At 45.2% G+C, this 108,107-nt stretch overlaps 7 protein-coding genes and 1 non-coding gene across 17 annotated transcripts; 5 read left to right on the forward strand and 3 right to left on the reverse strand.

Moving 5' to 3' along the window:
• The first annotated feature begins 14,211 nt into the window (after window positions 1-14,211).
• cavin2a (caveolae associated protein 2a) lies at window positions 14,212-29,867 on the forward strand. The gene is made up of 2 exons (XM_048978864.1): window positions 14,212-14,894; window positions 27,109-29,867. Exons 1-2 carry the CDS (start codon window positions 14,430-14,432, stop codon window positions 27,928-27,930), a joined length of 1,287 nt encoding a protein of 428 aa, XP_048834821.1. The 5' UTR covers window positions 14,212-14,429; the 3' UTR covers window positions 27,931-29,867.
• A 4,270-nt stretch (window positions 29,868-34,137) lies between these two features.
• Window positions 34,138-34,219, forward strand: trnas-cga (transfer RNA serine (anticodon CGA)). Its single transcript has one exon. It is a non-coding gene; the product is annotated as a tRNA-Ser (tRNA).
• A 1,858-nt stretch (window positions 34,220-36,077) lies between these two features.
• Window positions 36,078-38,476, forward strand: nabp1a (nucleic acid binding protein 1a). Its single transcript, XM_048978874.1, has 6 exons — window positions 36,078-36,215; window positions 36,662-36,800; window positions 36,986-37,057; window positions 37,259-37,343; window positions 37,613-37,676; window positions 37,842-38,476. The coding sequence occupies exons 1-6, from the start codon at window positions 36,122-36,124 to the stop codon at window positions 38,042-38,044; spliced, it is 657 nt and encodes a 218-aa protein (XP_048834831.1). The 5' UTR covers window positions 36,078-36,121; the 3' UTR covers window positions 38,045-38,476.
• Window positions 38,477-38,766: 290 nt separating this feature from the next.
• ftcdnl1 (formiminotransferase cyclodeaminase N-terminal like 1) lies at window positions 38,767-41,832 on the reverse strand. Of its 4 annotated transcripts, XM_048978869.1 has the most exons (8): window positions 41,374-41,509; window positions 40,878-40,927; window positions 40,447-40,597; window positions 40,227-40,322; window positions 39,956-40,111; window positions 39,678-39,866; window positions 39,300-39,424; window positions 38,767-38,978 (listed from the first exon to the last, which is right to left on the reverse strand). In XM_048978869.1, the coding sequence occupies exons 1-8, from the start codon at window positions 41,507-41,509 to the stop codon at window positions 38,970-38,972; spliced, it is 912 nt and encodes a 303-aa protein (XP_048834826.1). In that variant the 3' UTR covers window positions 38,767-38,969. The 4 variants fall into 4 exon arrangements, with proteins under 4 accessions (XP_048834826.1, XP_048834823.1, XP_048834822.1 ...); XM_048978866.1 differs by lacking the exon at window positions 41,374-41,509 and adding an exon at window positions 41,693-41,829 and having other exon boundaries at window positions 38,767-39,424; XM_048978865.1 differs by having other exon boundaries at window positions 38,767-39,424.
• Window positions 41,739-43,662, forward strand: c16h2orf69 (chromosome 16 C2orf69 homolog). Its single transcript, XM_048978873.1, has 2 exons — window positions 41,739-41,996; window positions 42,447-43,662. Exons 1-2 carry the CDS (start codon window positions 41,739-41,741, stop codon window positions 43,137-43,139), a joined length of 951 nt encoding a protein of 316 aa, XP_048834830.1. The 3' UTR covers window positions 43,140-43,662.
• A 2,608-nt stretch (window positions 43,663-46,270) lies between these two features.
• Window positions 46,271-65,082, reverse strand: pgap1 (post-GPI attachment to proteins inositol deacylase 1). Its single transcript, XM_048978856.1, has 28 exons — window positions 64,918-65,082; window positions 63,339-63,784; window positions 62,483-62,636; window positions 62,036-62,211; window positions 61,230-61,401; window positions 60,987-61,147; window positions 60,734-60,786; window positions 60,190-60,256; window positions 58,808-58,916; window positions 58,669-58,727; window positions 58,488-58,571; window positions 58,328-58,377; window positions 57,737-57,788; window positions 57,567-57,644; window positions 57,382-57,457; window positions 54,986-55,059; window positions 54,430-54,481; window positions 54,205-54,271; window positions 53,984-54,089; window positions 53,846-53,884; window positions 53,362-53,455; window positions 52,935-53,025; window positions 52,628-52,852; window positions 52,372-52,507; window positions 52,069-52,119; window positions 50,290-50,519; window positions 50,065-50,169; window positions 46,271-48,441 (listed from the first exon to the last, which is right to left on the reverse strand). The coding sequence occupies exons 2-28, from the start codon at window positions 63,468-63,470 to the stop codon at window positions 48,303-48,305; spliced, it is 2,832 nt and encodes a 943-aa protein (XP_048834813.1). The 5' UTR covers window positions 63,471-63,784; window positions 64,918-65,082; the 3' UTR covers window positions 46,271-48,302.
• A 366-nt stretch (window positions 65,083-65,448) lies between these two features.
• Window positions 65,449-69,279, forward strand: tyw5 (tRNA-yW synthesizing protein 5). The gene is made up of 8 exons (XM_048978872.1): window positions 65,449-65,600; window positions 65,855-66,009; window positions 66,564-66,633; window positions 66,872-66,916; window positions 67,008-67,145; window positions 67,274-67,361; window positions 68,324-68,440; window positions 68,633-69,279. The coding sequence occupies exons 1-8, from the start codon at window positions 65,517-65,519 to the stop codon at window positions 68,968-68,970; spliced, it is 1,035 nt and encodes a 344-aa protein (XP_048834829.1). The 5' UTR covers window positions 65,449-65,516; the 3' UTR covers window positions 68,971-69,279.
• A 1,441-nt stretch (window positions 69,280-70,720) lies between these two features.
• Window positions 70,721-97,093, reverse strand: lrrfip1a (leucine rich repeat (in FLII) interacting protein 1a). 7 transcript variants are annotated; one of them, XM_048978855.1, is made up of 16 exons: window positions 96,556-97,085; window positions 95,964-96,114; window positions 88,093-88,179; window positions 84,122-84,172; window positions 83,740-83,772; window positions 83,137-83,247; window positions 81,991-82,161; window positions 81,726-81,818; window positions 81,431-81,523; window positions 80,654-80,746; window positions 80,007-80,148; window positions 72,906-72,955; window positions 72,691-72,805; window positions 72,212-72,291; window positions 71,951-72,055; window positions 70,721-71,860 (listed from the first exon to the last, which is right to left on the reverse strand). In XM_048978855.1, the coding sequence occupies exons 2-16, from the start codon at window positions 96,051-96,053 to the stop codon at window positions 71,750-71,752; spliced, it is 1,425 nt and encodes a 474-aa protein (XP_048834812.1). In that variant the 5' UTR covers window positions 96,054-96,114; window positions 96,556-97,085; the 3' UTR covers window positions 70,721-71,749. The 7 variants fall into 7 exon arrangements, with proteins under 7 accessions (XP_048834812.1, XP_048834806.1, XP_048834807.1 ...); XM_048978849.1 differs by lacking the exons at window positions 70,721-71,860; window positions 71,951-72,055; window positions 72,212-72,291; window positions 72,691-72,805; window positions 72,906-72,955 and adding an exon at window positions 75,010-79,087 and having other exon boundaries at window positions 96,556-97,093; XM_048978850.1 differs by lacking the exons at window positions 70,721-71,860; window positions 71,951-72,055; window positions 72,212-72,291; window positions 72,691-72,805; window positions 72,906-72,955 and adding an exon at window positions 75,010-79,042 and having other exon boundaries at window positions 96,556-97,092.
• Between the last annotated feature and the right edge of the window lie 11,014 nt (window positions 97,094-108,107).

The following is a 108,107-nucleotide window of genomic DNA, read 5'->3' on the forward strand; positions in this document are numbered from 1 at the left end:
ATCGGGCTGTATCTCTGCTCACATCATGGAGTAATCAGATTACTTTCCTGAAAGAAACTGCTCTCTTGCAAAATTGGGTTAAAAGTTTGTTTTTTTTTCAGCTGTCAAGGCTGGATACAGGAAAAAGAGACATAAGACCAAGTAATCACAGATGTCGTCTATCTATATGACATGTTGTCTTATTGGATAATGATGGTCCTCATTTAAATATTCATTTGCATAGCAGTATTATGAACTTCTTGACACTGCTCCTAAAACATTACTGAGATTATATAAAAAGTATGTTTCCAGCTTACTGGAGCCTATATTCATTGCAGTTGAGAAACTGTTCTCACATGAATTTGTACTTTAATATATATTTTACGTAAGAACACGGGACAGACAAATGGGAGGAGGTAATTTAACCCAACAAGCTCGTTTGGGGAGAACTTAACTAATAGCTCAGAGTTGTTAAAATCTTATCTAGCTCCTGATGTAAAGGAACCCAGGGTTTTAGTTTGCGCTACACTAGCAGGAAGACTATTTCATACTCTAACTACACACTGTGTAAAGAATCGCTTTCATGTAATTGTAAGGAATGTAAGGATGTAAGAATGTAAGGAACTGATAGGGAATCATTTTCAATTTTCCCAGTATTGGAATTTTATGGACCAGATACATCCGCCTATCAATTTGTAACATTAATTTTTCGACCACCTGTCTAGCGTTGGTTCATGTGAGCCCTGGTACAGCATGGACAGGATGCCAGGCCATCACAGAACACACACACGTGCACACAAATACTACGGAAATTTTAGAGATGCTAGTTTGGATTTTGGCAGATCTGAATTACCCAGATGAAATCAGTCAAATGAGGAGGATTTAAAACAAATATGGGGAATTTCCATGTGCCAAAGAACTTGAATCAGTTTTATAATACATTTGTATAGTTTCAGTTTGGTGTTTTGGTAGTTATTTTTTATTATTTTTGGTTCTTCAAAGGCTTATAAACTGTATTTAATGGCAATCTGAATATATGGACAGTGTTACTCCTGTGTCCCCATCCAAAGTTCCCAGAAGTGGTCTGCAGTTCCTTACCTGCATCACAGGAGCTGATCCTTTTTGGTCTCAGAGCCTTTGCACTCCATTCTTGTCCGTTGGAGTTTAATTTCTGCATTTTTGCTTGCAGTCCTGTATTGTTTGTTAATTTTTGTATTCTAGTCGTCCTCCCCTAGTTCCTACGTTCTGGTTCCTGTCCCACAGCTCCACAAATCATCCACGCTTCAGTCCCTTTCCTGCACACCTCGTTCTGGAGTCGTCTGTCCAGTCAGCACCCCCAAGTCCCGGCAGTGACCTCCTTCCTGCCCTGTTCAGCCCAGCGGACTCAGACTGTCAAGCAGGACCAGCTGGTGGGGGGACAGTGCAGCTCTTGGTGCTCTGCCCTTCTGTTCGGTCACTTCCTGCTGCCAGCGGTTCCTCATACATCCATCTCCCCATGTTCTTGCTTTCCATGTTTCCTGTCTCTCGCTTTTTGAAGGTTTACTTCAGGTTGGACCAGATCTCCTTCAGAAGAACAACGTTGTTTACTTTCACCCCGTCGACAATTAACACCTCCTGTTTGGCGTGAGAACCGTTCATATCTCATCATTTATCCTGTCAACAGACACAGTAAGTACAGTCAAACATGTAAACAAGATTATTCTCTACTGCCATAAAGAAATATGTTGTATGATCGTAAACGTGAGAGAAGGCAGCATCCTCTGCCCAGTTTCTGTCCCAGTCTGGCGTGATTAATGACCAGACAGGCCATTACTTGGTCTTGTTTGCTCTCCTTCCTCATACGGCTCTAACACTCCGCATCTGTGCTTCCCGCACCTTGAGCTTATTTTTGTTTCTTTTCTCTTTTTTCCCCGACTTCGTCGTATTTGTCTTTGTTCCATTTTTATTTTGCCGAACACAGTCAGTCGTTCTTTACAGCCTTGAACTTTATTATGGTACAGTCATAATAGTCATAATATCTGGAATGTTCTTTCACTGATCAGCATACAAAATTGTACAGATTCCGCTACATTAATTATCATATGATATGCCTCAATGACCTTTGACGAAAGCGAGTCACATAATTGTCATATTGTGGCCAGCAGAGGGAGTCTGAGGGTAACATCAGATTCACAAATTCCAGTTCTCCTAGCTATTAATTACTTAATTATTAGTTAGTGCAGGCACCTGTGTCTGTGTAAGTTCCCTTTATAAGTCTCACTACTGGCTGTTCTTGTTGCTCACTATTGTCATGGGCTCCTTGGGTTATATTATGTCTTTATGACCATCTTTGAATGGATGTAGTAAATTAAGATTTTACTTTGCCTCCTGGTACTCTGGATTTTTTGTATGTAGGATATGAGTCTGTGACTGATTTTACAGCTAATGTTAGAGACATTGTTTCACCAAGGGTTATTTTACGCCTGTGTGTCTTACATAAGTTGAGGTTAAATATATCTGTAAAAAGTTCATATGTTTAGTGGAACTCCTACCTGTATTGTGACGGCTAAAGAACATTCAAAGCTAGTCTGGCAAAAGCTGCAACCAAAGAGGAAGGATCTTCTGAAGACAGGAGCCAAAAATGATGCAGAGGAATTCTAGAAGAGACCCTGCTGGGGTCTGAGTCCCGCCGGGGACTTTGAAGGAGATGCTTTTTCACGAAGACTGTGACCCAAAACACACAGCCAAAGTCACACTGAGGTGTTTCTGAAACAAAAATAGTCATGAACGGCAGAGGTTGCTGTGTGTAAGTGGTGCCCCAAAATGGGCGGCATCCGGATGCTCCAGGCTTCGGTGTCTGCTACAGCTGCATTGAACAAACATTCACTCAGGGCTGGAATTATTTATGGCATCTCTTCTGATCATTTTCATTTTATTTATACGGGATCTGTAAATAAGATGGTGGCGCAGTGGTTAGCGCTGTTTCCTCACACCCTTGGGACCAGCATTCGAGTCTCTGCCAGGGTTTGAAGGGGGTTGAGTTTGCATGTTCCTCCTGTGTCATTGTGGGGTTTCCTCCGGCTTCTCTGGTTTCCCACCACAGTGCAAAAACATGCTGAGAATAACTGGAGTTGCCAAACTGCCTGTAGGTGTGCATGTGTGAGTGTGCCCTGCGCTGGGTTGGTGCCCAATCCAGGGTTGCTCCCTGCCCCTAGGATAGGCTCTGGACCCCCTGTGACCCTGAATAGGACAAGCATAGTTAAATAGATGCAGAATCTGTGAACTCTGCTGTATGAGGGACCGTGTCCTGTTTGTGATCCCATGACCCATTCTGTAACTGTGTCTGAGAACCACACTGTGTGTCGTCTTCTCGCCATGCCCTGCCGTCACATGACCAACATGCCCCTAGGTGTCCTGCCGCATGACCAGTGCACTTCTCACGCTACACTATTCATCAGTCTCCCTATTGCCTAAGTTTGTCCGAGCATCCAGCATGTGGCCCAGATGGGGCCACCACTTTGCCACAGTCCTGAAGTCCTTGGCCCAAAAAGGGCTGCATCACTTGTTCCAGGCCCAGAGGAAGCCCTCATTTCCAGTGAGTGGCCTGTCTGGCTCCCGTTCCAAGAAGAAGCAGGCTGCACCCAAGAAGTCTGTCTCTCAGGACCGAGGAGCCAGCATGTCCAGCACCCGGTCCTAAGGGGGCCACTCAGCCCACATCTCCAATGCCCAGTCCCAAGGGCCGTTCCTTCTGCTCCTTCACCTCCTGGCCTCGTCCCCCTAGACCTTCATAGAACTTTTTTTTCCCAAATCAGCCATGGTCTCTGTTGTCCCCTCCCTCCTCCTCCTCCTCCTCCTCATGTGTCATATCCTGTCCCTGATCTGTGTAATCCAAGTCCCCAAGGTCAGTTTCCTATGGTGTTCCCCATTCTTTTGGTCCTGTCCCAGATCCTCATGTTCCACCTGTCTGTTGTGGTTCAGTCTATCCTGTTGTCTACCAGAGGTTAGTTTCCAGTAGTTGTCCTATCCTGGCCCATGTTGTCCCTAGTTCCTGCCCCATATACCCTGTCCTGGTCCTGACAGCACCTCTCATGCCCAGAGTGCACGAGTAGAAGCACAGGTGCAGTCAGGATCAGCCCCAGCCTTGTCTGTCAGTTCCCTGTTTGGCCAGCTGGTGTTGCTGGCTGTCCTGTTCCGAATTCCTCTAGTTTCCCTTGGTATAGCACCCTAGTGTGTTTTCCTGCTTCCTGGGCCACTGCCTGCTGAATGGGCTAAGGGGCCAGCTCTGCACCAAGCAATTCCTCCATCATAAGTTTGAGGCTGGCTAGAGGCCAGTCTCACCTGTTTGGACATTTTTTGGTCTTTGTTTTTACCTTTGCTCCTGGTTTACCCTGCCTTTGTCTAGTTTAGTTATTTTCTGTTTTACCTTATGTTACCAGTATCTTCTAGTGTTTGAATCTGTAGGGTTGTTTATTACCCTCACCTGTGTCTTGTTACTCTAATCTTCAGTGGTAATTCGTTACGGCCTGCACCTGTTCCTTGTCTCCCTCATTTCGTGTTTCTAAGTGCCTGCCCAAGCCATGTTTGTCAGTTGGCTGTTGTGTTAGCTCCTTGATGTATGTGCTGTTCACTTTGCATCCTTGATTTTTATTTTGTTTCTTGCTTGTGTTTTTCCACGATTCTTGGTCTAGTTTCTCCCCTAATTTTAATTTAGCTTTTAATCAGTTCTGTGGAGCGTATGGGGCACCTCAAGGGCAAACTCCAGCGTTCCAGTGGTCCTTAGCTTGAGGTCCGAGATGTTAAACGTCTTTACATAACATCAATAGCTTGTAATGGGAAGGCTCCTGCTCTGTAATCCATAGCAGCGCTTGGAAAACCCTTCTTAGGCACTGATACAATGCAGGGCTTCCTGCATAGCTCTACCCCCTTCCTAAAGGGTACTGCATACATGTACTAATCCCATCCAGCCCCCCACCTTGCCGATGCGTGGCGGCTTCGGTCCTTATTTGGTCCATGGATATGCACAATCTGTGTGTGCATTGGGGGGAGGGCTTGAGATCTCCAGGGTGATGTGCTTTGTGGCATGAGCCAGAAAAAAAGGTAGCAGCAGAGACAGGGGGTGAGTGAAGAAGAGATGAAATAGTAGAAGGGATACAGGCCAGCTGGGAAGGCTAAGGAAGGACTGGGCTGCCACATAAGTGTCAAATCTGCTGGAGAACAGATTTGACTCATCGGTCTTGTCTCAGTTCCCTCCACCAGTGATTACTGAACTCCAGACTTGTCCGCACTATGTTCTGCTGTACCTTGTGTTCCCACTGGCCTCTTTCCCAGTACCTTCCTTTGCTGAGCTACTTGTTCAGCTCTGCCTGCACAGCCTTAATCCCCTCCTTATGTCTAGGCCTGTATGTCCTACTCTTTGTTTCTGAAAGCCCTTCAGGCCTTTCATCCATGGTTTGTTATCAGGGCAGCAACTTGCCGTTTTGTGGAGATTGTAATGTGCCCACAGAAAGTGATACAACCTGAAATACAGCAACTGACTCACTCAGTGTCTGATGGAGCCAATCCCAGTCCATAAACTCCAAGGTGTCTCTCCCAGCTTCCTCTACTGTCTGCACAACTACAATTGTGAACCAATATTGGGAAATTTGGACGATTGTAGTTTGATCTTCTAAGGGGTGGAGATTTATTTCTGATTGTTCTTTTCCTTTAGGTCAATGTATTTTATTTGTAACACTGTTAAAACCCATATAATAGCTACAGCATCTCTAACTTGTCGTGTTGATTGCTTGTATTTACAGACTTATTCTCTGAGCTCATATAAGGTCTGTTCTTTCCTAAAGGTTGAACTGTTCCTACCTCTTGTTAGGAAAGAAATCCTTTTTGGGGCGAGCTTTAGAAGAGAGAGCGAGGGGAAATGAAGCAGCAACAAAGCACAGATGGGCTCGAAACTACTGGCATTACCAATGCTGCGGTGTGGAAACAGACATGGTGCAACAGGGTCATGAAAGGTCTGCCCCCTCCAGGGCTTTCTCCTCTGAGGGAACAAGGTAACAAGGCTCCCTTGGAGGAAGTCCAGAAAGGGCAGCAGATGTGCGGTATTCTAGGGACCCTCCAATGTCATTCTGAACACCAGCGCTGGTTCTTCCAGAGCCACATATGGTGCCGTTCCCTCAGTGCCAGCCAGCCGACCCCTACCTTGGCACGGAGACCAAAGACTTCTTCACCTTTCCTTTGTAATGTCAAATCCAGCATCGTCCCCTAAATGTACTTGTGATAACTATAGCGGGCAGCATATCCTCTAGGAGAACATATGGTGAAGCCAGCGATTGTGGTACTTACGTTACCTTCTGAAAATAGCTGTTTGTACAAAATATCAGCTAGATGCTTTGTATATAATATGTGCTTTGCAGAAAATAATGGTGTTTGTTGTTGTTACTGAAACATAGAGAATCCTCCCTGGGTTTATTTCACAATGAGCCCAGAAGACGCTTCCTCCGGTAGGAATGTTGAATCAGTCTTTCCTATGTTACACGATCCATTGCATATTTATCACAGCAGCATGCTTATTACCCCAATGTGCTATCTGTGTCATGCGTTGGTGCGCTGCTTTCTAAAGAGGGTGTGTGTCAGGCACTTTGATATTACCTGCATGGGAAACACAGGCATGTGACAGTGATCATCCAGTGAACATCCAGTACAACACAGTGACCTGCAGAGACAGATTTATATATGGGGAATGTGACACTTAGGGCACCATGAGAGGTGTGAGACGAAAAGAACACAAAGTGGATCATCTCAGTGTGAAGCATGCTAATATGAGGTGTGGACTTCATTTTGCTCGAAAACAGCAAGTCCATTCAGTTATCTGTCTTGCTCTTTGTTGTACACCTTGGGTTTAATTGGATTATTAAATATCTTTTTAATGTGTCTTGGTGGAAAGTAGTACCATCCTAATCAGGTCCGGTTTAAAGACTAATATTCTGGCTGGGAGAATCTTGGTGGTTCAGCTGCTGAACACAGGTGCGTGATTTCCCTGTATTTTGTCCCAGTTCCTCAGTGTTCTGGCTGCATTTACAGTGCATGGTCACCAGATGTCAGTGTTTGGCTAGAAAATGCACCTAAAATACGACATGCTCCGCTTAACCTGTTCTCTCTTTAACATTCAACTTATATGTTTATGCTGGTGGCATGTTTAGAATGCAGGAGGTCTCAGACCTTGTGGTGGGATGCATATTTGGCTGCTAGATCAGGGTTTAAAGTTACTTTATGTCAATAATAGTAGTAACCTAATACGATCTATCAACTTGGGTGAGGTATTACATCTGCAACTCTATGTCCTAGAAACTGCAGGCATATTAAGTGACAGCCTCCTTTTCAATGTGAAGGCGGGCCCTGGAATTTACCCTCAGTGTGATGTCATTTCATCTTTAGGACATTGTAGAGGGAGGGTGGTCCATCCCAGATAGAATTCAGATTCATTATGCTCCTAAGTGTGTGAAGATGACATTACATAGGTGGTGTGCAACATTCAAAATCATCACCCCTCCCCTCCACCAATGTATGAGCAAAGACTCCTTCGTTAAATCAAAATAATTTGATAATACTGGCAGCCACGATGGTATGGTGGTGCAGTGGTTAGCACTATTGCCTCACACCTCTGGGACCTGGGTTAGCGTCTCCTCCTGGGTCACATGTGTGTGGATTTGCATGTTCTCCCCATGTCGTCGTGGGGTTTCCTCTGGTACTCTGGTTTTCTCCCACAGTCCAAAGACATGCTGAGGCTAATTGGAGTTTCTAAATTGCCTGTAGGAGTGCGTGTGTGAGTGGATGGTGTGTGAGTGTGCCCTGCGATGGGCTGGCCCCCCATCCTGGGTTGTTCCCTGCCTCGTGCCCCTTGCTTCCGGGATAGGCTCCGGACCCTCCGTGACCCAGTAGGATAAGCGGGTTGGAAAATGGCTGGGTGGAGGGCAACCACGAAAAGAAGACAAAGAAGACAATGGTAAGGCTATAGGCGATTAACATAAAGAAATCAGAGCTCTTCAGTCACAGTAATGATTCAACTCAAGCTACACACATATGTAACCAGAGTACACATGGGTTCCCCCAGTAAAAACATTTGAGAACCACTGGTCTGTATCCAAAAGGATACTGACCCACAATGCTTTATGTTTGCAGGATGGCCTTTTTTATTAGTATAGGGGTCACTACTGTATACGTAATGTCACCCTGGTGAATAGTGGAGTCAAACATTACAAGCAAACACTAAAGAATAGCAGAGCTGGTTCTAGCTTTTCAAGGGCCCTAGGCAAAGCCTTATTCAGAAGGTCCCCCCACCAGGAACATTCAGAATCATTCCCATTGCTCCACAATAATATGGGTAATGCAACTGTCAATTCTGCCTATAGCTAAAACCAGCCCTGTCTGAACATGCAAGAACTCACACGTGTTGCCATCATGTGTGCCTGTGGAATTGCCTGACATCAGACTCCTTGCCTCGTGCTTTAGGCCTTCGAATGGCTTTGAAGGCATCAGTCAGACACAGAAATGTATGGAAAGTGGAGCTGGGCTAAGCTCAGACAGCAAAGTGCATCTATAAATGTGGCACGGAGGTCAGAATGATGGCCGCCCTGTTTTATTAGCGGGAGAGAAGCCTTGTTAGCACTGTCTTCCCAAGATTGTCCTCCTTAAACTGACACACTTGTGTGGCTCTTTAAAGTCATTAGTCATTGCATCTGAATTTCGTTTCAGTGTTGCAATTAATGTTTATATATTTCCAAAAGTCACATCCCATACTCTGAATTGTGCTATGGGCACTCTGCTGTCCTGGGTCATTCTCATGCATTCCCATACTGCAATTTTACATAAATTCCTTCCAAAAGGTGGTTTCCATGGGTATATTGCCGTTTCCAAGGTGGGAGGAAGAAATAAAATGTGCACAAGATGAGCTGGCTGTAATCGGAGGCATTCGTGGTTATAAAATAGAGCATTGTGAAAATGGCAGGCTGAGGACAATACCACCAATTTGGGCTGGCTGGGGGGGGGGATGAGATATTCTGAGAAGATAGCAAAAACATGATCTAATCAAAAAATGGATCACTGGTTTGAACAGGGATGCAGGCTCCATTATCAGAGAGAACATACACCTAAGCATTTCCTTTGACTGCTCTCCTCAGAAAGATCTCTAGATACCAAAACCAGCTATAAGCTGGAGGAGCTTGTGCAGAAACTATTAGCTGATCTGATTATGGATCTACAGTTTACATTAACTCATCACATCTCTGACAGTACTTACTTATGTCCAAACGGATTTCATTCCAAATCAAATTTTTAAAATATATGGTTAATTTTAGCATATACTGAGCCTTATTTAGTGTGGTGAATTAGGTCAATGTAGCGTGGAACAGATGTAGCGCAAGCTGTTTGCTAGCAGCTAAGTGGCCAAATATTTAACCAGCACTAATGTAAATAATATGTGTATGTATTATATGCAGCGCCTTTAAATAGCATTATGCTACATTTTCAGACAAGTAATATGCCCAGTATTTAAGTATAGACTAAAAACACACTATAGAGACTCACCCCCAGTTTGGCCTACAGTGTGAGGTGCAGAGCTGGGTAGGAATCAATGCCGTTGGCTTTGGATGAACTGAACTCTCAGTGCTGTCATTCTAGCTTCACACCCCCTTGTGGAATTGGAGTGCTGTCATTTCAGGGACCCCCCCCATGCCCGTGTTCCCACCTGCCTCTCCCTCCTACTTATGCTGCCATAGTTAGATCTGTCGGAGCTTCCATATTGTCCTCGCCCAACTGTTTACACTGCCTCTAGTCTCCCCTACTTTGGCTAATGCGCTTTTGTATCCTCTTGGGACGTGTCTTTTGGAGACTCAAAAAAAAAACAAGATTTCCTGCCTTCCCTGCTGTCTGCGACGCTCATTCTACCCGTGACATTCTTCTGGCTTGCCCTCCTGCCTGCCCTCCTGCCAGTGATTCTGCATTTACACATAACTTATTGGAGCGTATAAATCAGCACTGTTAATCTGATTTCTTCTGCTAATCCCTGGAGGTCAGGCTTCCCCTTTCAGTCTGGTTCATCTCAAGGTTTCTTCCTACTAAGATTTTCCTTGCTGTTATCGCCTCGTGCTTGCTCTCTGGGGTCATTGGTAATTCATAATGTAAAGCGCTTTAAGACAATGTAATGTGAAAATGCGCTATACAAATACAATTGAATTGAGTTGTTTCATGGTTAGCGTCACCTGTTTCTGGTGGGCTGGTTAACCTTTCATCTGCTTATGATTTATCGTGCCCCCATGCCGAATCTCCCATTCCTGACTGATCACACTCAGCTAGCTGCTCTTATTCCCATCTTCTTTAACTCTCAGTGACTTTCCCCTCACAAACTTATGTGGCCCAAGGATTTGCAGTATTACTGTCTTGCTTCTGTAAAACTAAGCATGCTGATTATTTTAATTTTCACTCATGTCTATTACCTATTTTTTCCCAAGTACGATTACCACATTTTTTGATATGCTGGCTGATACACTTCTGTTTGCCAGGTTAAACTCTCAGACCATAAATCCGGCACTATCAAAAACATCCTTGTTTCCGATATCGGCTGAACGACCATCATGTCCGCCAACCTCAACTTCTCTTAATATTGACAGTTTGCTTAAGCTATTATTGGAAATGGAACGACGACTTCAGAAAGAATGAGCAGATGATGTCTGAGCTGCACATTATTCTCCCACAGTCTGGCACCCTGAGGCTGAAAATCAGTGTGCAGGTGGCACTGGAGGACATCCAGAGGAATTGACATAGGACGTGTCGTCCTGCTGCCCCTTCCTGTCTCTTACGAATTTAAAAATATCTTTAAGATGATGGGTGTTTCTCAATACTAAGAACACAAAGATTGTACTTCTGGTCTTAGCAAGAGCGGTCTCGCTAATTTTCTTCCCACCAACGAACTTGGGCCGCGATGAATCATGCGATTGGTCGCATTTGGTGAGGATGCAGCCGACGTATCCCTGATGTTTGAGGCAGGACAAGAATGACATCCAGATATTTTTACCGTCCTCTGTATTTCGGTTCTTAGTATCGGAAGTGGTCTTTGGGAATGACAGATGACGAAAACGGTTTAATGAGAACACAAGGATGGTTAAGTATGTATATTGAGAAACACCCCATGATGTTTGTAGGAAAATGTCCCTAAACTGCAGTGTATGTACAGTATATCATATAACATACACAGTAGAATCTGACTTCCTCTAGTAGCTTCAGTGTTTGAATGTTTAATCAGCACCGATGTAGGATGGGCTCCCACTTTGAGTCTGGTTCACCCAAAGGTTTCTTCCTTTTAGGGAGGTTTCCCTTGCCACTGTCAACTTTGGCTTCCTCACTGGGGGCTTTGGGCAGGGATAATGAAAGGGGCTTTGAGATAATGCAATGTTGTGAAAATGCACTATACAAATAAATCTGAATGGAATTGAACTCAACTGAACTGAATCGAATTGAACCAGATCATGCATATTTAAACTAACTCAGATCAGATTGGATCTACCAATAAAATAAGTCAGGGCGACCATGAGATGATATAAGGAAACACTTCAGTAATTGCACTCTGTGGGATCTCTCCACCTACAGGTAAGTGTTCAGGTGAAATAAGTCCTTTAGACCTGAGGATATGAGTCCTCAGCAAACAGCAGGAAATAATACTGCACTTTCCTCGATTAGGGTGAAGTCATTTTCCTGTTTCTATACATTTGAAACTGTTCATTTACGACACTATATGAATACAGGTGTGATATTGCCAGTTTATTGCTAGGCGAGGTTTTCTGCAGTGACAAAACATCTGCTCAGTAAGTCAATAATGGCTGCTTCTCTAAAACTGGACAACACACCCACTCAAGTGTAAAGTGCAAAGTCTAGTGCAGTGAAGGTCTAGTGATACAGACCTAATATTAGAGCGCAAATGTCTATGCAGCTCAAGTGATTCTGATGTCAGACGCTGAGACTTCTTCCAACAGACGCTCATGAAGAGATGCAAGAAGATGAAAAATACATCCACCTGCTGGACCTGCTTATCCTATTCAGGGCAGGGTATGCTCAGATCCATGGGCAATTTGGTAACTCCTATTAACCTCAGCATCTTTTTGGACTTCGGGGGAAACCGGAGTACCCAGCCAAAACCCCACAACAACACAGGGAAAACATGTAAAGTCCACAAACACGGAGCCATGGCGGAGAAGTGATCCCTGGTCCTAGAGATGTGAGGCACCAGTGCTAAACACTGCACCACTGAACGATTAGAAATAATCCACCATCTAGGAGATCCAGTTCAATAAACAAACCTAGACTGAACCCTTAAAGCAGCCTCACTGAGTAAAATCAGCTTCTCTCTGCTGCACTGGACAGACAGCAATGAACCTAGACAATATGTTTCAAAGCAGCATCTTTGACCACTGTGTGAGTATAATGACACCTCTCTCATTCCAGAACTGAAACCTGAACAGATCTCCTCTGACTACACAGCAATAACCAGGAAAATAATGCATTAAGACAAATCTCAGTCAACTGAGGATTACCATGTAACATGTTGCACTTTCCCCACCTAGTAGTTAAACAAAACAGACTGTGCTCCACAAACTATAAATATCCTGCTATATAAATCCGAGCCGATGTAAAGGGCTCACATCAGCAATACATCAATAGTGAATGTTTACAGCACAAGCCTCTACAACACAACACTGAAGAGATATAATCCTTACATTTCCTGTTGTGCTCTGCACTCTCTCTATTCACTTGGGATATGCTTCTACACTGATTAGCCAACACTTCCAACCAAAACAATGTGTAAGTTATGCAGCCGGACATTTTCCAGGATCAGTTTCAGGTAATCCTCACCTGACACTCATTTCTCTGGTTGTGACTATGTGATCCGCACTGTTTTCAGCTGGCACATGTAAGCGTGTTCCTGCTGGTGTCTGTGCCTGTACACGGCAGAATGCCTGGGCATGTAATCGCATGCTACTCTTTGCTGGAACGCGCCACAGCCACTAGGCACAAAGCGCCAGGTGTCTTTTTACTCAGAGCTGCTGGTCTAACAGGTCAGGAAGTTGGATTTGTTTACTAGCTATCCTCAGACCTGGGCATTCCTTTCGATGCCAATAGCCACCAATGACGCTGTCTTGCAGTTAAGTGTTTTGCTGAAAAATTCAGAATATTTGTTTTTACTGATTAGCTTTTGTGTTGTGATGGGTTGGTTCCCCATCCTGGGTTGTTCCATGCCTTCCGCTCATACCCTTCAGGATAGGCCTCAGACCCCCACGACCCTGCATTGGATAAGCAGGTACCGATAACTAATGGATGGATGTTTGATATTTATATTACAGTAGTTTAACTTTCTTGGCTTTCATTTTTTTAACTGCCATGATTTCATGCTACGATTATTGCACCTCATGACCAGTAGAGGGTGCTTGCTCGCTGTTGAGTGCAACACCTTGTCTCTGCTATGCTGCCCTCTCTGCCTTCCTTCCCTAACCCACCTAGCCCCACATAGAGACTTGTTTTCATATAGCCGCTGTTCACTTTTGAAGCTGATCCACCTTCCCTGTGACTCACCATTTCTTTTACGCATCTTTTTCCATAGATCTTTATTCACACGAACAGAGTTGCTAGCTGAAGGCGCATGCATGCGCTCACATGCAGGCTGGCATGCCAGCTCGCATGCAGGTTCACACGCAGGCCCAAACGCAGGCACAATGCACAAAAGCAACCAGACTTTGACAGGTACACATATTCACAGACTGTTACTCACAATGCACGAGAACAAAGTGACATTTTCGGATCACTTACATAGACACGCATTCCTAATCACACTGAAAGAGACACAATGCAAGCACACATGCAAACACACACACACACACACACACACAGTTCAGGAGAAGTCTTTTACTCGGGGGGTGGGGGGTGTGGCTTGGCCATCAGAGCAGGTTTCCTCCAGGCTCAGGTGACTTGATGTTGAGACACATAGTGCACTCAAGCACACATATCCATACAAGCATGTTTCTGATTATACATACATACGTTAATGTCGAGATGCCTGCAACACACGTGCACAAACACGTCTCATATGGACACACTGGGCATGCATACACTGCACAAACACCCGCACACGCACGCTCCAAGAGTAAACTTTCTCGGTGCTGGGCAACCTCGGAGTGAGGCTCCTCCCCTGTGGGTGTGGAGGTTTTTAATCTAGGCAGTAGGAATGTGCTTCAGTGTAGCTGCCTGCACTGCCAGGAAGGGAGCGAACGATATAGTTCTGTCTGTCCAGAGCCGGGGAGGAAATCTTCCTGGGTCGACCAACCGATACGTTTCGGGCTCCGGAGCAACAGAAACCAGGTCTTCATCCACCGATTCAAATCCCGGAGCTCCAGATCTGAGGAAGTGAGCGTGATCACCAAGGCACAAGCTTCAGGATGGGTGAGGATGCAGTGCAGGCGGAGAGGAGCAGCGTCGTGGGTCCCGAGAGTAACGACCTGCTGGTTCCCAGTCCCAGCCCCGCAAACAGTATCTCGCCGCTGTCCCCGCTGTCCCCAGGAGTGGACGGCGGGCAGGCCAGTGCCATCACGGTGCTAACTCTGCTGGACAAACTGGTTCATATGTTGGACACGGTCCAGGAGAACCAGCGCAAGATGGAACAGCGGCAGGTCGAGATTGAGGGCGCAGTGCGCGACATCCAGAGCGACGTGACCAAGCTCTCCAAGAGCCACTCCTCCACCTCCAACTCGGTCAGCAAGCTGTTGGAGAAGTCGCGCAAAATGAGCCTGAACCTCAAGGAGGTGAAGGAGAAGATCGATAAGCAGGCTGTGCAAGTGAAGAAACTGGAAGGCAATCATGCCCACTTGCTCAAGAGGGATAACTTCAAGGTCCTCATCTTCCAGGTGAGAGGATCTTCTGCGCAGCCTTGGCTGCCAGTGTCGGGCAGGTCATCAGAGGGGGACAGTGACCCAAGGAAAATCTTTGTTTTCCTTTTGGAACATTGTGGATGCAGTGTTCCTGTCTTAATACATGCTTACTGACACACTTCCTCAACCGGTTGACCCTTCTCTCTGCACTGTGGGTGTGGTTGCACACCTGTTCCTTTGGTCTAGGATGCCGTAAGGAGGGGGGAGGGGGGAGGAGGGGGGAGGGAAAGTCATTGCATTTTATGAGACCAGGTTCTCCACCGCCTCACACTCCACCCACAGGCTTTGCGTCTCCGGCAGCCTTTAATCTTATTCTCACCCACCTGCTAACTGAACGGTAGAGCTCAAGCTGTTGTTTTTCAGGTATTCTCTGCAGTGATAGGGAGCAGGATAAACAGGACGGTGCTCCAGGGCAGCATAGCTGGTAAGCCTGCAATAAGCTAGCAAGTAGTACGACGTCCCAAGTTTTTGAGATCTCTAACTGAGACAAGGAAGCACCCAGAGGCACTATTGACAAATGGAGCAACCAGCGGAGTCAAGAAATTTGAAAATATGCCTGAATTTTTACTCATATATTTCTCCAATCTATTAGGCTATTTCCATTAGACCAGCAGTATCTTCTCCCAGTATCAGAGACCCATTGAACATGAATGTGGGCATGATACTGCAGACCATACCGAGAATGCTCTCAAAATACTGTTTATCAAGTCCTGCTCATTTGAGTACAATAATAATGGAGAGTCAATTCCTCCAGAGGGTTTGCGTGGTCCTGCATTGCCTTTGATTCTATGACAGACCAAGCTTTTGGTCTCATTCCCAAACTCCTGCTGAGTGTCATCAGGCTCTCCCAAAGAGCATGAGAGCAGTCTGGGCTGTAGTCTTGCATAATTTACAGGCAAGGCGGTGCCTGAACAAGATGAATCTGCAGATTTTCCATATGTCATAATTAGAGCCGAAGATGCCTGGGCTTGGAAGTGGGCTGTTGTTTCTGTGCAGGGTTCCCATCACAGGGGTCCCATCACAGGGGTCCCATGCCTCATTGTATCCTCTATTGTGTGTCGGGCTAGACGATAACCCTGACTCTGCCTGACTGAGCCGAGAGCTTTAACTGTAAGCCCTTGTCATTATTCTGTGGCAACTATAGATTATTTGCTTAGCAAACATTTTCATCCTAGTGATTCAAGCTCTCGCTCTTTCAGCCGCTAATCAGCTCCCTCTCTGCACACTTCCCCGTGACTCATTAGCGATACACATTAGCGTGTTGTGTTAGATCCTACACTAGGCACCTGGGGCGGTTCTAGGGTTGGGGAAAGTCTGGGGCTTAGCCCACAACCATGTCAGAGTTCAAGATTTAAATGTTTACAATTCTGTCCATTTGGTCTATAAAAAATACATTAGTTCAGTGCCCATTGTGGTGAAATTTGGTAAATAGTTGGCTCCAACATTAACCAGCTAGTTATCTGTCCGTAAGTTGATCCACCTGATAGCAAGTGATCAAACATTGCAGGACAGTTGCTAAGGGTTGTGCTTATACGATATGCTGTTTTGCACAAATTTTGGTTCTGGCAGTCTTCTCCCCCGTCTTGTTCCCAAACGAGATAAAGGGGCCCCTCCCTTCTTATGGATTAACTGCAACATAGTTAAATAGCTCGGTACTTACACTAACCAGGTTTAGTATAATGTCAACAAAAGTTTTACCTCTCATGTCCTAATAAGTATTAGAAAAATCTGAAGAAATCTGGGGACGTAGTTGGTGTGTGTGTGTCTATGTGTGTGGATTGCGTTTATATTACATGGTGGGGACCAAATGTCCCACACAATGTGATAAAACCTGTTTTTTTGACATTGTAGGCATCATTTTCCAGGTGCCCACAAAGATCTGTGAATGCAACCTAAAAAAAATGCCAAAAGTCTCGTATTTTGCTTGGTTACTTATGGTTAAGGTTAGAGCTGGGTGGGGGTTAAGGTCGTTATGTTGTGATTAGAGTTTTCCCCATAGAAATGAATGGAGAGTCCCCACAAAGATATAATTACAAAGCTGTGTGTGTGTGTGTGTGTGTGTACATTCGGTGAGAATCAAAATGAGACAGTAGAAGAGTAGCCCTGCAGAAGTATGGAACGGTGGGGGGTGGGGGGCTGGGGGCAGAGGATTACCAAGGAGCGGGGGAACTCTGAAAGTATGTGACAGCACTGCTGCCTCATGCCACGGTCCTACTGGTCCCACCACTCAAAATGTTTGGGGATTTAAAAAAAAATATGTGGGGCTTCAGCCCTGTAACCCAGTCCCAGGCACGCCCTCTGAAAAGTCACCCGGCGTGTCCTGCAGTGAGTCATCTCACCTGTGTTGTGCTCGCAGTGTTATGGCAACTGTCACAAGTGAAGGTGAAGCCCTGTTTTTATGATGGAGGTCTATTTTTCCAATGATCTGTGAGAAAGGAACACCTTACACTTAATGTGTTGCCCGCTGGTTGTGTCTTGGAGGGGGGGGGGTGTTTGTTTGGTCACGCTTCTCGGCGATGCAGCCCTGTCTGTTCTGTAAATTTGGAGGGGGGGGGGGGTAGTCTCATAGTCTCACGTGACGTGTCTGGGAGGTGCCTCTGTATCGCTGTAACCAGATATGCATTGTTATGTTTAGATAGAAGCCCTCAGGTTTACACTTGGCTCTGGTTCAGGCCTCTGATTGTGTGGATATAAATGAGGGTGAGAGTGGGATGAAACCCCTGGAGAGGGAATGCATTTAGAGTACTGGGTCCCCAGTGAAAGAGTGTCCCCACTCTATGGTGTGCATGCATAGAGCCTGCAGGCTAGGTCCTGGTGCACTCCGGTGTGGTGCGGTCCAGTGCGGCCCAGTGCGGTCCGGTCTCACCCATGCCGTCGCCTTGGATCAGAGCCGCACTGGTGTCTCCTTGCCGCTAAAGTTCCCCGGGTCCCCTGGAGAGTTACTCTGCATAATATGGCTTCCTGAGCTCTGCAGCTAAACGGAAACCAAGTGCAGGTCCTAGAAGTGGCCACATTCCTGTCAGCTCGTTAAAATGTCTGCCTTTTCTTTACCTGGGATTAACTCTTTGAAGATCCCACCCCAGGTAACACAGCAGCGGAATAGATGGAATGGGGCGAGAAAAACAAAAAAATCGAAGGCCAGTTGCTAAGGGTTGCGCTCATACGATGTGCTGGCAGCCTTCTCCCCCCGTCCTGTTCACAAACGAGATAAAGCCGCCCTTTCCTTCTAATGCAACACCAGCTTCTGCCATTAATCTGGGCCTCATCGGTCATTCCTGCCCCCTGACTGTAGAGCATTGCAAAATTTACACGGGCAAAGCCTCAGTGCCGGCTAACAGCGACACGCGACTAAGAGCGACCTCTGCTTGGAATGTTTCGAGATTCCTTTCAGCAGTCAATAAGTCCCAGAATGCCACAGGCTAGGGTGAACGGAGAGAGATAAATGGCCCTTGAACCCTTGAGAATGTGGCCTGCCCCATTCCTCCGGGGGTAGGTAAATATCGGAGAAGCCCGGGAAACAGCCTCAAACAGACGACAGGATCCAGCACGCAAACTCGGGTTCACATGCAACCTGTCGCTTTGGGCACACCCACATGCACAAACCCACAGCCTCTACGACACGCGCATATGTTCGGACCTGTTCAAGTAAAATACCACTGTGTACTTGCTCTCAGACTCGGCAAGCCTAATCGAGTTTCTTCAGTGCGCTTCGGTGGTAAATCATCTTTTAAATGTGGAGTCTGCATGTTCTCCCCATGTCATAATGAGCTTTCCATTGGGCTCTCCGTTTTCCGCCCGCAGACCACTAAGGTGACCTGGAGTTGCCAAATTGTCCATAAATGTGAATGTGTGAGAATCGCGTGCCCTGCAATGGGTTTCCGCTCCCTCCTAGGTTATTTGTTGCTTTGCGGCCCTTGTTTATGGAAACCCCCCTATCCCAGAATAGGACAAGTGGTGTAGAAGATGAATGAATGAATATATCACAGTAGGGCTGTAGCCATCTATATTACCATACATGTCACTGTTGGCAATTCTGTGCTATAGTGAGAGCATCTGATATTCTGCCAGTGCTTCACGGTTTTTCTCTTTTCTTGTACGATACCTGCGAGGCTGGAGAGCCTTAGTGGAGGTGCCCGCTACTCAGTTTCAGCTGAAGTTCCAGGAAAGCATTTTTTTTTTACTAATGTGAAATTTTCCATCTCCAAAGGCTTCAGTCAGCCGTAGGCATGGCAGCTCGGGCTTCCTAATTGTCTTTCATTCGCAGCACGAGGTTTCCTGTCCTGTCATCTTTTTAGGATCTAAAAGAATTGTTCGATCTGGGTTCTGGACGTTCCTTTAGGTAAAATAAGGTGGAGTTCGTTGGTTTCTTTTGAAGACAACCCGTGGCTGAGCAATTACTTTGTCACTCGGAGGACGTATTCACTATGTCATGAGGTGAAACCCTGTTTTTCTCCCCTGAATTGATTAAAATAATGTCCTGTTCATAGGCTGCACCTTTCTGTTCAGCACATGGCATGCGGGATTAGTGGTGATTGCTGCCTTTGAATTTGACCTTTGGGTATAGAGTGATTTGCAGTGTATGGTCAGCCTGAAGGCTTAGTAGCTAGTCTGTGAATCATTAAAAGACAGTGGAGCAGAGCCCGCAGTGGATAAAGCAGATTACAGCCAGATGCCAGGTGGAGATGCACAGGTGTGTCTTTCCAATGAATCACCATATATCCATTATTTGAAATACATGGACAAAGAGGTGCAGGAAAGGAAATACAAAAAGCACCCTTTACCAATCGTAGCTTATGAAATTCTTACAGACACTCTGTCCCATGATCACACACCTTAGCTTGTACTAAACCACTCCCCGACATACACCTTGACAGAGAATTTAAGGGCCAGTTTTATTGTTTTTGGTGACAAAGGGCTTGAAAAATTGTTTTTTAAACTGTGTGATGTAGCAGCAAAAAAATATGTGACATGAGATATCTTTACTGCAAGAATATGGGAGTGTGAAATGAGGCAGTCTGCACTATGATGTATGGCAGTGTTTCTCAATCCGGTCCTCGGGGACCCACAGTCGGTCCATGTTTTTGCTCCCTCCCATCTCCTTGCCAGGCAGTTCACACTGGAAGCAAAAATGTGGACTGTCTGTGGGTCCCTGAGGCCCGGATTGTGAACCACTGCTATATGGGGTTAAACAGGGTGTTCTGTGCAGTGTGCAGTGCAGAAGAGAATGCAGTGCCTCAGAGGCAAAGGCAGCTGCCTGGGGCCCCATTGGCAGAAGGGGGCCCAGCAAAATGTACCGGGGAAAAGCCTCCACTGGTTGGATGAAATATACAGAAGGAGCAGAGATGGGTAATTCAGATCCAGAGAGTAAAATTCCAGATCAAGGTTTTGTTTCAACCAACCAGTTGAGTACTCTGAGCCTATGACTTCATACTTAACTGGTTGGTTGAAACAAATTCTTAGTGTGGACTTTTACTCTCTGGATCTGAATTACCCACCTCAGCTCCCCTCTGCAAGGGGGACCAAGGTGGTCGGCGAAATTATTTATGGCCACATGGCTACCAAGGTCGATCTGGCACTGAAGGTGGTGCAGCAGAGCACATGGGAACATGTCAAAGTTAAGGGACTTGAGAGAGAACAGGGGGTGTCGTTCCAGCAGTGTGTAGATTTTGGTATAAATCATGCAGGTACACGAAGGTCTGTAAACACTTTTTCACAGGAAAAGATGACCTCACAGAATCATGGGAAATCTAGTCAGGAAAATCACTGTAATTCCACCAGACATGTCAGTAAGGGTGATTATAACCTGGTTATTTCTATTCTGTATTGTACCACGGCATCATCCAAACATACATCCTGCTGCATTAAATACTAACTGCTAATGTTACAACAGGGCACAAAGGAATGGGCTTTCATCTGTCATGGAAACAAGCAACGCATATGCAAATGAACATTTTACAAGTCAAAGTTTATCAGGATGCAAGACGCTGGCATTGTTTACATACGCTGGTATGCGAGAGGATGAGCATTGCATTAGCAGAGGGAAATTCCCTCCATGAGACACAGAACATGGACTTTAACCGTGGAGACAAATCTTAAGGCTCCTGATCATGAAGACAGACCCCTTATTTTAATATAGGAGTAAAAGCTCCGTGTTACTGGTGCTGTGAATGTATTCCTGAACCTTATAACAGCCACCTGACAGCCATCCTGCTTTTTCACCCATTAACCCATTAAAACAATAAGCTTTATAAAGAATCCAAATGCTGGTGTGTGATAAGTATCCAGGACTATTTCTCCCAGAGCGCCAAACCAATCAACACAAAGGCAAGGTCCACTGCGTCAATAAAATTTGCCAACTGGAGGAGCCAACTGGATGATTTGCCGGGGGTCGAGGAGACCCAACCATAAAACTTGCTGACGAGACAGGGGATCGATTACACAGACTATATTTAACTGTATTTGGGTTTGAATGCAGACTGGAATCAGCCCCAGTTGGTGACCACTGCTCCAGGAGGATAGCGTCTCTGCTAATGGGCATCACTCAGGGTTGGGAGCATGTTCTCACCACACAGGAAGCGGGGAACAAGAGTGTATAGTTAGGGAGACTGAGATAAACACCGAGCAGCAACACTGCCCCCTTATCAGGGCAGCTGTATTCCGCCTGACAGGGTCCTTTCTCTGTGTTTTCATATCAGAAAGGAAATGAAGGACATGTTAACGTGGTTGAATTGAGCTGGATGACACAGAGTTTCCTTCTCCCAGTCGAATAACAAAGTTATTTGTTTTCACTTTCAGTAGTTTTTCACAGCCGCCCTTTAACAAGCAAGGAATCAAACTAATTTGTGAATTTATTTCAAGACACTAATTTGGAGTTGTATAAAAGCGAAATCTCCTGATCAGCTTCTGCATTTTAAGCCTAACTACCTCACACCATTTAGAAGCGCAACTGGTTAATAGTGTGCAGGCAGAATATGTTTGTGTTTGCACATCCGCCCTTCCACTAGCCACTCTGCATTGAGGAAACGGCGTCACATCACTGTTTATCACTGTTTACCAGCATGAGAGGCTTTTGGGAAAATTACAGAAAATGATGACTTTCATGCTAGCAGGACTGGGTGTCCCTGTTGTGTAAGATGTTAGTGTGAAGCACAATATCAGTCATACTGACTGATCAAGCGATTACCACTCTAACCCTGTATAGATATCCACTGAGTGATCTTCCTATATGTAGCCTTTTCTGGGTCAGTACTTTCATATCGCTCCCGTGTTCAAAGAGAATACACTACAAAATGTTTAGAGGCTGATATTTTCACAAGGTGTACTGAAGTTATGAGACAGGAAACGTCTTCCAAATATCAGGTCAAATCATCAACGCTGTTTTGTATCTTTTTCTTTAAGATCTTGGGAGTCTTCTCCTGAGATGAGCTCATCCATACGTCTTACTTTATCTTATCTCGTACAAGACTTACTCCTGTTTTCTCTCAGTTTGTGAAGACAAACAGACCCCAATACCTGGCCTCGTACCCCCTTTCCAAGCCCCATTTTATCGTATGTTCTGATGACAAAAAAGTCGGCCCTTGTTTTCACTCCTCCCATATCTGTTTTCGTCCCACTTAAAGCCATTAATCCTTCCACCCATCATTCTGGCACATGGGTTACCTGCCATCCAGCCCAGAGCAAGTCTTGCAATTATATAAGATTTCTATCGAAAATTGAATCTCTTTTTGACATCAAAGGATGCTATTATAGCAATTACACACAATAAATTCAGACGAATATGAGATGTGTATACCATCATACTTTATTTTTAGTAAATGGATTTCAGTAGAACAGTAAAACTGCCAAGAAATGGCAAACTACTATTAACCAATTAAGTTAACAAATCAGTTAACTAGTCTGTGCTTGAAGAGAGAGTCAGTCCTGGTACCATCAGTTGACATTTGAATCCTGTGGACAGTGGACTGTTGTTATGAGTCCAGGTTATGAATGCAGCTCTTTGCTGCTCTGTCTATCACTAGCTATATGTAAATGAGTCAAGACTATATTACATGAATAAGTAACCTGGTCCACCGCAGAAGATAAAGACTCATCAGCCCTGGAAAAGAGGGATCATGGTAAATAGGTATTTTGGGCAATTAGATCAGTTTTTATAACTCAAGCACTGCAGAGCTTAATGGGAAAATGGACAGACCAATGTTCTGGAGATGAAACCCATGATTCATGCGAAGTTTCCACCCCACTAATCCAATGAGCCTCCATCTTTGGGATTACAGTAACTCTCCGGTGTGGTGCATTGTGGGTCAGGCTGAGGGTCCGCCCACCACGATAAATGGCCATTCAGACTCTGAATATAATGCGCATTACCCACGAAGAGAGCTACAGCATCCTGGGGAACTATAAGCTCGCTGATACGTGTCATTACACCCAGGAGACACTGCTGGTCACCTCAGTGCACCTCCACTGACCATCAAAGGTCCACACAGACATGTCTATAAAAATGTACAATTAAGCACCAGGTATGCAGGCTACGACTCCTAAATAGCCCTGAGAGTGGAGGCCTCTCTGATGGGTCCTCTTCAGTACCAGAGTATAAGGAAACCTTTCATTTGTTTATCGTTGCCCAGTCTTGGCAGGACTGAGCAGGCTTGCATTTTCCCACATAGATTCGTCCCCCAGGCCAATATGTTTGATTTGAACGTCTCCAGTGTTTACTGTACCAGGAGGTGCCGGTAACGGTTATGGGGCCTCGCCGCGAAAGCCAGCCCATCCCGCGGCACGCGATGCGTCACGGGGTCAACAGCTGGACTTTCTCCTTGAGAACATACACCTCTGACAGGTCTGGGTGCCGACTCACATCAAAGTTCACGTGGAATCAGAGCCGGGTTTACAAAGGTGCCTACTGGGGCATAGCATGCTGAAATTAATAATGTTGCCCCTCAGGTGGGAGTCAATCAGTCTATGACTGTAATGTGCTTACAGGGATCACGACCCCTCACTAATTTCACCTGCACCCTCAGTAATTTAGTTCTGGACCTGGTACCGGTGGTCCCTCTCACCAAGTCACCATGTGAGGGTTACACTGGTTATACGCTACCAGTCGAGTCTTTGCACACACTGAGATTTCCTACTTTTGCATGTTACTCACTTAACATTTGCCAAAAATACACTCTATCAAATGAATTAGCATATTCATCTGAGTACCTTTATTAGCAAGAAAACGTCACATCTCTGATTCACCAAAGTAACCTCCTCTAGCAGTTATTACAGCAGGGAAAATTCTAACCTTTTTTTCTACAAGGGACATTAAATCCTGCTCTGTTTCGGGGGATGAAACAGTTAAATAGTGCATTTAAAGTTAAGGGACAGCCTAGAGTTTGACTATGTTATCGCCACAGAATCAGTTCATAGGGTGTCAGACATGCACTGTTACATACTCTTCCCATGTTATAAAAGAAACTTGTTTTATTTCACTTATATTTTCAATTAATGCTTAGCAAGATTTCAAAATCTGCAGTTTATAAAATGATAAAAACCTGTGGTGTGAAAATCCTTTGACTGGTAGCATAGCTGCACCCATTATGTGTGTGGTAGTCATATACTGAGCAGGTGTATGGGCAGGACTGACAACACTAGGGCTTCCCCATCCCCAGTGCCACTGGGCCCGGAACACTGGGGGCTTTGCGGACAAGTTGGTCAGTTTCCAGAAAATAAACTATGCGGCTAAAATTTTTTATGGCCTCTCACGTCCGCTTGTTCTGTTCACATCTGAAAACATGTACATGGCTAAAGGAACAAAATCGCTGACTAATTCGCTGGTGCCCCCCACCACCTCCCACCGTTCTACTACAACATGAACCAATCCACTGACATCAAAGGGTTGGGAAGCCTTAATCTACACAATGAAAGTCCTGCAGGAATCAGAGCAGCCCGATAGCAATCAGTTGTAAGGATTACAAGGTAGCTACAGTCCTCGATGTCGCGCTCAGAGACGCAGACGACTCCTTTGCTGCTTATGTAGCCAATGGAAGCCAGATGCAGCTTCTCCGCTTCTACTGATTCGCTAAAAGCTGGAATGATGCCATTTCCCCTGCAGCAGGGAGGTGGGGGTCACTGGTTACCTTTAAGCTCTGGAGAAAGCACTCCCTGCCAAATAAACCCCTGTCTCCAGGCTCTAATAACGATGTCTAGGCTGGGTGATGACTGATCCAAAGAGCAGTTAAATGCAGGGAACAAAGACTTGCCACTGCTAGGGATCTGCTGACAGGAAGCCTGAGAGCTGCTATTGAAATTCAACGCCGTTGCCGTTCCCATTGTTACTTTTGTCTCAGTCCCTGTGAGGGCATGTATGGTGACTTCCTGCCCCACTAGCTAATCCACTCTCGAAAGCAGCCCAGCTCTGCCCCGACTCATCCACCTGTCACATGATCCGCTCGGCCTATAAACACGCATCTGTGGAACTGCCCCGCTCGCTAATCTCATTTGTCCCATTAGACCAAAAAATCATGACCTGCCACCTGTCGAGCTCAGAGCCCCTTGCCTCTCCTTGACCGCATGCCTGCTCGGGTCAGTCTCCGGTGTTCTCCCCATCCCCTGTGGTCAATCCAAAAGAACATTCCCTCACGCACCCACATCCTGGACCGCTCTCCTGGAGCATTGGGGTTCAGCATCGCGAAGTGTGGCTGAACATAAATTAGTTAAGGCGTGAGACAGTTCTGCATTCTTCCAAGTAATGGAGCTTCACTGCCAGACCTAAATATCTCCCTCTGCATGAGTGGGGCCCCTGCCCCTGTACAGTGCAGACTCCGTGGGCTACCCTTTGCTCATGGGAGTTTTACTTACATAAAAATGTTCTGAGGGCAGAAGGGAAAAATCATTGGTTCAAGGAGATAACCAATCACATTGTAGAGGAGGTGGATCCAAGTGACTAGAGAAGGTGGGAACAACCAATCAAATGTTTAGTCCCGCTCCTCTAATTGCTTGGACCCACCTCCTCTATAATCTGATTGGTTTTCTCTCTGAACCAATCCGTGTTCCTTCTGCCCCTCAGAACAATTTTGTGCACATAAAACTCCCATGAGCCTTGCACTTTGAGTGCAAGAAATGTGGAATACACAGCCACACAATCTTGCGCTAAGCCTGGGTCGCTTTGCACTCTCTGGGAACGTGTGCTCCCCTGTCGGACCATCATGCCAAGGCCTGCTGCAGCCTTGGGCAGACCGTTAACGAGAGGGAGCCAGCCTTACTTTCCCTGAGCCCCGCCTGATTCAGGCTCTTTTGTTCTGGGGGTGGGGTGGAGTGGGAGGGGGCAAAGCCTCATGTGGTGAGCGTGGCCCGAGGCTCACCGGGGCACCTTTTGTCCCCATGACGATCACACGCTACAGAGCTGCTCCCGCTAACAGCACAGAGAACTTCTCTGAATTCCCAACAGTTGAATAGGTTGATACGCACCTGTTATTTGGCAAAAAAACACACACAAATCACAACAGACTGTGCTGCTGTACCATGATTTACTGAGTAAAAACACTCAGCAAGCTAAGTGCCATAATGTACATTTACCTGAGGAAATATCTCTGAATACGTTGTGTTACCTGAAAGGTTTCACATTATTAGCCATACCCAAGTTATCATTAATACTTCAGTATGAGTAAATATTAGTTAATAAGTAAATATTATTGCTTGAATAAGTTTAACTATTTGACTAGAAAGACCGGCCCAAAAAAGTAACCCTGAGTAACCAACTGATTTAATTAATTTTTCATGTTGAAATAATGTTATGCAATTAAGAGCTTTTACCAGAGAAATAAATGAATGATGACGTAAGCCTACGACTAATATTACTGTTTCCTGTTACGTTTTGTGTAGCCAAGGAGTGCTTCCCTACATCCTTCATTTTATCCTGGGGTGTGGGTGCAGTTCAAATGGACATTTTTCTGTTATAAGTAAGGGCTCTCCATGTGAGGTACCACTGTGAAAAGTAACTCCCCAGCATTCACAAGGTTGCAACACCAGCGTCAATGACAGTCAGCTGCCTTCGGCTGTCATTCAAACGTTGTTAAAAACTAGGCTCCACTATAGCAGCTGAATATAGAAATGCAAAGGTTTCGTCTTTTTTTATCCGTAATGAGTAAAATTAGTTAGTACTTGTAACTAGCAGCACCTCTGGAGGTAACGACAATCTGCTGTGTTTCAGGAGGAACGAGAGATCCCCACAGAAGTGTTTGTGAAAGACTCCATGCGCCAACCCCACCCGGCGGAGGAGGAACCACCCGGCGTGAATGCTAACTGCACCCAAGAAGACGGAATGCAGACCATCAGCCTGTCCTCTGATGATGAGATGGTGCCTCATGAAGATGATGATGCTGAGGACGCCTTGGTCAACCAGGATGTGGCCAGTGAGCGTTCAGATTGGTCCCGTGCTGAGAAGATCAAACGCTCAAGCCTGAAGAAGGTGGATACGTTGAAGAGGGCCTTCTCACGGCAGACTATCGAGAAGAAGATGAACAAGATTGGCTCCAAGATTGTTTCCCCTGAGCAACGAGAGAAGCTGAAGAAAAGCTTCACTCCAAACCACCCCAAAAGCCCCAGCACCAAGAGCTCCTCCTTCAAAGTGTCTCCTCTGACCTTCAACGTCAAGAAGGTCCGGGATGGAGAGGGCTCACCCAAAGCCGTGCCAACAGCAGAGTCCACTGCAGAATCCGTCAGCAGCCCAGACACTGAACAGACCTTCAGCGAGGTGCACACAGAGCTGAATCCAGCATTGGAAGAAGCCCAAGGTGCCTGCTCATCCCAGGAGCACCCAGAGCTGGCCGTCCCATCTGCCTGCAGCCTAGAGAGCGAGCTGCCTGTCTTAGAAAATGGAGATGCCCACCCAGACCTGCCTGACGCGCTGCAGCAGCCAGAACAGGCTGAAGATGAAGAAGAAGGTGTGGAGAAGCAAGAGGAGATGTCCCCTGAGACAAAGAAGATTGAGGTGGAGGCAATGATCCAAGCCGCACCTGTGGCTGTGGAGTAACCGTCCCAGGGTGACCCTTCCCTCTCCTCCTGTCAAATATCTAGGCAGCCGCTCTTCCCTTGTACACATGTACACCCCAGGATGGATCCAAGGTGACTTTGCCCCCTTTCCAAAGCCTCATGCTCCATCGCCAACCCCCCCCCCCCCCCCCCCACTCTCACTCATTCTCTCTTTCTTTCTGTGTCATACACACACACTCACACGCCACAGTATTCCCACTGCTCCATTTTACACCCACATACCAGAAGCATCTCTGCACACCTCCGAGCTTTGATGCTCTACCAGATTCCCCAGGCTGTCCTGGCATCACTCACTACCGTTCCTCAGTCAACTGGCAGTGAACACGGGATTCTGGCACGGCCAGAGAGCGATTCGCACCTGGAGCTCCATGCTTCGGCCCTCGCCGCCTGCTGAGATGGGGAGAAAACAAGCTGCACCTTTTGCTCATTCCCGTCAAGACCTCTTACCCCAACCGTGCCATCCCATAACCCATGCCACTGCCTCCTTACGGCGGTTATTTACTGCATGATCTGCTTGCTTGTCTGCCATCGAAAACAGTAAGAGAGGAGTAGGACCCTGAAGCAAGGCCTAAACTGCCTGATTTGCAAATGCTATATTATAGGTGTCACTGTAATCAATCCCCATTGTCTCCATCTTTACTTTCTACTAAACAGTCTGCAAGCTGGAATTCAAAGACATGGGCTATATAAATCAAGCTGTGACTTGTGCTTGTTTGCATATTCTGCTTCTCTGAATGGCGGCAGGCAAACTGGTTAGACAGCCTCCGCATCAAACATAGCAATGGATGAACAGCGTAGTAAAGTTGCATACCACTTCCAAATCCCACACTCGCAGCTCCCTTGAGAAACAATACTGCCATTATCAAGCCATTATCTAGCAAGGTCTGAGTTACCTACTAAATCACTGGCTGAGTGCACAAAGTACAACAGAAACCAAAATCAATGACCTGAAAATTCAGTGGAATTTTTGGTTCCTAGCTGGTTTTTGAACGTGTGTGGCAGAACTACCGTATATTTAGAGGCTATTCTCATGACACGTGGACATATCCTGACAGACAGCTGCCAACAGACACCAGGGGAAAGAAAGTCTTTCTTTTCACGTAGATGTAGCTACTTTGTAATTGACACTTTGAGATTAATTCTCCAGTTTTCAAACAATTCAATTGTGTCCTCTGCCCCAGGGATGACACCTAACACACACAGACCCAGTCACACACACTTACCTGCAGACACACCCCATCGAACCTACAGCAAAGCCTTCCGTATAGCCTGCTTCAAACTGGGTGTACTGGTTCCTGCTAAGCCTCGGCGCCTGTTTGCTTGTGCTGTTTGTCTTTTATTTTCAGTTGCCAAATCCTTTTAATTCATAGCCGTTCTTACGTCGTTCACTTCCAGAAACACCTTAATTCTGCACGTTCATTTAAGAATTCAGTACACATTTCCCCAGGTAATAAATATCATGCAATACTTTTTTTTTACTGACAAGAGACTGCATATTCAGCAATGTATTACAATGAATGGTGATAAAATCATTTGTCCTTTTTAAAAAATTGAAATATTGAATTATTTTTTACTACTGACTATCATAGAGGGATTCTTTAAAATACCAGTCATTTTTGTGTCTTTGGTATAGGGTTAAATGAAATGTGGAATTTGGATGAAATTTTATTGAAAGTCTCTCCAGAATTCATTTTTTCTGCTTTCTAAATGCTGTCACTGAGATCTGAGATGTTACCTTATTGCCAGACGCTAACTAAGCCTGACACCAATTTATTCTTGTATGACAATATTTTATCAGAAATGGCATAACTCGTCTTTGAATGCTCGAACGCATATAGTCTTGTTTTGTGACGTGCCACGTCATCTCCCTGTATGCCTCTTGTCATCTCAAAGCAGCATAAATAATTCATTACACAATCTCCAGTCTCGTGATTATTGCTATGCTCCAGAGAAGATGACACTTCAAAACTAATTTTCTCCATCAGCAGCACAACAGTGTCATCAGGGAGGAAAATGAGGTCTGTATTGAGGCCATAGGGCACAGCCACCCATACAACACATGGCTGGGCTACATACTGGAGTGCAACTCTACTTTCACAGCAGCAGGATCATTTCAAAACCCCAATTCCCCTCTTGAAAACAAGCCGGGCCATTAACACCACTCAGAAGGCTGATAATGACAGTTTTGAAAGGTCTCGACGACCCACAGAAAATGTTTACTAATGCAGCTCACAGTAAAATAGCATGACCCTATAAACAAAGGAAATGCAAAACACCAGAGGTAATAATCAAATCAGACGCTACACGTATTGGAGGTAGAATTGAAAATGGGAGACACTCCGCGTAATATCAAGCTTAAGATTAAATCAGGGTAATAATTTACTCATGCTGTACTCACACTCTGAAGTGTTATAAAAACTGTTGTGTAGCCTCAGGTAAGTATTGGCAAATTGGTGACGAAAAATGAGAGAACATACCTGAAACCAGAAGACCAAAACAAATATTAACTTAGACATAAATCACAAGTCACATTTATAAGAGTCAATTGCTAAGAATGCATCAGACTAGACTCCTAGGAAAAGTCAACATGAAGAAATCTGAAACACAATATTTTATCTTCCAGTTCTGTCCTGTTTTTTATAGATTTATTTTATTATTGGTATTCGGTCGGTGTGCACTCTGCCACCACGCTAGTTCATGAGATACACCAAAAAAGAGCCAGGGACCAAGATTCAGGGACGCTCGTGGCGCGTTCCGTTTAGGTCAGAGGTCGGAACTCGGAACTGGGAATGACATCACACCCGAGTTGACCGCATTCCAGAACAGCGAGTCAAAAAGTCATTCAGCAAAACTAGGACCCAGTTTCAAAAAGCTGGATAACTTGTCAGATTTAATTTACCCTAGTTTAAATGGCCTTTATCTTCATTCACTTATATTTGGCATAGACTACCTTAAATATGACAAGTTATCCGGCTAAGCAGATCCAGCTTTCTAAAACAAGCCCCAGTTCTAGTTCGGTTCATTGTTAGCCATTGTTAGCAATGTCAGTTGATACGCAATACACTGCATTTTGTGCATAAAAACACAGTAGCAACACGTACAGTGTTGTGTGTAAGTGTGTAAGACCAATTTACTGAGCCACAAATAAGACATAAGAGCTAATAAACAGCATATAACTACAGCTTTACCTTTAACATCTTTAACAAAGAGCGCAGGCATCTTGAATTCTGAGGCTGGGATTGTGTATGTCCCTCCAAGTTCATGAGTCAGAATTCTGACTTCAGGGGGCGTTCCAGCTATAATTTCCGAGTTGAAATTCGGAATTTCTGAGTTACAAGTTTAAATGGAACACAGCATTATATCTATGATTGTGAAAACAGGATGATCAGTAGGAAAAACAACAATCAGCTTTCTTGACCACATGTTAAACCACAAGCCTGTGCCAGCCACACTAACCTGCTGAAGATGTGAGAGAAGGTCAAATAGGTAGGGAACACAACAAATTCAAAAGTACTAGAGTTTAGAAATGGAGTCGAGCAGAGGCACTGGGGCTGAAACATGCACGAGGAGAGCCGGATCGGCCAGAGCACACCCAGAAAGCAAACAGTCACATTCAACACCAGCCTGGCCTCGAAACAATGGGATCTCTCAGATTAGCTCTGGCTCATGGGTGGCTAATGGGATTCAGTTTTTTCTGGTATCTATTGTTTCCTCTTCCTGTCTCACAATGCTTATGTGACATGGGGGTTTCTGACCAGAAGAGGGCACTATTGGGGCAGCTCCTAAATGCAATAAAAAACGCAAATAAATTAGACGTACTTTATCATTCCCTCTAAGGAAATTCCCTCATTTTGCCCCATGCTGGTGAGCACAAGCTTGAGGGGGGGGTCACAGTAAAGGGGCAGTCACCTTGTACCACTGAGGGAGCTGGGGCTCAAAGCAATGCGACTATTCTGCTGAGGCCAGAACTCAAACTGGCAGCCGTCTGAGCACAGGAATGGAGACTTAGCCTGCCGAACCACATGCCGTCCCCTAACAAAGAAACTAAGTAATATTACACGCAGATTGTATTTGGTGAAGCGTCATAACGAACCTCGAGCAGGAGGTTGGCCGTGTACATTTCCTTGGCAAACAATACAACAGAACCCACTGTCAGTCTCTTCAGTCAGCTAACAAAGCGTGACAAGGTCACGTTGCGATCGTAACCTTGGCGTGCCAGTGTGCCTCTCACAGAAAAACCACAAAGAACAACATTAGCACCTATAAAGGCTATAAGAGAACGTCTCATTTTAGCATGCACAGGTGCATGTGAAATAAAGTCACACTGATAATCTGCCACTTCTGATCTTTTCAGACCATGGGGAATGCAACCCAAGGCAGGCTCTTCTGTCAATGGTGATGGGAAACACATTTAAGGTTAATTTTCAAGGGTTATATTTCGAAGGTACTGTTTGAATTTGAAGCTCCGAAGTACCACTCAGATAGCTGTAAATATCACACGCTTATCACCTTGCATCCGGCATGTACAGTTTAGTCTCTCTCAGAACATCGAGTGCTGAACATGGATCATCCTGTTTTTGAATAAAGTCAGTCAAATTAATCTCACATATCTAACATAAGGCACAAGCTGACTGTTGGTTGTAAAACACGATGCTTCTTTAAGCCATTTGATAGAACCTCCATCTGTAGTCAGTCTCCATAAATAACTTTAATGTCACTTTGTTAAACAGCTTTAAAAACAATGAGGGAAATGAAGCAAAGAATCTCCACATAACCCCCATTCTCTGGGGCCAAAATCATAACATCTTAGTGACTTCTATAATCTAGGAGAGTGGACAGTGCCCTCTGTTGATATATTACCTGTAATTACAATATTATTTACCACATTCTCATAGCATTTTTTGTTTCACATCTAACTGATCCAAATAATACCCATCCTGCACTGCTAGCTTGAGTAAAATGCAATCTGTTTTACCACAGGGGAGTCACTACAATCATACAAACCCTAATCTTGCAACAGTCTGCCTTGTAGTATTAACAGCTAGTGTGTGAAATGTATTTTTGAAATGTTTACCCATATAAAACATGCTTTAAATCACTAAACGTCTGGCTTAAAGACTGTCAGAAGCTGAATCACAACGTGAAGTTCAATGATAAATACGCTGTTTGGATTTTTTTTTTTTTTTATTAATATTAGCCCCCAGACATTTCCGATATAACTGCGTTTCATTTAGCCTAGAACTTCATATTGTCTGGTCTCAACATATCTGTTATTGTTCTTCGAATATAACTCCACTAGATGTCAGTAGACGTCCAGACGTAAATGGTAATTACACAAAGTAATATTTCCGTGCTTAATAGCATTGACATCTTGTTCATTATATAGCATTTGGTTTTCCAGATCCATTTTTTTTCATTCTGCCAATACTGTGATATATCTTAAATGATATTTTAAAATCGATGTTATTGCATACATTTGAAAGTAATTCCAACAGCCAACACTTACAGTATCTATCATATGCATTTCTATTTTTAAATAAACGTTATCGCATTACCAAAAGTATGAGGGTAATATATCTTTGTGTAGATATGTAAACCAATATAATGGAACTATATTTGGCGATTTATAGGAAACTAATTACGAAAACAAAATGTCAAAACAAAAAATATTTTATGAAACAGTTATTGAGGTGTACTGCGCTTTGTTTTTGCATCAAATGAGAAATACAAGGATCTGTGCCCATTTTATCATATATGAAAAAATTACAATGTAAACTTAACGTCTAATTTTCAAGTATTTTGAAACTTTGCCGATATTGTTCTCGTTAGGCGTCATTTTGGGGACATGCTTAGATGCTATCGCCGGAGGATCACATGCCACTTTATAGTGGCACTCCCCTCTTCATCAGAAGGCACCCAGATAAGAACACGTTTTTTTTTCATATTATGCGATTTCTTGATCTTCTTTCTGTAGAATCTTTCTTTATTGTTATAGGAAGTTTAAAAGATTAGTTAGTGATCCGCAGATTGCTGGTTAATTCTGCATTCTTTTGCAATATTCTTCCAAAATAATATTTTTCCAAGCGAAACAGGCGGTTAAATACTGTAAAATTTACCATATTAAATTTTTGTTTTATATACAGTATGGAGGAATGACAGCAACTTTATAGAGCATTGCATGTACCAAGTCACGGTGGCCGAGAGGTTAAGGCGTTGGACTCGAAATCCAATGGGGTTTCCCCGCACAGGTTCGAATCCTGTTCGTGACGATATGTTTTGTTTCTTCTTACATTTAAAACAATAATAATAATAACAATAAAAATATGTATATACGTACGTTAAGCAGGCGTTTGCGAACTCTGCAATAATATTTATATTACCTAATTTAAACATTACATTTTAACAAGTATGTGTTATTGAACAATACAATATCACTGTACGTAACAGTACAACAGTGTTATATTTGAAAAGAATTAAGAATGTGAACTAATAAAATCATTTCAACGAAATGATCTGGGATAACGTATACAAAACACCGTGTTAAGTAATAAATACCTGTTCAATTACTACGTTTCTGAATGTCCCCAGCACGAACTTAAGTGGATAGTTCATGAAATATAACATATCACGGTTGAATAATTTTTCAAATCTTAATTTACTACTGTCATATACAAACGAACGTCTAGAAATGACCACCCATTGCTCGTCGTAATTAAGTTTTTGCGTCGGCCCAATCTTTCAAGGGGAGAGAAAGTGAGCCCAAAAAGCAACACATTAGATCTGCAACCTGAGCGTGGATCGATGATACTACACCAAATATAACCATTCTTCTTGTATATTACAAGAAGTGTTAAATACGCTCTGTTTGTACTTGTAACATTCCCCTAAATCCAACACGCAGTAATGTTAGGTTACACACCGCAGATACATGTTAACTTATTCTCTTCGGCACCCAATAGGATCGTGCGGTTTTGAAGCCATTGTTGCGAGAGAGCACACGGCAGGTACCAGTTTGCAGCTCAATGTGGGAGATTTAGTGTTCGTGTGTTCATTTTCTTTTTGCTATTTTGCTATATTTTTTATGATTTGCGGTAGGTACGTATTAATTTTTTTTCAATACATCGGCAATGACGTCAGACATTAGTGAACAAAAGGATAAGGACGTGGTATGTCGAAAAACGGAACGAAAGCAACCTCCCGTTCCCCCCTTCAGCCGGGTTGCCGAATGAGACAGTCCTCTGCATTTATAAGAACAGTGGGACACACGCTGGCGCAGTCTGGGGGTATTGTTTAGAGAGTAGTGTTGGCGTTAGTGGTGCCGGTCATACCGTGTTAAATTGTGTCGAAAGCGGAAAGAAAAAAAAATAGGTCTGAAGTTGGCAGTGCGGTTGCAGTGCTTTTGAATATAGCATAAACCTGAAAGTTACGTTTTCAAGCGCTGCTTAAGAAATACATTTAACTATTATATCAAGCTGCCGGTTAACGCCGGGCTGAATTCAGCTAGCAAACAAAAAGGGAGCGAGGAAAAAGTTGACCCGGTCACAAAGACGCACTGGGGAGGGAATCAGTCAGACGTTTTAGAGCTTTTGATATACAGTAAATTCGGTCTTGTGGGTGTAAAAGCGTTAATCCAAAATCTTGACTGTCAGTTACAAGTTCTTTGTGACTGAAGCTCTCCGGTTCAGGCAGATTTTTCTTTCGTTTTTTTAAGCAAATCTTGCTCACGAAATAGTCTTAAGCGATGCGCTCTGGATGAAAGGACGGAAACCTCTAGCACCGAGCCAGCTCCTTTTCTTAGTTTTTATGATTACACTCTCGGCGAACATGGATGTGGCCTCATCCTCTAAGGGAGAGTGTTGGGTGTTTTAGGGTTTGCCAGGGGAATTTTGGGGAAAATTCCTGTCTAGAGGGAAGTCGGTCTGTAACGTGATCGCAAGCAAGCTTGGTGTCTATTTAAAACGAAAGTGTAGCTACAGATTTAGCCAGCAGAGAAAGAGATCCTTTCCCCGAGTTAATTTGGGTATTTATTTTGACAAATAACCCATCAAAACTTGCCAAAGTGGACAGGGCTGCGTTTTTCACCCCCTGCTCCACGTCTCACACACCAATGCTGCTCAGTGATCTTATATATAGCACTATATAGTTAAATACATACATTCCCCTCTCTTAAAATGTCGAACATCCAAAACGACGCAGTATTCTTGATAAAAGATGTAAAACCCGGATTGAAAAATTTAAATATCATCTTTATTGTTTTGGAAATAGGTAAGTGACTCGCCTCTGTATCCCTCATACATTTGTACACGTTTTTTCCTCCCTGTTTTCTTAAAGGGCCAGAGCCGCTTTTCAGAAACGCTCGTAGTGATGACGCAGGGTTAACGACATGTTGGTAACGATGTCCATGCATATGCATTTCGGCCGTATTGTCAGTGGGTACTGTAGTTCTCTTCAGTTCCGCCTTGCGATCTGTGTAGTGGTGAAAAACTATTGCAGTTCCGTGAATGTCTAAATATAGGGAAGGCTCTGCTGTTTTAAGCAAGTTTATATACGTTTGTATTACCCTTCAAGGTTCTTTTGGTCTGACACAATTACACTCCCAAGGTTAAAGTTTTAAATTTAAGTGTTTCATTATTACTGGATTCAGAATAAGTGAAATATTTTGAAGTGTGCAGTTGGGGGGGAACAACCTGGTCTTTCTCTTACTCAAATAGGTCGGGTGACCAAGACCAAGGATGGCCATGAGGTGCGGTCGTGCAAGGTGGCCGACAAAACTGGCAGCATCACTATCTCTGTCTGGGATGAGCTGGGCAGCCTCATCCAGCCCGGTGACATCATCCGCCTAACACGGGGGTACGCTACCCTCCATACACGCCCACCCAGTGCTTGATGCCATCTGGCTTGTCCTTTCATGTGTCTGATTCACTAGGGTGGCATCATTAGGTGTAATAGACCTGCCCAATAAGGTGACCACACCAAGGCTAAGGCATAGTGTCAGCGTTGACTTGTGGCTTACTCATCGTCCCGCCTATTTCCAGGTATGCCTCTATCTGGAAGGGCTGTTTGACACTTTACACTGGAAGAGGAGGGGACCTACAGAAGATTGGAGAGTAGGTATACTCATTTTGGAAGGGTTGAAGCCTCATAATTTCCATTAAGCTCCGCTTTCGGTTTTGCACAAATGCGCAGTTATGTTCGAGCATGCTGTTTTGTGTCTATTAATGCTCGGTGCCACTTCCGCAAATCGGTCCCTTCAGTACACAAATGCTGGTCTTGCTCACTGAACTGCTGCTCTTTCCTATGTGGTGCAGGTTCTGCATGGTCTACTCAGAAGTCCCAAACTTCAGTGAGCCAAACCCAGAACTGCTTGCCCAGGCCAACTTGCAGAATAAGACCGTGAGTTTGGTCCTGACCTTCCCCAGCATCTCCACAGATTATGCTGGCTGAGGGGCAGGCATTTATACCTTCTAGTCGTTTTTCTCTTCTGTCCTTTGAACCCTGACATCATCTGAATGCTTCTGGTGTGAAGGATTAATCTCAAGTTTTCAGCTCAAGTCATGCTTCAAATATGTGGCTCTTTGTACCCGACGTGTTGTTATGGGTGTGTTTTTCCATGCATTTCCATTTCTATGTGTTGGTCCTCATGTTAGTCTGTTGCTCCACAGGGGAAAGCAGAACAACGGGGTGACTGTCCAAACAATCAGAATTCAGGTACCACTGCACAGACAGGTAAGCGGCAGTAGGCCACTAGGGTACTTTTTGGAGATACTTAAAGGTTTTATCATCAATGACATGATGGGACGTGTCCCAACAGCATGACGTTCTCCAGCTCTTGTGCCTTGATGCTTCAGTTCTGCTTGCTCAAAGCTCCGTTTCTTACTTTGTTTACTCCAGGTAATGGTTCGTTGCAGACCTACTCCACTAACAGTTCCTCCCCTGCTCCCCGGGACCCTGCCTTGGGGGGATTGGGACGGGCTAATGGCCGTCTTCCAGGGAATGGTGCCCCCCAAGTGCCTGTAGGGGGAACCCCTATGGGGTCCAAACCCTCCGTCTCAATCAGCAACGGTCGGGATCCTCGACGTGCTTCCAAGAGATGACACACCAAAACCTGTCCCCTGACCACACCTTCCCCGGGAATGCACAGTTTTTTTTTTAATTTATTTTTTTGCCCCTCCCCCTTTTGCCCCCACACCTAGTGCCAGTGTTTAACTACCGTCCCCTAACCCCAGGCCTGAACCCGTCGTGTATTAAAACCATACGCTCTACTTGAACACTTGTTGCACTTTCTTCGTAATTTATAAGGAGCGTCAGTCATTGCTGTAACTTCAGGAATGTCGGTCTGCTTTATTCAGATGCCAGTCTGTGCATTGTTGGGTTCCGCCTTCCAGCCCTGCTGCTCACGATTACCGCCGGTTCCCTTTTTGACCAAAATGTATCATAAGTGACTGTGTGAAAGGTGGTAGTTTGATATTCACAGGTAGGCTAATTTAATTTGTTTGACATGACAATAAAATGAATAAAACCCCTAATTTTCGCGACTTGTGTTGGGTGCCTGCGCTGACAGCAGAGGGGCTGATTTGCGATCAGGAAAGTGGTAGATGCTGGATAATTCTGTAAGCCGTGTAAAGGGATAAGTCAGAATTTCAGACGACTACTCTTGGGTGTCGTGTATGAAGTTGGATGATTGAGTCACAGCCAGAATGTGAATTGGGGTCATGAAGACATCTGACCTCAATTTTTGTCTGATAAAAGGGGTCACGTTTCTTCCTCTGGGGGGTTAGTTACATGTTTTGTGAGAATTGTATAGTGACCAACTGAATTTTAACCTTTATAAAAATGAGAGCTTTATTGAAACAGGCCTTGCAGCCCTGTGCAGCATTCTGCACAGTCTAACCAATGTCTAGAATTCGCCCAGGATGATGTGCTAATTGAGAGCAGTTCAGGTGGAGGAGCCTCAAACATGGACTTGCATTTGTCTGGGTCACAAGCTGGCTGAGGTGGGGTGTCCCAGTTGCCTGCTGGTCAGATCTCCTGCATTGTGTTTGTAAAAGGACATTACATAAATATGGCACGTTGGTGTTTCCAGTATTCACCGATACCCTGAGTGATGGCCTGCACAGCAAGGCCCTTGCATTCCTGGGGTGTAAACCCCACAAGCACCGTTCCCTTGGTGACTACACCGTATCGCCCTGCCAGCTGTTTTACATGTGTGGAGATCAGGGACGCCGGCGCGTGCCAGAATTGCTGACCCCGAATACTAAAGGTGGGCCAGTGGTCTGCGGGCGGGGCCCCTGGTACGCTCTCCACATTGCAGGCGATCTCCACCGCGCCCTCGTGTGGCAGGGCAAGCACCTGCACTCCCGGAATCCCACCCGGGCTGGATTCGCGCAGGGAAGCAGCCACTCGGTGTCCCACGTTGAGGTCTTGTGTGCCGAGGGTGACGTTACAGTTCATGACATACGGGCTGGCCCCCACACCTGTAGGACAGAACAGGCCTGAGAGCAAGTTTCAGACTAGAGTGGAGGTACGAGGTGATCTAGTACAGAGATGTACAAAATCAAAGACTGTTTTGTGGCAAACTAGTCATTCCCTTGAAGCCCCCCCTCAACTGCTGTAGTTGAATGCTTAGCAGCATAGATACCTCTGATCAAGATTCAAAAATCAAAATGGAAGAAGCCAGACTGAATAATAATGTCATGTCACACTCTCAGATCATGTGCCTTTCCTGACCTGTCAAACCATATCTGCTTTCGGGCGTTCCGCCCACATCTGGCCGGACACGGGACAGATCATGGTTATTCCGGAACCAGCCCACCTCCTTCCGGCGCTGAGCAAGGCCGCGGTGCGAGGGATCGTCCGCCATGCCAAAGTAGAAGGCGGCGGTTCCGGGGACACGCCGCGTGAGCCTGCCGGCCAGCTCTGACCACAGTCAAAAGAAACTGTACACATCACTACAGACGTTTACAGGCTAAATCACATTACCCTGGGCGGCTCCGCTTGTCATGCACCTCTGGCCTCCCTGCCACATTCCTCAAGCCCCACATCCTCCCCCAGGGGATAGAGAGGCACCAGGTCAACGGCACCCATGCACGGGTGAGCCCCAACATGGCCCCTCATATCGATCATATCCAGGGCCTGCTCACACGCCGACAACACTGCTTCCCCTGGAGGACACAGGGCATGGGTAGGTCCTGCTGCGCTCGATATATGTTCAGGACCCTGGATCAGAGGCATGAGGCCTGAAAGACCACATTAAGACAGCGGCATAGTGCGACTCACCGATGTCATCAATGCTCGCCACAATGGTGATCACGGAACGGTTGTAGCCGTGGTCATTAAAAATGTTGAGGACTGTGGACCCCTCCCGCCACCCTCCTGAGAAACAGGCAGGGTTATACAGTATGTTACCATGATCGCCTGAGAAAGAGCTGAATTCAGAATTTAAAAAAATGCAATTTAACAGCAAGTAAATCGTTATCTTCTACGGCTGTGAACTCACCGTGCTTGTGGAAAACAGCTGCTCTTGCTACCTTGTCCACTATATCCCTATTCCGTGCCTCGGAGATGTTGAGCAGGCAGGTGACCATGCGACGCGTGACAGCGCTGAGAGACATCACTCTGAACCGTGGGGACGTCACAGAGCCCAGGTGCTGAAACGAGTCCTGTCCATTAGACATCTCGGTTCTGTCCACAACTGTATGGACAATGTCATCCTCCCAGTGTCACTGCACTTAGCCTCTTAGTCCACAGAATAATAAAAAGTAACTAACACAAGTTAAAAATTCAGTTTATATTAAACGGTGGACAGAAGTCAGGAGAAGAGAGTGTTTTGGGTAATGTATTTTGCCACAGTTTGCTAATCTCTTAAATTTAGCAATTTTTACCAAAAGTTAACATGAAAAATTCCTGGAATTTGTCCACAATGATTACCGGCAGGAACTGCAACGATTGTGTGATAGGTCCAAAGTCCTTTAAATCACCTGTTGTGGTTAAAAGGGGAAAAAACTATATTAGAGTATAAGATATTTGGCTTGATTTACTACTAAGACCTAACCGAAAAGACAGCTCTTCTACATCTAAAATGAAAAACAAAACATATCCCAGAACTCAACCTAAACCTAATTCTGCAAGACTAAGCGTAATTGCAGTGAGCTTGCGCAGACATGAGCGCACCTCCCCTCCTACTACAGACCCCGGGAGAGGACGTGATGCATGCATAATAAGATATATATAGTCAGCCTTTCATTTCTAGCCAAATACAACATATGAAAACTAATAAATAAAATCTAAAATATAATTTTGCGAATCTGAACAAAGTCCAAAGGTAAAACCTTTTTTCTGCTTTGCAACCCTGTACGATTCCTAAGCCATCAATCGAAATGTTATTTATCTTCTAGTGTAAAGTGTGATAAATAGTTTCACTTGCCGTCGTCCCACCACCGCGTCTCGAAAACGCGAAAACGCTCGAATTTACGTACAGGACGCGCATGCGCACACAAGGCCTTTAAATCTAGACGCGTCATCGTTCTTCGGTAAAGTACGAAATAATCCGTGTTTTGCATTGTTCACGTGAAATGAATGCAGGTGCCCGCTGTTGAGTTCGTTTGGGCTTTGCAGACGATATATGCAAATTTGTTGTTTCGGGCTGTACTACCGTGCATTTCTGTGCGATGTGACGGTGGAAGCGGTATTGCGTACTTCTCCGACACTCCGTAGTGCGCAGACATTTAAGCGCGGGCACTTACTTAGAATGCGCTCCTCCGGCTAATACAGCTGTAAATCGCCCGGCCCATGTCAAACATCTGGCTCCTTACTGCCGGCGTGTCTCTGATGGTCACGGTTCGGACTATGACTGCCACAGCTGGATCTTTCGGGGGTGCTGGGTTGGGCGTTGCCGTAGCGCCCCGTATGCTCAGACTGGCAGCGGTCCCGGGGAGTCAGCCTCGTCGTACGAATGATCTGCTGATGCTCCGGCCTTCCTGCGCCCAAGATCAGCGATCCTCCGAGGACCAAAGTCGCCATGTCGTTTTTTTCCCCGGGGACATACAGGTGAGAGGGAAAACCAGCATCTGGGGGGGCTCACTTCACATTGCAGTCCAAAATGTGAGTCTTCCAAATACAAAGGATGGCTAGTGATATATAAAACTCGGTTAGATGTACAACAGTCTTAATAGAGTACGAGGACGCGTAACTAAACTTGATTACGTAAAGACACGTGTATATCATGTGACTTCTGGGCCTTGGAATCTTGGCCACATCTTTTGTAAAAAAAGAAGTCAAAGAATTTGTGTATGTGGTTTAATACCGCTAGATTGTATGATGTGTTAAAACGTTAGTCTGTGAAGTTAGTAAATATAAACTTGGCAGTAAGATTTGACATTTTCCAATGGTGATTTTAAAAAATAGCTGCAGTTACTATGTCATTCCCCTCTTATGTGTCATCATGTCCCTGTTTCTCTGTCTCTCTGCCCCCTCTGTCCCCTGCCTCCCTGTATCCAGAACTTTGAGCAGGAGATGGCCCACCAGGCGGAAGGAGCCCAGTGGCAGCGCTGGAGCTTTGAGCGCGTAGCACTGATCCTGGGACAGCGATTCCCCGGTCACTATATCTGGGTGGTGCGGGCCGCTTGCATGTACCTGCACAAGTTCAGCAGTTACTGCAACTTTGTGGAGAGCAACATGTTTGGCACCCCGGAACATTCCCCTCACTATGGCGCCGTCTGCCACTTGAGGGCGCTGCTGAGGCATGGTCTTCTGCGGGCTGGACTCCTGTCCCCGACCGATGGCTTCCCACCCCCCGGATTCTCCCTGATCGTGGTGGGCTTCAGCAAGGGATGTGTGGTTCTGAACCAAATCGTGCATGAGCTCGAAGCGGCCAGGTCCGACCCGGAGCTGGCCACCTTTCTTCAGCGGATCTCAGAGCTCTACTGGCTCGATGGGGGACACCCTGGCGGCAGTGGCACCTGGGTGACAGAGCAGCGGGCGCTGGAGGTGCTGGCGGCCAGCGGGGTGGCGCTGCACGCCCACGTCACGCCCTACGAGGTGCAGGACCCCATGCGCGCCTGGGTGGGCCACGAGCACCGGCAGTTCGTGGAGACACTGAAGGAGCTGAAGGCTCGCATCACCAGCACACTGCACTTCCACGATGAGCCCGCCTCCATCGACAACCACTTCCGGGTCATCGAGGAGTTTTGAGGCTCACAGATAACGGGTGGGGGTTTTCAGGCCGGGACTGCCAGCACACAGGCGTTTTTACTGCGTGTGTTTGCACCATCTTTAAGCATGCTACAGATTGTGGATGACGCACCAGATAGGCTCCTATCTCCTGGCAGGACCTGATGGGGCTCTAGGTTTCTGGGCTGTGCTTTGGGAGGGGGGCCGCGGCCCACATTCACATCGAGTTTGTGGTGGGTCGCAGCTCTAGGGTACATTCAGGGCAGAGTGACCCAAATCTGTGCACCGAGCTCCAAGAAGTACAGAGCCCGTTTAGCGTTCTGCTCCAGTTCCATTCCCGCTGAGGAGAACAAGCCCTTTTGTTTGCTGTTCTGTTTTGTAATGGCTGTAGTCGCTAGCTGGTATTCATCAGAAAGCCTTTGTACTTTGGGCAAACCGGCGACTCCCTGCCACACGGAAGTGCGCAATCCGGTTTCTCTGTAAACCGATAGGAAGACCTAATGTGAACGTATTACTCACATTAAACTGGACTGTAGGAAACTTCTCCCAGTGCCTGTGATTTCTGTTTTGCCACAGCGGGGCTGATCACACGGATGCGGGGAGGGGAGGGGAGGGTAGACAGGAGTGAGCGGTGTGTTTCAGTCAGAGACCTCGGTCACCCTGCTGTGTATTCTAGGGTTAGTCATTTTACAAAATATTGTAAGGTAATTAAGCATCAAGCAGAATCAAGGAAATCAACCACTGAACAGAGGTAAACGACTAGGAAGAACTAATGTAGGATTGTAGGAGGACTTGTGGAAAATTCCTTTTTATCCCTCCTAGAGGGGGCCCTTCGTAATGTCCGGCCGGCAGCCCGGTTACTGTGAATGACGTGCTGAATGTAGCATTGGCCATGCCAGAATTTGCATGCTGGTCACTGAAAATTAGCCCCCCCCTCAGCCTGAGCGTGACCTGAAAGGCTGAGAGAGAGGCTTGATATTTTTCATTCCTTTTTCTTCAGCGCTAAAGATTCAGACAGCGTGACTTGATCTAACTGGATGTTGAGAGGGCTTGAGGGAGCCTCTGAATGACCCACGAGAACAGCAGTACCAGGAAGGTTTCGTCCTGCCCTCAACCACGGGGACCCTTCACAGCAGCCTTAGTTTGTAGTTCTGAGTCCTGCTTTTCAAACCAGTGGGGCTCAAGGCGTCTGGCCCATCATGCTTCTGGTCTCAGGGCTGTAAAGGTATTAAATGATAAGCCTACAATTTAAATTTTATTTTTTTGATGCATCACATAAAAAATGATAGTGACTGAACTGTAAAAAGTCTTTACTCAAACAACATAAGGAAAATACTCAACTGTCAGACACAGAAATGCATCATGTTATCTTGAAATCACCCAAGAGTTTCTAAGAAAGCACAAATGTGGAAATGAGTAACGGTCTCTGTGAAATGGTAATTTGCTTGACCCGGCCCTTGTCATGTATCGGGGTGAGCACTGACGTCGCCGCTCTCCGGGTGCCCGTGTGCCATGGTGCGAGCGCGGCATGGGGAGAGGCTGTGGAGATCCATCTCCCAAGAGAGCACTGCACTGAACACTGAAGCGAGCGAAAAGTTTCGACACTGCGGTGTGATCCAGTGACGCATGTGGCTAGATTTAAATGTGGCTCATGCTTCTGCAGAAAGCTGACCAGATGTTTTGTATTTTGGAAATTTCCAAATGACAAACCACATTTAAATTTAAGCATGCACTTTACTTTTCTGCAAAATAACAACTGGGAGTGAACCAAGTTCTGTGTAAAATGGACAAATTTAGCATTTTACCATTGATATCGTTGATTGGGGACAGGGGTCCCCTTGGGTTCTGAAAGCTGGTCACCAGTATAGCCACAGAGGTTTCTGGTGTGTCAGGTCACTGTTATGTCTTCCGGATCATTCTGCTCTGCTGGCGCAGTTACAGTTGCGAAGCACTTGGCGGAAATGGTTCCCGCTAACTGCAAAGGCACAGTTTACAGTGAAAGAAAAAAGCCCCCCGAAAAGACCCCCGCCCCCCCAGTGTCACTAAAGTATTCTAAAAGCTTTACGGGTATAAAAATAGCAATTTACCATTCTCATTCTTGCTGTTCATATTTCAGGTCTAAGGAATATTAAATTATTAAAGTTCAACATATTAACATTTTAAATGTCACAAAAAGCAACACTATTGGTGTAACCATGTTCTCAATAATAATAATAATATACAATAATGAAACATTAGCAAAACAAGCAAAAAATTGCTACAAGATCAACTCAGAAATATTGGTGTGAAGATCAAATAAAGCTGCAATGTCACGTGTTATAAAGAAATACCCCTTAAATACCATATATATTAGTATCTGACTGACTGAGGAACTGCTTCCTACTAAATGTCAAAATTTTACGTGTCATTTTAGTATCACTAATGATGTCTGCACAGCCTGTTCTTAGAGGAGATATTTTCTTTCTGTCCTGTCATTCCCTGTACATTTTCTCCTCCTTTAACCGTTGTCCTGCGCTCGTTTCCCAGTTTCAGGTTTGGTGTGCAGGTTGTCATCTGCTCCACTGACAGCTTATGATCCCGGACAACATTATTCTGCTTTAAAATGTTCATCAGCAGCAATGTTTCATCAGCGCCATCTGAAATATGGTTCTGAAATATAAGTATTTACTGACCCTTACCAGCACGTTTGTGTCTATTCATCATCAGTTTGTGTGGGTAAGGTTAGGAAATTTAAGTGTGAGGTCACCTGTGCTACGACCTTATGCAGCAACATGGTCTCATAACCAGTCTGGCACTGTGACCAGAGGGGCTAGAGGCGTCATACAAGGACAAGAGGTGGCACAGGTGGGGTATCTTTTAGTCCTAAACTAGTCCTCCGCGACCCCCAGACAGTCCACGGTCTTGCTCTCTCCCAATTCCTTGGGAGTTAGGAGGGAACGGAAACATGCACCGTCACAGTGCCAGATTATGGGATGCCATTTTGCGGCATAATGCTGTATGCAGAAATCATTAGTGATACTAGAGTGTGGCATTATCCTAAACTACCTGTCCTGCGTAGCTGTCTCTCCATGTTCCACCTGTAGGTCTCCCTCAGTACCGTAAAAACCTGAGGATCGTCACAGACCCCCCCACATTTGCCCAGCAGAAGTCGCAACATCTTTACAACTTTAATTAGAACAACAATATGTACAAATAGCACAATCTTCAAATAATTCATATTCAAAAATGTAAAAACCTTCTACATACCATTCAATAAAGGCTTTTACCCGAGACATTGGCGCATAGGATTACCTGAAAACCACCGACGGAATTTACCAGCCATGAAGCCCAGGGTACGTTTCTGCTCCAGGATGCTAGGGAGCTACATGTAATAGGGCAGAGGGGCCAGGCAGACGCCTGTGCACAGCGGCCTTTTACCACCTCCAGTCCCAAGTAGGGACACTACAGACTGCACGCCTAGTCGGTATTCATGGACACTTAATATCATTAGCAGTAATTGGGCAGACTGGCCAGTAGCTGGACTGTAACAGCAGCCCAGCGCAAGTCAGGGTGCTGGGTTTACATGGTGAAAAAGGGGCTCCTGGCTCTACTGTGCCCCGAGGTCCCCTGGGCAGACGGCCTGGCGCACGACCACAGACGTCACGGTTTACCGATGGGCGAGCGAGGCTTGGCGTGTGACACCGAGCTGCGTTTCACGGGACGTGCCAAACAAAGACCAAAGCAGCCCACACTGTTTAAAACACAGTTATACGCACATTAAAGTCACCATTTTACAACATCAGCATGTCACGCATGTCCGTACGCAACAAGGACATGGTACAGGCCTACAGTCATCTACTAGATGTGAAGCCCGTCCTCTGGGGGGTGCTGAGCACGGTCACGTGGCGCCCCCTGGCTGCCAGCCATGGGAACGGGCCCACAAAGGCCTCTGGGTAATAATGTTAAAGACAGCTGGTGTGGAAATTACAGCAGGAGCGTGGCGTGGCAATACAGGGGTTAAAAAGACCACTTCACACCATCGAAAAGCATGTTTTTCTAACTTCAGCCTACACAGATTTTTTACTGATTGACATTTATACATGTACCTGAAATGTGGTTATTTAGCTTGCACACGCACACACGCACGCACACACACAGGTACATTCACAGTGAAGGTGACACAGGTGTGTCACTGAGGTGCGAGGGACCAGCAGGTGGGAGATTTTCTGTGAGCGGTGGGTAAGAGGGCGCTGTGGCTGATCTGGGTGGATCTCCAGACTTGAGACTCTCACTAAGACGTGCGGATTCCCTCACGGCCATGTGCTTCCCTTACATAAGATGAAGTCAACAGCGCCCTCTGCTGGAGGAAAAACCTCCAAGCTAAACTAGAGGGGTCCCCAGCAATCACACCAGATCAGTAAGAGGGGGCATCTCTGCAGGAAGGCACTGGCGTGTACTTTATCACAGTGGAGGTCGGCTAGGCCTCAGAGGGAAGGGGTTGTGGCTGAACTTCACCGGCCCAGTAGCAGGTCCAGATGCGAGTGTGCCAAGTGTTCAGACGTCATACACACAGCCCACGTTGACGACAGCGTTAGCCTACAAACTCTGTCTGTGGGGAGAGAGGCTGGGAAGCAAATAACCTACGCATCATAAAAACGGCACTCTCTATCAGTTGGGTGCTTCATATTGCCCCCTAGTGGCTGAAGGTGGGAGGACAACAAGAGGAGGGATCATGGCCCCTAACACGTCTGTTTGTCTCACATCTCTAATGTCTTATATAAAACACACACATGCACACAATGGGGGGGGGGTACACTCCAGTGTCAGCAGACTCCCCTCATGGCACTGCATGGCCCACGCAAAGGGACCCAAAGCCTGGCAGCAAAAAAACAGAGCGGAGACCCAGGAATGATGGGAAGGGGGGCGGGGCTTCTGAGGGGGGAGGGTGAGGTAAAGGAGAAAAAAGCAGGCCAACTGGAGAACTTCACTTCACTCATGGTCAAATAAGGCTTGGATTACCTCCAAATAATAAAAAAAGGTACTTCACATGATAACAGTCAAAACTCACCATATCTTATCAAAAGACGATGATGAAAATCAAAGTCACTGTCACCACACCTGAACCAACGAAAGGACCACAAAACCCTTTTCAGGAGACGCAGAGGACTGCGGAGGGGGAGCCTGTCCCCTGGGGGGGCGCAGCACTCAGACGTGGCTGCAGAGGAGCAGCAGAATCAGGGCCGTGCAAAGGAGGGGGGTCACGCGGTACAGGTGCAGCAAGGTGAAGGTGGCCATGGCGACGCAGAGGGGCGGCAGGAGCAGAGGGACCAGGACCAGGATCTTACTGAAAGACAGACAGAGGAGCAGCGATTAAGGAAGGGGAGGCTGCGCTGACCACCAGCCCCCCCACCCAAGAGCAACGCTGCACCCATCCTTCACAGTTACATCCAGCAGATCCTTTTATCCAGAGCGGGGGGATAAGAGGGGTGTGGACACTCTAGCAGATTCAGAATCGTTCCAGTTCAGAACCTACCATTGGCCCCCCCATGCTCACCAAAATGCATGGAAAGGGGACACCCTCCCCCTCGCCTCCACTCAGCAAATTCTATCCACTATGGTACCTGTACTTCCTCAGATTGGGGGCCCAGAATCGCTAAGTACGCTGCTACACCAAAGCGACGTACAAGTCAGACAAACAGCACAGTACAAACATACATGGGAGGTGACTGGGCATCAGTGCAGAGAGGCTGAGCTTCCAGTGAATGCCCAGGAACCAGTGTAAGCAGCAGTGCATGAGCAGCACAACAAAGCAAGAACAAAGCAGTAAGAGCCAAGCGCTGTCCTGTCGAATGACAGTAAGACAGCTGTCAGAGTTGGCTCTATGTAACTCATAATTATGCATCCATTAATTATGATGCAAGACAGATGATAAATTATTACTGTCGTTATAAGAGAGAGCATAAAATGACCACATTGCCACTGGCGGGGGGGTTTTGGCGTGCTGGTGAAGTGGCTGATTCCAGGCCCGATCCTCACTAATACCCCATTTCCACCAGCACGGTGCCGGAGCTGGTGCCAGGCTTTTTCCCAATCCAGAACCGGCTCTGCACATTTCCACTGCAGAAACATGGTCCTGGGCCAGAAGAAACTGCTCAAGCACAGCGACATAGAACAGCTGGCCTCAGAATTTGGCAAAGAAACATCAGAGAAAGTGGGATGGGTTATTGTATCCAAACCTTCTGAATATCCAGAAAATTCAATCCATAACTGATATAGTTTTGTCTAATATTGCCGGTGCCAGCAATGAAAGAACTTCACGGCTTATTAGTGGAATAACGTTACAATTTAATTGTAATTAAATTAAATTAAATTTGCAGACAGCAAGTGGGGAGAAACACAGTCTTTAAGGATAAAAAAGTAGATACAGGCGATTCTCTGAAAACTGTGAGACTTTGGTCTCCTTAAAGTCTTTTTCAGTTTGGCAGCTTATCCATCCATCCATCCATTTTCCAAACCGCTTATCCTACTGGGTCGCGGGGGGTCCGGAGCCTATCCCGCAAGCAATGGGCACGAGCAGGGCACACTCACACACCATTCACTCACACATGCACACCTATGGGCAAACTAGCAAGTCCAATTAGCCTCAGCATGTCTTTGGACTGTGGGGGGAAACTGGAGTAGTTTGGCAGCTTATAAAAATTGAAAATATGAAACTGGTGAAAATAGATCCAAAAAAACGGAATTCATGCGGACCTATATTTTACTCTCACTTCCGTATATGTAACATTCCTGTTCCTTTCTGGTGGAAATGTGGGCCAGTTCTCAAAAGGCACCAAGCGAGAACCAGCCCAGCACCAACACCAACTCCGTGTTGGTGGAAATGAGGTATAAGACACCACTCCCAGACTCGGCCCAGCAGGCAAGTGGAATGGGGGGGGGGGGGGGGGGGGTAGATGCCGACGTGTACCTGTGTCTGAAAGTGACACAGCTGCAGTTGATCAACAGAATGGTGGAGGTGAGCAGAGGCAGGGTGAGTGGCCAGCAGGGGTCAGGCTGCAGCCGGATGGCGTACCTGCAGGGAAGAGAACAGACATGGCGTGTTACCACCCTGTACCTGCGGAGGCGCCAAGACAGCAAAAGCCCCCAGGCCCCACCCACAGGTACAACGGGCTGGCATCGGAAAGCACTGCACCTCAGGCTCCGGGCCCAGTGGATCATGGAGGGCGTGATCAACACCATTGGCACGGTTAGCAGCGCAGACAAGCTCAGGTGTAGTTCCAGATCATCTGTCACTTCCTGAAGCACCAAGTCTGTCAGCAAGGGCCCCCCATTGCTCTTCGCAGTCGCCGCGTGACCGTCTTCATCCACATGACCATCTTCATCGGGGCTGCTCCTTTTGTCCACCTTCTGCTGCTGGGGTGCCTAAGAGGTAAAGCAGGCATGTTAGGTTAGCGTGTTTGCAATGTTAGCACGTTTGCTATGTCAGTATATGTGCTAAGCTAGCCGGCATTTTAGCATGCTAGCATGAACTCTTCAGACCTGTTACACCGAAGAATGCGCAACAAACTAACTCTGTAAACCCTTAAATGATGCACTATATTATTCTAATAAAAGACTACAGATCAAGGCCGACATGCAAAGTTCCAAAGAAAAGGAGAAACCTTCATGCAAAATAATATTTCTTCATCATCATCATCATCATCATCCAGAAATGCCACGATTATGCCATTGTTCATGCATCCTGTCATTCCTGGCATACGAGTTGTGCAGTTTATCTGGGAGGCGGAGGACCAGTGGGTCACATGATCCAGGCAAGTTTCAGCCACCAGAGCTGTGGTTTTGAATGTATGCGGCCGTGATGTGATGTGACAGATCTGTCATCGGTGCTGAGCGAACGTGAGATATCCCAGAAAGGAAGCAGTTAACCACTCTGGACAGGCGAGAGGCTGCAAAACATGGGGTTTAATCGTTTCAAATGTCTGGGTTTTCGTGTCATGATGCAAGAGATAGCAGATGTATTATTTTAGGTTTGCTTTGGCAGGAGGAGTGAGAGAGGCCTGCGATGGCAAGGCGGCAAGTTTAACAAAGAGCCTCGGAGGATGCCGGCTTTGTTCATACAGGCCCTGATTGTTCCCAGATAAACACTGACGCTCCCCTGATGAAAGGACAATGAAGAGAGAGAGGTGGGGGCAGGCTTTTTCCTTCACACACTAAGATGAATACAGAGGCTTTATAAGCAGCCCTTCATTACCCATCAATCCACCCATCCGTCCATCCATTTTCCATAACCGCGTTTGCAGAACAGAGCTCTCCCAGAAAGCAAGGAGCACGAGGCAGAGGACACCTTGGATGGGATACCAGCCTATCACGGCACAAGACAGGGGACACCCTGGACAAGATGTCAGCTCAACGCAGGGCACGAGGCAGAGGACACCCTGGACGGGATGCCCACCCATCGCAGGGCACGAGGCAGAGGACACCCTGGACAGGATGCCCACCCATCGCAGGGCACGAGGCAGAGGACACCCTGGACGAGATGCCCACCCATCGCAGGGCAAGAGACAGGGGACACCCTGGACGGGATGCCCACCCATCGCAGGGCACGAGACAGAGGACACCCTGGATGGGATGCCAGTCCAACACAGGGTGTACACACCATGCTAAGGGCAGAAGGAAGCCTGCAAGACATGGAGAACACATGCAAGCTCCACACGTGTCTGAAGGAAGAACTCGAACCCCCAGCCCTGGAGTTATAACACTTCAGGAAGTGACAGAAACTAGGAGAGTGAGGGGCTCAGTCTTGGGGAACAGTAGGGGTACTGCAACTTCACCGGCATCTACGTTACATTCCTGTCCTGGAGAACGGCTCTACTCTGGGGAAGAGGCAGGGCGCTCCTGCATTCGGCACGGACGCTTATGGACTGGAGGGCGAATGCTCTACTCCGAGAGTCAGGACTGACTCGTTACTCACCAAGTTGAGGACGTGCTTCAGAGTCCTGTGCGTCATGAGCAGTCTCAGCACCTGTGCAGACATGAACAGTTCGGTCAAGACACAGAGCTAATGGACCGGAGGTTCAGAGCTAGTATGCCGGGGGCAGTCTGTGGGGAAGCCCTCAGAGATGCAGACACAGGCCTATTCATCTGATACAGTCATGTCAATGGAAGGGGGGGGTTATGGCCTGAGAAGGTTTGAACAGGGTTTGGGTTAGGATTTGCGAGGGTTAGAGTTTGAGATGGTTAGAGTTAGGGTTTGGCAGTGACCTCAGATACCCACCCGGTACAGGTAGCACAGGAAGGCCAGGGAGAAGGCCAGGGCTCCGCATGTAATCCGCCCCAGCACCCCCAGGGTCAGAATGAGCAGCACCTGAGCCCAGGGATGGAGGACGCCACAGTGCCTGGACAAACAAGGCCTGCAAGAGATAAACATGAATGCTGAACGTGGCAATGGGAATATGGCGGATAAACACAGAGATGGACAGATAGTTAGCGGGTAGTGATTTTCGGGGGGGGGGGGGGGGGGGGGTCCTTGCCTGTGCAGTGGAGCCATGACCAGAGACAGTGCGCGCAGAGCGAGCCGAAACAGCGCGCTGCCCCAGAAGGCCACGCCGGCTCCCAGCACCTGCAGCAGCAGGCCCAGCAGCCGGCTCCAGTCCTCTGCGGGGTCCACACTGCCCACGCCATCCAGGGTGGACACGGGCAGGCTGTCCGGCAGGGGCAGCGACAGGGCGGACCAGCCGTCCCGGAACCAGCTGAGCCTGAAGGAGAGGAGGCGGGGGGGGGGGGGGGAGAGTGAGCCGGACTGGGGACGCCAAACGGGGAGTGGCAGGCGAGACCCACCTTAGCAACAGCTGCAGCAGGTAGACTGGGATCTCCACCTTATGTGGCTGGATGGCGCCCCCTACAGCCGTGCTCATGGCCAAGGGACGGCCTGTGGGTTGAGTGCAATGAAAATATAAATTAAAATAACTACATGTAAGTCTACTTTGTCCTCAGAATATACAACCCTACTGGAGCTAGAAAGTGTTTCATGACCAACCAAAACACAAAGAACTAGCGTCTTAAGCTGCTATTTTTAAATCCTGAACAGAAGCGCGAGATGTTGTCTCGCTGTCGGCCTGCTGAACACGATATGCTCCTGTTCCAAAAAAAAAAAAAAACCAGACGCCCCTCGATTCGTCTCGAAGAGGAGACTCTGCTTTAATGATCGATGGGGGTGTTAAGGCTGACTGCGGACCAGTCTTCCAGTCTTTGGGGCCCATCTCACCTGTCTTGATTAAGGAATCAATCTGTCTCTCGCAAGCCAGCAGCAAGCCCACCGCAGTGTAGGACGGAAGGGTCGGACCACAGTAACGCAGCATCTGGGGATGGACACACACACGCACATGCACGCACACACATGCACACACACACACAGACACGCAGAGTCAGACACAGTGACCTTGCAGATTGGCTTGGCTGTATAAATTAACACTGTTTTGAGTGACACCTTGTGGTCCTTGATTACTCTTTTTTAAGCATTATTTCTAGATGTCAGCACAGCTAGATTCACCAGACAAGCTCAAAGGTGTTTTGTTGTCACAATTTCCCCTGTGAGCTTCTGAGAGACAGTAACTCAGGATCAGTGTTTGGACTTTGGTACGGACCATAGCCCATCTGCCAGAACGTCTGGCCAGGCTGTTGCCTGAAGGTGACTTACTGTTTATTCAGCTAATGAGGTTATTTGGTTATTGAATTTTTTTTTTTTTTACCTGGCCCAGCACCTTGGGGAAAGAGGTCCTCACTGACACCTAAGGACAGGAAGATTCACCATTCAGCATTTCTAACTCAACCTGTGCACCTGTATTAAAATCTATCAAGAGAAAAGGCCGAAGACTACGGTGCTGTACCTTGTACTGGCAATTAGGGGCAGTGTGGAGCTGCAGAAGGACACTGGATGTGTTATCAGGTCGGCTAGTGTGTAGCATGGCAGCTATCTCTGTTACTGAGGGCACACTGAGAGAGAGAGAGAGAGAGAGAGAGAGAGAGAGAGGGAGGGAGATCACAATACAGTTGTAACCCAGGAAGGGAGGTGAAAATAAGGAAATAGCATCAGGCTAAGGTGACCCACCTGGCCGCAGTGAAAAAACCCTCCCTGAACCAGGGCACGGACAGTCTGTACACACTGGGCAGGCGGTCTACAGGGAGGGGCAGGGAGACAGAAACCATGAAACTGGGGGCCGACAGTAGTGGTTAATGTTAGTGATCTGCGCCCTGCAAATCCAGACTAACCCCCATCAGCGGCTTTACTTTCCACTGCCCACAATCCACACAGGAAAAAACAAACTCGAATTACCTTTGCCGGTTTTGCACTGGCTCATAACGGTGATTCTGAAAGCCTGATAGACCTGCAAATGGAGCACAGGTGCACATACTTCAAACACAAGCCATGGCCTGCCCAGTCTGCAGGTGATGATCCCAGACCCATACGTTTCTCTAGGCAGAGAGAGACCAACCCCTCTAGCTGATGATCCCAGATCTATGAGGTTCACTGGGGCTAAGGGTGACAATCCCTGAGGTGGTGATCCATCAGCTCCAAAAAGATGCTGGACCATCCTTGATTTTCAGGGAGCAGAAAGGGATTATCTCCGAGCTTTAGTTGAGTTAGATGATGAGGTCTGGCCTACACTGTCAGAAAAAGTACACTAAGGCTGTACCCTCAAGGCTCTGCCAATTGTACCCTAGATCTAGACATGTGTACCTTTTAACCTTTTAAGGTACAGAAAAGGACGTTTTTGGGGTACATTAATGTTATTTGTACCTTAGGGAACAAAACCAGGGCTGTACCCTTTTTTCTGACAGTGTACTGGGAATGTGGGTGACAACTCTGTGCCCTGAGGTCAGTGTTTCACCTGGTGAAAGTTCTCCAGCCGCACGGTGTGCAGAAGACCAGTGGAGTTGAGAGTGACGTCACTGACCGTCAGACCTGTGGGGAAAAAAAAACAGCCAAATCAGCAGCCATTAATCAGCAGAGTTTCATGCTAACAGCACATCTGTGTTCGGCCTCCATGCCAAGCCCTACCTGTCTGCTGTAAGAAGAGTTACAGGAATGAATCACAGGAGAGCAACTTAGCAAACAAAGTTAAACAGCACTGCATAACACAAAAACAGCGAAGTATAACAAAATGACAACAAAATGTACTGTTGGAACCAAAAACACAACAATGCTGTATCACTGCAATTTATGGAATATATCTTATAATATATCTGACAGCTTGGTTAACTGTTTAGTATGGAGTGGCTACCACGATGGTCAAATACATATATAGTTTTGAGTGTAAAATTATTACAATGGGAAACCACATCTTATCTATTTGACCAACAAGATTAAAGCAACCGAACATTATGCCAAATGATGAGAGTTGTACAAAACCATTTGCACTAAACTAAAACATTTGGACATTTGTGTGAAGCAATGAGAAATAATATTCTGCTGTGCAGAAAGGACATTATGATGTCGGAATTACACCGGTTATTTTGCAAATGTTACGTGTCATTTAAGAATTGCTCCAAGGCAAGCAAGAAAAACTAAGTATCAGTTTGCTAAAGACAAATGATTGGTCATCGACAATGAGAAAGTAGGAACCGACTCATTTAGCACTGCGGAGCTCAGGAGCAAATTACACTGACATACTGACAATATATCTAAGCATTTTTACTCTTGTGGTTAAAACGATGCTTACTGCACTTTTCATCTTGGTGGCACTGACTAATTCATTGGTGTTATTTGAGTTACAGGCTTTTGCAGCTACACCATAGTGCTTTGCTGCACACACAAATTGTCTTGAGAAATGTTCTTATAGTATTGAGAACATCAGGTATGCTTCATTAAATGTGACAAAGCAGTCAAGAAAAACTGTAATACACACAAGTTTATCTCACTAACCAACAATAGGAACATTCCCCGTCTGGTCATGTCTGACCAAACCTTTTTAATTCTCCTAGAAATCACATCTTTGAACTCCGTTTAGTGAGCGACTTTAGCCTACTTTTGGCTAACACTACAGTAATGGACTCTAATTGTTAAATTTTCATTAGCATAAAAGCCATACATTGCTAATTTAGCATATATAACATTCATTACCAATTTAACTTTGACTTAAATTTGTGCTTTTGAATAAACTTGGAGAAGCTTAAGCCGCAGTGCAGCTCACTGGCTTCTCTGCTCCGCACCTGTATGCAGGCAGGATCGCACTGTCAGCTCTCTACGCTGTGCACGTTTAATGCAGTGCTGTAGCTACGCTTTTGCAGGACCTAAGACTGCATTTACAGTTAGATTTCTCTCCATGTCCTGTTTGTTTTAGTGATTTGAGCAGCTTATACATGCAGAAGGTATTGCATTTTTATGATTATAATTTGAGCAACTGAAACATTTGGTGGGGGGGGGCAGGACATACAGTAGGGGGGGTAGCTGCACCCATTTGCCCCCCCGTAGATCCGCCCCTGGCCTACATGCAAAATGTCCAGGGGCCGTGTTTGTGTCTGACATCTGGCACGAGCGTAAGCAGGACTGGAGCTACGTAACGTCTAACAAAGCAGTGAGAGTTAGAGAGCTAAATGGTGTCCCACTGAGTGACAATAACACAGCTGTCAGCTCTGGCTCTGTGTAAAGCTCATGCCAGAATTCATTATTGATGAAGCAAGACGGACCATAAATTATTACTGTCGTTATACGAGAGACCACAAAAAAAAGCACATTGTCTTTGGCGGGGGGTTCTGGCTGAGCATGGGGGTGGGACGGCTGATCTGGCCAGAGCTTAACGAAAGCAAGATATGAAACACATCAAAAGAACATTAAAATTTAAAGGAAATTAATAAACGTATATAAAAAACAAAGATATTGGTCACGCTTTACTCGAGGGTGCACAAGAAACTTAGTAACTCGGCTACTGCTCAAGTACAAATCATGACCCATTATGATTGATTAATGAAGAACAAACACAGGGTCAGTACACAAATAACACTTAGCTACTGGTTAATTAATGCATTAAGTAAAAGTGTACTACTACATTATTTGTGACCCCTCAAGTAAAGTGTTACCCGATACTGTCTTAACATCCAAATATCCTGGAGGAGTACAGTACCATCTTACACTTTTAATAGTGGGCAGTACATTCAGGCACTCACACTGTCCTACTCTGTGGTATAAAAATAGCTTTGACCCTTAAACTTTAGCTCTAATTGAATGCTGAAAAGCAAAGGGGAGGGGGGAGTAGCTTAGGCATCCTGCCACATGTGGGACACTCACCGAGGGAGAGGACATGTGGCACAGGTGTGGACACCATCCTGGAGTCCAGATTGAGCCACTCGCACTCCACACTGAACTGTGAGAGGGATACAGACAGGATGCAGCTCACAGTCTCACACGGGCATGAGGTTAGAGCCCTAAACTTGTAACTGTGGGGGGGGGGGGGCAGTTCCAGGAGGACTTACCTGATTACCAGCAAGGTTAGAGGCACCGATGACCAGGTGGGACACCGAGGACAGGTCACTGAGCTTCACTGTCACGACCTGCGGACAGTGGCGGGCAGACAGCTGGGTGACTCACAGGGGCCTTCGCGCGGGTCGCCCACGCGCTCGTAGTGATGGGGGACAGGGCTTACCTTATAGGCGGGCAGCAGTTCTGTCCCCCAGGACAGGTCTATAGCCTGCGCGCTGACAGGAGAGAACACGGGTCACTTTAAGTATGCAAATTATTCACTAATTACTTGTGCTTCTTGTCTGTCCACCAGCCCTTAAAATTTGCACTACAAAACAGGGCAAAAAATGTATTATACTTTGAAAGGACTGGCAAACCAATGAAAACACACCCAAATGATGTCACCACTAAAAAAGACACAGAGCACTTATGTAGACCAGACATCTGACATATCTGAAGTTGGGGCTGTTTCATCATTAAAAAGAAAAGTTTTAAGGTAAAGAAATACCACGTTTCTTTTTTTATAGAATATAATGGTTTAGCTTCCAGGATAGGCGCCGGACCCCTGTGACCCTGCATAGGCAATGGATGGATGGATGGATGGATGGATGGATGGTTCGGCCAGGAGAATTGGGCGTAACCAGCACCAAACACAAGCTGGGAGGGACTCCTGCTAAGCCAGAATGTAGCTGAAACATCCAGAAAATGGTGAAAAATGGGGAGTACAGAACTCCCTGAACACAGGAGGTGAGGGCAGGGGAGGGGCAGCTCTCACCAAAAGGAGGTGTTCATCTGGGTGCATCCATACAGCCAGCTGCTCATCTCCTGCAACACACAGCGGAACGGCAGCTGTCACGACACACCAGTCCCATCACTTACCACCAGGTAGCGTCCCTGAGACATCACTCATGTCCCCGCACAATGCTTCATCTCACCAGACTGCTGCTCCGACAATGGAAGTGGCTGTAAGCCTTCCTGCGGCCAGAGAGGGCGAACAGGAAGTACTTCACCCTGGGCTCCTGCAACGACGTGTAGCGACATCAGCCCGACATGGCGGCTCAACGCAGGAAAGCGAAAAAAGCGCGAGAGCTTGGGGGCCCCCGACCGGACGCCGACCTTGGGCGCGCTGTACAGCAGCCTCAGGGTGTTGACCTCTGTCCACGCCTCAGCAGGGCCTGCATGACGGAAAGGGGAGAGTCGTCAGTGGGCGACTAATGCTACGTGGAGCTCCGGGGGTCAGCTCCCTGCTACTGACCTGATAACCAGGAGACCTCTGTGTCATGCTGCTCTTCCAGAAGCCGCATTGGATGCCTGATGAAGTGATGCTTCAACACAGCCATTCTGCGCTGCTGGTCCTCGGTGAACTGTGGTGACGGGTACATACACACACACACATACACACACACACACACAGGTCAGTCCTCCTAGCTGACAGCCACAGCAACAACAGCATCGGTGCCAAGAATAAAAAAAAAAAAAATTGCACACACACACACACACACACACAACATAAATCAGATGCTAAGATGCAAGAACCTGATCTGAGTCAGAGTTTAAATTAAGTAACACTGAAGTCGACTAACAATATTTAATGTAAATATATTACCACTGCACTGCCCCACATGCATATTGCACTACTCCAAACACTCTTTCAGTGGTGCAACAAATCAAGTATGTCTTCAAGATTAACAGCATTCTACAATAAACACGAACCCACAATCAAGTCACAGGGGAAACCTGATTCTCAAGCGAGGCAGCTTTACCTTAAACACAGAGCGTGTTTTTACTTAATCTACCAGCAACCTGGAAACGTCAGCTACACCCTGAGCCCTGGCCTCTTCCCCCAAAGCATTTTCCAATTGATTTACCAGAGTTACAATCCATTACAAACTGAGCTAGTCGAACAGACTGAAACATGGTCAGGATAAGTCCGTTATCTGCAAACGGGGATATAGTGACAAACAGCGGAGTCACCCCCCCTCTCAGGATCGTTAAACACAGGGTGCTGATCAAAAACAAACACTCTGTTTTAGAACAACCATCCATCCATCCATCCATTTTCCAAACCGCTTATCCTACTGGGTCACGGGGGGTCCGGAGCCTATCCCGGAAGCAATGGGCACATTGTGTTTAAATATAATTCCTCCTCCTCCCTCCATTTTCCAAACCGCTTATCCTACTGGGTCACGGGGGGTCCGGAGCCTATCCCGGAAGCAATGGGCACATTGTGTTTAAATATAATTCATCAAAGTCAAATAATCTTTTTCCATCAAAGCCATATCCTGAGAATCAGTGTGATTATATCTGCCATAAAGGGTGGTTAATAAGCTTAATGATGTAATTATTAGTGATTATTTAATGCTTTGCTGCTTTTTAAATAATGATTACGCCATAAAATAGTTCAGGCAGATCCCATTTCATGAATCTAGTTTCTATACAGTAACTGGCTCCCATTTATATCGTGACTCTGTGCTGGATTAATGGTCAAGGAAAATTGTTCCCATGTAAAGCTTCTATTCTTTGATCTATATCTGTATTATTTTCATTTGAATAAACAAACCAGGCCCAGGTAATATAGAAGAATGAGACGAAGGTGACAAAGGGACACCAAGTGTCAGCTGCATGTTGTCTGCGTACCTGTCTTGTGTCTGGGTCAATGAGGTCAAAGAGGGCCCTCACAGTGGCAAGAACCAGCTCTTTGCACCTGAATAAGACAGTAAGACACATACAAACGTTTGTATTCATATCTTTGTGGGGTCCCTCCGTTCATCTCTATGGGAAAAATCTCTCCCAACGATGACAACCTTTTTTGATTGCAGTGACAATTAATTTATTTTTTTAAATTGAGTTTCCCCTTGTGGGGATCGAAAAAATTTCCCCCACAAGGTCAAAACAACAGGTTTTTAATTACGTTGTGGGGACATTTAGTCTGTGTATATATACATGCCCACACACAACCACATACACATGCACAGAGTGGTCAGCCCCCCTAGCTGACAATCACAGTGAGAACAACAGCGCCAAGAATAACACACAAGTGCAGTGCTCTTTAGTTACTTTTGAAGTTCATCAAAGAGATAAACATTAGCAGGGATTTATAATAAACCTCCCCATTGGCAGACGTCCACCCCACCAGCCGAGAGAAGGAGGCTCAGATGTGTACAGAGACAAAGAGACTTACCACACGATGGACAGGTGGTCTGTGGACACCCAGGTCCTGGGCACAGCAGTGGTCTTTAGCAGAACCCCGCAGAGGAGAGGAGGGGAAAACCGAGAGATGGGGAAAGTCGTTAGGTGCTAATCACTCACTTGAAAACAGCAGGGGGACCCGGGTGTGTTGCCACAGCAACAGTGAAGTACTTTAGCATGGTGTCTGCCTGCCAGTCATTCGGCATGATTGCAGTCATGTGACGGGACTCTCTGAGGCTGCTTACCACCATGGACAGCTTGCTGGGGTCTCCCTGGGGGCAGGGCAGGGCCGTCAGGCCAGAGCGTACCTGGTAATCCCTGTGCCCCCCCCCTACAGACAGCACCGTCACATTGTGGAGCTCCTCCGTCCCTGCACACCAATGCCTCCTAACTGTGGAGTAAAAATCTGACACGTGGGGGGGGAATGGTCATAATAAGGTGCAGTAAGGCTGCTGTGAACTGGATGGGTGAGCTCTGTGTCTTTGTACCTAGCAGGTCAGCGTCCAGCGCTAACACAGGGGCCTGGTGAGGCGAAGCCTGGGTCAGGATCAGGCTGACCAGTGTGGGGTCGAAGCGAGGCAGTGTGAAGAGAGCCCGGGCGACCACACCGCCCATGGAGTGTCCTACCAGCACCACACTGCGCGGGGGGTGGGGCTGATTCTGGACAGAGATATGAGGCGTCTGTCAGATCACCGCCCTCGGCACCACCGGACAGTTTCTTTCCCTGTGTCAACAGATTCCTAACCCAGTGACCGACATCCCTCCAACATATTGTCATTGTTTCACCTGCACTGTAACTGTGTCTGCATATTATGCATATTTATTCTTCTTTGCTGTGGTTCATCTGCCATTTTACACTGAGGTCGTGTTGCATATGTTTATTACTTATTTGTTTACTCGTTCTGATATTACACTGCTGTGTGTCCTGCACTGTCCCGTCTTGTATGACACTGCTGTGTGTCCTGCACTGTCCTGTCTTGTATGGCACTGCTGTGTGTCCTGCACTGTCCCGTCTTGTATGGCACTGCTGTGTGTCCTGCACTGTCCCGTCTTGTATGACACTGCTGTGTGCCCTGCACTGTCCTGTCTTGTATGGCACTGCTGTGTGTCCTGCACTGTCCCGTCTTGTATGGCAGTGCTGTGTGTCCTGCACTGTCCCGTCTTGTATGGCACTGCTGTGTGTCCCGCACTGTCCTGTCTCACATTCCTCAGAGCAAATGTGGCAACAGAACTTTAGAAAAAAATGAAAGGGGCCTAGTTGATGCTACGCGTACGTCACGTGACCTCTCCTGACCTTGTAGAGGCGCAGTATGGCCTTGATGCTCTCGTGTAAGAAGAGTGTCTGTCGCTGGAGGCTACCCCCATAGAGGGCCACCAACTCCTCTCTGAAATCCACGGTGAACACGTTCAGGTGGATCCTGCCAGCCATGTGCTCTGCTTTCCGGAGAGCTACTGAGCCCAGGGACCTCGCTGACACAGGAAACAAGAAAAAACAAACGTGCCCTAAATGGTTAGGCACTCATGTTTTTTAAGTCACAAAGAAGTCATGCATGAATCGAGAAGTACAGCTTGAGACTGGTGGACGATACAGACAGCTGATGATATACAGCTCCATTAGATCTGTCAGCTGAAATTCACATGGCTCCAGAGCTGATCAGGGAGCATGCTTATCTGAAACACAGCTTCCACCCGCAAGATGACAGCTAGACACCGGCTCGTGGCCAGGCCACGGACTCCTCACCTTGCTTGTAACTGCCTGCATTTCCAGGTAGGAACAGCACGGGGGCGCCACTGAGTTTCAGTCCCCGGGTTTCCTGGGCGTAGGCACCCTCTCCGTACAGGTAGAGCCCGTATCCTGGGTACTGATTCGCCACACGCCGGGGCAGCTGTACACGCTGGGGGGTGCACATAAACAGACACAAAACAGAACAGAGCCATTTACTGTCCAGCTCAAACTGGCACTCAGATTTACTTCCATGATGTCCTGCTCTGACCAGCTTGAAAGTAGCTCCCTAATCCGAATGGAAAATTAAGACCTGCCTGCACCACACTGGGTCTGCTGATCCAGTGAAGGCTGTGCCCTTTCAGCCTGCCTCTGACCACTCCTCAGCCTGCCAGAAAATCAAAGGCCAGGTCGAATGTAGCTAATCAACTTAAGGAGGATCAACAGGGACAGTAAGGGAAGGATCGGACATGGGTGCCTGAAAAAAACAGCCACCAAATGAACGAAATATTGCCTGAACATAACTACATTTTCCTTATCCACTTTAAATCTGACTCCCCATTGCCGATTGTTTCCACTGACCATCACCTCTAACCTACGCCCAGACAACACGGGAATGGCGATGGAGGTATAATTATCAAGTCACTTCGATCCGACAAATGTTCGGTTTTCCTGTCTTTATCGGAGAAATGACACAGCACGCCACTTTCACATGTTCAGAACAGCTGCCTTCAGAGCGGTTCTTAGCGGGCTTCTGGCGTCCGTAAGAAAGCAATGTGCGCAGCACCGTGCACGCTACGTATACTCATGCACGCCGTGCATCACGTTGTACCCAGCCGCCCCCCACCCCTAAGGACCCCCACGATCCGCTCACCCGGTATTCGGGGTACTCGAACATGTAGGTCATGCTGCATCTGTTCTCCTCGAATCCCCACATCAGCTCCCGCAGCCCCATTCCCAGGAGCCCCAGGACACAGCTGTAAAAGGCGACCGTGACGCTTTTCATTTCTCTGCCTCTTTGTTTCTGTTGCTTTCCGGCAGCTCTTGCTTAAACCGCTGTCATTCCGAGTCCATGTTCAGCCTTCCTCATTCCAGCATCTGGGTGTCAACCTGAACCTATCGTGGTTGCGAACAGCAGTTTCAGCTTCACGCCCAAAGGATGACAGACGCGACTGACGGCCAATAGCCGAAGCGGTGCGGAAACGCTAGCCAATGAGGCTGCGAAATGTTTGGTGACGTAAAAAGGGGCGGGGCTTTGGCTGATCACTGTCCAGAGTAATTGGAATACACAGCCGCGGGCAGTAACTGTAGATTCTTCGCCTGTGAAAAGAACAGCGCAATGTAAAACTGAAAAGACGTGAAATAACAAAGGGCACAAATGACGTTTGCGTCCCGTAGTTGTCACAATACAAATGAATAGTACTGCATAATATTCATAATATAATCTAATATTCTGTAAATGTACAATTGCTTACGTGTGAGCAAACAACGTATCCCAGTTGGCATGCTTAGATAAACTATCATTAGACAGAACGCAGGCATAACTAGGTTTGCAGGGTTCGTCGTTTGATGCTTTACATAGGCCTATTTCAATGCAAATGAGAATAGGCTAAATTTGAATAAACCTACTTCCTGTCTTTTTCTGCGAGATTTATCTTTTGAGATCAATGGGGAATTTAATCAGAGTTCAACAAGATTTGCATTTGAAATAATAATTTGTTGTAAAATTATTCTACAACACACTAGAAATTTAATTATACATTCACGATATGAAAAGTCGTGAATTAAATAACATTTTGAATCATTCTGTTCATGGTGAATTGTTTTCAATTTCATAGACGTTTTCACCTAAATTGGTGGATTTCTTGCTAAATCAGTTTCGTGACCTTCATCTGAAACTATCTTTTACCAAATGGTGTAAAATTTCCTGGTGTATGATCTGATTGCTGTGTTATGTATTCCCAATGCTCATTAACTTTGTGTGGTACTAATTTTCAGGAAGTCTTTAAAAATTTAAAACGCCATTAACAATCGTTCACTAAATCTTGTATCTCGTATTTTTTCCATGTGTAGTAAATATCTAATCGGTTTTTTCACCACATAATACAATTTAACTCTATTGAATGAAGTCAAAATTTATTAATATCATTAGAAGGCATTCTAGAAAAAGCTAGTAGAAACTGTGACTGAGCAATAAAATTTTACTATTTTGCAATACTTCGCGACCTTTGGTAAGATGAAAAATGTGCCATCTCCTACTGTGACCTGTATTGTTTCTTTAAAAAAAAAAACGCAGGTCGGATATGTTTCCTCAAAAGTTACTAAAAAATCACTAACTAAAATGTTGCTGTTACCAACTGAGGTTACTCATTCCCGGTTTTCTGTTTAGAAGATTGCTTCATGTTACGAATCTATTTGTACTTCCGGAGGATTGCAATAGGATACACACTTACCATTTATTCAATTCATTTGAGCTTTACATAGCGCCTTTAGCAAGAAAGTCGCTCAAAGGGACTTGACAAGAGTGTGTGGCAATCCACTGTTACATTATTTTTTATAAAACTCGGCCTATGTATAGTGACGATTGTTACTATACATAGTTGTTTATGATATCTATGGTTACTTTATAGTAACAATAACATATCCGGTCTTTCATTTCCTGCTTCTATTGGCTGAGTTTTCCTACTAAAATAAAAGTTGATAAATGCTGATGTTTCAACTAATTCAAAAGGCGTTCGAAATGTTAAATAATTAAATGCACGAATTAGGACATTTGAACGGGAACTGATGATTATAAGTAGATGAATTAGACAGAGCTTTAAAAAAACGATATGATTCCAGGGACCGTGTCACACTCGCTAATTTCAGATGAACCCTTTAATAATTTTCTACTGGACACGACACTGCATACTTATAGAGATATTATTAAGCAGAACTTTTATTTTGAACGGTGAAAACCGGAAGTTATTAGTGTTCCCAGTGTAACACGTGTTTTTAAATCGTTCTAAAGAGCGACAAGTCGTGTTCTGTGGATTTTGTATTCTGTAAATCTATGATGGATTGCCAAGTGAAGCTGACTGTGCCTATTTATACAGGAGTGGATAAAGAGCTATTTCTTCGGGAGATTTACACAATGGTAAAACCACAAAAGGGCATAAATAACCACAGATCGCGACTGTATTTAGGTACAGGACCAGTTAAAATTCCTCAGTGTATCGTTTGAAAGTTTTGCAAACTCTTAATAGTCAATCTTAAACATGATTTTTTTTGTTAAATAGTGAACAACCGTATATCACTTAATAGACACGCCATAATCGATTATCCATTGTAATCCGTGCATATCGTGGTACAGTGCTAGCCGAGGTTATTAAAGGTGCCCCCTCTTCCCAGCGCCGTCCAGCCCTCTTGAAGGGCGTAGCCCTGGGGTCTTGCTGTGATAAGTGGACGGTGGACTACCTGGCAGACCGAGGCGGAGCCAAGCCGGTGACAGTCCACGTGTCCCCAGAGCCACGGATGGATTTTCTGCACAAGAATTTCCTTTACAGGTGCTTGAAAACCATGGAGAATCGTGAACCCAGTGCATCAATCTTGGATTAAGGATTTTTAATTACTAGATATTGCACTGATTCGATACCCACTATAGCTATCAGGCCGATACCGGAAAAAATGCTGGATCGGATATCGAGAGCAGGGAAATAATTAAGAAACCGATGCGGTTTCCCATCCGATATGGGTCTATCCTGCAAATTCGGGAAAACGCTTGTAGCTTTATCGCAATATACCGCAAACAGGAGTGAGAGGTCACGTGATAGCAAGTTGTTACCGTGCCATCTATTATTTATAGTCAAACTATGCATGTGCGTCAGAGGGGGGGGACGGTCCAAACGAATAATTATGACACGTCCCCCTCAGATTTAATGGCGGCGACGCCCATGAAACTATGTCACATTGTATTTATATTAAAAATAAAAAATAGAGGCTTTTATAAAGATGCTCCATCAGCTGTGATGCAGGCAGGTCTTTTTATTATCTTAATGTTACTACGGGTTTAAACCACTGTTGCTCTCACCCCCTCCCGCCCTAATCTGTGCCGAATCAGGACTCTGCCATTTGAGGAGCTTATCAGGAGGGCGGCAGAGGAGACACACTCGAACTTCTTTATCTCAGAGGTCAGTGACTCTACAATTTACACACCAAAAATGAATGTATTTTATACAACGAAGAACAAAATCGTTGACCAGCTGGGCTATTATACTGCTCCTGTATTCTGATCGTAATACTAGTCCTATTTTAGTCCTTGAGTGTAAATTGATTGGTCTACCGGCATATCTCCCTGAATTAAGGCTGTGGTTAACACCTTTTCAGAGAGACATTTACCAATGTGTTCTTTCTGTCTTGTCAAACCAGAAAGAAAGTTACTACCTCCGCTCATTAGGAGACGACCCCCGCAAAGTGAGTGTCTGCAATTCTTCCCATTTGACCTTGTGCTAAGACCCAAAGTGACATTTGTATAATTTTATAAGGTGCCTCCTCTTCTAATCAGGACCCAGCTGATTTGAGGAAGCAGTTTCCAGAGCTGGCAGAAGACTTTTGTATCCCAGAGTTCTTTGAGGCTGAGCAGTTCTTTTCCTGCGTGTTTCGGATTAGCTCCCGTGGCCTGCAGCTGTGGACACATTATGATGTAAGTTGTGGGGACAAATCATGCGGCATTGGAGGCCCAGATAACTGAAGAGCTGTGATTTTTATAAGATAGACAGGAGGAAGAGGTGGGAGAGAGGAACTGTCAGTATGAATGGCTTCTTCTCATAGGTGATGGACAACCTTCTGGCCCAGGTGAGTGGGAGGAAGCGTGTGGTTCTCTACAGCCCCCGAGATGTACAATACCTCTACCTATCAGGTGAGGCCTCCACAGTGAGGCTGCAATCACATCATTCCTGCATGTCCCAATGAATGTGAAGAACTCTCTTATACCTCGTTTCCACCAATATGGAGCCAGTGCTGGACTGGTTCTGGCTTGGTGCCTTTTGAGGACCGGCTCGCGTTTCCACTGCTTTCAAAAAATAGTGGAACAGAAATGTTACACAGGCGGAAGTGAGAGTAAAGGGTCATATGAATATTTTGGGGGGATTTAGTTCAGTTTGTTTGTTGAGTTTAAGTTTTTATAAGCCGTCAAACTGAAATTTGCCTGTATCCACTTATATCCTCTTAAAAACTATATTTCTAACAAGTCTGTGTAAGTGAGTTTATTCTCACTCACTGTTTTATTGGTGTCCATTGGTGGAATAAAAGTGTCCACTAAAAAGTGAACTTTGTCAAGCTCATTTGGATGTGATAGTTTAGTTGATGTTACAGGTCCAAATTTTGAGACCAGCATTTTTGTGGTGCTGTCATCGAGCCATTATTTCTGGCCCAGGGCCATTTTTTTTAATGTGAGGATGTGCGGAACCAGTTCTGGATTGGGAAAAAGCCTGGCACCGGCTCGGGCACCTTGTTGGTGGAAACAAGGCATTACAGTCTGTGCCATTGACGGAGCCTCTGAGGGCTGCTTCACATTCTCTCTAATGCTTGACAGTTGTGTATCAGGTCTAGAGGGAAAAATGGAGATGAACTTTTCTCACCATATAGACAGGATATGTCCATCAGCCAGTCAGCTGCTGTAATCGGCTCTGTCATGAATCTCTGAGTGTCACAGAAGGATGTTGTTTTATCGCTTGTCATTGTTTGGAGGTTCGAGTTCGGACTCTGATTTGCAGAGATTAAAAGCCCTGAAATAAGCAGCGTAACGTGGGGTGTTAGTATTGGAAATACGGATGAAGGTCACAAACTCTATGTGGTGTTGACACTGCACCTTCCCCACAGGAGACAAGTCTGAGGTCCTGGACATTGACACTCCTGACTTGGATCGTTTCCCTGACTTTGTGAAGGCCAGACGATACGAGTGTGTGCTGAACCCAGGAGACCTGCTGTTCATTCCTGGTAAGAAGGCCTCAGCCTCATTAATTTTGCATCAGAAGACCACCATGGCTTAAGTTACCTGCTATTGAATATCTTAAGCCATTTATTGTTACTTTTAAAATTTTGCTTAGTTTCCTTATGAATTATACAGAGGTCACGCACTGAGTTTTCTGTCCTAAGGTGTGTGATCTCTTTCTTTCTGGCCTCCCCCAGCCCTGTGGTTCCACAACACCCTGGCTTTGGAATTCGGGGTGGGGGTCAATGTCTTCTGGCGCCAGCTGTCCCTCGAAAGCTACGACAAAAGAGACCCATATGGGAACAAGGACCCGGTAGCAGTGAGTCGGGCCATGCAGACTATGGACCGGGCCCTGCGGGCACTGGATGACCTGCCCCCTGATTACCGTGACTTCTATGCTCGTCGGATGGTGCTACAAATCCAGAGTCGTGCCTACTCCACTGATCCGGAAAAGACAGGGCAGCCACACGAGAAAGCAGGAAGTATGGCCACGGCAGACATGGACACTTCCGGGTATAGCAGCCCGCTTTCTTAAATGGACCAACTTGTGACCTCATCACCTATGGTGTTTATGACTGGCAGTATCTAGGAATTGGAGGGAAATAGAGATTGAGTGTTTTTCATATCACTCAAGTCAAACTTTGGCCTCGAGAGGAGTGATATTCAGTCCTCTACAGGCCCTGCGCTGGTTCGTCTTCGTAAGACCTCCGCAGAATAGAGAGAGACTGAGCGAGACACTAGCTTGGTCCAGATCAAGTATGAATCTGACAAGCAGGTTTCCCTGTGTGTGTGTTGTGGAATTTTGAGGTGCATTTTATCTAAATAAAGCTGAATACTTCGCTTAGGAGTTGTGGTATCTGGTTACCATAAGGTTATGCCACCTCTACCCTGTCTGCTGTTGGGTCCTGACACGAACCCTCTTCCATACCTCATGCTTCTTATGGATCACGCCAGCTTCTAAGTCCTCGGACAGAGCTGCATATTTTGTGTCCATATCACATCTATTTTTAAGTTTATCCACCCACCCATCCATCTATTTTGGTTTCTCTCTCGCACTGATATACATAAACTATCATGTTGCAGTTGCATGGACTAACCAGGCAGCAGTGTGGCTATATTGTAATTTTTTTTCACAAATAATTTCTACTTTTATTGAAGTGTGAGATTCCTTGCACTTTGTTCAATGTGACTTCCTAATTTGTCAATGACAAGTTTCAGGTCAATGCTTTTTATATACTATAAAGGAGAAACAGCGCCATCTACAGGCAATAGTATCAGCTACAGCTCGTTAGTCAATACACTGCATGGTGATCTTTGCAGCATGACTATCACTAGGCTCTCAGTGTATAGTACTTAGCTCAGATGTCCTGTGGGTGTTAGTTCTTCAGACAATACCAGCGTCACACGTGGGAAAGACACATGTAGGGGGCTCTCGGTGTGTCTCAGCTGTTCCAAGACCAGTGCTTGCCGTTCCAGTTTATATATGAGATTCATGTTTTTAATGACGCTTAATGGACTGGCATCCCTTCCGGGGTCTACCCCAGCCTAGTGCCCCGTGATAGGCTCCAGACCCTGACCACTATAAGCAGTTGGAGGGTGGATAAAGGGATATTAATGATACTTTATACACTTTAAGCATTTGAACTTTGTCTTAACCACATTCAGAGCGGTTAGAATAAATAAAATGCTATTTTAAACTACTTGAATGTAACAAATGATCAGTTTTTTTTTCTCCAGAATTTTCATTACTCTAATGGTTCTGCAAACAGCTGGAATATAGCCTATATTACTATGTTCTCAATTATCTCCATTGCTTCAAAATGAATCACATGACAACCAATCAAAGCTTAATCACAGCCAATTGAGAGCTTGGCTGGCTTTAAAGCCAGCACACTGAGCTTCTGTGAGGGGGTTATGCTTCTGCTGTAGGGAGCAATGTACTGGATGTGGTGAAAGATTGAATATATGGTGTTAACGCCAACTAGATATTAAAAATCGGGTCAGTAGATTTGAGTCTTCTGGTAGTTTCCCCAGTCAGTGCGAGGATTTGTGTGGGGGAAAAAAACATATGGAAGATATGAGACATATGTCTGTATCTTTGCAATGTGTTTGTAGTGAAGTCTTCATGCTAAGCCTACTGCTTATCCAAACCTGAGCAAGCTATAGGACACGTTTGAAACCGGTAGGAATCTAAGATCGAGGGATTTTAAAATAGAGAAGTGTCAGTCACCCAGCCATGAACATCTCACATTATGCAGTCTACCTTCTTAAACACAACGGAGCCATTCCAGTTTACTCTTTAATACACACTTCAATAATGCACAAAGTTTACATCTCTTCTAAAAAATATGTAAACATTGTGGTGCTTCCCAGAGCTGTCTGTCCCCGTTACCGGAAGTGAGGTCTCCGGGGGTTTACGTCCACTTCGACGCCGAAGGGATCACACTGGGCTTCTCCTTGTTTTTATATTCGATTATGCAGAACTGAGCCTATCCATTTGGTTTGAAATGATGCAACAACTAGAATGTTCCGTGAGAAGTCCGTATCGTTGCGTTGCATTCTTTGCTGTCAATTACAAACTCATTACATTACAAGCTGGTGAAATCACAGACGGTAATATAATTTCGGTGTTTATACTCGAGCTTTGAGACAAAGAAAAAAAAACACACTGTGGACATTAAGTCCCCGACAAATAGGACTCCACCCATCTCCCTGTATGGCCCCCCCATCTGTGATGGAGGCTGCAGCCACAGGCACGCACACGGACACACGCATGTCGAGTTTGGCTTAAAATGAGGTCAACGCTCTTAGCACAATTTTATAAGGAAGCAAACACCAGCCTCCTCAAGGAAAAAAAATGTGAAGTATGAAAAGCCTGCCCGTGGTTAGTGATGGCGCTCCAAAGCCTCCGATCGTGCTCCAACATGGCTGCCCGCATGCTCCGCAGAGGCCCTGCCCATGTCCTGCAGCCTACCTACCTGTGAGTGGAGACAGCACAGGAGAGGGGGCCTCCAGGCTGCTACAGGTCTGCAGTCTGCCGGACCTAAGGTGCAGACACCCAACAAATTGCCCAGTCTCCTCCCTCCAGCCATGACAGTGAGGTTGTGCCCACCCCGCCCCCACCAAAGTCATCTGGAGACAAATCTGTGATTCAGCATCTCCTAGGACGTTCATGAGCACCTAGCGAGCGTATTCGAGCAGAGCGTTTGTCCAGGGAGACGGAGAAGCAGACACAGGTCAGTCGGTGTGTTCAGTCAGGGATGATGTGTGCGGAGCTAACAGGAGGAGATGCCGCTGTGGTGGGGACCGCCTGCCTACTGCTGAGCAAACATAGGGCTCCTGTTCGCTTTCATCTTCTCCAGCCGCTTGGTCAACAGACTGTTACTCGCCTCCAGCTCGTCGACTTTATCCAGAGCCGACCTGAGCTGAAGTGGCGGGGGGGGGGGGGGGGGGGGGGGGGGAGATAAGTAAGAACAGCGCTTAGCAACCGGGAAGACATCAGGAGCGACTGTTACCTCTCTCTGCAGTTTGCGTTTCTCTGCCTTCAGGTCATCTTCGACTTTCTCCGCATTCTCAGAAGCAGATTTGTACCGTGTCACCTGACCTTCCAACCGTATCACCTGCAGAACAGGAAAACCTACTTACAATTTTTGTCTTGCAACACATGGAGAAGTTTGGGCTGAAGCCGAAAGAATCATTCTGACTGATGTGCTTATGCCGTCACCCTGAGAGCACACGCATCTCCAAATTACACTTAAAAACCTTGAAACACTTACGTTTTGTTCCAAAGCTGCAACTTCCTGCTCCGATTTCACCAGCTTAAACCTGAGCTCACTAATTTGCCTGTTGGCATCTCCTGCAAAGGGGAATTTTTAGAACTGGCATTACTTTGGAATTGACTAAACACAATCACACACTTATTTAAATGGTCAATATGCTTAGAAGTATTTTTGTGTTCAAATGAAATACAAGATATGACTTTATTTAGTGGTAGATGACATCTTGGGAAACCAAACCAAAACGTGTGGGCTAGACTCACACAAACGATGGGATGCACATGCATGTGTTTAACAAGCACAAATCAAAGGTAAAAATTTTAATAAAACCCACCATCTCGGGGACCCACCCACTCATTCTTAATGTAATTAAAACAGAAAAATACCCCTGGATATGTTTTCGATGAGTCTGTAGCACCCATTAGTTTGGCCCTTGCACCCATGTGATGTGGACACCGGTATTGAAAGGGTGTCCTTACTTTGGATGTCCAGGATGTGTGGATTGGTCCCGTTCTCCAACGTCACCCCGTCTGGGGTCTCTACCTCGGCCCTTCCATTCTGTTTCTGATCCATCTGAGCCTTTAGCCTCTTCACCTGGGTAAGTGCAACAGATTACATGGTTTAAGTTCTGCCTCGAGTGTCACCTTCCCCTGACCATGCAGATATGCGTCCATCATGTGGTGGCCAGTCTCACCTGCTCCACCAGGTTCTCCCTCTCATCCACCAGCTTTCTCAGTCGTATTTCTGGAGAAGACATATTAAGGTAAGCTCACGTAGACAGCAGACAGCAGTTTAACTCTAGTTTCTAAATATCTGCAGTGGCAGCCATGTCTCTAGAAGCCGTTACAAATGTAGGTTTTTCAATATGCTGATGAACCGCGAACATGCAGAAAATGCTAACATTAAGCACATTTCAGTCTATTCAACTACAGTCCAGCATCTTAAGATACCTATTAATAGACAAATAAGGCTAAATGTTACATTTTAAATCATAAGCAACAGAATACTGTATTCTGCAAAAAGAGCCCGACTATATATAAAGCAGATGTTTTGAAAAGAAATGGGACATTTTTGACTTAATGGACCCAGTATTCAGATGTTTTATTCTATTTCTGTACCAGGACTGGTGCACAGATGCTATTAAAAATGCCAAAGGCAGGCTTTGCCGGTACACAGGCCAAGCCCTTAAATGTCACAAACCTCTCCCTTTCCCAAAAAGCAGACTTAAAAGGCCATCATGGAGTTCAGAATTCCAGTTCAGGAATGGAACTGCTTGTACTTTTCTGGTGAACCAAGATCACTTAATCCAAATTTAACTGACTAAAATTTGCCTAGAAATCTTTTTTTGGGCCGATTCACTATATCTCTATGTTCCTTTTTAAAAAATTATATAAAAACTGCTGTGCAAAGCAGATTATTTCATTATTGTAAATACATTCTAATTTAGCATCAACGTGATGGTATATACAGGCTGCTGGTATATACAAGTATTTACCAAATATATGTTACTACCTGTAATTTTAACCATTAAGCACTCGACTGAGAGGCTTAGAGATGAGGACCACTTGACCCTAGGAGGTCATCAGGCGTGTCCTTTAGAATATCAGAAAGCGTAATAGAAACAGGCAAACTAGTTACACGCAATAATTTATAGTCTCTTTGGAGAAGTGAACACGGTATTTCAGAGTAACAAAATGTAAAAAAAAAGTGAAACGTTACCATACCAGGGATGAGAGGAGGAGGAACACCAAGAACACGGAGGATGGGAGCTCACTCAGGGAGGGAGGGGTTTTAGGTCACGTGATGCATGCAAAGGGAAGCGATGTCCTCTAAGGGTTAGCATGCAAGAACTGGAATGGAGATGCAACTGAGACACAAGCCCACCGCGGGGCCAGTCCCAGCCATGCTGTGAGGCAGCACCAGAGTGTTACGTTTATACTGTTATGAACTTTTAATGAAGCCCACAGTGGTCATCTTCGTAAGGCCCGAGAGTTTCAAAACAGGTGTAGGGTTATACCACCATGTATGTCATTAAAACAGGGTCTCCCAATCTAACCTGTATCATGTTTCAGCAGTAATAATAATAAAATAATAATAATAATAATAATAATAATAACAACAACGATACTTTATTGATCCCCTTGCGGAAATTTGTCTTTACACCTCCCTCAACTTACTCTACAAAAAACAAACAAAAGAGCAAGGTGTCCATAAACATTTCATTCCCACTCCAGTAAGATATTCCCCGTAGATATTTTATGCTGAAAAGCCCACCACATATCAGAAACAAGGCTGGACTGAGAAGAAAAGAATCAGCCCAGTAAATGCAAAGACAATGCAAACACATTCCCTAATTAACACCAAGCTTACAGCTGATCCCCCAGGTCATTCTTTATGTTGTTGTACAGGACAAAAAACATCGATCTACGTGTTTAAGCTAATATGAACTTCAAATTTCATTAATGCCTCAGCTGTATTGCCTTGAAAATACCGAAACATGTCAAGCACAGCTCGTGCGAGTATCTTTACAGGCTGATTATACCCCATGCCTACCAAACCAAAACTGTGTCGAACTGTCAATCTAATGCTACAACTGTCCAGCCTTAGTGGTCTGTAACAGGTGGTTTCAGTGTCACGGCCAACCAAGGTTTCATTAATATTTTTCAAAGAAATGTTTTATTTCATCATAAAATTATTACTTCAAAGAGACAATTCCACATTGATTGGTACATCTTTGGTCAAGAAAAGAACAAACTCCTGTCTTCGAAATTTGCTGCAAGACTGAACATGCAATACCGAACATTAAAAAAAAAAAAAAAAAAAAAAAAAAAAAAAAAAAAAGGTTTACTAAAAACAGCAGTTAAGACAGGATTGCTTGGCAAAAAGACAGTAGTAGGTTTTATATTTATGTACTGCAACCAGGGTAGATGAGCAGAGTAGCCAGTCATGGGCCTCCACCCCACACTAAGAGGAATGCAGATGGAAACACTATGTATAAACACTCAATTTAACAGTCGGTTCATGGGCTAGGAGAGACCCCAAGGGCTTAGCTTAATTTATCAAAGTGACAAATTTTGTAAAGTCTACTCTGCATCGATAGAACACAAGAATTTAAGAAATAAGGATCAGATGGGTACAAGGATCAGAATGAAGCAACAACTTAAACTATCATCATTGTACTGGTGTAACGGTCATTGGCAGGCTACAGATTCTCAGATGCAGATAACGGCCCTCTCTGAATGGGCCATGGATTCCACTGCAATATTTAGACCATCACTGGCTGCAACACATCGATACATCAATCATTAATACACCATGTTACACACTCCTATATACTTAGCTTGGGTGTTGGAAACAGGGTTACAGGGCACTAAATAACTTAAAAACAGTCCTCCAGGAAAAATCTGCTTTGTAAAGAAAATATAAAGTGTACAAAAAAAAAACCACAAATGTAAAATAGAACATAAACACCGTCTAGTACTTCACATGGTATCAGTCGACGTTATTCTGCATGCTCTTAGCTTACAGCAAATACCATGTTGCTATGCTAACAAAATGATTTTACAAAAACCCTGATACCCAGCGGATATTTCACCAGCCATTAACAAATGCTAGGGAAAAAAAAAAAAACAGGATTATCTCTACAGAAATAAATAAATTTTCAAAGATGTAAGCTGGTTTAAAGTGATCATTTTTTCTCTTGTACTATCCCAAATACTACTAAACAAATGCAATCAAAGCAAAATGGAACATGGCTGGTACATTCAGTGCAATTTCCTGTGGACAATTCAGACTCCAGCAGACCACAAGTTACTTACTAAATGTCCTTTCTGGCCAAACACGCATGTGTGGAGTTAGACACGTGGGACACCAGCAAGCGTTACAGTCACACAGCTGACTGATTTCCGTATGACAAAAAGTGGTCCCCAAATTTGTGAGCGATAGTGTTACTGGGTTTTAAACCTTCGTAATTATTGCCTTAAATCAATCTGTTTCAGGATATTTTTTTCTTATAACAGAGCATAAAGACTGACGGAAAATCAAATAAGAAAAATAAAAAAGAACAGGACACTACATTGTAACCTTACATGGCATGAATTAGCAACTTTTTGTTAAATTACTATAATCAGCGTTTACTCTATGCTTACACAGCAGGATGTGTCCATAAATGTATTCAAACGTTTATGTCATGTACCCTGACACGACCTTATTACAGTTCATGTCCTGTGCATATGGGTCCTCCGTGATCTGGCATTTCATACTGCACTGACTTGCCTAGGAACTAGGCCATGCGACAGTCTTCTTTCCCCTTGCCCTTGCCCTTCTTACTGCCTTTGGCTGAGCCTGCGTCAACTTGCTCTTCACTGCCCTCCGGTGGCTCTTCTGTTGGTTGGCTCTCCTCATTGGAATGACTTCCTCCCACAAATGCCACGGCCTCTTCCCCTTCCTCCACGGAATCCAGGACTGACTGTGACCCATCAGACATCTGCTCCACCTTCATTGTTCCCAAAACATCTGCAGATGAATTCCCCTCATCCTGTACATCAGGATGGGATCTTATACTGGGATCCTGGCACTGACCATTCCCAGATTCCTTTTCTGCTCTGGAATCAGGGTTTTCTCCTGACATTGCTTCTTTGTCTTCATCAGCATTTCCTTCATTTGTGGATATTTCTTCCAAACTATTGTCTTCATGTGGCCTGCTGGTAATTGTATTATTAGATGCTTCCAAATCCAACCCTAAATCATCATCAAACTGGAATGACTCTCCTCCTTCTTCATCATCATCATCTTCCAGCTCTTTTGGTTGCAAGTCCACCTCTTCTAACTTTGATTCACCCTCATCGTATTTCTCAGATATGCTTGGATTCACCATTTCCACTTGGTTTGGCACTGTTAGTTCAACAGATGTTGACTCTGTGTTTTGGGAATCTGTTAATTCAGCACCTTCCTCTATTATGCATTCAGGTGGCTCCTCACAGGAGTCATTTTCCTCCTCAAACAAATGTTCAGTTTGCCCTGTTACTTCCCTCTCGAGCACGTTGTCCTTAACCAGAACATCAGCAGCTAACTCCTTATTTACAGTTACATGGCTTTGTGCATCTACTCTTTCCTGCAACTCAACATCTTCACTGCAGGCATGGTCTTCTTTGTGATGTTCTGACAGGTGTTCTTTTACCAGCACCTCAGCTTCTTCACAGCTATCCATCTCCTCAGTCTCTGTTCCTTCAAGCAGTGCACCTTCACTCTCAGTGCCATATTTTATTAAGTTATCCTGAGCACCTTCAATCTCCTGGACATTTCCCTCAGCCTTCAGATAACAATCACTTCTACTCAGGTCTTCTTGTGGGATTTGTGCCTCCTTAGGAAAATCAGAGCCAATAGGTTCATCAGTAAAAGCCTCAAGGCTGAATGTGTTTTCTACATTAGCATGCTTGATCCCATCACCTAAGGCTTTGCTTATCTCTTCCTCCTGGAGGGAAGAACTTTCTGATGGCTTATCCTCTTCATGCTTGATGCCAATGCCACCCGCAAGGATATCTGTGGATAAATGGCACTCCTCAACGTTCTTGCTCTCCAACACTTCACTGTGATTTCCTCCTTCCTGCTCTGTTTTTTCCTCCTTGTCCACCATCTCATCATCCTGCAGAGCCTGATTTAATGTTTTGATTTCAGTTTCCTCCACAGTTTCAGTCTGACATTCCTCAGCTGAAGGATCTACTGTCCAATGATCCGTCTCCAACTCTTTGACCGAAGTAGTCCCCGTGCAATAATTCACCTTCTCCTGCTCCTCCTCGTCTACCTGTTTAGCTTCCTCTGGATTCTCAGCGAGTTTCTGCTTCTGCTTGGCTTTCTTTTTCCTTTTCTTCTTTTTGCCAGAAGCAGCAGTATCCTCTGGCTGTGAAGACGTAGTAACGGCTTGAGCTGAAACCTTCTCGCTGGTCCCCTTCCTCTTTGCCTGTTGCTGGGCGGTCTTCACACCTTTTCCTTTCTTCTGTTTTTCCTTTGGTTCCAAAACCACATCAGCAGTTTCGTGCTTCAGGTTGACAGATATCTTTTCAGCCGTCTCGTCACCCCCTTCTATCAAAGTTGACTCCTTCGGACATTCTTCTTTCTGGTCCTTGTCTGTACTTTCTGCAGGAGAGGGCTGTGGTTCAGCACCCACAGAAGCTGCTGCTCCAGCCTCCTCATTCGCGTCCCTGGTGCCGTCACTGGTTTGGTTAGATTCATCTTCTCGCATAACATCTCTGACACTCTCACTCTCAGATTCCATATCTCCAGTCTTATCACTGGACTCTTGATTCACTGCTGCCAGGTTATCCTGGTGGTTCCCATCGGCTGTGCTGCCTGATCTATTTTCGATTCCCGTTCCACCCTCCAGACTCGCCGTTTGTCCTTCAGTACTCGATATCCCCCCGTCGACCAGATCTGCGTTCCCCACCCCATTGTCTCCACCCTCTTCTTCCCTCGTGATGGAACCCTCTGTGCCATTAAGCACATTCAATTCATAATTGTCTTGAGCCACAAAGTTAGCCTCTGAATTGTGTTGACTGTAATGCATCTCAAGCCCAGACCCCATGAGGGAGTCGGATTGGGCTCTCTCGGGATTCCCTGTAGGAGGCGCACTGGCCTGGCTGCAGGGAATAGGTGAAGACGGCTCTCTTTCACCCTGGTTCTGCTGTGCACTTTCAGCAGCACTGCCTTCCAGTGACTCCGCCTCCTCCCGTTGCCTCTGCTGTTCATCTATGTGGTTCTCAGCCTTCGCCACCAGCTCTCTACTGCCCCCTTCCTGTAACTCTTTACCTTCCATCTGACCCTCTGTGGCTTTGCCTGGAAGACCATTAGAAGAGAACTGTAGGGCCAAATCGTGTGCAGCTGCAACCAAAGTTGTAAAAAAAAAAAAAAAAAAATGGAATTCTTTTTAGCTGCCTTTTTTTGCGACATCAGTTAGCACAGAAAGAGAGAGAGACCGGTAACCACTGGGGAGGAAAATCAGCAAGGAGGAAATATAGAGAGGAGACCCAAAGCAAGGTTCTTGACCCCAGAGAGAAACACCAGAGAGCTGCAGCAGACCGTCGGAAAAGTCCTCCAAGTCCAATACATTTCTGCTGTGGTTCTTTCGGTAAGCCCCATAAGAAGGGAAACTACATCTGCATTCGCATGACAATCAGCCAGGGAGCCGTTTGAGTTGGACCAAAGGTGTTAATGTACCCTCACCGTTTTAAACCACATCAGATATGTATTGAAGCAAATTGAGAGAGGAAAAAAAATAAAAAATTTGACTGGCCAATCACATCACTCATTTTAATTTTGCCAATACATTTGAATACGTATTACATTTTCAGGAAGTTATTTTCAAGGATACTCGTATATTAGATCATTTTGTAATTAGAGAATTACCAAAAAATACCCACTTAAACCTCTTCATTGTTAAACAGAACTGATTATCTTGATAGTGATAAAAGCTGGAGTAAAAGGACACTTGGACCTCAGACTTCAGTGCTCAGTGACAGGGACTGATCGCCTCTTAAATTAGCAAGATAATTAATAATGGAAAAAACAAGAGATTGGAAATGTATACAAAAACAGGAAAACAACAAGATTTGCATGGTGCTCAGAACAATGGGGTGAAGTCAGAAAGATTGCCCAGAAACTGAATTTGATTGCGAGGTGTGGAGCAGAGTGGAAACGGAAGTGAAAAACACAGCAGACAAGCATGTGGATTAGTGATATAGATCATGGCTAAGCAGCTCAGACAGTCGGAGAAGAGCGCTCATGCCAGTAAGGGTCTTACCTAGCATGCTGTCACCACCGGTCTGACTCGGCTGGGAATCTTTGGCCGATCGTGTGGCAGAGTCTGTGTTGGCAAGTCTGTCAATCACACCTTCCGTCTCTCCATTGGCGTTAAGATCAGGCCCCAGAACTATGCCGTGTTTCTGGACAGGAAGCACAGACTGTTGACAATTTCATACTCCAATGAATAACATTCATACTCTCAATGTAACATACTCTGGATCAGATGCGTTCTGTATTTCTCTGTAGTTATTACATTCATTGAAGATCCATAACAAATTCCAACAGAACCGCATCAACAATCGCAAAACTGAGGACATTAATTAAGCCATATGACGGTTTACTCTTAAAACTACACTTCTGAATGCGGCAGACCGCAGGAATGCACAAAGAAACAGCTCTTCATTGATAGCTAGCTCAAATAAAACGTGTGTGGCTGTACAGTACATGTTTTATTTCATGCTTGTAATTTGGCCTCAGTGCAGTTTAAATTATGGGATTCCAAATTCTAAATACAGATTTATATATGGCCAAATCAGTGGGTAAGCACTCAATCAAAACATCCTAAAGAGGGTAATTTGTTTGATTTCCAACATAACTTTGACACAAGTAGATGTTACAGTTGTTTGTCTTACAGAAGCTCAGTACCTTCAAAGTATCTCTCAGCTGAAACACCTCATTCCTGAGGTCATCGCGCTCGTTTTGGATAGCATCAGAAAACTCCTTCTGCCTCTCTAAGGCCTGAGCATTGCCCCCAGAAGAGGAGAAAATGAAGAGCCAGTGGAGAAGAACAGAAGAGATGTAGGAAGCAAGAGTGCCAAGTTAGCATACTCTGAAAGGGACAGAAGTTCGTTTCAGTCTAACCACAATACAAATAGCAGACCAAGGAAGGCCAATAATTCTAACAAAGAAAAAGTTAGACTGATGAAAATGATCAACTGCAATGGGAGCCTAATCTAAACTTACGGACATAGACTGAATGAAGCCTCTCTTATCATGCTGACCAGTATTCAATGGATACAAGATGCGTAAACTAATAGACTGAGGGATTGCGTCATGCTAACTCTATTAAATCAGTACTGATGTATGACATCTAGATATGCTAATGACACAGAATAAGGGAGGCCCATGCTAACTGTATTGATCAGTACTGATTTATGATAGCTAGATATGCTAAACACAACTGAATAAGGGAGGCCCAAACTAACTGAACTGACCAGTGCCAATATCTGATAGCTAGCTATGCCAATAACAGTGCATAAAGGAAGCTCATGCTAAATGTATTGATTAGTAGATATCTGGAGGCCCATGTTGACTACCTTGATTATCTCATCTTGTAACTGTACTGATCAATACTGTTCTATGTCATTATACAGTAAAAGCAGACAAATGGGGGGGGGGGGGGGGTTGTGTAATATGGCATACCCCAATCTTTTTATCTTTCCACTCCAGAGTCTCCTGCAGGTCTGCAATCTCCCTAACATAGCCATCCTGCTTGAGACTCAACTTACGGTTCTCCTAGCCGTAAAAAGAGGAACGAGAAGCAAGCAAAAGTCAGAGGGGTATCAGAAAGCTGTGAAAAGGCTGGGTGGGAGAGATCAGAAACAAGACAAAAACCACCATCCGAGGGGACCCAATGCGATACGACGGCACCGTAAGGCAAATGAGGACCGTCGAAGCTGAATTAAAGCAAATATGCTCCATAAAAAGATGTACTTACAGTGAGCAGCTCCTCACTCTGCTTGAGCATCTCCTTCAGCTCGCTGAACTGGAACTGCAGGATGTTGTGGGCGTGTCTCTCCCGTTCTAATGCCTGCCAGTGCAGGAAGCAGAGCTTCACTGGATGTGCCACTGCCTGGGCCCTGTCCTTTTTCTGACTATTATTCATTTTTATTTGAACAGATATTTTTATCCATGATTGATGTATAGCTTTGTCCATTTCTGCAGAAGGGTTCTCTATGACATAGTCTACTGGCGTCTCTCACCTTTGACTTCTCCTCATGCTCGCGGCGTGATTCCGACAGCTGCTCCTCCAGCTCCATCAGCGAGTCCTTCAGCACATCCACCTGGTACATCAGCTTAGACTTTTCATTGTCCAGCTGGGCATTGAACACCATGGCCTTGCGATACTTCTGCTCCACCTCCAGCACAGAGTCCTGCAGAAGCATACAAGGTCGGTAATCTAATTACTGTTAAGCAGTCACGCCTATGCACTGTGAGGAAAAAAAAATAAGTACCAATTTGTACATTTGAGGTACAATAACTTGGCTGTATTCTCAAAGGTCTGCCAATTGTACCCTATCTGTAGGTAAATGTACCTTTTAGTCTAATTTAGAAATTATGTTTTTGGGTTTCCCCGCATTTAAACACACCTGATTCAACTCCTTGTGCTAATTACCACACAGCTCTTGAGCTGAATCTTTTATGGTGGAACAGGGAAAGAACTAAAGCTACACAGGGCTCCGGCCCCCCAGGACCGGAGTTGGGCATCCCTGTTCTAGGCCATGGCTCCACGTTTTTACTCCCTCCCAGCTCCCTGCCAGACAGTGCACATTTTTTCTCCCTCCCAGCTGGGAGAGAGCAAAAACAGACTGTCTGTTGGTTCCCAGTTGGTCACTTTTATTTCAAATGCAACTAGGGATCATTCAGGGGATATTCGAAGGTATAACAACTATTACACTTGCCATGTTTTGTACTGTGATGTGCATAATTTTAATCGATACATGTTGGGAATTGCAAGTATATATTACTGCAGCCAGGAGAGGAGTGTCGAGTTGGAAGGGTAATGTTGAGTAGAATGGGCAATGTCACGTTGGAAGGGTATATCACGAGGGGCAGGAGAGGTATATAACAAGGGTTAGGGTATCCGATAAGATGGGAGGTGTTTATAACTGTTGACGCCCAGTCGGCATTGCCCCGCCCAGTCGGCATTGCCCCGCCCAGTCGATATTCGGCTCCTGGCTGCAGTGATATGTCTCTCTAAAATTAGGCCAAAGATTGCATGGAGATGCATATTTATGGGATCACACACATTTCAGAGAGTCTCTTGTGAATGACAAAGTGTTTATCTGTAATGCACCTCCCATACCATATGTGAGCTCAGGGAAAACGTCTTGAAAGCATACGCTCACCTTCATTTCTCGCACAGACGTTTCAGGGTCTGCCCAGTTAGAGGCGTCGCCACTTCCTCTCCTGGAGGACGCCCGGCTCAGAGAGGCGAGGGTGGAGGCAGCCCGGGAACCCTGCGTTGAGATGTCATTCACTACAGGGTGGATGGTACCGCAGACATGTGATAGACCATAGTGAGCACCTGTGAGTTTTTAAGTCAGGGGTCTCCAACTCCGTCTCCTGGAGAGCCACTATCTCAGGCAAATACCAGTAACAGGTGTGGTTCATCAAAAGCTGGGTAGAACCTACTGGATAGTAGCTCTTCAGGACCGGAGTTGGAGATCCCTGGGCTTTGTGATGGGACTGACTTGATTAGTCTAAAGGAAAAACTGATTAATCTGGTTCAGTATCATTGAGGAGGCCTGTCTTTTGCTTGCACTCTCTCCAAGACCTACTAGCATTTGGTCATAAGTAAAGCTATCTATCCATGCAATGTCTCTTCCTCCCTTAGATGCACTGACACATACAGGTACACATCCATTCATCATTAGGGCCCCTGAGTGGAGATGCCGGATAACATGGGGATCCAATAGATTAAATCCAGTCCCAGCAGGAACAGAACTGACCTTCTCCAGGTGGTCTTTGTCCCTGTCCTCCACCTGAAACAGGATGTAGGACACACTGTGACAAGCTGGCCAAGTAGGGATAAGAAGAAGCATTGGATCAAGCTAAAGAGTTACTCCTAGTCCTGTACAATGACGTTGGGTCCAGACCAGTTAATCTGTAGCAGGTACAGTACAACTATTTCCTGAACAGGTACTTTTCAGTGTGTATCGTTAAGACATGATATTTAGACCAGGTACAAACTCAGTACATCTGGAGTAGCAGAATAATCCATGGTTTGGCCCCTTGTGATCTCAATCATTTTGAATGGATATTAAGGACAAAACAAAAAGATCCAACACTTTTATGTATGGGTTTGTTATTGAAGAAAGAGCCATCACTGACCCTCAGACTCCCACGACTCCCTACTGACATGCGTTCCTCATCATCTGATATCTGAGAGAAAGACAGAAAGGTTATCAAATGGAAAAATGGTACAAATAAATGCCAAAGCCTTGTTTGTCTTCCTTGTACTCAGCTAAATCGCTAAGCGTATTCTCATAGAGAGCGAGAGAGAGAGAGGGAGCAGACAGGGTACAGACCGAAGTGCATCTCCTTGAGTGGTAGGAATACCTCTCACTCTCCTCCTAATGAGCAGAGAGAGAAGAGGTGAGAAGAAGAGAGAAGATGTTGAGAGGTATCATTGTAAACGCAGCCAAAAAACACCAAACAAAGTTTACAGTCGACACAGGATATGCACATGCTTCATACTGAAAAGTGACAAAACACCACAGCAAAGTGCAAACTCGATCGCTCTTTGGCCAAGTCTGTCCTCAGAGTTCACTTTGCTTGCCTCAATGCCAGCCCGACCCCTGCAGTCAGGCATTTCTGCCTGCACCACTGCCCTCGCCGCCCAGTACCCATACATAAACCTGGCAGATCAGCCCCAGTCAGTTAGGACCTACTCAGTTCCCGCTGACTGCAACTGCATCTTAAAGAAAAGATCACATGAACTACACATGCATCTGTAACACCCTGCGGAATGTGGATCACATTGACCAAGACAAGTAATCCTTCAGAACTCTATGCTAGCTTACATGGACTCAACAGGCAAGCACTGGTTGTAAACATCTAATCCCAGAACAAAACCCATGCACCGAATGAAGGGGGGCATGCACGCCAAGCTGAACCGATTAATGCATGCAACATAAAATGCGACATGGAGAATTTCACAAAGCAAGTCTCTTAGCTGAAGATTGTACTTCAGGGGGGAAAATCTTGATAAAATCAGCCGACACTGACAATCCAGCTTTGTGAAATGACCTCTGATCTTGAACTTATGGACCATGTTGCCATGTTTAATGCCCTTCAGCAACATAATTGTCTGACGACTTTTACAGAGCATGTTAATTAGTTGATATCTCTAAACACAGACGGAAGTATCAAATGGGGCCTTCAACATCAGCTAAAAAACTGCAACTGCAGGATCAGACCCACCTCACTGTTGTTATTGTTATAACAACAGGGAAGCAGAGAAGCTCATGGCTTCCTATAGATCACCAGGGCATCAACATGGTCTCATGGCAACACAGTGTAAGTCACCTTGGTGACACTAAGACGTGAGCCGAGGTAACTAAACCGTGTCTAGTTTACAGAAATCTCGTCGATATACGAAAACGACAAGGAATATCTGGAACCGCTATCGTAATTCAGCATCTGCGCAGCCCTCAAACACGATACTCATACCATCCACTGCTCGATGTCACTCCATTTACTTTCCGGTCCGTGATATTTCTGACGGCAGTAAGTAGGAGGATGAAGCCACAGATTTTAAAGAAAAAAAAAAAAAGTAAGAGAAAGAGACAATAATCAATGGCATTGGCTTAAAGTGCAATAGGTCAGAAGACAATGACACAGAGGGCTGAAGCGAAAGTTAGCAAGAAATGTAAGGTACCCTGTGAAAAGGAAAATTATTTTAAAAACGACTTTTAAGCTTGAGCAGAAATCTTTAAAAAGGATATTGGAGTAAAAGTGGGGAAAAACACAAAGTAGGGCCTACCTTCTGAAAATTCAGGACGTAGAGACCACAGCAGATGGATCAGGAAGCAGGGAAGTACAGAAGAGAAGGTAAATAGGGAGAGAGGGATGGGCAGACAGAGAGAGACAGAGAGAGAGAGAGAGAGATGGGAGACACAGGTGAAGACTGGGAGCAGTGTGTGAAACAGCATGAAAGCTGACACAGGTCTGTTTAAAGCAACACCAGCCAAAGGTTTAAAGATCTTATACCACGATTCAAAATCCACAGAGCGCTGAGAGGGAGGGTGTCATTACATCACATGACCGAGTTGCCTGAGTAACACAGATTCTTGTCATTACTCCTTAGGGATCTGTCAGCTGTCTGGCAGTCCTGGCGTGTCCTGTCACCATGTCACCAATGCGTGCCAGTTCCCATGCCCACTGAAAGCCACCATCGCCCCAGGGACAACATTCTCCCAGGGTCGCAGACAGAGATAAGATGGTAAGTGATGAATTCCCATTGAATGTTAACAGAAACAGCCTTTTGCAGGTTCCTGTCATTGTCTGGGAGGGGACTGGCACAAAGGACAGCATATCAATAGCACTGCAGTTAACAATATGGAATGAAAAATCTCTCTCTAAAAATCTATCACTTGGTATACAGATTCTAAATAAACATCCTGAGTAAAACCACACAGTGCACATAAGTAATGTGGACGATGTTAATCAGACAAACATTTCACAGTACAGTTCTGAGAAGATGCAGTGTCGCTTACTGCAGTTTGTTCAGTGTGTGAATACAGAATACCCCAAATGTACACAGATCTGTATTAATAAATGCAGTAAACGTCACTTGAATGTGATTTGCAGATGCTCAGTCCCCGATGTAACCTCTGATACTGTAATCAGGAATAAGCCGTCAGTACAGGAGTGTCACACACCTTCCAACTACAGCATCAAACCTTTAGCGCAGAATTTCCCAGTCTGGTCCTCAGAGACCTACAGCCGGTCCACATTTTTGCTCCCTCCCAGCTCCTAGGAGCAAAAACGTGGACTGTCGACGGGTCTCCTAGGACCAGACTGGGAAACACTGCGTTAATATCATGTTTCTGTTTATCAAGCAGGCTACAGCTGGCCAAATGCAGTTAGTTGTTTATGAGGTGTAATCACAACAAAATATCCCAGTTAAAACCTAACCTACCAGCATAAAAAGAAATATTTTAATTTAAACTTTGCAACAATTTCGTACTGTCACCTTGCTAGGAACGCTAAGCAAACATGAAGCACGGCATCAGCCGACCGACAAAACTCAAATACAGGACTAGCTCTGACCCGTTTCTGAGAAGGTGGAGATGTTCCCCATACGGGACACACATGTAACTACCTGAAATTTAAAGTCTCCTTTCCCCTGCCGATCCAGCACACCCACCTTCCACAGCAGAGGCTTCCATGGGCCTCCCGTCCCTGTCACACGTTTCCCTGCCATGCTGCCAACTTACAGGGCCTTGTCACGGGCAGCACGCCCCGATTACACTGCCGCCCGTCTTAGGCGGTCCGCAGCCACCTGGGTGGAGCCATCCAGTCACAAAGCACCAAGCCTTGCCAGTCTCCAAAAGCAGCTACAGGAAGATAACCCAACCCAGTTCTGCTGGACCTACCAGATCCCATACTTTTCACTTCCTCCTCACTGAAAGTCCAGCACGAAGTGTAATTGTTGTGCTGGGATTACCAGCCCCACTCGACTGTCCAATCAGACCTGGCTAAACTCTGAATACACTGTAATCCAGTGCCAGTTTGTGTGTGTGTCTGTGTCACATAAACAACCAGTAAACTGCTAAACAGGCTCCCTTAACAAGCTTATAAATCAAGGTGCATTTCCAGCCTTTGAAAACAGAGAGAGATGGACAGAGTTCCAGCAGAAATGATTCACTTTGCGAAAGTAAACATATAAAAGGTTAATGTTGTGCCCAAGTCCGACTTTGGCTGCATAATCAGTAATCTAAGCAGGGAATTTAAGCTGAGGGACTTTCGCAGTCTGTGTCCCGTGAGAACCTTTACGCGTTTGGGATATCGTAGGAGGACTCCTTGATTCTGTAGCAGAGCATTCTGATTCACACAAGATGAGTCATATAGAGCTCAGTGGCAGGACCAGACTGGGCCAAAACTGGCCCCTTCCCTGTCAATCTCTCTTCCAATGAAGGTGGCCTCCAGGATGCCTTATGCGTTTATTCCACTGTGATCAGACCCCGGCGTCATTTCACATTGGCTTCCGACAGGCTCACAATAGCGGTGCAGCTGGCCTGTGTGTCCTGTGGCAGGTGTTGCATGTGGAAGGGGGGGGGGTGGAAATGTGCCCATACCTCATTCTGCTGCCACTCCAGCTCCTTCATGCGAATCTCACGAGCTTCCGCCCTGGCGGCCCGTTTAGCTGCAAGCCTGGCTTCGGCCTGCAGAGGAGAGACAGGAGGGAGGGTTAGGGATCAGCTCCGCATGTATGACAGCACGTTCACTCCCGGTGTAAACACACTCGCACTGGATTAGAGTGCTCCACTCCATCTTACTGACCTCCATTACACTTCTCTGCTAAACTTTTCTCTCACTTTTGAGACCGCACAGGATTTACTTGATTCCTTAAGCATCTTAGACATTAGCCCACAGGGCAACACAAGACTTAAAATAGTAGCTGTATGTGCCACTTTCAAGCTTAATCTTAGTTGTTTTCCCATCATTCACTGAACTGGACTGATTGACTTGGGACTAAACGGGAGAGTTTACAGCTCTGGTGAAACGTGAATACAGGGGATTTTCAGAGGCTGGCATAAAAAATAAACTTCTACTCTACATTATGGGGCACAAACGTAAAAAAAAGTATCTTTCAGGAAGTTCAGAAGATGCATATTAATGTCACAAACCTTTCTGATACTGGTGCCAGTAAAACAAAGAGTAGTTTGAAGAAAATGCCTTCCAAGGCAGTTCAGACCGTGAACAGTCAGGTCGTTTCTAGACAAATACTAACGACCTCCTGAGCCAAAAAAATGCTGCGTGTGCGTTCCATAAGTAACACCTTCATGAAGAATGTAGTTCTACCTGCAGTTAAAATGAACTCTGCTGCCATACACAGTAATACAATTTTGTGGAGCTTGCTACATTGTAAACAAAGAAAATAAGTTTATGCTTTGTGGTTATTCTCAAGCATTACATTGGTGGTCAACAAGAAACATGTTCAAGCATAACTCTTAAAAATTCATTTAATAATATCCTTAAATAGATATGAATGAGAAACGTCATGACAGCTGTATTGTGGGAATATCTAAAACTAAACAAAAACATCCCCGTAAACGTAGGAAACCTTTGAAAATGTGGCACAGACACTGTGGAGAAGAGAGACCCTGAAAAGCCGCCTCAGCACTGGGAGCTTGGCGTGCGGCTGGAAGCCACACTTACGCGCCACGCGTGAGCGATCATGCTTATGCCCGTCCCGATTTCAACTACACCGCCTCCACCAAGCCGTAGGTGTTGCTCACACGCACTTAGACACTCACACATTGAGAGTGACAGTCACACCCGTACGCAGTCACAGGCTCACGTGCTCGTACTGTCACATGCACACAGCAGCCTCGGGATCTACAGGCTGTCACACCGGGTTGTGGCCAGAGGCAAACTGACGGGTTTGTCAAGAGACTGTTACCCCGTCGAGGACACACCAAAGCTCGCTGCAATCCCAGCGAGCAAGACTGTCCGATAAAATTGGGGGGGCAAAGAGAGATATAAACATGGCTGGTGAACACAAATCACCCTAAGACTCTAACCTTGTGATCTACATAGTTCCGGATACTATAAGACTTGACTACAAATGATACTACTGAGGCCGGTAGGTTAAGTATATTCACTTCCTTGTTAAAAGGCGACAGCAAGAACCAATCCCTTAAAAAGTATGACTCAATCATCTAGAACAAAGAAATTAATACAAACCAACTACCCGCAAAAAAACAAGTGTTTGTCTCACCTGCTTCTGGCTGACCTCTGACAAGAAGTCCATCTCTCCTGAACATTAAACAGCTTCAAAAGGTTCCTAACTCAGCTCCATATCTCCGCAGCTCAACGCCGAACGACCCACTTCCCCAGGGCAGCTGAGAAGCCTGTTTATTTTAAGCCTTTATGTTGATCGGGTCCAACTGCAGATCAAGTTTAGTGCCGTGCAACTGCTCCTGATGTAATTCCAGACTGGCTCTCCGCATGACACTGCTTCTGCCGCACAATCTCCGGGTGTCCCGCAACACAGAGCTCTCCACAGCTCCAGGCCCCTCCAGCGTAGCATGGAGCCTGTAGCCTACGTCCCGCCAGTGCACCTATGCGTCTGCCTTGTCACAGTCCAGTAGCGGTGACTCAGCGTCCTCCCCTGGTTATTCATTGGAGATGGAAGTTAAACATTCTCCAGGCAAGATGGATGTGCTTTTAGGCAGTGAGATAACGCAGTGACGACTAGTATGTGTGGTTCCATCCATTTGTTTTGGAATGGTACTTAATCCACATTATGGACTGTATAGATTTGTAAAAATACGAACGGCTAAATGGTTTTACAACCTGCCTGAGCACCCCCCAGCCAGCAAGGGGCAGCATTGAATGGGGAGTCCATTTCTACTGAAACACACATCATTTGCTGCAAAACTACTCAAAAAGGATCAACCCACAAGGATGTTTTCACGATCACAGTAAGCAACCAATAGAACATAATAACCACAGGTGTAAATTACAGAGGGAATGGGGGTATTGTAACCCCCAATAATCAAAACCAGCCAATACCACCCTCAGACTCCCCCCCTCCCCCCTAACCAACGTTCAACACAAAGTTGCGTCCTTGACAATGATGCACACATTGCGTCATTGACATTTCTTTGACTGAGCGGATGTACGTGGCCGTGGCCCCAATTCCCACACGATTAGGTCGGAAGCCAACACTTGACCCAGAGCCGCAGTAACAGCGCGCATTGAGACACCGCCCTTGGAGAAGGCCCCTAATAGTTTGAGGAAGTTAGACGGCTGACTCATACCGAAACCCAAGAGCACGGAAGGCCCAGATGCAAACACATCCTTCCTCTCCGCATGGAAGAGAACAAACTGAAGCCTCCCTCCTAGTAGTAACAGTCCTAGTAAAATGAACGGCTTTTACCTAATGCTACTTCCTCACTATATAGCTCACATTGTATACTCTACCTGCTATATCCGTCTACTTTGGGCTCCGTACATGGGTCTTTTCATACAGTATGTTACAGGCGTTTTACATGCATGCTTAATCCAGTAGGGATGGTGTGCATTACCTGCCACTCAAGCACACTTTGGTCACCTTTGTTCTTATTCACCTATGCCAGGTGCCATCTAGCAGGACTTCCTCAATTCACTTCTTCACTGACCTGCTGCCACGTCACAGATCCACAGGTACAAGTACTTCACGCTTTGGTATATAGTGGCCATTTATTTGGGAGGTGCTCCGATCAGCTGAACAATGCGGGGTTACAGTACGTTTGACTGGTGGGGTGTTGCTGGGGGCGGAGCCTGGAGGAGCCCATCTCACATGCTGCCATGTGAACAATTCGGAGGTCATTCCTAGAAAAATCTGAGCACTGGCTTCCGTCTCACTGCAACAGCTTAAGATGGAAGTAGAATTTTACAGACTGGGCACCAAGATTCTGGTACTGCAAGTCCCTTCGACCTATAAACAAGCAACATCTATAAAACTAATCTGCCCAGGTATGTCACACAAATATCAAAACAGAAACGTACTGAAGACGCCAAGACAAATGTCAGACTGGTAAACTGGAACTTATCTGTGAACAAAACAAGGACAGGACTAAGAATGGAAAACCTAGAAGAAACTAACAGCAGGAAGTCAGTTCTGTCCAGAAATCATTACATTACATTAGATAAAGCCACCCCCTGCTCTGAACTGAAGAAGCAGCCCAGTAGTCAGGTCTCAGAGGAAGTCAGAGAAGCACTAAATGCCAACATTCTGAAATTGCTGGACTAGCATTGATGAAGATCTGTCATCATCAGGCTTTGCTGAGGAAAGCTGGGATGTATGGCCCCACTCATGAGGGCAAAGTAACACTCAATGAAAGCATGAACATCACCCCTACCCAACCTACAACTTCAGACCCTCATGATAAAGAAATTAGTACATTGAAAAAAAAAAAAAAAAAACAATAACTGTAAGCATTTCACTGCACCTGGACTATCTAATATAAATTGAAGGACATGCCCACTAAAAGTGATGCAGTGGTTAAGTTTATTCATGTGCTTTCTTGAACGGTCTAACGTCCAACGCTTGTTACATCAGCCATGGTTAAGGAACACACAGACCAGACTGGATATGATGATCGGCGACCCTCTGAAGTGGGATGTTATCAGGAAATAATCAATGTTCACAAAGTAGGTTTTACACAGAGGTGGTAAGGAACATCTGGACCTAGAAGAATACAGACATACTGGCTGCAGAACCAGAAGACTCAGCCAAACCTTAAAGGGCACCAGGCAGCGATTCAACATTTGCTACGAAATCCTGTATGTCAGTGTATGTGATATCTGCAAGTCTGCTGGACGGCACAAACACCAACTTCTGCTGCATGGCCATAAATGCTCCTCAGATTGGAAGCATAATTGTTTACACATGGCGAGCAAAAATAGTCCTCTCTCATTCTCAGACCATAAGCTACACTTTGGTATTTGGAGTTTTGCTTGGGGTTTCCTTACACAGACTGCTCACAAATGCTCGTCATCAGTAGGTCTGCATGACGCCTTCCTTGGTCAGCCTTCACCTTCCCAGTGTCTCAGTATCCACAAGATTTCTGCTTCTTAATTCATGCCTTGGTTGTTTAGCTGATACGTGTGCAAATTACACAGCAGCATTCACTTTCACTGCTGTCATTCTGGTTTGATATATCTTTCAAAGGTACAACAGCAATACCTTCCCTAGAGTTTGACCTTACATCCCGTGGGTCACCAGCCCAAAGCCTTTTTTTGCTGCTCCCCGCTTTTTGTTCACAGCACGGATGCCTTGTACCAGCAGTGTGTGGTCTCCTGTGTCTCGCAACTGCACTCTACCTTTGGCCCAAACCCAGAAATCATGAACAAACAGGAAAGCGATTACAACAACTCTCCCAACAGACTTATTACCATCACTGGAAGAGACGGGCAGCCCTCCTGTATTTATTCTATGCAGCAAAGCATGAAGGTTGTACCAGTGAAGATGAGTGCGGAAAGTGTACGTGACCCCACACATCACATGTGTGTATGCTGGTAAGTGCATGTCAGGGTGTGTGACCTGGGGAGCGGAATGTCATATAACAAACACTTCAAATGCAAAAACAGGTATTTTGTCTAATAATATGAGCCTGATCTATTAAATCTGTGATTTTTAAAGACGACTGGGAAATTTTCCATTTTGATCACCTCCGCAGAAGAGTCAGTCATAGCTTGGCATGTCTGAGATGCGTTATCCTATCAGTTGAAATAACTGATGATGTCAAAGATTTCCCCACTTCCCCTTCAACTCGAATCTACAAAGACCAGCGGCAATGATAAAATGTTACTCTAGTTGCTACAAGTAAAGGACCAGAAGCATCACAAACTTTCTTGGCGTGTTGCTTGACAGAGCGTCAAGTGAGGTCCATTATGACTGCATATTACTGACCCATTCATTAGTAAACAAAACTAGACTAATTCTCATTTAGGCTTTTTGCTCTCATTGATTTCATAAAGTCACACGCTGACTTTATGGTGCTTTATCATGCAAAAACACCTTGAAAAACCACCAAGTGTGCATTTCTGGAAAAATCCCACAGATATTATCAGAGGAAGACTAGCCCTGCAGCTGAAGCACAGCTCCGGAAATGTAACACTGCCCTACTGTTGCCTGACAGTTATGAAATTTGGCTGAAATCCTGATGCCTCATTTTAGCTACATTTACTACTTTTTATTCCTATTTTTGAATGTACAGGCAGGGAAGAAGCCAATATTGTAGTAATATATACATATCTTTCAAACATTCATATCTTAATCAGGCCTAAATTGAGCATTTGTGCCACTATTTTACCTCATTTTGCAAATAAAGGAACCCAAAAAGTCCTCAAATGAAACATTACAATTAGAAGTCACTGCTTACCTCGCATACCAGCTTGCGACTTGGTGGTGATAGTATGTGATCAGTTCTTTTGCAGATTAACATAATGTTCCTGTTCTGCTCTATAGTGATAAATACCCCTTGCTAATACTCACTCAGCAGGCTTAAAGCAAACTTCTGAATTGAAGACACAAACCGGGGCATATTAGGATAAAATGAACCAAGCCCTTTAAAAATGTATGATCTTCCACAGCTGCACCTCACCTGGCCACAGTCTGTACAATATAAAGCAGCAGCACTATTTTCTATGACGACATTTACCTAGAAAGTGAATTCTTTTGATGGCAGCTTCCTGTTGCTGTTTCCAACAGCCCCTCTAGCAGCTAGAAAATGGCTAAAACCACAGACGCAGAAATGAAATACAAAACCTGTTCGGGTGGAGATTACAGGGTTACAGTAGTTGATGTCTGACCCTGGATTGTGATGCAGTGTAATCGGCTCGGGATGCTGGGATTCTCCGACACGCAGTCCCACCAGGCTGCAGCGTTTCTCAGGCCAAAGCCTTAATCTAGGCTGAGCTGGCTGGGATGACCATTCGCCAGTGACAAGCCCGAATGCCACAAGCAACGGGCGGGAGGCCAAGGCATGAAAATGCAGTAAACAGCCTGCAGATTTAGTTGGCACTGAAAATGGTGGTCAGCAGCTTATAATGCTATACGGTGTTATGTAAATAGGAGAGCGCAAGCTGGTTAGGTACCTGCATTCATTTCTCAGAAGGTGCAGTTCTAAGCACCATAGGTGACCTCCTGAAGTGCCCCAATTGTGTGGGTAGGATTTTAAATGCTCTGGAAAAAGCGTCGGGCAAGCAAAGGACAAGCTAGACTAAACAGAGAAAACACCCAATTCAAATCTAGGAGCCTCCTGCAGTCTCTGGATTTAATCATCACCATCACCTACCAGTTTACTGAAAGCATGTACAACTACCCACCGGCATTTTTAAAAGGCAGGGGGTAGATTTAGTAAATCACCTCTTAATCCTTCGTTAAATGCTAAACTGTTAAGAAAAGAATCACCTTCGTGCATGTTTTAGTATTTAACATAATAATAATCAGTCCAATTTCTACAGTAGTTCATCAAGGAAAATAAGGACAGCAATCTGGACAGTGTACATGTTCAGGATTAAGCGTGAATATAACAATCCCGACTGTTGTATTTGGTGACCTGTGGTCCATACCCAACAAACAGGTCAATAAATAAATACCATGCAATCTATCAATGGCGAAACCGTCATCATGGCTGTCAGTTATAAGGGGAAGTCCCCGTATAATAGCAACGTGGGGAGTAGCTGAGCCGGACTGCGGCAGCGTTTCCCACCCTAATTATCAGGGTAGAAGGAATGACGTTTCATCCACAGGATTAACACGCAGACCAGTTCACACACCTATACGGTGTAAATGTAGAATTGTCCGCTAATGTTTGATACACACACACACAAGCCCACAGACTGGGACACAGAGGGCACACACTACACCTACTGATGGAAACCACCGATCACTTACGAATTTATTATACAGGAGAGTGCGGCCGACTTAAGCAAAGACATATAAATAAAAAACAATGTGTAGGCAGTCACCTCTACAACAAGGGAGGAGCGACCCCCACGCCGAGACCCCTAAACGGAAAGTGCAATGCGTGCAAAGCGCCGGCTTCACAAAAGCTTAAGCTCATTAAAAAGGTTTATTTCCTTTCATAATCGTCCGTTTTACTCCCTCCTTTGATCGTTTCTATCACAAATATCCAGAACGGAGATAATTTCTAAACAGTTTATTTTTAAATAGTGATGCAATTTTTGTTTTCCGTGCTACAACGTATCACTGGGTTTTCATAAGGGCAAGCCTAGCCATAAGGGGCCGGCACAGCGTCCACGCCGAAAGTCGCGGGTGTTCTCAGGCTGCTGGTGGCCTTCCCCTTCCATCCCCACATAACTACTTTGAAGGTGTTTGATCCGATAATTGTAACCGATCACCTTTTGTGTTCTCTGAAAGAGCAGCGGAAAGGCTCCGAAACGAAGCCGGACGAAGCGGCACCTCCGCCGGACTGATTCACTCACTCACCTCCCGGGCTATAAGATTCAACGCGTCGTCCTCGGCCGTCAGTCTCTCCCTGTTGGGCATCCTCTTCCTTCCAGTGTCCTGGGTTCCCATTTTTGGATTTTTCTCATGTATTTCTCGCCGGTTTGGTGTGTGAAAAAGCAAATCGGAAATGCTGGGAAAATGGCAGACGCAAAATTCAAATAAAACGAAGCAGACGCGCACAGGACGTGACTGTAAGAAATTCACTGGTAATAAAAATCAGAAGAAAGTACATATCATGCGATCTGATCCGGGAGCTTATGCAATAAGAAATAATGGTCATGTAACTGGGCACTGAGTACTGTCACTCTAGCGCATCCGACAGATGTCTTCCTGGGTTTGCCGTCTTTCTTTTCCGAGTACAATTTGTTAACGTAACAAATATGTTGACATTGTACATCATTTCTAAGCAGATCTGCTTCGCACACACCGCATTTTGATCTCACTAAATAATAAATAAAGGCGATTTATCCGTCCCTAAAGCGACTTTGGCTGGGAAATCCGCCATTAAATTTACCCAAAAGGTACAACCTATGCAGTAAAAAGAAAAAACACAGCAAAAGGGCAACCGTACCGGCCTGAATGAAGAACCAGCCGCTACCGTCCGCTTACAGTCAGCGCCGCGCCGTCCGCCCGGAGACACATATACGGAGTTAAATGGAGCCGCCGCCAGAAAAGTTGCATCGGGGTTTGAAAGCGCGTCAGCTCCGGATGAAGGACGCACAGCAGATGAACACACGTTCCGGGGTACAGCCCATATCTTGAGTCTTCTCCGCAGCGGGACCCGATGCTGCTGTACCCTGGACGCTATATTTAATGGCGAGCGCCGGGCGCTTTAAGAGAGTCCCCCGACTAGCCCCGGAGCTGCTCTGCTTGCTCTGATCGCAAGCAGATATTGTGTTATTTCTTTAATATGCGTCATCGCCCCGTTTAAAGCCGCTTCTGTGCAATGTCAAGTCCCCCCTCCCAACCTACATTACTTTTTTTATTGATTCGATCCTCTAATGCAATCGGTGCGAAATAAACCGTTATTGTTCATAAAATGTAATTAGTATGTTAAGTGGGGCTACTTTGCGGTTATCGACGTTATTGGTATGAGAGGGGTAGAACAGCGCCAGGAGCTCTGCTATTATAAACTACCAAACATGGTCATGTTACAGGCCTGCCGATCCGGGTCCCCCCTCCCTGCGCGTCGTCTAACCACGTTTGCATGTTTGCCGGCTGCCAGGCAGTCAAAATTAGCCTATCATTATATAGGCGTGGGTCCTGGGGGGATAGGAGGGTTCAGATCGCCATTAAAAAGTGGGAAATGGGGGTTCCGATTAATTTATTTAGCTTTATCTCTGCCAGTCTCTCTCTCTTTTTCTCTCTCTCTCTCTCTCTCTCTCTCTCTGTGTGCTTGACAGATTATTTGGGGTATGTCTCTTGCACACGTACTACCCCGTTATTTGAGAAAATGCATTGTTTAAAAAGAAAGAAAAACGATATTGGAAGACCAGACACGCCAAATGAAAAAAACAGCATTATTACTTTATGGACAATAATAATAGTAACCTGAGCAAGGTTTATTTTTTGTGAGAGAAGACTGGAATTTACTCAGTTTAACAAAATCATTATTAAGACTTATGGTAATGTTTGCTTGGGAAAAAAATCACCCACATGACCCAGGTAAACTTGCATATATTTTCATTTCCTCTCTAAGTTAATATATTGCAAATAAACGTCTGTTTGTGGTACTGCCATCCCTCCAGTGCCTCTGCGCCATCAAGCCGATGCCTGCGTCCACACATAAGAATGACAGTCACAACCCCACCGTCCTTGAGAACGCTGCAGCAACTGTGATGCATTCAGTCCACATGCGATTCCGTCTTGCAGCTGGCTGATGCGGGCGCAGTGATGCGCAACGCCCCTCTCAGTTTCACCACTGTAAACACTGCCGTCACTCAGCCCCTGCCGTTTCCTAACAATGCCAACATTTATGTTACCCGACCCAGCAGAGGAGGGGGGGCAGGGTTTGCAGGGATATCTGTCCCTATGCCTGTTATGACAGGGAACCCACTGTAAAATTTACCACCCCCCCCCCCCTTTTCATAACAGACGATCATGCATAATTGATGCAAAATGTACAGGATCCAACATGTAACAATTTGCCCTTGCTGTGTCCCTGGCCTACCTGCTTAGGTACACACCCCATCCAAGACGTGTGGTCAGCCAAGGCCCCAAGCCACTTCCCCTATGAAATCAGAACCGTCCAGTTAAAATGAGCCTGGAATCACTCCTGGAGAGTTTACTGTGGTCCTGCGTGAAAGGCAGTTAAAATGACACACCAAAGCTATCCCAGCAATGCTAACATAAAACAGCTGTCTGTATGAATGGGCAGCTGTCATCAGTTCCCCTTCGGTCACCCAACTGAACTTCTTGACCTTGAGAGCACCTACCAACAGACATCTGCGGTGACTCTTGTGGTCTCTGGCCCTCGTTTACAATGACCAGAAGTAGGTGCCAAAGCTTGTCATTCATACTTCAGGCCATATTTCTTAAACTGGCATTTCCCTGTGCCATCAACCCTGGCAGTGGGTCCACAGTCGATCCTGAGGGACAGGAAAGTTAAGAATCTTCAGACAGCATTACATGTTAACCAGATGCATAAGTGAGTCACCAGGGATGATGTTGAATGGATAAGGAGTCCAATGCCAGTGGCTTTAACTGGAAATGTGTAACACTGCAGTTAAAGCAGACATACAGTAACCCACGAGGGACATTTTCAAATAGACTGCTATTAAGCGCTCAGTAACATGTCCCTCCATGGTATGCATTATACTCTAATCATGGAATGTGTTTTTTCCATTAGTTTTAATTACTTTAAATAATGTCAGTAATGCAAATTGTTGTGATATGGTAACTCCGTAGCACAGTATAAAATGATAAAAAAAAAGTAGTTCTTCTTGGAAATGATCGATTCTATTCTAATTAAATGTGAATATCTGTAATAGATTGATATGGTTGTACACTTGGAACTCGAATAAAGCAAAAAATCAATTAAATGAAATAAAATAAAACAGGAACTTTAGAAACCTTTGCACCTTGCCGCTTGGCAGAAAACACTGGTTTTAATTCATGCGGTGATGTCACGCGATGAAGACTGTGATTGGTTAAAGAAGTGAAACACAAGCCCCTCCCTTGTTGGCCCAGGGAGGCATTGAACTCTGCAAAATCAGGACGTGCTTGGCAAATTTTACTACCTGAATACGTGCCTGGTAGGCAGGGATGGATTACGGACCGGGCCAGCGGGGCCACTGCCCAGGGGCCCTTGGGGTGCAGGGGGCCCGTGGGGCCCCTAGCCCAAAACAATTTGCAACGCTTATCAACAATGTCTTTTCGTTTGTCTATTTTAGAGGGCCTACATTCTTTGATCCTCTGCCTACAAGGGCTCCTGACCCTATAGGGAGGGTGTTTGGCTGCCAAGGGCCCTTGAATTGTGGTGGTTGTGGTGGTGGTGCTGGTAGTGGTGGGGGGGGGGGGGCCCTCGCGAACGTTTTGCCCAGGGGCCCACACAACCCATAATCCGTCCCTGCTTGTAGGAAGCAAACATTTCAGGGGGGTGGTTCAGTTCCATTGTGGTACAGAATTGCCACATGATAACATTCATATTTTCTTATGTACTGTCAAGCTATGTTAGTTAAAGCTCATGTATGAACAGCAAAATCTATCTAATTTAACAGATATGCAGCAAATAAAGCCATATGTAGAGAAATGTACAAAAATCCGTTTAATGTGTGGCACATTAACGTTTGTCTTCTTTCTAAGAATGTCCTTTGATATTAAAAGACCAGACACTTGGCTACCTTACGGCTCAGCCTTTTCATTCCAGCACATTGCTATGTTGTACTTTTCTTCTGAATAATGAAAAATTGAAGTGAAATATGCTGCAAAACGGCAAAACCGTAGATCAGGCTTCCCCAGCTCGGGTCCTAGAGGGCCAGTCTGCAACACAGTTTGCAGATTTCCCTGCTCAAACGGACCTTACTCAAACTCGCCAGCTAGTTGGCTGGTTTGTTAGCTGGTGCGTTTCAGCAGGCAAATCTAGGCCCTCTAGGACCGGACCTGGGGAACCCTGCCATAGCGGGACACACCAAAACCAGAACTGACTTAGAAATGGAAGTTTAAATGGTTAAATTAACACCAGCTGTAGATATAATTGTCCATTCATTGTGAGGAGGAACTTGAAGGTAAACTTTATCCAGTAACCGTTTGCTTTGTTATCAGGCATCAGGGTGTTTTTAGGTTGAAGAGGTTACAGGAAAATGCCTTTTTCATAGGTACTCTATGGGCCTAAATTATGGGTGGGGTGTGGGGGTTGTAACCCCCCCCCCAATGCTCAGCTCAAAGTTATGCCCTTGCTTTTCCAGCCAATGGCTTCATTATTTGGGACCATTTGTAAAATCCCTACACTGTTTGCCAGTGTGTTTGCATGTGGTCTTGATGCTGCGATTGGGAGGCACAGTGGCACTTCCTTACATCAGTGATACAGGTTCGAATTCCTCTGTTCCCTCAGTTTGCATGTTCTCCCAGTCACATGGGTGTTTCTCTACAATCAAACGACTCAGAAGTAGGCTCATTTGTGTTTTTAAATTGCCCATTTTGTGTGTGGAACCTAGCGGTAGAATAGCAATCCCGTTCAAGCCCACAGAAGCGCTGTCTGGGATTAGCATTTGGGAAGTGAAACGAGGGGTATTAAGATAAAAAAATGCTAACAGTATGAATCAGTAAAACATATTTTGACATTTATTTGGAAAATATCTAAATCTATTTCGCAGGACAGCATGAAGGAAGCCGCTACTGAGTAAACAACATCTAAAGACACCTGTAAGGAAAAAGCACCTAAACAGCCCTTCATGGAACCTTGTTCTGAGGAGGCTAAATGGTAACTTTTGTTTTAAATGTGACCTGTTCCATTTGGCAGGGATCCCAAGGGCTATGGCTCAACCTCCACCAGCCCTACACCCAAGCATTGTGTTGGTATTATTATGTTGTAGAAATGCCTTTCCTTGGCAGAGTAAGAATTGAAGGAAATGGGGCAAAATCGAAGCCTTTGCTACAATTAAACCACTATGGGGCTGATGAAAACTTCTGTAATCTCATTGGATAGAAGGACAATGGTGCAAAGCTCAAGATCAAGACTACAGTGGAGTGACCAATCAAAATAAATCCATCCCAGCTGATATAGAGACCGTTGGCACTCTCTTAAACTGTCAGTTTTTAAGCTGTAAATACATGGGAATGGTCGTCTTGGGTCAGATGACTCTATCATGGTCAACCAGAAATAATCAGATTATTTTCCTGAGTGCAGAAACAAATGATGATGTTTATGAACTCATTAGACTGAATTATGGATGTTTTTAAAGCCTCAACCACAATAAACTATACCAGATTAACAAAAGAAAAACGACATGACATCATTTCCATGATGTTAAATCGCGATAAAACTGTGCGCCTAAAAAGCCTTTGAAACTTGTTGAAAGAATTTTGAACAAATTTCTGCAACTCCATAAATAGTAATGCAACGTCTATGTGAGACAACCCGCCGAGATAATCCTTTAAATGTACATGAAAACAATTCCTGATTGGCCAACGATTGCGTATTTCCTGTTTTATGTGTGAGTAAACTCGACTCTCAGTCTAAATAGAGCATTCCGTGACATTCTGGTATATCATGTTGAAGTTTTTATAATTTTTTTTTTAAATCTTATTTTTATAATTATTTGTTAATCTATTTTCTTTGGGCTGAGCTGCGGGAAACCTTGTTTGACTATTTCATTGTGGAGAGAAAACCCTGTTTAAGTTTGATCTGATTATTTCGACAAAGCCAATAAATCAACAATGGATTGTGAGTATATAGCCAAGTACTGTGCTAGGACTACAACTTGTATTGTTGTAAACATGGATTATCTATAGATGTTTTAAAGGATTCTCTTGAAAGCTGTTAACTGAGTTGTCCTCAAGAACACTCTATATTCTGAAGATATCTTTTTGTAGAATTAGCTCAAACTTAAACTTAAACGGCAAAACCCATCAATTAAAGGAAATATAAAGTTTAAAAACAACACAAATGGTTTCGCCTGCTTAAGAGCAAACACCCAAAACCTCAAATGACCGCAGTCTGCCGGCCAAAAAAAGAACCGGAATTCCGAGTGGGGGTACGTCTCCTTTTCCAAATCCCATAAATGACAGCTGTCTAGGGAAAAAGAACTTAGGCAAAGCAGGAAGGGAACCAGCAGGATCTATCATCACCGCTGGGGCTTCTGAGAGAAGCATAAATCACAGAATAACTATATGAAACACGTAAAATAATACAAGCAAACTGTTTGTAGACACAGCAGTGACACTGTGCCCCTAACTCTGTGGTGGTTGTTATAACCATTCAGGAATTTTAAGACAGGTAGTACAAAATCCATCAGACAGAAAAAAATCTGTTTGCTTTTCAGTAGTACAAGATTAACTTTCAAACGTAATTTTGCGATGGACTGGCATCCTATCAAGCATGTACACCAGCCTTGTGCCCTTTGCTGACCTGGATGAGAGGTTAGAAGATGGATGGATGGATGGATAAAATATTCCCAAACAGCATTCAGGTCTCTGAAATACTTAGCATACACTAGAGTAAAAATGTCCACTGAGATGAGAGGGACAAATATCCAGTCATCTATGGTGAGGAACAGCTGTGTGGTTATGATGGTAGACTGGAGAAGCAAGAACTGATATGGATCCCTTTACAATGAAAGAAATCAGGCAATAATTTGCTGATACAACACTGCATTTAAAGAGTAAACACTGCAGACATCACCCCATCATTTGCAGATTAAACACTGCAGACATTATCAATAAATCAAATTTTATTTATAGAGCACATTTATCATCACATCATTTGCAGATTAAACACTAAGGACTGTCCCATTATTTACAGATTAAACACTGCAGGCATCATCTCATTATTTACAGATTAAACATTGCAGACATCACCCCATCATTTGCAAATTAAACGCTGCAGACATCATGAATCAATCAAATTTATATTTTGATTTATAGAGCAAATTTATCATCACATCATTTGCAGATTAAATACTGCAGGCATCATCCCATTATTTACAGATTAAACACTGCAGGCATCATCCCATCATTCACAGATTAAACACTGCAGGCATCATCCCATCATTTACAGATTAAATACTATAAGGACTATCCCATCATTCACAGATTAAACACTGCAGACATCACCCCATCATTTGCAGATTAAACACTGCAGGCATCATCCCATTATTTACAGATTAAACATTGCAGGCATCATCCCATCATTTACAGATTAAATACTATAAGGACTATCTCATCATTCACAGATTAAACACTGCAGGCATCATCCCATCATTTACAGATTACAGCACTCAAGGAATGATACGATAAATTACAGATCAAACATAAAAAACTGATACAGTAGTGGAACACTGAAGAATAAGAAATAAATTTGCATTTTTAAGTAGAATACTGAAGATTTTTCCTGCTCCAACAGAGAGGTACAGTTTAGAAAATTTTAAATAAATGAAAATGAAATGTCTGGTAGAGTAACATTCTTAGACTAAACAACACTGCATGAAATGGTGAGCGCGATCAGTTTGTTAAATGTACGAACGTCGCGGGTTGGGGGAGTGGCCTCCTTTATTTCCCTGCATCCTCGTTCTCTAGCACTTGCCAGCTGTGTTTCTATGGCTCCTCCTTTGTTTAATGACACTGGAAAATCTGGAGCATAGCTCAGCTTGGTCTTAAATTTTCCACAGGATGCATGCAAGTACAGGAAGCCACTGGCCAATTTAAGGTGTTCGTTCAATCTAACAATATGTTATTGTTCTTGTTTCAGTGTAAAGTTGAGCCTGACTGACTGAGCCTGATTCCTTCTGTTCATTCCATTTCATTGTCCAATTGCACACTCTTTCCATCTAATCCATTTTTAAACTATATTTTACATCTTATTTTGTCTTGTCTTGACTTTGATGTCAATGTTTTACTGTCTTATATCTCAATATGTTTATATGTCATATCTTTGCATTTTATTTTGAATTATGACCAAGAGACACAAAATTTCATCTCAGTGAGGCACTCATGCGTCATAAAGCGGAGACGACAATAAAAATATATTAACTTGATTTAAATTAGATATATTAACTTGATCCATCTTATTGAATGCATTTTATGTTACACAGAAGCTTGATTAAGTGACTGCAAAAACCTTTTTCTGCTGCAGGTTACCGATACGCTGTATTTCATCAGTACATTTTTGTCTGCATAAAATGTTCTTTTGACTGTGATATAAGCGCTTCCTTTTCCCGAGGAGCCGTACATTAGATTCGACACAAGAGGGCAGCAGAGTCCACTTAATGCAACACAAGCCGCTTGGTGAAATTACTTCCGTAAGAAGAGAAAAAAAAAATATTTTAAAAGGTTACAATTATTTATTTAAAATAATGTTCACACATTTTAGATTAACACACGTGTTATTTTGTTTGATTTTATTGCAAATATTCAATACATAGCTCAGCAACATTTAAAAATGATGACACCAGATGTGTGTGACTTCAAAGCACCATGGGGAAGCAACGTGTCTTGCAGGTATCAACCAACTCTGCTCATGGTCAGAATTTCCAGGACTCAAAGACTTTATGAAGCCCTATTGTGTTTTATGAATAACCATTGTTTTTTTTTTTAAATGAAAGCCACTGATTTGGCTGGGAAGCTAAAGCAACAAGCCTAGTTTTGCCAGGGCAGGATTGTACTTTGGACAGTGGGACGGGGGGGGCACACTCTGAATTACTGCGCCATAATAATTTATGTCTGAGATGTAATGATTTATGGCTTGCTCCCAAAACAGAGAGATGGTGGGTTTGATATCCTCCCTTTGCGTTGCTGGATTCCTCCCTGATCCTAGTGTGGGAATAATTAGAATGATGGGGGATATTAAATTTATTTGTTTGCCTGCAATTTGACAGCCTAATAGTTAGCAGGTGGGGCGAGTCTGTATGCAGTGTAGAGTGTGCATGGGGGGGACTGGACCAGGCCAGTGCTTAACTGCCAGCTAAGGTACATTGCTGACTATGCCCCCCCCATTCTGGCAGGAAGACCCACTCCGTGGCTGTGTTTGCATTTTGCCTTTCCAGCTTTCCGCTGCCTCCCCAGCAGCAGGGCCAGTTACCCTGACAGCAAAACCATTCCATCCTTTTTTTTCCCTCAGCCTCAGATTTCCAGCTAAGCTCTGCTCCAGCGCTTCTTCTTGCAGGGTTGCGATTCCTCTGCACCCCTTCAATACGTCTGGCACATAGAAAGCATGAACTCATCTGTCATCTTCAGGAATGCCTGCCCTTATGGCAAAAAAAATGTTATTTTTTTTAAATATGAGTTGCTAAGAGAAAGCACCTGCCTGCGTGGAACTGGCACCTTCTCCGGTTGTAAGTAATGGGGTTTGTAGCTGAAACAAAAGCTCAGAATCACAGCTTTTAAGAATAACTTTATTAATGAAATATGCAACGAAAAGGCTGTGTACAAGCAAAGCTTTTTGGGGGTGGCTGGCCCTCTGACAGTCCTACAGCTTGGAGCTCACTACACCATATTCCTGGTTTGCTCTAACAAGGGCCCCCCTGTGGCTAGAAAATTAGCATCGCCCTTTGGATTTGATATAACTCAGTATGAAATGTGTTCAATGTGGGGTCCGTACCACCACAGGGGTCTATGAAGCAGTTTCAGGAGGTCCATTAATTGACAACATTTATAGCCACCTTGTTTACAATATAAACACTTTAATATGAGCCCCCCCCCCCCCCCCCCCCGAACCCTGAAGCAACAAATCTTAGCGCCCCTCCTGGTTCTTAGTTCTCATTTACTTTTAAAGTCACGTATTAGTGGTAGTGGGTCTGTAGCTCTGGCCTGCTTTCTCTTGGCCGTCTCTCATTTAATAAAGCTTGAAAAACCCTGTGTTAGATCTTAGCGGGACCTTGGTCAACTTTCCACATCTTCTAGTTGGATTCACCCTGGGCCTGCAGCACCTTCTAGCTAGACTGCTGTGCAACCCCCCGAGCAACTTTGTATTTGCCTGTTGGCACTGTGGTGGAGCTGGACGCAGTTACAATGAGCGAAGTAAATCTACAGCATCAAACCTTTTAATCCCCAAGAACTTCACTTCCCAAGCTGAGCCACATGAGTGAGAATATCTCACATCTCCTTATGAAGCACACAAATAAGAAAAGCTATCATTTCTATACAGTTATTCGCAGCAAATACATCATTTTCAAAGACAAAATTTCAAGGCAGGAATTTGGCAACAGTCACTAAGATACTTTATGATACATGAGGATATCCCAGAAGAATTCTGTAAAGGGCATATAAAGCTCCTTAGGGGGACCATTCTGGTCACTGGGGATGCAGTGAATGGCTATGAGAGGCCACTGGAAAAATTTAAAGGACCTTGGTCATTCCTGATTTACTATTTATCCCCCACGCCATGGACTAGAATTTACAGGGAGCTTTTGTATATTTCAGGAGGAAAATGATGATAGCAACAAATGTTGGCCTCACTTGCCAGGGGTCCTGCTTGAGAACCAAAAAAAGTACAGACTCAGTTAAACATTTTAGCACCAGCTGCATGAAATAAACAGCAAAGTCTCTTCTCTGAGCTGGAATTCAGTGTTTCACTAAGGTTTCGGTCAGCTGCTCTGTGTTTAAAAAGCCATCTGGATGGCGTCTAACTATAGGGACAGACTTCACAGGTGCTGAAAATGTTAGTTCTGCTGTATATGTCCTGCTTTTCAGCCATGTAGCACAAAAAAAAGACATTTTTCTTTTTTATTAATTTTGGCAGCAAATTGTAAATGTTTCAGAAGATCACTGTGTGCACAAATGAACCTTCCAATTCCATGAGCCACGACTCTTTTCCAGTTGCCATGACAGCAAGTAAACAATGATGGCTGTGGACTAAAAGCAGCTTTCATGCAATCTTAACCTTCGCTCTTAAAAACTGAACATTTCCAGTTGTATTAATTTAGCAAGAAACCACATGAATGATCTTGTTTATGTGTGGAGGAATGTCCAGTGGACAGATATGTCTAAGACTGACCTCTTAGGTCACAACTGCAAACAATAGAAACTGATTTTCAATGGTGGGCATGACATGGTCTGAAGCTGCGTTTTTATCTTCTTCTGGTCTGGATTACTCACCATCCCCATGGAAGTCATGAGTCATAATAATTCTGGAGGAGAAAATGGCCCCCCAGCCCACTCCCCCCAACCCTCCCCCCCCCGTGAGTAGAAGTTGAGCTGAGAAAGCACACTGCTTCATGTCCCCTACCATTCCAGGAAATCTGCCCAGTTCAGATGGTTTATTAAGAGGGAGAGAGCTGATGCTCAATGAAAATGAGCAGCTGAGACATTTCAGTAAAACACTGTACTTCTTCCTATGTCATACTGGAGACAGACATCAGCTGCATCCAGGAAAGGTTACAGATTCTTGGATTGGGTCTTGGGATAGTTCTGGATATCTTGTATGTCTTCTTCGTCTTGCTCTGTGAGATCATTCAGAAAAATTTCAACATCCTTGGAGATTGTGATTGTGGCCTGACATATTCTGTTTATATGTATTATTCGCTTTGAGGACAGTTGACTTACACAGTTTTGGAGTGGTTTTACGACTCAGTCCAATGCAATACAGCTTCTTGAGGTCTTCCATGGTCTCTTCATGTCATGGCATGTTGTGACATCAAAGTGAAGGACATAGTGGTGGTGTGGATTACATTGTGGTTACCTTCTTAAAATTTTCCAGTCTTTAATTAAGTTAGTGGCAAATAACTTGACACTTCACTCATTCTAGCATGTACACATTCTAAACTATTTTTATTCTACAAAATGCGATCGTTTACATTTCCTTTCGGCAGCGGGGTTACAGTTCATGTGTGTGTTCCCTGGGATTTGAACCTATGACATTTGCAACACAGCACAGCACAAATCATTTGCTTTAGAATGATAGGACTGGTTTTGATTAAATAAGGATTTCTTTGTAAGAATGAACAGAATGACTTTTGGAATGACATGACC

The sequence above is a fragment of the Brienomyrus brachyistius genome, chromosome 16 (genome assembly GCF_023856365.1).
Source record: "Brienomyrus brachyistius isolate T26 chromosome 16, BBRACH_0.4, whole genome shotgun sequence".
Taxonomy (NCBI): Eukaryota; Metazoa; Chordata; class Actinopteri; order Osteoglossiformes; family Mormyridae; genus Brienomyrus; species Brienomyrus brachyistius.

Excerpts from the sequence above, each read along its gene's own strand:
- cavin2a (XM_048978864.1), top strand. The coding sequence starts at position 14,430 with ATGGGTGAGGATGCAGTGCAGGCGGAGAGGAGCAGCGTCGTGGGTCCC. Across the intron at positions 14,895-27,108 it reads TCAAGGTCCTCATCTTCCAG|GAGGAACGAGAGATCCCCAC; the intron begins GTGAGAGGATCT and ends GCTGTGTTTCAG.
- nabp1a (XM_048978874.1), top strand. The coding sequence starts at position 36,122 with ATGTCGAACATCCAAAACGACGCAGTATTCTTGATAAAAGATGTAAAA. Across the intron at positions 36,216-36,661 it reads CTTTATTGTTTTGGAAATAG|GTCGGGTGACCAAGACCAAG; the intron begins GTAAGTGACTCG and ends TTACTCAAATAG. Across the intron at positions 37,344-37,612 it reads CCAACTTGCAGAATAAGACC|GGGAAAGCAGAACAACGGGG; the intron begins GTGAGTTTGGTC and ends GTTGCTCCACAG.
- ftcdnl1 (XM_048978865.1), bottom strand. The coding sequence starts at position 41,509 with ATGCAAAACACGGATTATTTCGTACTTTACCGAAGAACGATGACGCGT. Across the intron at positions 40,598-40,877 it reads AATCGTTGCAGTTCCTGCCG|CACCTGGGCTCTGTGACGTC; the intron begins GTAATCATTGTG and ends GACTCGTTTCAG. Across the intron at positions 39,867-39,955 it reads ATGTGGCAGGGAGGCCAGAG|AGCTGGCCGGCAGGCTCACG; the intron begins GTGCATGACAAG and ends GACTGTGGTCAG.
- c16h2orf69 (XM_048978873.1), top strand. The coding sequence starts at position 41,739 with ATGTCAAACATCTGGCTCCTTACTGCCGGCGTGTCTCTGATGGTCACG. Across the intron at positions 41,997-42,446 it reads TTTTCCCCGGGGACATACAG|AACTTTGAGCAGGAGATGGC; the intron begins GTGAGAGGGAAA and ends CCCTGTATCCAG.
- pgap1 (XM_048978856.1), bottom strand. The coding sequence starts at position 63,470 with ATGAAAAGCGTCACGGTCGCCTTTTACAGCTGTGTCCTGGGGCTCCTG. Across the intron at positions 58,728-58,807 it reads AGAGGTCTCCTGGTTATCAG|GCCCTGCTGAGGCGTGGACA; the intron begins GTCAGTAGCAGG and ends TCCGTCATGCAG. Across the intron at positions 57,645-57,736 it reads AACTGCTGCCCGCCTATAAG|GTCGTGACAGTGAAGCTCAG; the intron begins GTAAGCCCTGTC and ends CACTGTCCGCAG.
- tyw5 (XM_048978872.1), top strand. The coding sequence starts at position 65,517 with ATGATGGATTGCCAAGTGAAGCTGACTGTGCCTATTTATACAGGAGTG. Across the intron at positions 66,010-66,563 it reads CACAAGAATTTCCTTTACAG|GACTCTGCCATTTGAGGAGC; the intron begins GTGCTTGAAAAC and ends GTGCCGAATCAG. Across the intron at positions 68,441-68,632 it reads AGACCTGCTGTTCATTCCTG|CCCTGTGGTTCCACAACACC; the intron begins GTAAGAAGGCCT and ends GGCCTCCCCCAG.
- lrrfip1a (XM_048978849.1), bottom strand. The coding sequence starts at position 96,053 with ATGGGAACCCAGGACACTGGAAGGAAGAGGATGCCCAACAGGGAGAGA. Across the intron at positions 88,180-95,963 it reads TGAATCTTATAGCCCGGGAG|GCCGAAGCCAGGCTTGCAGC; the intron begins GTGAGTGAGTGA and ends TCTCCTCTGCAG. Across the intron at positions 79,088-80,006 it reads CGGTGGTGACAGCATGCTAG|CTGCACACGATTTGGCCCTA; the intron begins GTAAGACCCTTA and ends CTTTGGTTGCAG.